This window comes from Sciurus carolinensis, chromosome 4, assembly GCF_902686445.1.
Source record: "Sciurus carolinensis chromosome 4, mSciCar1.2, whole genome shotgun sequence".
In the NCBI taxonomy this organism is placed as follows: domain Eukaryota; kingdom Metazoa; phylum Chordata; class Mammalia; order Rodentia; family Sciuridae; genus Sciurus; species Sciurus carolinensis.
This window is the reverse complement of record NC_062216.1, coordinates 83,515,581-83,659,759: the sequence shown is the minus strand read 5'-3', so window position 1 is coordinate 83,659,759 and position 144,179 is coordinate 83,515,581. Positions and strand designations below refer to the sequence as shown.

Here is a 144,179-nt window from a genome sequence, read left to right as displayed (position 1 = left end):
GTGTTCAGGAGCGGTCGCTTTGAGTCCAAACAACTCACCACTTGCCTCCTCCTCTGGCAACCGCCTGTGGCTCTGATGCAGTCACTCCTAGACCAAGCGACCCGCCGTGCTTCTCCTCTTCCTCCGGGCAACCCCCCGGTGTTCAGAAGCGGTCGTTCTGGGTCTAAACAGCTCGCCATGCAGCTCCTCCTCAGGCAGCCGCCCGGTGCCCCAGTGGTCGCTTCAAGTCCAAGCGCTGTGCTGAGCCGCCTCCTCTACGATGATCCCAGGTGTCCGTGTTCACCGCTCCAGTGAGGGGAGGGATGTCTCATTGGGCAACTCTACTTCACAAAGTTCCCTGCGTTCCAGGGCTACCGCCCCATCCGGGACGCCTCCCCAACGGGAGAGACTCACCCGGCGGCTTTGAGTTGTTCCGAGTCTCTCACTGTCTCCTCTTTTGAATCATGCATCCTGGAGCAACGTGAAATGCAGCCGCTCTCTAGTACACCATCTTGAAAACCTTCGGAATTTAAGCAATTTAATGATTTCCATCCTGTCTACCTACCCAATCCTACCTCTAGACTGTGTCATACTGCAGTATAGAAATTAAGTATTGGGGAAATGGATCATCTTCATACCCAGTTTGGTCAACTTTGGGTTTGTTAAAGTTTTGATGTAATAGTCAAGATCCACCTGTACTAAGTTACAATGGAACCAGAAAAAATGACATTTCTCTTTGAAGGAGTGAAGGATTTGCAGAGAACCACTAAGCAGACATTTTTTAAATAAACATTATTTTTCAGTAAATGTATAGAAATTTTTAAAAATTCTATCAAGAACATTGACTAATCTGCAAGTTTCCTGGCACCTTCAAAAGAAGGTCGCTATTAAAATAGAATTTAAATAGGTCTATAAGTGATTGAAGGAGATAAACAGATTGGAGGGTTACTAGAGCAGAAATTTTATGAAAAAGAGCCAGAAAACCTTCAGGAGTAGTTGGGGAGAGAGATAGGAAAGATGAAATTGCTGGTGAATAAGATGAACTTCAGAGGAAGAACAGATGTGACTAATGGAGATTTTCATTAAGTTTTCAAGCATGGTGTTTCATAATGAAACCCTCCTCTTCTTTTCCCATGGTCTTCAGTAAAGTTTTCAGATCTCTAAAGTCTTAAGGAATTGATTTGTTTTTGGTGAATCGTGACAGGTATTGAACTGGGCTTCAACAAACTTGTTGAGAACAGAGTGGGGCTCTCAGGCACAGTCACATCTTTGTTAAACAACTAAAATATAATTAGCATACGACAGGCCCTGGTCACAGTTCCAGCTCCTCCTTGGGAAGAGGCTAGCAATAATTCAATTCAGTAACTCAGTAATTGGTGATAACTTGATTCAGAGTGGATTTTTCTCTTGTGCTTCGTCTTTTGCTGTAGAACCTTTACTGGGAAGTCTCAATCTTTACTTGGACACTTGTTCACAGTGCAGTCTATATCTGGAAGTCTACATGTGACTTCTAAGGAAAGTTTTTCTTTTCAACACAATCGTTAAATGCTTACTGGCTACCGATGATGGTGTTCTCCATGTCTGCCATCTCTTTGTAAGATCATCATCCTTCTGTTCTCTTACTCACAGGGATGGAGTTTAAAACACTCATCCTGACTGGAAGAGTTACTTCCTGCTTTAAAAGAGATCCAAAAATAGATTGTTCAGTTAATAGAGAAGGACACTTTCTTTCACACCATAAAATCTCCCTCCCACCTGTTGCTATCAGCAATGGCTTAGGAATGGCAAAATAGTTTTTAATTCATGGGGCTGATAAGAAAATTGTGGATGTCTTCACTGCATATGGGATTCCTGATGAGACAGAAAAGTGAAAGAGTAGGGGCAGGGCCTAAATGTGTTGCTTAGTCTGGAGGTGGTAAATTGATGCAATTCCACCAGCTTCCATTGCTATACTCTTCCTCTCCGATGGTCCTATCTGAAAGTATCTTCTTTCTCACATCAATCTAAAGTTCATATGGACTAACCTAGCTCCTATTTCTTCTTAATCCTGAAGTTCTTCCCCAGCTAAAAGAGATTTCATTCTCTGCTGAATTTTTGCAGCAAATTATATTTATCTCTTTTACACCACGTTTATATCATCTTGCAATTTAATTTCTTGTGTAATTTGAACATTTCTACTAAACATCCTAACTCAACATTTAAATACGAAGTATGACCTTAAGTGTGTTGAAAAACTTTTTATTTATATATACATACACACACACATATACACATGTATACACACACACACTGGTATACATGTATATATATGGGTGTGTCCATATTCTTCCTTATATATTTTTGAACATGCCCATTATGATATGTATTGTTTATAATATTCAATATAATGATACATATTTTGATCAAAAACTCAAATATTTTATTATATCCTTTGGCAATGGTATTTGACAAGAGAGATTAACAAAACCTATAAGCCGTTTATCACCCAGGGATATTTGCTAGAGGAACAGTAGAGTTTCCAGGTTCATATCAACAATAAACCCTAGTAGCACCAGTTCAATTAGTTTTTGAACTTTTTTTTCATGGAATTCTGAATTCTGTTTTTAAATGTAATCTTTCATACTTTTTTTTTTTTTTTTTAGTCTAGGTTTCTGGTTATTTGGTCATACAGTTTCAATTATTGCTTGTGATTATTTTAGAATATTACATTTGTCAGAATTAATCCCAAGTTGTGACATCTACTCAGTTGAATCCTAGAACCTTTACACTTGTTTACACCCTTGTCTTCAAAGTCTAGAGTTCTGCCTCATACGGTGGTGCACACCTGTAATCCAGCATTTTCAAAGGCTAAGGCAGGAAGATCATGAGTTCAAAACCAGCCTCCACAACTTAGCGAGGTCCTAAGTAACTTAGCAAGACCCTGTCTCAAAATTAAAAAATAAAAAGGGTTGGGGAAGTGGCTCAGTGGTTAAATGTTCCTGGGTTCAATCCCTGGTACCAAAAAAAAAAAAAAAAAATTTTTTTTTTTTTTTTTTTTTAACAAAGTGTTGAGTTCTGCTTTCATGTCAGAACCCAGGGAAGCTTTCCCTTCCAAGAATCTCTGTCACCCTATGGCTATGTTCCTGACCTCTTCGGGGCTTGTCCTCAAATCCTGGCTCATCATTAGCCATCTGTCAATCATCTATGTTGCTCCTCCTTTGACAGTGAAGATTTGATTGAACCTGAAGTACTTACATGTTTATGTCTAATACATACTTGGCCTGATCTTGCAGTTGGAAGCACTCCACATGCCTGTCCCTAAATTTACCAATCCCAGGCTGAACAAAAACATATCTAGACTCTCCCCCTATCCTTCTGCTTTCTCCATCTCATTCAACTTATGGGAAATAATGCTTAAGTCAATCCATGTTGGTCCTCCAAGAATTAATTGAAGTGATGCATCTCTCTCTTTCTCTTGCACACGAACAAATCTGCCCTGTAATAAGACAATGAATGACTAAAGGCTCATGAACAGAACAAGCAATATCATCTTCAATGATTCAGAAAAAGGAAAGATCTATACTGGTGAGAATAAACAGTAAAATGCTTCTGAAAAACAGTCCTTCTCTGCACCATTGGATAGAGAGTTAGGTGGAAGCCAAAATGCACAAAAGAATAATCAGAAATACAAGGAGATTGACCTGCATTGAGAAAAAAGTGAAATGCTCACATAGGGAATTCTTTCAAGATTATTCTTCACTGGAGCATGGGATTAATTATTTTGTAGAGTATATTAACATAACTTTAGTCATAAATCCTTCAAGATTTCTAGTTTTGATTTAATTGATTATGACTGCATCCTTCTCTTTGTTAGTCATTAGGTGAGCCTTAGGCAAAGCCATGAAGTAGGCAATAATTTATATGGCAGAAAAGGTCAACCAGGCTTTTCTCTGCACCTAGGAAAACATGAAAATGTCTGCAAAACTACCCTAGAGCTGTGTAATAGCCAACAGCTATGAGAGAGCATGGTGCCTACCTGGAACTTGAGGTTGAACTCAAAAGACTGGACTCCTTTTCTGCCTAATTTCTCTTTAAGTGTGGCACGTATGAGAATAACCAACTCAAATTCAGCCAACAGGGTTTTATTGACTGATATAATTGTGTCTAAAAGGGCTTGAATGGAATTTCATAAAATAGTATTTGGACTGGTCTCCTGTTCTCTTCTCTGCTCCCTTGGTGTGGGCTGCATTCCAGGCAACGCTTTCCCTCATCTTTGGGAGAATATCTGTCCCCAAAAGCACATTACATCACCAAATTAAGTCTCCCCGACCCCACTTTAATTAGGCCATGTATCCATCTCTGAAATTAGTGAGATGAAATACATTTGGATGTTTTCCACTGAATGGTCCTACCCCCAGAGTTGGGGATGGCAGGAAACTTCATCCAAACATCAAAGGGGAGACTTGGGAACAGTTTTAGGAATGGGGAAGGGAGCCTTGGCTCCTAAGAAGGTCATGAACAAATACTCACTAACACCTACTAATTTTCTATGACTCTTTCTTGTCTTCTCTGCTCTCCTTTAAAGCTCATTTCTGATCCAGTGGCTTAGTTCATTTCTGGTGTTTTATGTATGTGGCTTTTTCATATAGCACTTTCCCCTTCTCTAAACTAGACACAATAATGATAGCTATCTCATGGGGTTGCTGTGATGACTAAATAAATAAATAAGCCTACGCATACTAGAAGAAAAGGTAGGCCCATCACTCCAACATACTGGCACAGGAATGATTCCTTAATAAGATCCCTAAAGTGTAAGAAGTAAAATCAATAATCAATAAATGGGATGGCATCAAACCAAAAAGTGTCTTCACAGCAAAGGAAACAATCAAGAGCATGACGAGAGAGCCTACAGAATGGGAGAAAATCTTTGCCACCTGCACCTCAGATAGAGTATTAATTTCCAGGATACATAAAGAACCAAAAAAAAAAAAAAAAAAAAAGCCAAATAACCCATTTAATAAATGGGCAGAGGAACTTCCTCACAGAAGATGAAATACATGAAAAAATGTTCAACATCTCCAGCAATTAGAGAAATGCAAATTAAAACTACACTGAGATTGTATCTCACTCCAGTGATAATGGCAATTATCAAGAATACAAGTAACAATAAATGTTGGCAAGGATGTGGAGAAAAAGTTACACTTACACATTGCTGGTAGGACTGCAAATTGGTGCAACCACTCTGAAAGCAGTAAGGAGATTCCTAAGAAAACTTGGAATGGAACCACCATTTGACTCAGTTATCCAGCTCCTTGGTATATACCTTAAGGAGATAAAGTCAGCATACTACAGTGGTATGGCCACATCAATGCTTATAGCAGCTCAATTCACAATTGCTAAGCTATGGAACCAACCAAGGTGCCCTTAAATAGATGAATGGATAAAGAAATGTGGTATATGTATACAATGGAGTATTACTCAGTCATAAAGATAAATGACTTTATGACATTTAGCAGTAAATGGATGAACTGGAGACTATCATGCTAAGTGAAGCAAGCCAGTCCCCAAAAAACAAAGGTCTAACATTTTCTCTGAAAGGTGGAGGCTAACCCACAATAAGGCAGATGGGGAGAGAGAAGTGTGGTAGATTAGATAATGGTGAAGGGAGAGAAGGGAGGGAAGGGAGGGGAGGGGGGATAAGCAAAGGAAAAACAATGAAATGAATCTGACATAATTTTCCCATGTACATATATGAAAACAACACTGTGAATCCCACCACCATGTACATCCATAAGAATGGGACTCTAACTACAATAAGATATATTCCATGATTGTATAATTGTATCCAAATGGATTCTGCTGTCATAAATAACTAAAAAGAATGAATAAAAAAAAAAAGAAAAAAGAATATAAAAAAAAGGAAAGAAAGAAAGAAGAGAGGAATAGGGGAAAAAATGAACGATATGATGCTAAGGATTTGTTTCAAAGTACTCCTATGGAGGAATGCAGATAAGACAAGGGTGGCAATGTGTTAATTGCCTTATCTGGAAGATGGGTATATTGGGGTTTATTATAGTAAATAAATGTGTTATATTTAGTATATATACAGTAAATAAACATTTATTATAGTATTCACTCTTTAAAAAAAAAAACAGGTCTTGCACAGAGAACTTATTCTATTGTGTTTTGTACACCTCCTTTGAATCCTGCTTCTTCCCCATTTGTTGAATTCCCCGTTTCTCTAAATTACCTTCTTCAGAGCTTTTCCTGATCTGACTTTTCCAGGCTTCTCTGACTTCTTTATTAAAATTGACTCATGTCAATGCAATTTTTATCAGTGCACTCTTTCTTTGATTTACAAAGCTTACCAAAAACAAACAAAAACAACTCTAGCATCAGATTTCTAGAACTTGCAGGAACTATTGTGAGAAATATGAAAGTCCAGTGGTCCGTTTTCAGAGTATAGTAGTTAGCCTTAATTGGGATGTAATCCAATTGTAGCCATTTTAACTATAGCCCTTCCCTTTGCCCACCCCAATTTTAAAATTAGCTAATCGCCTAGATCGTAACCCTGAGCTCCTCCTATTACAGCCAGGGCAGTACAGCATTAGGGATAATAGCAGGCCCAGGGCCCACCCAGGTGCACTTGCTTGAGGGATTTTCTTTGGCAGCACATCCTTCTGCAGAAGTAAAGTTTGCCTTGACAAGCTACTTCTGAGTATGTGTTTGATTCCTTGCAGCACCCAGATATTTCTAACACTTTGAAGGTTATCTAATTCAGTAATTTTCAAAGTAGGGTACACTGGAAACTTGATTCATTCAAAGAGAAAACACATTAAAATTGATATTTCTGAGGTTTTTATACTATAAAATTTAGGAATGAAATGAGATGGCTACTAGATGAATGGATTAAAATAGCACATAGTTACAATTCAAAATAAGTATATATTAGAGCATACATGAACAAAAGAAAGTTAACTAATAAAACAGCATAATCAAAAAAGTTGGGAGAACTATGACTATGATGTCATATAGTTCTCTTGCTTTACAAAGGAGGCCAGTGACAAACCACCCAAAATCTCAGCTGTGAGTGGAAGAATCTGGCTCTCAAGAAAAGTCAATAAAAATGACCTTAGGGAGGTTATTTGACTTCACTGGATCCCAGTTTATTCATCTTTAAGGAGGGAATAATAAGCCTATTAAATGATTGTTATGAGTATTAAATTAAATGGGAGCATATTTAAAAAGGATAAAGGAGTTGGAGTTGTGCCTCAGTGGTTGGAGTGCTTGCCTTTCATGTGTGAGGCTCTGGGTTCAAGCCTCAGCACCACACATAAATAAATAAATAAATAAATAAATAAATAAATAAATAAATAAATAAATAAAATTTTAAATAAGGTCCTACTAAAACAAATGTGTATTTTTTAAAAAAGGATATTACAGTGCTTGGCGCAGGGGCTCAATTAGTGTTATTTTTGCTCCCTTCATGCCTCTGAGTCAATGTCTTTTCATTGAATATACTGTCTTTCAAAAACTGGAATAAATAGTACTGTACTATTTGGTGTGAATGAAGTGATATGTTACTAGGTAAGATTTTTGCAATTTTAAACAGCTTTTAAAACATACAGACTTAAGAATAAAACAAACTCAAGTACCACAGTTCAGTGGTAGCTGAGGCATCTAGGGGGGATGGGCTTCTTGGCTACCCTCCCCCCAATCAATACTGGTGGGTCGATATTACTGTAGGTTCCACCATTCTCTATTGCAGGAATTGAGGGGCAGTGATCTATTTAAAAAGAAAAAAAAAAAAAAAAAAAAAAAAACAGGATTTGTACTAAAACTGTCCTAAAGATGCTGTTTACTTTGACGCATGTTTATTTGGAGTAATACTTTAAAGCGGTATTTCTGTTGTGCACCGCCCCCACCCCATCATCACTGGTTACTGCCACTGATTGTCACATGCGTCTGCATTCCTAGCCTACTAGTCTTTCTATTCCTTCTCAAAAGCCTATGCAAACAATAATAAATCTCCTTTCATATTCATGTGTGCTCTAAATAGCCACTATACCATGCGAACAGTTTGCTTTCAACTTAATAAGTCTTCCCATCCCTAAATCAAAACTAATTAGCTTTGTTTTTCAAATTGCTGACACTGAGGGTCTTCACTATAACAAACCTGTGTGTGATTAGTGATATAACGGCTGGTGCTGAGCTTGGGCAAATATTTATAGAGTAATCATATTGGATAGGGTTGAATAACCTCTTGGATTAAGCGTGAGCCTCTGCCAGGCAATGCTGCAAAATTGTGCTAATTTAATGGTACAGTCCATTGTTCCGTCTGCTGATACAACCTCTGTAGACACTGATACAAATATAATCAGGGATATTAGGGCACAGTATGGCTCCTTTATTGGCACTCCTGGCAGCAATGCGCTGGAAGAATCCAAATATCACTTTGTAAATATAAATTATGTGATAGGTAAATGGAAGCTCATACAGGGAGAAGATCAAATATACACACAGGGATGAGCCTAAAGTAAGTAGTCGCTGGATAAATACTTGTTAGGTTATTAGTATATTAGATATGAGAGGAACAATTTTGCTTTTATTTACCTTCAGGAACAGTAAACAGATTTTAATTAGGCAAGACAGTTTTAGTGTTAAGGGAGAATTTCTTCTATATAAAGCTGTATTGATATTAGCTCCAGCTTCTGACAGAAATACACCAAATAAATCTGAAATATACAATTAATTCTTCATTTTTGCTTTGTTGTTTTTTTGTTGCTGGAGACCTAACTCCAGGACTTGTGCAGGGTAGGCAAGCTCTCTACCACTAAGCTATATCCACAGCCGAGGTTGAGTCTTCATATTTCATTTTTAACCTGTAATCTGAAAGGAGACTCCAATCTTAGGGAGGAAGAGATGAAGGCCAAAGTTCTTCCAGATGATACAGTTAAGCAATGTCCAAATGGAGACTAGAAATCTCATCTTCACAGAGCTGGCCCCGTACTTTCTCAATCAGGATTTAGAGATCTATAAAAGTAAAATATATAAAAGTATAACATTGATATATTAATGACTTTAAGAACCTGGGTCATTTCCTTACAAATATGCATTATCTGTATTGGTATACACTTTCTAATTTAATAAAGTTTATATATTTGATATGTATAGATAAAAGATCTTGAGCTTTTTATTTGCATTGATTAGTTGCAATTGCACCATTTTTTAATGCAGCTTAGCTATCATTCTTAGACACTCCAACCAGTTAGCTATATTTAGATGTGAGGAGGAGGCAGAGTAATTCTTAAAGAGTTCTATGTTTCTTACAACTGACTTGACTGACAGTCCTTAAGTGCTATTTCTTTCAAAGCAAATGTGACTCACAGCCCTTAGGTAGAGTGTGCGTGCAGGCTAGAAATATTGATCTGTCCACATCCTAGAAACATTAAAACGCAATAAAAAAGAATTTTAATCTAATTCTGAATAATGCAATAGCAAAAACATGAAGAGTACACAATTGACAATGGTAATGTACCTGTAATATTTTATAGTGTCAAGGTTTTAATTTGAACTCCGGAAACAGAAACTGTCTTTCCAGTGCAAACTCACCTTCTTCAGCTTTGCTGTGACAGTTCTAAGAACAGAAGATGCCTAAGAAACTTATTTAAGGATATAAATAAACATGCATTAGTTAAGTCATTGAGTATAAGTTACCTGCTTTGTCACTCTAGGTACTAGCTCAAAATTTAGAAATGAGAGCAACCAGGAGGAGTTTGGTAAGAATTCCTTTTGGAGTTCACTGATAATGGAATGAAATGCTGCTCATTACACCAACACTGGCCAGAGTATATGGAAAAAGAGGCAGGTTGCAAATGGCAGTCTGTAACTCAGAGGTCCCAGTCGATAGACACCCCCTCTCTCCTTCTTGGAACTACTAGGAAGCCCCTTTTTCTATTGCCTCTGGCCAGCCTTCTTGCTGCAATTATTTCTGGTTCCCACAGGAGGCGGCAGAGAATAATCAATACTGCTGTGGGTTACAAAACACAAAGTTTCTGGATTTGAGCTCTGGTGGCTCTCACAGCCCCCCAGAGGTGCCAGCAACTGGATTCTTCTTCCTTCCAGCAGTAGTTCAAAATGCTGTCACTACCTTAAAAGTAGTATTTTCCATTTTCCCAAAAAAGTTTAGTTTTCTACAATTAACTCTGCTGCCATTTAATAAATGTATATAATCCTTTCCTAGGGCGATGCAGATACACTTCTACACGATCACATTATAGGGGAGCAGATGTCAATGGATGAGAAAGACATGAGCTACAGGCAGAAAGAGCTGGGGAGTGGGAAGGATGAGGCTGAAATGTCACCACAGGGCTTTTTCCATGGCTGCTGGGTTCTGTTTCCCCAGCCTGCCCACTACAAATCATTGCCTTAGTCTCTCACCCACACCTTTCCCAGTATCTCTCTAGAGTTTGCTTGGCTTCTCCCATGTAGATCAGAATATTCTGCTTACCCTTCATCCCGTAGGCTAATACTTGCCCCATATGGTGAAATCAGGCCAGTCCATAGGCCCAGGTAATTTAAGCATTCATATTTAAGAAATTTTCTCTCCATATTAAATTGGTTTGTTATCATGACAACATGATAAGTTCTTTAAGGCTGGGTTCCTGGTCCCAAGTCATCTCTATTACCTGGGACTAGTCGCATGGACTGAATGTTTGCGTCCCATCAAATTTCGAATGTTGAAGTGTTTTCCTCAATGTGATTGTATTTAGGAGGAAAATAATTAGGTCAAGAGGGTAGAGATCGTATGATGGGATTAGGGCCCTTATAAGAAGAGACATCAGAAATATGACTTCTTGTTTCACCATGTGAAGATGTAACAAGAAAGAATCCATCTGCAAACCAGGAAGAGGACTCTGACCATGAACCAAATCAGCTAGCACCTTGATCTTGGATTTCTCGGCCTCTGAAACTGTGAAAATAAACATCTGTTATTTAAGTCCCTAATATTTGTAACAGAACCTCAAACTGACCAAGACTTCTAGTTTGTGCCCTATCCCTATATCTGGTTTCTTGACATCAACTACTGAATATCTGAAAACATCCCTCTTTACATCTCTGCCAGTTGTGCATCCTGCATACCACCACAATGACTACCTGCTCCTTCTGTGCTGAAGGTGATTTATATCCTACTTGTTTTTTCCCCTTTGGATAATCTTCCAATTTCAGAATCCCTTTCTGTAATCACATCCTCGTTTCCCTAGAGCCAGATTAATACTCTTTCTGGTCAGTATTCTATCTTAGAAGTTCGGGGGTTGGTGTCTATGCACTGTTGTTCTGTCTTTCTTTGCTCTGTTTAGCTCTATACCCCAGGCAAAGAGTAATAAAAATTATGAATGGTAATAGTAGCTTCTGCTTGTTGACTACCTGCAAGGTATAAAGTACTATGATTTCAAGTATGATTTTAATTTGTACAATCACCTTTTCATTTCTGCAAGGCTGATAGTTGATGGATATATGTGTATTCTAGTTGGTTAAATACTATAACTTCTTCTCATAGGTTGGTAAATAACCACTGAACCCAGTGTTCCAAGTGCCCCTTCCCTGATTCCCCAGTTTCCTAGGCTTTCTTGTCACTACCTGCCCCCGCCCCCACCCCCATGATCCAGCAATTAAAATCCTGATGCCCGGCAGTACTCTGGCCAGTGTTGATTCTGATTGGTTTCTGCCCTGCTATACTCACTGTCAGTTATTATTAATGTTAGCTCCTCACTACCAGTAATATACCTAATGTATACATCAGAGAATTGAAATTCAAAGAAGTTTACTTACCTACAGTCATGTAATTAGCAAATGAAAAAGCAGAGTCTCAAACCAATATCTACCTGTCTTCTTAGACCATTCTCTTTCCCCTATAATAGATAGTCCTGGATACAGAGGTGTTTCCCAAACTTGTTGATAGTAAGAGTAAGCATTTTGCCAAAATTACCAATTCCCACACCCCTCCCTCTGGAGATTCTGATTCAAACCAGCCCAGTTCAAGACTAGAATCAATATTTTCAATAAGGTGAATTATATAGTTAGACAAACTTTGGAAACACTACACTAGGGCATTTTATCCAACCTAGAATTTGAAATGGACTAGAAATACTATAATATCTCCAAATGAAAATGTAAAGAATTTATCACAATTTCCCCATTTTAGGAGACATTTTCCAAGCAGAATGGAACATGTGTCAGTTGGCCGGCTGCTTGCTGGCTATTTTAGGTGCAATGGTGCAATTCAAAAGTAGAATCGCTCTTTGACAGGTCTGGAAACATCATTAGTGACAATCGATGATCAGAATGAAGCACCATTGCAGTTTACAAATAAATAGGTCAAATGAAAAGGACATAGGATGAGAGCTAAAATGAAAGTCATTCCACGAAAACTAGAAAGGAAGCACTGAGTTGGCTAAGGAAATTTTTTGACTAAAAATGATCAGTTTACCCAAATAACACTCATAGATATGATTTGCAGAATAATAACCCATGAATAAAGGACTTAAATGTAGGGTGCTATATGGGAAGGCTGCTGGTTCTTTCTGCCCAGAACAGTCACTGCTGCTCTGCAGTAGTGTTTTTTCTGTTAATGCCTAACAATATGGTTTGTCACATAAAGTCTTCTCAGTAGCTGCTCTCTCCTGACATTTCTCTCCCATTTCTGATGTTAACAAAGCTAATCACAAAACATAAAAAATGTGTCCAGAAAAAGGCAAGCATCACATAGTAATTGCAGATAGCAGGTTTATGATGCAATTCTCTTTCATATGAAAGGGCTTAGGGAAAAAAAAATAACAGGGAAAAAAAGAGCAAGATAAAGAAGCGATTATCTCTAGCCAGGTCTTACAATGGGAACTGACTCATTAAATATTTCTGAGGACAGTAGAGTCATCTAACTCAATACAACCTCCTAGATGCTCTTGCTGACATGTAAGTCACCAGTGAGCAGGAGAATCCTAGAATAGAGCTGAAATTTACTACCACAGGACATGGCCCAAGCTGAGTTGGGTCTTTTCCAAGAGATAGACCCTGCCAAAGGCTTAAACACCTGCTGCCATTATCAGTACACATATTCCCTTAGACAACTGAGAACCAACTCACTGGGTAAACCAATAAGTAAAATAAAGTGCCAAATACACCCTCAGTAGAGACTGATAAAATAAAACATTTAAGTAAATTTAGCTGAAAACTTCCAAATGGCACACCTGACAATGTAGAGAATGCACAGTAGTGAAAGCCTGAGAGAGAAAAAATGTGAGGCTTTTTCCCCATAATTCTAAAAATTCAAACCCATATCTCTCTGTACCTCAATCATCAGCAAATAATATGACTTCCTAACCTGCAATGAAGAAAAATGAAACAGAATTAAAGAATAACACAAACGGCAGTAGCAAGTCTTAGAATTAGATGGTACAAAGGACTGGGAATAAGGAATGCTGTCCTCCCTTGTTTATTTGGATGACATCTGAAGTTTTTCTTCATTTACTTATTAGGTTTTTTTTTTTTTTCTTTCTGGTGCTTAACACGTATATGAAAGTCCCTGACTTAAAAGGTACAGCTTAGCTAATGAGGTGTGTCAACACAATTGGAAGCCCATTTCTAAATGAAAATTGCCCTGTGCTGTGAGCACAATCCCTTCAGGTCGAAGAGAGCATTCATAAAGCAGCAGGGGTAGTCGCCCGTGCTTTCTCTTCAAGAAGGGGCCTGTAGGGTTACCACAGCTGGGGGACAGAGAGGCTGACCTAGAGCTATGGGCTAACGCGATAATTCTCCTCCAAATTAGTCATCTTTCTCCAGGTTACCTTCCTAGATAGTGAGTAAAGGCAGATATAATCCCTTTCCTAATTGTAAACCAGCACCAGCCTAATTATATTCCCATTTACCCCAGATACTCTAAAATCATAGGCTTTCTGTTTGCTAATTCCTCTTATTCATGGTTTTATGACTCCAGAGGAGGCTTTGGGGAGTCTGAATTGAAAAACAGCACAGTGAGTTAGTTCCACATAGACATTAACTATGAAAAAGTAATGACATGGAGGAGAAAAGGGGGTGAGAAGAAAAGAGTCTCGTATTTAGTTTGGACTGATTTCAATCAAGGCCTTGCTTAGCAAGTACAGGGTCAAAGCAATAGTTTCAAGAGTACACAGTAGGTGATCATCACCCAGTCTGCATTTCTTATGTATGAAATAAAGCCATTCTCCACTAAATTCCACTTCTTTGGTCTTAGAATGTGTCTTATCTTTATTCTAGTTGATATTTAAGATTCATGTAATTTTTCAGTACTTTTATGTCAACCTATTAACACTGGCCTGGAGAGAGACCCAGGCACTGGAAAGTTACTAGGTAATGCTGAAGGTAACATGGTGTTAGGAGACAGGACGTTAGGACAAAGGGTAAAGGTCGCGGTGTCAAACAAATCCAGTCAAGTCCTTTTAGATGATGTTAATTCCATGCTCCTTTCACTCATCCTTGCTCCAAATGATGTGTGTGGTTCCAGATCACACTAAGGAAAAGATCATTTGGCAGACGATATGATGACATGCTCAGAGAAGTTAGCGAGTGGTCATATGTGTGTGTGTGTGTTTGTGTGTGTGTGTGTGTGTGTGTGTGTGTGTGTGTGAGACAGAGTAAGAGAGAGATAACAAACAACATAATTCTTGATTAAGAATGAATTCTCCTAAGAGAGGCTAAAAGAACTTTTTTTCTTCAGTGGCTTTTGATGTAAGTAATCAATAAATATTGTTCATATTATTGCCAAGATCCTACAATCTTTGTTTCTAGCTTTCCCAAGACCACAACTAATAAAGGGGGTTATGGTGCCAATATTATAGTGTGATATCATGAAAGACCGGACATTCTCTTAGTCTTTAGTTGGACAAATGTCAGTGGCGGGTTCACCAAGTCAGTGCCAGCTCACAAATAGAGGAGAAGCAGGATTTAAAGTTCAGCAGGTGCCCAGTGAGCAAGTACTCTGAGCAAGTTCATGCCCTTCCTGGAAATGTGGACATTTCAGGTGACGATGCTTTAGATCTGATGTCAGAATTCGATCTTGCTCTGCTACAGGTCAGGAATTCCATGGTCAACTCTTTCACATGAGGTTCACATTTTACTAAAAACCAACTTCACAAGCAAGCTGAGAACAGAGATACTGTTCCGCTCATTTTTCCACTACCTGAATAGCCTGGAAGAGCTCTTTGCATAGATTAAGTACTCGAGCAGCATTGCTTGAATTGGTAACAGAGAGCAAATTTAATAATTTTCTATGAAAATTCTTGCTTTAAAGCAGACAGATTGTTTGTATTTTGTTTTTTGTTTCTAGTGCTTCCCTATCCAGGTCATGAAACATTGAGAAATTGAATTTAAATTTGAAAGTTGCTTGGTAAATATGGAATCAGAGAAATGGAAATTGCACGGCCTCAAGAGATGATATTTTCATCAAACTGTGAGGCCTGGTGAGTCATTGCTCTCCACTGAAGGGTTATGTTTGCCAATTTAATCATATATTTGTGTTCCCTTGTCAAGTTACCCTCTTGCTTTTGAAAGCTACTCTTTCCCTGGAAACACATTCATTCTTACCTTACTTTTTATTTCTGCAGTTTTAAAAATATATATTAATTGCATTTATCACCACTCTCCTCATTTTTAATCTGCATCATTTTTTTTCTGCCAATCTCTAGAACATTCTCTCAGCTAACTTGTTGATTTTAATGTCTAACTTAGGACCTTTCTTTCCTCACCCACCCTGTTGACATTCTCAGGAATGGATATCTGTAATATACTCTGATACACAACCATCCCAGGAAAGCAATGAATGACAGTCTTAAGATATAGAATTTGCTTTATTTATCTAGTATCCAGGGCCACACCAATGAAAGTTGGGCAACTCAGGAGTAGGGTGTATAAGTACACAGTCTGTGAACCCCGACCACTCAGATCACTCCTGCCCTGACATTTGCTAGTCATGTGATCTTCAGCAATAACTTATTCAACTCCTTTCTGACTGCTTCTTTATTTATAAAATAAGAATACTAATGATTGCCTCTACTTTGGAGGGTTGTAGTAAAAATCAAGTGAATTAATGTGGTTAAATTTCTTTGCGTAATCCCTGGCAAACAAAACCCAGTGTTTTTGCTTATTTATACGTGGTTTTTCAACTGTTCAACTTCTTATATTTACTTTTCCCCCCAAATTTCCACAGGTACAGAGACATCTCATATATTATTATGAGTGATCTTTGTCACCTAATTCTCTGACTGTTAATCATAGAGGTGTGAATGTGCAATAATAATTATTTAGACTCATTTATTCATTCAAGAAGCAAATGTTTTTGAGTGCTTACTCTGTGTCAGGCTCTGTTAACACTGAAGATACAAACATAAACAAATATAAACATAAACAGGAAGATGGCACCTGAATTCATGCAGCTCACAGAAGAGAGAAGTATATACAGAAACAGTGATTTTTAAAGGTAGTTAAAAATTGTGATACCATAATCTATGGCACCTTTCCTTCATTTTCTCATTTAATCCCAAAACAGCCCATAGGCATTTACTATAATTCTGCCCAAACTGAATCTCAGTAAACTAGTTTTTGCTTGCAAAGTGATGGAGCTGAAGCAGAGAGCAAAAAACTAGAATTGAATCCAGGTCACTGACACAAGAATCTCAACTCTGAACCACTCAGGGAAAATAGACTCTCAAGCCCTCCAAACTCACTAATGATCTATAGAGTTTTGGTGAATTACATGTTTCGTTTCAACTGCAGACCCACTAATTGTGAAAGTCAAGTTTAAACAAGGTAGTAGAAGAGATGCTTCCTGAGACAGAGCAGCCTTACTGGTGCCTCTGATAGCACATCACAGCCGGGCCTGTGGATATATGTGGCCTTAGCCAGGAACGGATAAATGATAGATGATTTGGAGGAAATAAATGACAAGGGTGTTAAAATGTTTTAGAGCAAGGGACATTCAAATAAATGCTATTGGGTGATTTATTTTCCAAAAGGTGTTATATTCGCTGCTGAAACACACCTACACGTCTGCCAGAAATATGGCCATAAAAAATCTGTGTATAAAAAATGTACACTGTAGTGAGCTGACCTCAACCTTTCATTTACTAAAGCCACCACCTTAGCTCCAAGCACACATTTCTAACTTCATCCAACACCTGGATGTCCCACAGCTACCCCAAGCACAATGCGTTCAAACTTCAGCTCATTACCTTCTCTCCAAATGTTTAATATTTGAAAATTTTCAGTTAATGCATCATTTCAACAGTTACCAATGCTATACACTTCAAACTTTTCATAATTACCTCTTTTACCCTTATTCAGCTTTCCAATTCCAATTCCTTTGAAGAGCAAATATGAATAATTCTCCTCCCTAATTATCTCGAACATCTACCTACCCCTCTTTACCATCTGCATTGTGACTTCTGTAGGTGAAGTCCTTAACATAACTCAAGCATAATATCATAGCCCAAGTACTCTAAAAAATATCAGAATTTAAGGTAACACTTTATGTGCTAACACTTTCTTGAAGGAAGAATGAAGGGAAAGAAAAGTGAGGCAGAGAAGGAAAGAAAACAAATTTAAGATGATTTGTTACTGAACTAGCCACAGCTTTGCAAGGAAATCCAGGCAATGACTCAGTTACACAAGGCAGAATAAAGGTACTGCTAGGAAACAGTCATGGGAGAGGAATGGTAAGCAAATCTACTGATACTGTCTTCCATCTCTCATTGGTACAATAAAGCCTTTGGGGTTTGATTTTCCCAGACTTCCATCTTGGTTACTCTGTCCCCACTAGACAGCCACTGGAGAAGTTAGAGGCTCATGGAATCCACTTGAGTAAGACACAAACACTGAGTTATGATGGCTTTCCCATGCCATTACAGAGGATATGATGAAGGTAGTCCTGAAGTCCAGACCTAAACAACAGGACATGGAAACAATTAAAGGTATGAAACAGGTGGCTTAAACTGCATCCCAGCACAGTGGGTTAGTAGATGCTGGAGCAATCAGGACACAGGATAAGGCCAATGGCTGAGTGTGGGGTGGGGAGGCAAGGGAGGCCAGGGAGGCCAGGCTGATCTGCAATGACACAGAGACTGAGTCTGATCAAGATCACTCAGAGCCACTCAGTTCTGTTCACATCCTCCAATAGTAGATGGCTCTTATGTGTGAGCAAGATGTCTTCACTTCTTCCCCAGAGGGGAGTCACCAATCGAATCTTCCAAGATTTTGCCAGTTGTCATCTTCTAAAACATGAAAGCAGGTTAGCAACCCAAACTATATTCCCAACTGCTTTAACTGATCTTATAGTCATATTGAAATTTATCATCTCTCTCTTTTCCTACCCAATTTAGGTTTTCCTCACCCTTGTCCAGAACTTCCAATTTATCAGGATTTCTAACCTAGTGGGATGATCCAGATCTTCACTCTGAAAGGGTCTGAGCTATTAGTTCCTTGACTTTATCAACCTAATTGCTACAATTTTCTATTCACAGTTACCATAGCACACAAGGGCACCAGGAAGGATCCACTGAATCCCCTCTGTTCCAGACATGCTCCTTCCTTCCCCAGTGTATAATAGAAACACTAGTCCCTGAGAGTAGCCAGGATCACTGCCCTGGCCTTTAGAGTAATTCTTTTTTGCCTGCTGATCTACTGGCATGGAAATCCCAAAGAAGCTAAGCAATATTCATGGATTTCAGTTCAAAGATGGCAAAGTTTAAGTTTTCTAGGTAAAAGACAATTGGAAGTTTAGTGAGAATTGACCAATCTGCTTCTGTCCCTCATTCTTCTCTTACATATTCTTTCTATCAGCAAAACATCTCCATATACTATTTGTAGGTATAGAACATAGATTGTGCTAACTTCTTGAGGTTGCCCCTGTGCTGGTTCCTCAGTTGAGCTTTCAACAGATTCTCATATCTTTTCAAGCTTCTTCTGAGTTATGAGGGACATATAGGAATCATAGAGGAACAAGCCTGATGTTGCACCTCCTTTACCAAATAATGACTCTCCTGGCCCAAGGCTATGTTGCATGGGATACCATATCAAGGGATAGATAGGGCTTTCTATAAGTTCTGGAATATAATAGTGGCATGGGAATTGAAGGCAAGAAAAAAACATTTTGTTTTCTACGGCAGCTATGACAAATTGCTACAATTTATATTTGAAACAATACAAATTAATCAATTATTTTATAGTTCTACAGATTGAAAATCCAATACAGATGTTATGGTTTGGATGGAGGTATCCCCCCAAAACTCACATGTGAAATAATGCAAAAAGGTTCAGAGGAAAAATGATTGGGTTGTGAGAGTCTTAATCCAGTGATTTAATAGACTGATTAACTGAAGTGGTAGAGTGTGCTGGAGGAGGTGGGAATTGGGGCATGGCTTTGGGTATATATTTGTATCTGTTGAGTAGAGACTCTCTCTGCTTCTTGATCGCAATGTGAGCTGTTTCCCTTTGCCACACTCTTTCACTGTGATGTTCAGTCTCACCTCAAATCCTGAAGAATGGAGCCGGCCTTCTATGGACTAAGACTTCTGAAAATGTGATCACTGAAATAAACCTTTTCTCCTCTACAATTGTTCTGGTTGGATCTTTTAGTCACAGCAGCAGACTAAAACAACAGATTTCACTAAGCTTATATCAAGGTGTTAGCCGTATATTGTTTATTTCTGAAATTTCTAGGAGAAAAATATGTTTTTGTTCCTCTTCCAACTTCCAAAGGCTGCCCACATTCTTTGACTCATGGCTTCCTTCCTCCATCTTCAAAGTCATCGGTGTTGAGCTGAGTCCTTCTCACAATGCCTCCTCTCTGTTTCTGTCTTCCAGTTATCTCTTCTGGTTTTAAGGACTCTATACTGATATTGGGCTCAGCTGAAAATCCAAGATGTTCTTTCTTAAAGTCAGCTGATTACCAACTTTAAATCCATGTATAAACTTTATTTCCTGTGCCATGTAATCTTACATGTTCACAGGGTTCAGGAATTGGAACTTTCTTTGGGGGAGAATGGAGCATTATTCTATCAGCCACACCCACATCCAGGTAGAACCACATAAAATTATCCTTTATGTAGGATAAAAATGTTTCAACAGGGACACATTCATGCACTTAAATTTTATTTCTGATCCTGATAAGAATAAATTACTGCCCCCAAGACGGAAGGGGTTTAAGATAATCAACCTGCCACCTTGTAATTGTTCTCTCCAAAAAAATGCTGCTGGTCCAAAGCTAAGTGAATCATTGCTGATGGAAAATTGTGTTCCACAGGGCCAGGAGCCAGATTAGCTTTATTAAGAGGAAGGCCTTGTTAAACTCATTTTTAGACTCCATCTCTGCCACTATAGCCTCTTTATTTACTGGCCCATTAAAGAAGTACTGAGGTACTAAGGACAGTGCCAGATGAAAGCCACAGAGTACAGCCACTTATCCAACTAGGTCCTTACATCCTCTGCTCGGGTAGGTGTTTCCTGGTGAGAATTCACATGAAAAACAAAGGTTAACTCACTTTGTGCCCAAACTCAGAGATCTACTCCCACATGCCTTGTCCCTGTTTTTGTAGTGTTATTCCTCCCAGATCTCAGATCTACTGAACAAGTTCAATGATCACCTTCCACCAAACACTAAGTACATGGAACTCAATTTCCCTTCTTTCCAGACAAAGTGGACCATCAAGTGAACCGCTCATTGTTGGAAGGTTTTCCATTCTTTCAGAACCATTCCTAAGTGTGTTTAATGCAAGAGAAGTTCATTTCGGGACACAACAAAATAGCTTGACAAACCATCTGCGAAACAGAACAAAGTTGTCCTTTTCTCCTTATTAATTAGTCATAAGGAACCTCATGAAGTCATGGGCACAAATTGAAAAAAAGGCATTCATACATCAAATTTAAGTGAACTGGGAATCTGAGTCCATGTATTTCACTTGTGCCTTTGGACCTGCTCAGGTCCAGTCCAGAATGCACAGCTTCCTTCTGATAATGAATGGCTTCAGCACCCACTTCATATTATGAAGCCTGAAATACAAAAATATTCAATTCATAATGGGTAGCTCTGGTCTCACTCTCATTTGATTTTCCATGATCAGTCATTCATTCTCTTCTAGGGCTCTGAAATACACTGGAAGCTATTTTTAATAAGAAGGTCATGTATAACTTAGAAGAACAAATAAAATAAAACAATGAAGAAAGAAGGAATGACCAGGCTCCAGAACCCTAAAGATCTGCCCAGAGACTCTCCTCCTGAGACATCTTTGTTCATCATGATGGTTATGTCCAGCACTACTGGAACTGTTGAGTCATGTGGTCCAAGTGGCAGGGTGGCTTGTACTACAACCTACACCTGTTGACAGAGTCATTCTTTCACTGTATGCAATTATAACCTGGAGGTTTTATAAAACACCCTGATGGATAAGTAACATTTGTTGTCTTCCAAAGCCAGAAAGGTTTTCCATTCTTTCAGAACCACTGCAAGTTACTGGGCCTCTTTCTTTGTTATAGGTAGAAGGTACATCTTCCTAGGTGATCAGAGGTGAAAATCCTTTACCAAAGGTTTTGTGACCATGCTCCAAAATGCTGATGATACTCCACTGATGTAACAGACCCTGAATCTTCCCAGAATTTTTCTTTCATCTGCTTTGTCACACATGTGTTTTATGATAGCCTCTAGCTTACTTGTCACCTCTTACTCACTAGGTCCAGTTCATATGACGCCACAAATATAAGTGAGCAGTGCAACAGTCTGAAGAATGGAAATATTATCCTGGTCCCTATATTATTACAGGAAGCAGGATAATTGAATAACCTGGTACAAAACAGTGAGAGGTATATTTCAATGATGAGTTAAAAGAAAACATTCACCAAATAAAGAGTTGCATACCAATTACCAGAGGTTATGTTGACCTACTGCAGTGAAGATTTTACATATGACATAGCCACTGATTAGGGCTCCAAATTTATAGTGATCCTACTGTGCCACCTGTTATAATCCATTAAGTTGTTGAAGAAGTCAGACAGGTGAATTAAGCAGGTCTAAAATGAAATCCAAAATCACTATCCTCATGTCTTTCAGGTCTTTAATAAGAGTATTCATTTCTGCAATCCCTTTAGAGATACAATATTGCTTTGATCCAGTGTACTTTTCAAGGGTGGAGAAGTTACAGGGACTTCCAATGATAGAGTTTGCCAGAAGCTAAGAGGGATGGGAAAATCATTACTGGTTGAATATATGAACCCACTGGACCCACTCTGAGTCAGTCCTGGACCAGCAATCCTCTGATTCCCTGCCTAAATCTATCTGAGTGACTAAGCTAAAACTTCCCATAAGATCATAAATCTACTATGTTTGAAAAAATTGCATTCCTCTTTCACTGTCCTCTGGAAAAGTGGGTGTATGGCCTTGGTTCATGGTTCTGAGGAATATATATCATATATACCTGTGGTAATATTGTGAGGTTTTTTTCCAACGGGATTCAGTCTCTCCTTTAATCAATGAGATCTTGATCTTGAACTGACCTCAATTTATAAACTGAGTAGGAGGCCTCAATTTTCTAACATAGCAAATAACTTGTACTTGCCAGATTTTTGAAGTACTATTCATACAAAAATAGCATAATACTATCATGAGCTATTCCCATATCACTCTTAGCTATACCATGAACTATGAGCATTGCCACAGATTCTTGCAGGTAAAGGAACCCTTTCAAAATTTCTTTGCTACCTTTGCTTCTAGTTCTGTGATTAAATCTATCTTCTCTCTGATTGCTAAGCACTGTCAACTGCCCCTGACATTTTGAAATCCCAATATTCTGACAAGTATGAGAAAGTTTAATTCTACAACATATCCCACTGCTAAGCACAGAAAGCAGAGAACAACCACCTATAAGGTTCTCAAAGACTTTCAAGTGATTCTTTATTGCCTGAGTGAAGGAACATTCCTCTTTTTTCCCCCTGAGGAACCATAGTCAGCTGGTGGGTCTTACCTAACAAAATCACTTTAACATTCCATGAGCCTTCTCTTACCTTCAAGAGAGTTCAATGAAGATCTGGTATCTCAAATGTATTTATTAAAGTCAATTATTATAGCAAGCTTCAAACTTAGCTATCCTGAACAGACTAAGACATCAGATAAATGAAGACTGTTCTTCTTTAATAAAGGAGAAAGTGTTCCTTCTGCCACTCAGGAGCATTCCAAGGAACTATAGGGTTTGCTATTCTCAGATTTGTCTGCTTAAATGTCCAAGGGTCCTTTTTTCCCTCTGAGGCATCAAACTTTGACACAGTACATCTGACAAGTCTTGTCTATTTAGTTTCCTCTGCTGCATTGCTTTATAATAAGATCCTAAGCCTGATTTCCAGTACAGTCTTCCATGTGTCTGCATGTGATAAGAATCTCCTTTAAAGCTGCCTGTGGCTTTAACAGAGTGCTTTCACTTAGCAAGATCTCCAGTACTGTCAAAAGTAGCTATCCTACAGCAAAATTCTTAGATTTACCAATGCTCCCATATTGGACAAATATTGTCACAATTTCCTTTCACAATATCCTACTTTGCATACAGATCTTTTCTCCAATCACATATCAGAAAAGGGTTTTCCTAATCACTTTATTGAGGTAAGATTGACAGGTAAAATGCTGTACACATTTAGTATATATTACAGTGAGTTTGGGAACAAGGATACACCCATGAAACTGATTACAGACATAATCATATCTCCACAGGAGTATGCTTTAAAAATTTGGACGTTGCTGCATGCTATGGAGTCTTATATCTTCAGACCAGTGGAAAAGTCAACTTCAAAATACTATCTTGAGATCCTAATTTCTAGGTTAATCCTTCATACAGTTGTCTTAATCTGTCCCTCAAATTGAAGCAACCATGTAAACTAATGTTCTACTCTGTTCGTTGGGAGATAAAGAAAGATAATCCTAGAAATTAGGTGTGAAGAGAAAGAAAAGTGAAGCAGGAAAGAAGACAAAGCAAAACTAAGGTGAACTGGCTACAATATCCAACAACAACAACAATGAAAAACCCACAGCTGATGGGCAAGACTAAATAGTACATCTACTCATAACTTGTCAAAAAGAAGAAACGATGCATCTGTTGATTCCTCCCTGCCTTCTGTCTCTGGCCAAAATTCTAATGGTTAACTCCTTTGCACTTCTGTAATAGATTACCTGTCCCCTATGGGCAGCTGTTAAAAAACACGGTTTTCATCACACAGGGTTGGTTTATACTATGTAAGTGCTATGAAAGTTGGGTCAGAGAACCTTGCTCCAGAGAAGGCTGAGCCAACTGGTAGTATTAGGACATGTGACGGTGCTTCTAACAAATGATAGCTTCTCAATAGAACCTTCTATGACACCACTAACTTTGCATGAAAGGCCAGGCCTTAAGACTCAAGTCAAAGCTACGTCCATTGGGAACATGCATCTGTGATGTAGTAGAAATAGCCCAGAACTTGAGTAATCTGGGTTGGAATCTGTTTTAATTTGCCAGGGTTGTCATGTCAAAGCACCATGAATAGGATCACTTGAATAAGAGAACTTTGTTTTCTCATAATTCTGGAGACTAAAAAGTCAAGCTCAAGGTGTTAACAAGGTCTGAGAGGTATAAAGAAGAACCTGTTCCATGACTCTTCCCTAACTTTTGATAGTTTGGTGGCAATCTTTAGTATTCCTTGCCACATAGAAGTATTGCCCTGATCTCTGCTTTCATCTTCAAGTGGCATTTTCCCTGTGGTATGCCTTTCTCAAAATTTCCCTCTTATATTAGAACACCTGTATATTGTATTTAGGGACTGTCCTACTCCAGTATGACTTCGCCTTAATTAATTACACCTATAGTGATCCTGTTTCCAAGTAAGATCACAATCTAAGGTACTGGGAGTCAGGACTTTATCCTAAGAATGAGAGTGAAGAATTCAATCCATAACAGAATTCCAGTGTCTTTGGACACATCTCACAAATTTCTAGGGTCTCATTCTCCTAAGCAGAAAAACAATAATAATAATACTGATAGGAGATATATATTAAATGAAGATCAATAGCAATATTGTAAACTAATATATGGGATAAAGGGGAGATTAAAACAAAAAAAAAATATGTTCAAATGTAAGATGAGTATTTTCCTTTGGCCAACTGGTTGTTTCAGAGTAGGATCTTCCGTTAAAAAGTTGGCCAAAGATCACTGGTTGGTCGCAGTCGCAGAGCGAGCTGGTGGGTGACCCAGGCCGCCTACATCACGGAGGTAGGCTGCGGGCAGCTAACCCACCCAGCCAGCAGGCCAAGGACAGACGTCATAACTGAGCAACCCCACCTGACCCTTGCACCTAGGTTGGTGCCATCACTGGTTGGTCAGTCGCAGAGTGAGCCGGTGAATGAGTCGGGTCACTTGCATCGCAGAGTGAGCCGGTGAATGAGTCGGGTCACTTGCATCGCAGAGGTAGCAGGCAGGCACTCACCTGGCTTCCAGAGCTGGGCGGTGGGTAGCCAACTCAACCAATTACCAGGCCAAAGACAGACACCATCACTGAACAACCCCGCCCGACCACCACGCAGAGGTTTGTCGCCATCACGGAGTTAGCCAGAGGCTTCTTTATAGGCTGGTGCAGGCATTTTGAATTACTCCTGAGGGCGTGGCCATCATCACTGGAAGGGCAACTCCCCTCCTGAGACACCTACAGGAGGCTAGAGGACCTTTGACAAGACCCAGGAGCCAAGAAGAGGAGGTACTGAGAGACTCAGGACCAACTCAGAGCCAGCAGGGAATATACCTCACCTGAAGGCCACCACCCCTAGAAGGCCAGCTTCCTAGTGGAGCACAGCATTATGAAGTTCCTCCAAGACTTCAGGATACTGAAGGCTAAGAGGTGAGTTATTGGAAATCTACAGAGACAATATTAGTCAATAGAGGAAATCTGCAACATCCCAGAGTTTCACTACTAGAGGGGCAGATACCTGACAAATATGAGAAAACAAGGGGAGAAAATGTCCCAAACAAACCTAGAGGGTATAGCAATAAAATCCAATGACAGCACGGCAGAAGAAATGTCAGAAAGGGAGTTCAGAATGTACATAATCAAATTGATCAGGGAAGCAAACAAGGAGATGAAAGAGCAAATGCAGGCATTGAAGGATGAGATGAAAGGGCAAATGCAGGCACTGAATGATCGCACCAATTGACAGTTAAAAGAGCAAATACGGGAAGCAAGAGATCATTTCAATAAAGAGTTAGAGATACTGAAAAAAAAAAAAAACAGAAATCCTTGAAATGAAGGAAACAGTAAACCAAATTAAAAACTCCATAGAGCGTAACCAATAGGATAGAACACCTGGAAGACAGAACCTCAGATATCGAAGACAAAATATTTAATCTAGAAAAAAAAAGGTGACCAAACAGAGAAGATGGTAAGAAATCATGAACAGAATCTACAAGAATTATGGGATATAATGAAAAGGTGGAATTTAAGAATTATTGGGATTGAAGAAGGCTTAGAGAAACAAACCAAGGGAATGAATAATCTGTTCAATGAAATAATATCAGAAAATTTCCCAAATCTGAAGAATGAAATGGAAAATCAAGTACAAGAGGCTTATAGGACTCCAAATAAACAAAATTACAATAGACCCACACCAAGGCAAATTATAATGAAAATACATAACATACAAAATAAAGACAGAATTTTAAAGGCTGCGAGAGAAAAGACCCAAATTACATTCAGGGGGAAAACAATATGAATATCAGCAGATTTATCAACTCAGGCCCTAAAAGCTAGAAGGGTCTGGAACAACATTTTTCAAGCTCTGAAAGGAAATGGATGCCAACCAAGAATCTTATACTCAGGAAAACTTACTTTCAGATTTGACAATGAAATAAAATCCTTCCATGATAAACAAAAGCTAAAAGAATATACAAAAAGAAAGTTGGCATTACAGAACATTCTCAGCAAAATATTCCATGAGGAAGAGATGAAAAACAACGATGTAAATCAGCAAAGGGAGGAATTATCCTAAAGGAATAGCCAAATAAAGGAGAAATCAAGTCGTGTCAAAAAAAAAAAAATGAGCCAAATAACTGGGAATACAAATCATATCTCAATAATAACCCTGAATGTTAATGGCCTGAACTCATCAATCAAAAGGCATAGACTGGCAGATTGGATTAAAAAGAAAGATCCAACAATTTGCTGCCTGCAAGAGACTCATCTCACAGAAAGAGATACCCACAGACTAAAGGTAAAAGGATGGGGAAAAATACACCATGTACATGGAGACAGCAAAATAGCCAGAGTATCCATCCTCATATCAGATAATGTGGACTGCAAGCCAAAGTTAGTAAGAAGAGATAAAGAAGGACATTTCATACTGCTTAAGGGAAGCATAAATCAGCAAGACAAATATATCATAAATATCTATGCCCCAAACAGTGGCTCATCCATATACATCAAACAAATCCTTCTCAATGCCAGAAATCAAATAGACCACAACACAATTATACTAGGTGATTTTTAACACGCCTCTCTCACCATTGGACAAATCCTCCAAACAAAAATTGGACAAAGAAACCACAGATCTCAATAACACAATCAATAATTTAGACTTAACAGACATTTATAGAATATACCATCCAACCAAGAGCGAATACACTTTCTTCTCAGCAGCACATGGATCCTTCTCTAAAATACACCATATATTATGCCACAAAACTACTGTTAGCAAATACAAAAAGATAGAGATAATACCTTGTATTCTATCAGATCATAATAGATTGAAATTAGAAATAAATGACAGAATAAAAAACAGAAACTACTCCAATGCCTGAAGATTAAATAATATGCTATTATGATGAATGGATAACAGAAGATATCAGGAAGGAAATTAAAAAATTCTTAGAGGTAAATGAGAACAAAAAAACAACATATCAAAAATCTCTGGGACACTAGGAAAGCAGTTCCTAGAGGAAAATTTATTTCATGGAGTGCATTCAAAAAAAGAAGAAAAAATCAACAAATAAACAACCAAACACTACAGCTCAAAGTCCTAGAAAAAGAAGAACAAAGCAACCCAAAAGTAGTAGAAGACAGGAAAGAGTTAAAATCAGAGCTGAAATCAACGAAATAGAAACAAAAGAAACAATCAAAAAATTTGACAAAATAAATAGTTTGGTTCTTTGAAAAAATAAACAAAATTGATAAACCCTTAGCCACACTAACAAAGAGAAAGAGGGAGAAAACCCAAATTACTAAAATTCGGAATGAACAAGGAAATATCAAAACAGACACGATTGAAATACAAAACATAATTAGAAGCTATTTTGAAAATCTATACTCCAACAAAATAGAAAATCTCAAAGACATCAACAGGTTTCTAGAGACATATGAATTACCTAAACTGAACAAGGAGGACATACACAATTTAAATAGATCAATTTCAAGTAATGAAATAGACGAAGTCATCAAAAGCCTACCAACAAAGAAAAGTCCAGGACCAGATGGGTTCTCAGTCAAGTTCTACAAAACCTTTAAAGAAGAGCTCATTCCAATACTTCTCAAAGTATTTCATGAAATAGAAGAGGAGAGAACCCTCCCAAACTCATTCTATGAAACCCATATCTCTGATACCTAAATCAGAGAGAGACACATCGAGGAAAGAAAATTTCAGACCAATATCCTAATGAACATCGATGCAAAAATTCTCAACAAAATTTTAGCAAATCACATACAAAAATATATTAAAAAGATAGTGCACCACGATCAAGTGGGTTTCATCCCAGGGATGCAAGGTTGGTTCAACATCCAGAAATCAATAAATGTCATTCACCATATCAACAGACTTAAAGTTAAGAATCACATGATTATTTCAAGAGATGCAGAAAAAGCATTTGATAAAATACAGCATCCCTTCATGCTCAAAACACTAGAAAAATAGCAATAGTGGGAACATTCCTTAACATTGTAAAGGCCAGCTACGATAAGCCCATGGCCAATATTATTCTAAATGGTGAAAAGCTGAAAGCATTCCCCCTAAAAACTGGAACAAGACAGGGATGCCCTCTTTCACCACTTCTATTCAACATCGTCCTTGAAACTCTAGCCAGAGGAATTAGACAAACCAAAGAAATTAAAGGGATACGAATAGGAAAAGAAGAACTCAAACTATCCCTGTTCGCTGATGACATGATTATATATTTAGAGGAACCAGGAAATTCCACCAGAAAACTTTTAGAACTCATAAGTGAATTCAGTAAAGTAGCAGGTTACAAGATCAATGCTCATAAATCCAATGCATTTTTATACATAAGTGATGAATCTTCAGAAAGAGAAGTTAGGAGAACTACCCCATTCACAATAGCTTTGAAAAAAATAAAATACTTGGGAATCAATCTCACAAAAGAGGTGAAAGATCTCTACAATGAGAACTACAGAACACTAAAGAAAGAAATTCAAGAAAACCTTAGAAGATGGAAAGATCTCCCATGTTCTTGGATAGGGAGAACTAATATTGTCAAAATGGCCATACTACCAAAAGTGCTATACAGATTCAATGCAATTCCAATTAAAATCCCAATGATGGAAGATGGCAGACTAGAGGGCGGCTGCATTTCACGTTGCTCCAGGACGCAAGATTCAAAAGAGGAGATAGTGAGAGACTTGGGACCAACTCAAAGCTGCAGGGTGAGTCTCTCCTGTTGGGGAGGCGTCCCGGATGGGGCGGTAGCCCCGGAATGCAGGGAATTTGTGAAGTGGAGTTGCTCGGCGAGACGCCCCTCTCCCCGCTGGAGCGGTAAACACGGACAACTGGGATCATCGTAGAGGAGGCGGCTCAGCACAGTGCTTGGACTCGAGCAGCCACTGGGGCTCCGGGAAGCTGCCTGGGGAGGAGCTGCGTGGCGAGCTGTTTGGACCCAGAACAACCGCTTCTGAACACCGGGGGGTTGCCCGGAGGAAGAGGAGGAGCGTGGCGGGACGCTTGGTCTAGGAGTGACTGCATCAGAGCCACGGGCGGTTGCCAGAGGAGGAGCTGCGTGGTGAGCTGTTTGAACTCAGAGTGGGCGCTCCTGAGCGCCGGGGGACTGCCTGGAGGAAGAGGAGGAGCGCAGCGTGTTGCTTGACCTGGGAGTGACTGCATCAGAACTACAGGCGGTTGCCAGAGGAGGAGCTGCGTGGTGAACTGTTTGAACTCAGAGCGAGCACTCCTGAGTGCCGGGAGGTTGCCCAGAGGAGGAGGAGGAGCGCGGCGTGTTGCTTGACCTGGGAGTGACTGCATCAGAGCCGCGGGCGGTTGCCGGAGGAGAAGCTGCGTGACGAGCTGTTTGAACTGGGAGCAGCTGCTCCAGAACACTGCTGGCCTGCCTGGAGGAGGAGAGCGGTGGGACGCTTAGTCTGGGAGTGACTGCATCAGAACCACAGGCGGTTGCCAGAGGAGGAGGCGAGTGGTGAGTTGATTGGACTAAAAGCGACCGCTCCTGAACACCAGTGGCCTGCCTGGAGGAGGAGCGTGGTGAGTCACCTGGTCTCGGAGCCACCGCTCCTGAACACCCGGGGGGCTACCCCAAGGAGGAGGAGGAGGAACAGGGCGGGTCACTTGGACTTGGAGTGACTGCCTAGGGCTACGGGTGGTTGGCGGGAGGAGGAGACCCGAAGTGAGTTGCTTGGACTCCTAGTGACTGTGTCGGAAACCGGGCAGCTGTCTGGAGGAGGAGGTGTGTAGCAGGTCTCTGGGTCTCGGAGCTATTGTACGGGGCTCCAGGTGGTGGCTCAGGGGAGGGGCTGCATAGCCAGGTGATTAGGTGCAGAGTAGGGTCCCAGGAGCTAGGTGGCTTCTTGCTGGAAGAGCCGCACAGAGACACGCCTAGGGGTGGAGCGAAGTTTCCAGGGCAGCGGGCAGATTCTCTGGGAGAGGCAGCCTAAGGAGACTCGCCTGCGAAGGGTGAGGCTCCCAGGCCCAGGAGGTAGGTCCGGGCCCCTGGGATCGTTGCAGAGGAAGACAGCCCAGCCCAGGCAGTAGTTGTAGATTGAGGGGAACCTCTAGGAGGGCAACTGACCAGCGAGATGTCCCCACTGAGTGACTCTTCCTGGCCGGGGGAGGTTTTCCCACAGGGACGGTAAAGCCAGAGACATAGGCACAAACAGGCCTTGCCTCAGCCCGCAGTCTAGTTCCCCACTGGATGACCATTGGTCAACAAGTGGAGGCACCTCTGCCCACTAGCAGGGAATATACGCCACCTGAGGGTTACCACACCTAGAGAGGCAGCTTCTTCGTAGAGCTCTGCATTATCAACCTCCTCCAAGACTTCAGGCTACTGAAGGATAAGAGGGGATATACTAGCAATCTTCAGGGACATTATAAGTTGATAGAGGAAATCTGCAATATCTTAATGACCCACTGATTCTTGAACAATATGAGAAAACAAGGGAAGAAAATGCCCCAAACAAATCTAGATGTTACATCAATAAAATCCAATGACAGCATGGCAGAAGAAATGACAGAAAGGGAGTTCAGAATGCACATAATTAAAATGATTAGGGAAGCAAACGATGAGATGAAAGAGCAAATGCAGGCATTGAATGATCGCACCAATCGACAGTTAACAGAGCAAATTCAGGAAGCAAAAGATCATTTCAATAAAGAGTTAGAGATATTGAAAAAAACCAAACAGAAATCCTTGAAATGAAGGAAACAATAAACCAAATTAAGAACTCCATAGAAAGCATAACCAATAGGATAGAACAGCTGGAAGACAGAACTTCAGATATTGAAGACAAAATATTTAACCTCGAAAACAAAGTTGAACAAACAGAGAAGATGGTGAGAAATCATGAACAGAATCTCCAAGAACTATGGGATATCATGAAAAGGCCAAATTTGAGAATTATTGGGATTGAGGAAGGCTTAGAGAAACAAACCAAAGGAATGAACAATCTATTTGAAGAAATAATATCAGAAAATTTCCCAAATCTGAAGAATGAAATGGAAAATCAAGTCCAAGAGGCTTATAGGACTCCAAATACACAAAACTACAACAGACCCACACCAAGGCACATTATAATGAAAATACCTAACATACAAAATAAAGACAGAATTTTAAAGACTGTGAGAGAAAAGAACCAAATTACATTCAGGGGGAAGCCAATAAAGATATCAGCAGATTTTTCAATCCAGACCCTAAAAGCTAGAAGGGCCTGGAACAACATTTTTCAAGCTCTGAAAGAAAATGGATGCCAACCAAGAATCTTATACCCAGCAAAACTTACCTTCAAATTTGACGATGAAATAAGATCATTCCATGATAAACAAAAGCTAAAAGAATTTACAAAAAGAAAGCCAGCATTACAGAACATTCTCAGCAAAATATTTCATGAGGAAGAGATAAAAAACAAAGAAGCAAATCAGCAAAGGGAAGAATTATCCTAAAGGAACTGTCAAATAAAGGAGGAACCAAGATGTGTCAAAAATTTTAAATATGAACCAAATGACTGGGAATACAAATCATATCTCAATAATAACCCTGAATGTTAATGGCCTGAATTCATCAATCAAAAGACATAGACTGGCAGATTGGATTAAAAAGAAAGATCCAACAATATGTTGCCTGCAAGAGACTCACCTCATAGAAAGAGATACCCATAGACTAAAGGTGAAAGGATGGGGAAAAACATACCATGCACATGGGCTCAGCAAAAAAGCTGGAGTATCCATCCTCATTACAGATAATGTGGACTTCAAGCCAATGTTAGTTAGAAGGGATAAAGAAGGACATTTCATACTGCTTAAGGGAAGCATAAATCAGCAAGATATAACAATCATAAACATCTATGCCCCAAACAGTGGCTCATCCATGTATGTTAAACAAATCCTTCTCAATTTTAGAAACCAAATAGACCATAACACAATAATACTAGGTGATTTTAACACGCCTCTTTCACCACTGGACAGATCTTCCAAACAAAAATTGAACAAAGAAACCATAGATCTCAATAATACAATCAATAATTTAGACTTAACAGACATTTATAGAATATACCATCCAACCAAGAGCGAATACACTTTCTTCTCAGCAGCACATGGATCCTTCTCTAAAATAGACCATATATTATGCCACAAAGCTAATGTCAGCAAATACAAGAAGATAGAGACACTACCTTGTATTCTATCAGATCATAATGGATTGAAGTTAGAAATAAATGAAAGAGTAAAAAACAGAAACTACTCCAACACCTGGAGATTAAACAATATGCTACTATATGATGAATGGATAACAGAAGATATTAGGAAGGAAATTAAAAAATTCTTAGAGGTAAACGAGAACAAAGAAACATCATATCAAAATCTCTGGGACACTATGAAAGCGGTACTTAGAGGAAGATTTATTTCATGGAGCGCATTTAATAAAAGAAGTAAAACTCAAAAAATAAATGACCTAACACTACAGCTCAAAGCCCTAGAAAAAGAGGAACAGACCAACACCAAAAGTAGTAGAAGACAGGAAATAGTTAAATTGAGAGCTGAAATCAACGAAATTGAAACAAAAGAAACAATACAAAAAATTGACAAAATAAATAGTTGGTTCTTCGAAAAAATAAACAAAATTGATAAACCTTTAGCCACACTAACAAAGAGAAGACGAGAGAAAACCCAAATCACTAAAATTCGGAATGAACAAGGAAATATCACAACAGACACGACTGAAATACAAAACATAATTAGAAGCTATTTTGAAAATCTATACTCCAACAAAATAGAAAATTTCGAAGACATCAACAGGTTTCTAGAGACATATGAATTGCCTAAACTGAACAAGAAGGACATGCACAATTTAAATAGATCAATTTCAAGTAATGAAATAGACGAAGTCATCAAAAGCCTTCCAACAAAGAAAAGTCCAGGACCAGATGGGTTCTCAGCCGAGTTCTACAAAACTTTTAAAGAAGAACTCATTCCAATACTTCTCAAAGTATTCCAGAAAATAGAAGAGGAGGGAACCCTCCCAAACTCATTCTATGAAGCCATTACCCTGATTCCTAAACCAGACAGAGACACATCGTGGAAAGAAAATTTCAGACCAATATCCTTAATGAACATTGACGCAAAAATTCTCAACAAAATTTTAGCAAATCGCATACAAAAACATATTAAAAAGATAGTGCACCATGATCAAGTGGGTTTCATCCCAGGGATGCAAGGTTGGTTCAACATCAGGAAATCAATAAATGTAATTCACCATATCAATAGACTTAAAGTCAAGAATCACATGAATATTTCGATAGATGCAGAAAAAGCATTTGATGAAATACAGCACCCCTTCATGCTCAAAACACTAGAAAAAATAGGGATAGTGGGAACATTCCTTAACATTGTAAAGGCCATCTGCACTAAACCCATGGCTAATATCATTCTAAATGGTGAAAAACTGAAAGCATTCCCCCTAAAAACTGGAACACGGCAGGGATGCCCTCTTTCACCACTTCTTTTCAATATCGTCCTTGAAACTCTAGCCAGAGCAATTAGACAGACCAAAGAAATTAAAGGGATACGAATAGGAAAAGAAGAACTCAAACTATCCCTATTTGCTGATGATATGATTGTATACTTAGAGGAACCAGGAAATTCCACCAGAAAACTTTTAGATCTCATAAGTGAATTCAGTAAAGTAGCGGGATTTAAGATCAATGCACATAAATCTAAGGCATTTTTATACATAAGTGATGAATCTTCAGAAAGAGAAATTAGGAAAACTACCCCATTCACAATAGCTTCGAAAAAACTAAAGTATTTGGGAATCAATCTCACAAAAGATGTGAAAGACCTCTACAATGAGAACTACAGAACACTAAAGAAAAAAATTCAAGAAAACCTTAGAAGATGGAAAGATCTCCCATGTTCTTGGATAGGAAGAATTAATATTGTCAAAATGGCCATACTACCAAAAGTGCTCTACAGATTCAATGCAATTCCAATTAAAATCCCAATGATGTACCTTACAGAAATAGAGCAAGCAATTATGAAATTCATCTGGAAGAATAAAAACCCAGAATAGCTAAAGCAATCCTTGGCAGAAAGAGTGAAGCAGGGGGTATCGCAATACCAGATCTTCAACTCTACTACAAAGCAATAGTAACAAAAAGGGCATGGTATTGGTACCAAAATAGAAAGGTGGATCAATGGTACAGAATAGAGGACACGGACACAAACCCAAATAAATACAATTTTCTCATACTAGACAAAGGGGCCAAAAATATGCAATGGAGAAAAGATAGCCTCTTCAACAAATGGTGCTGGGAGAATTGGAAATCCATATGCAACAGAATGAAACTAAACCCATATCTCTCACCATGCACGAAACTAAACTCAAAGTGGATCAAGGACCTAGGAATCAGACCAGAGACCTTGCATCTTATAGAAGAAAAAGTAGGTCCAGAGCTTCAACATGTCGGCTTAGGACCAGACTTCCTCAACAGGACTCCCATAGCACAAGAAATAAAAGCAAGAATTAATAACTGGGATAGATTCAAACTAAAAAGCTTTCTCTCAGCAAAGGAAACTATCAGCAATGCAAAGAAAGAGCCTACAGAGTGGGAGAAAATCTTTGCCAATCATACTTCAGATAGAGCGCTAATCTCCAGAATCTATAAAGAACTCAAGAAACTCTACACCAAGAATGTAAATAATCCAATTGACAAATGGGCTAAGGAAATGAATAGACACTTCACAGAAGAAGATGTACAAGCAATCAACAAACATATGGAAAAATGTTCAACATCTCTAGTAATAAGAGAAATGCAAATCAAAACCACCCTAAGATTCCATCTCACCCCAATTAGAATGGCAATTATCAAGAATACAACCAACAACAGGTGTTGGCGAGGATGTGGGGAGAAAGGTACACTCTTACATTGCTGGTGGGGCTGCAAATTAGTGCAGCCACTCTGGAAAGCAGTGTGGAGATTCCTTAGAACACTTGGAATGGAACCACCATTTGACCCAGCTATCCCACTCCTTGGCCTATACCCAAAGGACTTAAAATCAGCATATTGCAGAGATACAGCCACATCAATGTTCATAGCTGCTCAGTTCACAATAGCCAGATTGTGGAACCAACCTAGATGTCCTTCAATTGATGAATGGATAAAGAAAATGTGGTATATATATACAATGGAATATTACTCAGCCATAAAGAATGATAAAATTATGGCATTTGCAGGCAAATGGATGAAACTGGAGAATATCATGCTAAGTGAGATAAGCCAATCTCAAAAAACCAAAGGAAGAATGATATCGCTAATAAGTGGATGATGACACATAATGGGGGTGGGAAGGGTTAGTGTTGGGGTTGGAGTTGGGTTTAGGGAGGGGGGCAGGAATGGAGGAAGGAAGGACTGTATAGATGGAGGGGAAGGGTAGGAGGGGAGGGGGGGAAGGGAAAAAATGGCAGAATGAATCAAACAACATTACCCTATGTAAATTTATGATTACACAAATGGTATGCCTTTACGCCATGTACAAATAGAGAAACAACATGTATCCCATTTGTTTACAATAAAAAGAAAAAAAAAAAAAAAAAAAAAAGAACTCAAAAAACTCTACACCAAGAATGTAAATAATCCAACTGACAAATGGGCTAAGGAAATGAATAGACACTTCACAGAAGAAGATATACAAGCAATCAACAAACATATGGAAAAATGTTCAACATCTCTAGTAATAAGAGAAATGCAAATCAAAACCACCCTAAGATTCCATCTCACCCCAAAGAATGGCAATTATCAAGAATACAAGCAACAATAGATGTTGGCGAGGATGTGGGGAGAAAGGTACACTCTTACATTGCTGGTGGGGCTGCAAATTAGTGCAGCCACTCTGGAAAGCAGTGTGGAGACTCCTTAGAAAACTTGGAATGGAACCACCATTTGACCCAGCTATCCCACTCCTTGGCCTATACCCAAAGGACTTAAAATCAGCATATTACAGAGATACAGCCACATCAATGTTCATAGCTGCTCAGTTCACAATAGCCAGATTATGGAACCAACCTAGATGTCCTTCAATTGATGAATGGATAAAGAAAATGTGGTATATATATACAATGGAATATTACTCAGCCATAAAGAACGATAAAATTATGGCATTTGCAGGCAAATGGATGAAACTGGAGAATATCATGCTAAGTGAGATAAGCCAATCTCAAAAAACCAAAGGAAGAATGATATCGCTAATAAGTGGATGATGACACATAATGGGGAGTGGGAAGGGTTAGTGTTGGGGTTGGAGTTGGGTTTAGGGAGGGGGGCAAGAATGGAGGAAGGAAGGACTGTATAGATGGAGGGGAAGGGTGGGAGGGAAGGGGGGCAGGGGAAAAAATGGCAGAATGAATCAAACAACATTACCCTATGTAAATTTATGATTACACAAATGGTATGCCTTTATGCCATGTACAGACAGAGAAACAACATGTATCCCATTTGTTTACAATAAAAAAAAAAATCCCAATGATGTACCTTACAGAAATAGAGCAAACAATTATGAAATTCATCTGGAAGAATAAGAGACCCAGAATAGCTAAAGCAATCCTTAGCAGGAAGAGTGAAGCAGGGGGTATCGCAATACCAGAACTTCAACTTTACTACAAAGCAATAGTAACAAAAACGGCATGGTATTGGTACCAAAATAGACAGATACATCAATGGTACAGAATAGAGGACATGGACACAAACCCAAATAAATACAATTTTCTCATACTAGACAAAAGGACCAAAAATATGCAATGGAGAAAAGATAGCCTCTTCAACAAATGGTGCTGGGAAAACTGGAAATCCATATGCAACAGATTGAAACTAAACCCCTATCTCTCACCCTGCACAAAACTCAACTCACAATGGATCAAGGACCTTGAAATCATACCAGAGACCCTGCATCTTATAGAAGAAAAAGTAGGTCCAAATCTTCACCTTGTTGGCTTAAGATCAGACTTCCTTAACAGGACTCCCATAGCACAAGAAATAAAAGCAAGAATCAATAACTGGGACAGATCACACTAAATAGTTTTCTCTCAGCAAAGGAAACTATCAGCAATGCAAAGAGAGAGCCTACAGAGTGGGAGAAAATCTTTGTCACTCATACTTCAGATGGAACACTAATTTCCAGAATATATAAAGAACTCAAAAAACTCTACGCCAAGAATACAAATAACCCAATCAACAAATGGGCTAAGGAAATGAACAGACACTTCACAGAAGAAGATATACAAGCAATCAACAGATATATGAAAAAATGTTCAACATCTTTAGTAATAAGAGAAATGCAAATCAAAACTACCCTAAAATTCCATCTCACCCAATTAGAATGGCGATTATCAAGAATACAAGCAACAACAGGTGTTGGCGAGGATGTGGGGGAAAAGGTACACTCATACATTGCTGGTGGAGTTGCAAATTAATGCAGCCACTCTGGAAAGCAGTGTGGAGATTCCTTAGAAAACTTGGAATGGAACCACCATTTGACCCAGCTATCCCACTCCTTGGCCTATACCCAAAGGACTTAAAATCAGCATACTACAGAGATACAGCCACAACAATGTTCATAGCTACTCAATTCACAGTAGCCAGATTGTGGAACCAACCTAGATGCTCCTCAGTTGATGAATGGATAAAGAAACTGTGGTATATATATATGCCAAGGAATATTACTCAGCCATAAAGAATAATGAAATTATGGCATTTGCAGGCAAATGAATGCAGTTGGAGGATATCATGTTAAGTGAGATAAGCCAATCTCAAAAAAACCAAAAGACGAATGATCTCACTGTTAAGCGGATGATGACACATATAGGGGGTGGGAAGGGGGCAAGAATGGAGGAAGGAGGGACTTTATAGAGGGATAAGAGGGGTGGGAGGGGTGGGGGGGAGAAAAAAATAACAGAATGAATCAAAAACTATTATCCTATGTAAATGTATGATTACACAAATGGTATGCCTCTACTTCATGTACAGAGAAACAAGATGTATCCCATTTGTTCACAATAAAAATGAATTTAAAAATAAGTTGGCCAAAAAACAGAACAGAGCAAGAAAATAAGAGTATGAAATTAGAAAGAAGTAATAAGTTCTTCATTCACTGAGTTTTTCTTTAAATGGTTAAAGAAGAGAGCAAAAGCTACAGCAAGCAAGAAAGAAAATAAATGCCTATTACATAATCTTTCAGGGCCTCATTTTCCATATCTGAAAAATGCTTGCCTCCTATGGGTATGAGGAAAACACCTTGAATGGTAAACTGGGTGTAGCAAATGCAGATTAGCAACATTGATCTCAAAATACATGCAGTTTTATTCCATGCACGTCTTTCATTTTACTTTCTTTTGGGTGTGTGTGCTTCTTTTTCATTATACAAGTACCTAATTCAAATTTTTACCTGTATCCACAGGTATTCTGTTCCACTCCAAAACAAATTAATTTTTTTAATTTAGTATTTTTTTGTAAATATTTTATTATGCAAATAGGGGACAAAAATCTTTAGGATCGAACTATTCTTGGGAGTACTGGCATTGAAAAACTTTGTATTCATTGGAATCTGCTAGAAAAATTATATATTGGCATCCCCAACAAAGGCATTTGCTTTATTCACAGTGTTTAAATGAGGTTGCAAATCTCATTACACAATAAATAAGAGAGTTTTAATGGTTTTGCATAGTCATTGCTATTAATACTTTTAGCAGAGACTTCCTGATCTTCATTTAAATGTTAACAAGACCCTCAAACACACACACACACACACATACACACACACACAAAGCATGGAAGGAGACAGATTCTTTAGCCAGTCCTGTGCTCAGTAAATCAAAACTCAATACTTCTGCACTTCTACATTGGATCTTCAATCCCTCACTGTCAACTCCATCAAGATTTTTATTTTGTCATCATAACAGTCATGTATGGTCTTACATTATTTTAGTTGCAAGGAGAGGAAAGACTGAAAGCTGAGTGCATAGGAATCTCTTACAATCAAGGAGGTTGGAAACATGTGCATAAATAATTACAATGTAAAGCAGATGACAGCATAGAAAGGAGATTATGATGTGATCATCTGAGGAAGAAATCATATACTATGGGTGGAAATGAAAGAGGACCAACCGAAGTCTGATAGAGAAACAGGATTTAAAAAGGGCTTTCAGCAATTAGCAACAATTTTTGGGAAAGGATCCAGAGACATTGAAGATTGACTGAAATTGGATATACCTGTAGAGGAATTGAGAATGACAAAACTGCATGTTTGAAACATAAAAATGCTATTTTCTGGGGTCAAAATTTTATGTTTGAACCAAACTGTGGAAGATCTTGAGTGTCAGAAAAAGGAACCTTAACAATTGGGAGACTTTTGAAAAAAAAGAGCAGAGCTGCACTCTGTTCTAAAGCAGATTCATTTGCTAATTATGAGCTCAGATGGAAAATAGGAAGAACTGTTGGAAGCTCTTGTGATGTTGGGTACCAACCAAGTCCCATAATCTCTACTAGACTTCACAAATATCTCCTCTTCCCTCCATTGACCTCCTCTCCATCTCTTGCACATTCCTATTTATTCAACATCCCTCACTAATTCCTTTGATTTTGACTGTTATCCTTATCTAGTCATAGGGATTATTACCTTTCCACATCGGAGGGCAAAGCCTAGCTCAGGAGATAGATGAAATCAGTCAAGCTAAACTTGCAAAGTCATTGTGGTGCAAATGCCATTTTTCATTTGTTTGCACGTCTTCCCCGACCCAATCTCCCTCTTGCCCCACCCCTCATTCCCCCTCTGATCATGCTCTTCTGAAGGGCAATCACAATGCTTTATCTCTGTGCCTAGGTCCTATCAAGGCACCTGGCACAGTTCAGGTATTTAATAAAAATTAGTTTGGTGAGTAAAATTCTTACCATAGCAACTCAGGAAAAAACTGCATTAAAATCTTTCCTGACCTCCTACTCAGCCTCCTGATATCATGTAATTAGTGAAGTTGTGGCCTGGGTTTTCCAGAAGAGTTGCAATCTAAAATAGCTTAAAATTATTTAATCCCTATGATATTTGTTTCATAGAGCCATATTTAACACATCTTTCCCATTTTCCTTAGGACTTACCATGCATATTCCTGGGAGTATATATAAGTGCTTGATAAATATGTTTGTCAATTTATTAGATAAATGTTTCACAAATTTTAATTATCAATGAAACCAAAGAAAATCCTGAGTCAACCTTCTAACTTCACTCGCTTTTCTCACCAATTTTAGAGGTTACCTAGCTAAGTAGTGAACTCCCACTAACTTTGCTTAGATAGCAAATCTGACATATTGGTCACAGTAGTTAATAATTGCCTATGTTGTTTTTCAGGAATGTGAAGGTAGTTGGGACCTGTTTGAAACCCCAACTCTTCACTTGTGCAAGTGTCTGATGGGTGACACTTTGATGTCATAAAGCCCAAATTCCACTCCCAGAGCACACTAATGCTGCCATTTTCTGAACATGTGTTCTATGAATAGACATGAAGTTTTGTTAGGCATGCACAGATCACCAATTACTTTACTTCCAATAACTTTTCCCCACACCTCAGACCATCCTGTTTCTTTATCCTATGAACACCCCTTAACCCTATCCTTAGGGAGTCAAATTTGAAGCTATCTCTTCAGTCTCTGTGATTGGCCACCTCAAGAATAGTCTCCTTTGCAAAACTTGCCATTTCAGTAATTAGCATAATGGGCAAAACAGGGCTGGTTCAGTAACACCAGATACCCAGAAGTACTTTGCCACATTTATCCAACATAATCACTGGATACCTGCTATGTATGACACTGTACTAGATGCCAAGGGAGCTGCCTGCCTTGGACAGGATGAAGAGTGTGCCAGAATCTAAAAGGAGTTCCTATTGCATTTGGCCATTTGCATATCCAAATAAAACTTGAAACTTGACCTGATGAGGTGATCTAAATGTCTCTTTAGGCTCATAATTTTCCAAGGCTCATTATACAATTTCACATTAGAGTTTCCAGCTCTTTCGATCAAAAAGTAATAGACTAAAAACAAACTAAGAATATAAGCAATATTTAGATCACCATAGGAAGACTCATCCCCCCTCAGCTAATTGACTGAACCAGAAAGCCTAATTAGTGCAACAATCACTTCCTGGTGGAAAGCATTCACTGTACATTAGAACAATCTAATGTTAACTAACACTGTACATTAAATCTAGATCATGTTCACTAGCAAGGAAATCATTTTTAATGGAAAGAATTCAGTTTTAATGCTCTGTAATGGGCCATTTATTAGTATACAAGAGGGTCAGAAGAACTAATTAGAGACTATTTGAGCAAGTGTAAGTAATACAGTTTTCCCAGGTTGCCAATTGGGATTCCAAATCCCAAAGCAGAATACTTAGATGCAGATATAGTATTAGATTTTACGTGCCTATGGGATTATTTGACTGCCCCAAAGCTCAATTTAAATACCAGGTTGTGAAAATTTGCTTCAGTAAAGCAAGTTTAAGTCACATTTGTCCTTTTGATTTTTATGGGAACTGAGCAGCTATAAGGTTGCTTAGTTTTTAAAAAATTAGCTCCGTGGCATTCTTCTTTTCATTTTATGTACTTCAGTATAAACACTGAAAAGCACAATCTTTCCTCTTCTTTACACCATCCAGTATTCACGACAGTAATTAACCAGTTTGCTTAATTCCTGCTTTCTTCCTGTTCGCATGTTACACACTTTACCAAAATTTCCTCAATGTGAGACCATTCTAAAAGTTCCTTTTTTCAGCAGTTGTGAGGAAAGCTGTCTGAGGAGAGGGAGTAATTTTGGAATTTGATAGCAAGGCCCCTGGGGATATGAGAAGTAGCTCAAAATGCAAAATGTATTGTACAACTGCCTCGGGCAGGTAAGGTATACCCCAGCTATGAACATCTGGCTTGCAACTATTATTTACATAATGAACTCATTCTTTCCCACCCTCAGTATTTACCTCAAGATCCCCTGCTCTCTCCCTCAGGGAATGCTCCAGAGTGGAGCTGAGCCACCCAAGCCAATCTGGGCCAGCTGGGAGCCAGAGTGACCTCTACTTCCTTATCTGGCTCTTCAAGGGATGGAGCACATGCTGGCTTCTCACTTCCATCTTTTATGACTTTAGCTTCTTTCACTGTTAACATTTAAAGTTACTTCTTTTCTTCAATGTTCATATATGTCCTTTAAGCAAAAATAAAAACTCCTCTTTCTAGAACCAATCAATTATAAATAAATAGATAAAAGACAGGAAATCTAGTAGAGTAGAGGAAGGAGAATGGGGGAGGGATAAGGGAGGATCACGAACCAAAATCGAAGTCCACACATGTGTGAGTTTGTGAAGATGAACCCAACTGCTACGTGTACCTCCAAAGTTTTAATTAAATACACACACACACACACACACTGTTCCTCACAGAGACAAGGCAAGAGCTCTATCACTAAGCCACAACCACGCCCCCTGCCTTCTTTCTTAAACCATTTATTCCTGATTACCTCTTTCTTTCACTTCCTTTGTTTAATTTTTAATCAAAATTGCAACCCATGTAAAAACAGAAAAGTATTAAAGTCAGACAGATAATAAACTTACCTAAAAGAGGTGAGTTTAAGTAAATTTAAAACCTGGTAAAGAACTCAAGTTAACAGTCTCCTAATTATTCTATAAAAGGATTCTACTTATTTAATAAGCAAATACGGTGGAACAACATGACAGTGTGATTCTGAAATTAAAATGAGAATGGCAAAGAAAAAATAAATCTAGGACCATCTTCAACAGGAAGAACAAGGAGTGGAAGATTTGTCTTACTGACTGACTTTTTATTAGAGCTATAATAGGACAATGTGGCATTCGCATGGGGTTAGCTAAGCAGAATAATGCACAAAAATAATGTCTTGAAATAATCCTATGCAAATAGTTAGAAGCAGAAATTATAGATCAGTAGGGAAGGGCAGATAATGGTAATTCTGTTAACAAACCTGGGATAATTAGTTATCCACAAGAAAATAAATACATTTGATTCTTAATCCATATAGCATTCAAAAATCACTTACTAGATATAGATTTAAGACACACATGAAAAGTATAAACTACAGAAACTATAGGTAAGGTATAGAATATCTTTACAATCTTGAAGTGCAGAAAGATTTACTAATAATAAAGCCTGCACACCACAAAGCCAAAGGTATATCACTATGTTAACTAAAAACTCTATTCATTACAAGATGTTAGGAGTTAAAAAGACAAATCACAGAATGAGAGAGAGTTTTGCTATCCATATTTCTGACAAAGGTTTCATATGTAGAATCAATAAGAAAAAGATGAACCAGTTGAAAATGAATCCAAATGTGCATGAACATTTCATGGCAAGGCAGCACAAATGGCCCTATGTGTGTGAAAGATGGCCATCCTGATGGGTAATCAGAAAAAATACAATTTAAAACCACAAAAAGAAACAGTTTTTATGAAAATTAAAATGATAAATTTTGAAACTAAAATTCAGCCCCCCAAAGTGAGGGACTCTGATGCAAGGCTGGTGATGTAAATTGTTAAAGTCACATGAAAACAAAGTGTACCCTGATGTTACTAAGGAAAATTGATCATAGACATGTCCTATGATTTAGCAAGTCCATTCCTAAATATATATCATAGAGAAACTTTATGAGAAAAAGCGTTTCACACACAAAGATGTTCTCAGTAGCCCTAAACGGGAAATGATCTCATTGTCCATCAACAGGACAATGAACTGTGATGTAGTCTTGTAACAAAATAAGACTTGGGAATGAAAATGAATGAATTACCATTACAAGCATCCATATGTCCGTGTAATGATACACATTACTAGGAAGGTATATGCTGCTTGGGAGGGTGAGAGATGAGGACACCACAGTAGAGGTGAGGGTTCATATGAGGGACTTCCAAGGCACTCCTAACATGTTCTTAAACTATGAGCTCATACGTGTTCTCTGCATTATTATTTTTAAAACTACTCAGATGGGTTTCATATACTTTTATGTGCATCACATGTTTTCCAATAATCAAACACCTTTTAAAAGAATCAGAATAACCAAATATTAAAACTCTCGAAAGTTCCCAGAGGTTCTCTTCAAACCTTTGTTCCAATTGCTTCAGTTAGGTGGAGGGTCATTAGAAATTGATACCTCTATGCAGTAATCCTTCAACTCAAATGGGTTGTAGAGCAGAAACACAGAGGCTACTCAGTGGCAAGTTCAGATCCAGAGATTTGATGAGTGAATACATGTTCCTTCAAGGTCTCTACCACACCAATTTTACTTACCACTGCATCCCTAATACTTGGCCTAGGATGTGGCACACAGTAGGTACTCAACAAATATTTGTTGATTGAATGAAAGTGACACATCATGGAACTATAGAAGACTGGATCTATGATGGGCCTTCAAATTCTATTTGGGCAACCCTCACAGGATGAGGGCAGAGACTGGACCATGAGCAATAAAGTACTTCCGCATCCCAGCATGCAGGAGAGGGAAATGAAAAGAGGTACAGAAAAGCAATTTCCTCTAAGGAAGCAAGTGGGAGGTCACATATATCACTTTTAATTACACTACCTTGGTAAGTATTTAATCACATGATCATACATAGCTACAAGGGAAAAATTGAAAACCTAATATCCAGCTAGGTAGCCATCCACCTTTTGTGTGGGGTGGGGGTGGTGCTCAGAATGGAACTTAGGGCCTTGTGCATGGGAGACAGGCATTCTGCCAACTGAGCTAAGTCCCCAGCCCCCTTTGCCCTTTTAAACTCTAGTGAAAGTTTCTATTCCCACAAAGAAGAAAGGGAGTAATATAAGACTGTACACAGAAATGTAACCTTTTCTGTTCACCTCTAGCCTAGTCCATCCCTTCACTCCCTCCCTGAAGATACGCTCCATCCTGAATTTGCTGATTATCATTCCCATTTGTATGTATTTTTCCATGGTAATTATTGGTTATTTTAGTTTTCAACCATGGTTAAAACCATGTTGGATGTATCATTCTGAAAATTCCTTTTTCCATTTGACCTTATGTGTTTGAGAGGGCTTTTTTCCTTATTTCATTTTCCCATCCATGTGACTCAACTTCACTCAATTTACCTACTATATTGTGCTCATTATGTAAATGGCATATAAACTATTTATAGATTCTCCATCAAGTCAATAAATGGTGAAAATGAGATTGCTTCAAAATGAGTTTTCTCCAAAGTCCTGAACTAAGAGTGAAGCTGTAGTGATAGTCCAGAATAGGGACAGTTGTGCTCTGTGATGTGAAAATTAAGCAAACAGCAAATTTGGGAGAAGGAAAACTCATTTTTAACCTCCCCTACTGGCACTTTTTCATCTTACTTTTTAGTTTTCTCCCAAGTTTTGTCCTTTTATTCTTCTGTGATTTCTCCCTAAGAATTCATCTGAATCAGTGAATCAAAGTACTTGGTGGGCCGCTGAAGGGATTCAGGCTTGTCTTCCTTCACTGCTCAGTCCTTTTCCCTCCCTCTTCATTCCCTTCTCTGTGGGTCTCTATCAAAACCAAACTCCACCATTTACTCAGATGAGCAATTAAACTCTTTCTGCCCGCTACCTCCACATTTAGCTTTGTGTCTTATCTTTGGAGAGTGGGACATATCCAAAACCTGAGCATAAAACTTGAAAAACAATATAAAGGAGATTTGATTAAGCTCTTGCTAAAGACCCTCTGTGCCCCCAATCTGTGTCTGTTTGTTGTTTGTGGTGGGATTTTAGGGGTGGTTGTAGATGGAAATGTCAGGTTTCCAGTCACAAATGTGAAGGTATCTCTAGGTGTGTGTCTGAAAAATTCCCTCATGTGTCTCCTCTGAACATGAATAATCACTAATAGATTTGAGTACTTGCGTGTTTCAGCCACTTTCATGCTTTGAATCTCAAGCTTGAATATAGTTGACAGAGATAGTGCTAATTAATTAATGATATTTAATTTTGCATACCTGGAGTAGGGTCTCATGGATATTAATGCAGATTTATGTAAAAATAAGCAAATTAATACTCCTCTGGCACTTCTTTTAATGGGACCAGAGCCCAGTTCTACATTGAAATAAGCTAAAGTATACACCTGCCCTTAGGAACTATTTTCTTCAACCAGAGTTGATTTTGATTTGTCTCATGGAATTAAAAAAGAATACAATAGTGAATGAAAATGCTAAGGCAATGAGAATCTTTTGGGGGAGGCAACAAATTAATAAAAAAGGGTTGGCTTCTTCTAAGTCATAACTTAGTTTAGAAACTAAGTTATCTAGAAATCCTTGTTGCTACCAGCTTCCTCACAGGTAATCTGCACAAGACTATACTCCAGGCGGTACTCCCCTTCTCCTGGGTTTTCTGCAGGACCTTGCCAAGCTGACTACCCACTGGTTTGACTAGTACCAGCCAGAAATGCATCCATTGTGTGGGGCTGGGACCCTCCTGCCTGTACCACATACCTATAAAACCCTTTAAACTTTTTAATATACCACACCCACATCCTAAATCCTAAGACTTCATTGCCTTTCATTATTTGGGCAACAAAGAAGGTATAAAGTAATACAAAGCAAATGCTCAGTCTCTGGAGACCTTAAAAATAAACCTGGAGAATAACAGAGGCTTGAAACCAGATTCAGTCAAATGATATGCTTCTGTCACATTTTGCTCATACACATACCCTTTGCTTTCTCCGAAAATTTAATTAATATTATTGATCAATTAATTATAAATAAGAAAGGGGAAGGTCTCCAGAATGTCTGAAATGGACTTTTCAGTATGATACATTTACATACTATTGACATGAACAGGCAAGATTGAAACACTCCAAATAACATTTGAGAATATAGTCAGATATATTGGAAAAAAGTTTAAAGGGCTTTATAGGTCAAGAAGGGGTCATTGAGGGGATGTGATCAGTAAGTGGATTATGAATTAGCAGTAGCAGTAGCATCTTGAACTTATATGGAACTTTCTATTTAAAATCATTCATGGAAATTTATTAATAATTAAATATAAAGTGTACCTTTGTTTCCTATTTCTGTAAAATGCATGTTAAATTCATCCCAGATGTTCATCTACATTTGCCAACATACTCTCATTGATTTGTGCAGTAGAATTGTCTTAGCAAAAAGGAAAAGAAAAAAGAAAACTAAATTTTATTGAGTATCTATCCTGTGCCAAGACATACCATACACACTGCATCATTTAATCCCCATAACAATCATATGAGCACTACATTACTATTACCAATTTATAAATGAGAAATCGGAGATTTGGAAATGCCAAGTAGCATTTTAATGCTTCACAACTGGAAGGTGGGAGAATCAGTATCTGAATTGTAGTCCATCTGGCTTCAAATCCCAGCAAGCTTCCTTTCCTTTGTGTTAAGTCCTCCCTAATGAAAGTTGTATGTAACGGTGAAAAGGTAGAATGGGGAGATTTTTCCTTATGGCCTTAATCTAACTTTGAGAATTATCTTAATGGGGAATGCTGACATCTATTCTGATAGCAAGACCTGTTGGTAATGAAAGTTGTGGGAGAAACTTCTTGGAATTCCAGTCCCTGTGTGTAGTTAGGCAATCTGGCTTTGCCTCCTACTACTAAGTTATTCACAGGCAAAGTCTTTCACTAAAATGCTGCTGATTACAAGTGACTTCCAAATCCAAACAAACATTTTAAGTCTATTTAATAGATCAATACAGTAATTCGCTCATGGGGCTCTGAAATCATTTGTTTGGACCTGATGTCTGTGTAGTCAGATTGAGGTGTATACATTAGCATGTGCAGGGAATTACACAAATAACTTGCATTGAAAGATGTTAAACCAATTTAAATCGTGCAAAGGAGGGAATAGTTAACTCATTTCTAAGTGACTGGGATTAAATGGGTCATTATAAAGGCATTGCCTTCAATGAACATCACAAAGGAAAATAAACCTTTCAGCCCTAGGATATCCTCCATCACATACATTTCCAAAATTCAACTGAGCAGAGACTAGGAGGGTAACAGTAAAGAAAACCTAATATAAGTTGTAGGGTTTTTTTCTTCTTCATTTTTTTTTAACTCACTTCTACTTGACAGTGAAAACACTCCCAGGGGAAATAGTAGAGGACCTGTTGCTTAATTCACTTAAACTCAGTGGACAAAACACCAGAGGGGAACAATTTTACCTTAATTCCCCAGAGGAATAGACTCTATGTGAGACTAATAATAATTTTTCATCTCTAATTTTGATGACACAAAAAACAGAGTTATGTACTTATTTGATCCAGTGTTGGATTGGATTCTAGCAGCAACATTTCATACCAAGTGAAGTCTGCTAATTATGTGTGCTGGGACCCCAGCCAAGAGACCATTACAATAGTCCAAAGGGAATAAAATAGAAGTTTTAGCATGGATTCTTCCATTAGGAACAGAGACTTGGCAGTATAAGGAAAATTTCATTACAGCTGAGGTGTGACTCATTTGTCAGGTGTTCAAATAGAAGAGGATTCTCTGTTGTTTTTTTTTTTAAAGGTGTCTTTGAAAAGAGTAAAAGGAAGTTCTTTGCTGATGGATGAATGACTGCAGTGTGTCCATAGATACAATGCTGATCACAGTGAAGTCCTATAAACAGTTATTCATTCATGAATTCAATCGTTCAACCAATAGTTGTTTTATCACCAAGCATTTTGCCAGATGCTATTGATATAAAGAGAAATAAGACTCAGTTCACGTATGTGAAACAGGAGGTAGGGAAAAGAGATACAAATACAGCCTCAAAATATAGAATCATGATATCATTATAGGAACATAATTTCACTTGCCATGGACTGAGGGATGGGAACATCTTTCTGGAGGCCAGGACACTGAAAATTAATCTTGAAATACAAGTAAAACTTAGGCAACTGGGGAGGGCAATATCCAGCAAGTAGGAGGCAGTACCTGGTAAAGAAAGGAAACTAACACCACAGTTGTCATGAACCATAAGTAGTTCAGTGTAGGTGAAGCAGAGGATGAAGGAGAAAACCGGGAGAGGACAGATCACTGTGAGCAGTGTGAGTCTTTTCCAGGAGCATGGACTTTGTTCTGCAGAGTGACGTGGTAAATAGAAGACAGTGGGGGTAGAAAGAGGCAATCAACTGAAAATATTTAAAGATAAAATGAGAGCCTGATGATTGATAGGATGTAACGGATGGTGAGGGAGGAAAAATACCTGAAACTTCAGACTTTTTAAATAAGAAAAGAGAAGAGAAATAATGAAAAGCAACAACACTTAGCCACAGAGCCAGGACATAAGTTGAAAGAAACCGTGATTAAGACATGGCAAGAGAGAGACACTATCTGAGTCATCCTGGGTAAATTGTGTCACTTCCCTGGCTTCATGTCCTCATTTTTACTTTATTAGATGCTGTCTAATAACATATCCAGTCTATTACATTTGTTTTCTGGTTTTTACTTTTTCACTAGATAACATATATCTGTTTGCCTAAGTACATTGTGGTTGATTGAATTTCAGTCTCAATCTGCTAGCACTGACTGTGCCATAACTACTTTTAAGTCAATGCCAAGCTAGTTCTATAATGTTCTTTCAGGACCATCTTTTCCCTCTCTTTATTTTTCTATCAGTGTATCTGACATACTGAGGTGCAATTGAAAGTTTCTGTCCAATCTGATCATCCTGCAGCACAATTCTGATATGAATCAGCATTTTCATTACATAAATCTCAATTTTCAGTTCAAACCACTAGGATGTAAGGCATTACATTTCCTGCCATTTGGAATCTCTGACTCATTCAGTTTACCTGCAAGTATGAGTTATAAGAATGATAAAAATCAAAACATAATTTTGGTAGCTGTTTGTACAGATGGAACAATGTCAACATGGTCTTTCTATTCTCATTTTTAGTATTATGCCCTGACATATGTATTTTTCATTCATTTTACAAATATTCATTCAAAACTGTTTTGGAGGCCCGGGAATGCCTCTATGGTCAAATAGCAAAAATTCCTACCATTATGGAACTTAATCTAGTACAAGGAAGTATTCAATTAAATGTATGTGTGAGAGGGGAAGGTAGATGGGTAGATATCGAAGAATGGATAGATAGAGAGAGAGAAAGAAACTTTGGGTATACTAGGAAATGTTGGAATGAGTTCAATGAAGTTCCTGAGTTGTGGGACTTCCAGTTTTAAAACCAGAAACTTCCCAGGCAAATTAGATCATCTCACATGTGGAGTGGGGCAGTAGTAAGCTATTTAAGACAGGAAGTTCAGTGTAGACCTAATTGAGAAGATGGTATCTGAGTAAAGTCTCAAGGGAAGTAAGGGAAATGGATGTGTGGATATCTATGAGAAAAGCATTGAACAGAGGAAAGAGCTAAGGAAAAGTCCTCAGGTGGGGGATGTATATACATGGCATGAATACACATAGTGAAAGTATCTGTTACAGATGGCCTATCTATATGGTACAAAACAAAAAAGGCAAGGTGTGAATCAGAGTAAGAATCAAACCTAGCATCTTTTACTTCCTGATTCTCACAAATTTAGACCTCCCCAAACTCTCTAGTAGTAGCATTATACATTATGGGAAATAATAAAAGTGACAGTTTAAATAGAGAATAGAAAAGGATTAGATAAAACTATTTGTAGTGAATCAACAAGCCAGATGAACTTGGACCCAAAATTTATTGGACTTTTTTTTCAGTATTGTTTGTGTAGACTTTTTCAAGATAAATAAACCCAACATGAAACCAATCGATATAATTTTCTTTCTATGTATTTCTGGCACTTATTTTCTGCCCTGCCTTAATGATAAAATATGGGCCTAAAGAAGACTAAAATACTCAATAAATATTTGGTATGACCTTAATAACCCTAACTTCAATCTGTATTAAGACTAGGTCAGCATTTTATAGGAAAAATAGAAACTTGCATTTTCTTGTTATTTTAAGTCTTATTGACAGCTTATCTGGCTAATTCACACCAAAGAAAATCTTCAGCTGAAAAGGACTCTAAAAATTAAAACTATTTCTTCACAAAACTATGCAATTTTATTGAATTTTATATTCATTTTGCATGGTGTGGACAGTTTACCTGTTTGGCTAGAGTGACTACTTCTAATAAAACCAGACTTACAAAGCCTAAATATTTTTTTTCCTGGTCATTTTTTATTCAATGATACATTTTGGCCTAACATACACCAAAATACAACACAAGTCCCTTTCTTTTCATTTTTTACCACATCCTAAGCAATTCCTCCAAGGACTTCCTCAGAGTTATCTGCAGATGGGAAAAGCAATTCACAATGCAATAAAATTTATAGCTCATAAAATTATGAATAAGCCAAACGTTAAAAAAGAAAAGTTAAACTAGGTTTAAAATGATTTTTATAATATCAACCACACGAATTGACACAGAAAATGAATTGCAAATGTAAGGGAGTGCAACAACTAAATGCTTCGTGTTCTCTGGGTGTTAAATGGAGACTGTCAGCACAGCACAAAGCAATTCAGGAAATAGTCATTGATTTCTCTCAGTAGAGGTGGACAAAGGAAGGCCCAAAGTAGTTTTTGTTCTTTGTTTTTTTTTTAAGCAGATTAACTGGTTATGACTGTAAGTACACAAGTTTAAAAACAAAGGAGGAATCAGGAAACAGAGGATGGAATGATGTGTATCAACCAACATCATGACTGTGGTTTCTATGTAAGGGAGGGGGAATATATATATATATATATATATTCTTTTTTAGGGGGGAATTGAACCCAGGAGTGCTTAACCACTTAGCCACATCCCCAACCCTTTTAATTTTTTATTTTGAGACAGGGTCTTACTAATTTGCTTAGGGCCTCACCAAGTGGCTGAGACTGGCTTTGAACTTGAGATCCTCCTGCCTCCACCTCCCAAGCTGCTAGGATTACAGGCGTGTGCCACCAGGCCCAACAAGAAAAATTTTTAAAAGAAAAAAAAAAAGTATACAGTCGGAAAGGGTTCAAAGCCAGACTCAGCAATTTACCAAGGCCCTAAGCAATTTAGTGAGACCCTGTCTCAAAATTCTAAAAAAAAAAAAAAAAAAAAAAAAAAAACTGGGGATGTGGCTCAGTGGTTAAGCACCCCTGGCTTCAATCAATCTCTGGTAAAAATAAACAAATAAATAAATAAGGCAAAAATTCATAAAAAGATGATTAAAATATTTTTTAAAAATAAAAAAGCTACAAAGAATTAAACACTCTAAATTGTTCTTTCTCTTTTAAAACTTATAGAAGTTATGTTTTAAAAAAAAGAAGTCTTAAAATACACAGTACTATTTGAACAGTTTCAATTTCACTTACCGACCATGGATACCCTCAGCCACAATGCCATCAGAATCTGGAAGGGTGAATGATGAAAACAAATATTATGAATATCCCATCCAGAACTTTTGGATCTCCCACAGGGTTTGTGCTGCGTGATTTTCTCTTCTTACTATTCACACCCTTCCTGGATGACCTCATCTGTTCTATTGGTTGTAATAAGCATCTAAACATTAATGATTCCCATGTGAACATTATTATTGCTCAATTTCTTGTGTCCCAGACCCATATTTCCATTGTTATCTGAATGATAATGATGACAGTAATATGACCAGTATGCCCAAATTAAAGCTTAATATCAAAAACCTGCTTTTTCCTCTAAATTCTCCATTCCAATTAGGTATCACTCATCCAAATGTGTAGGGTGTCAGAGTGAGGCAAAGCAGGGAAATGAAGCCACCATTTCTACAATCCTCTGGGTCCAATATCTCTAGCCCACCCCAATTAATTAATATATTTAGATCTCAATATCTGTGATATCTCTATGGAGTCTGTTTCTTTCTGTCCATTTTCAGTATTAGTTTCTCTCAGTTCCATCCCCAACTTGCCCCTACTCTGCTTCCTGTGTCTGGTGTGGAGGAGAGGGCTGACCTCTGCAAACTCTATTTCTGAATCTCCCTTACAAATTGTCTTCTCTTTCACTGTGATCAGTGGGTAGGCCTGGAGAAGGGAGAAAGGCTATCTCCAGTCACATTGCAACCCAAACATTCCATGTTTATCAGGCCTCTATGGTTTTTCCCATTATGTTTCTCTGGGTGGAGTTCACTTTTTTATCTTTTCCATGTGACAGATTTATTCATGCCCACCTCCAACATCACCTGACTCCCTATCTCAGTGGAATTAATCTCTCCTTCTTCCTGAACACTTTGAAAACACCTTCAGTATATTAATTAATGTACCAATGAAATTGATCTCTGCCAAAGATATCAACATCTGGATTTACATTAAATCAAATAAGTACATTTAATTCTTATCAATCTGACACTTGACTATTTAGTTCTTCCTAAATCTATCGGGCAATTCCACACCTGTCAGGAAATCCCACTCTAAGTTTTTCCTATACCACAGAAATAACTTTTTCTTTCTTAAATATTGAAATCCTCCAAGATGCTTTGTTTTGCCCTAGTTTCCACCTCAACCACTCCTATGACTCCCTCTGCTATCAGTAAACTTTCAACTATTAGTCAAATCTTAGTCAGATTTTGCATCTCCAATATCAGATGTGAATATTCTGAGCATCTCTTTCTGTATCTTCCCTTGCTTCTCAAAAGTGATACATGGGAACCCAGTTCATCTCTCACTTCCATGCAGTCTGCTACTGCCAACCCTGTCCACTAATCTGTCTCAAGGAATAACACTGTGAGATTTCACCAGTCAAAACTCTAGAAGCTCAACACTTATTTCTCCTCCCTTACCACAGATATTTAAATCAATCATAAATTTTAGTAAATTTTTCCTTCTTTTAATGACTCACTAATCTGTACCTTGTTTCTATCCCCAATATAATGGCCATTAATAGGCTCTTATCACTTATATCTAAGGTTAGTTCTATACAACCCAGTTTCTATGACCTCCTATCTGTTCTTCCCATTGCTGCTAGGAAAATGTTGTTTGCTCTCTAGAATGTAATTTTTGATCCCATATTCCTCAGCTAGAAACTTTTAATGGCTTTCCACTGAGTTCAGAACAAAATCTGAAGTCTTCATAATGCCATAAAATGTTGTTCACAATTTTGTTGCATCAAACTCATCTCCCACCGCTCTTCCTCTTCACCTTATGCTCAAGTATTATCAAAAAGTACCTGAAGGCTGGGTGTGGTGATGCACACCTGTAATCCCAGCAGCTCAGGAGGCTGAGATCGAGGATCACAGGTTCAAAGCCAGACTCAGTAACTTAGAGAGGCTGTAAGCAAACTAGTAAGACTCCATCTCAAAATAAAAATATTTTTTAAAGTACTGGGAATATGCCCCTGGGATAAATCCCTGGTACAAAAAAAAAAAAAAAAAAAAAAAAAAAAAAAGTACCCAAAGTTCTAAACTTCATTTGTTTCACATAGCTATGATCCTTTCCCTGCTTTTCCCAGATTACACTTCCTTACCTTCCTGGCCCTAACAATCCTTCATCCCTCACTGAGATTTCCCTCAGATGTCACTTTCTCCAGGAATTGTTGTACAGTCTTATTAAGGTTCACTCCATCTATTATCTCATAGTGCTCTGAGTGTACCTCTATGAGAACAATTGTCACTGTTTCTAATTGTTTTTGTATGTTTGTTTCTGTCTGTATACCCAGACTATAAATTCCTTGAAGGTCAAATCTGTGTCTTTTTCATTGTGCCCTCCGTACTTTATACAGTATGTATTAAATAAAATTCTTGAATGAAATTAAGTAATTATATCACAGTTGTGTGTGTACATATGGCATAGCTGAAATACATAATTGTTATTAAAGTAGACTGAAAGTTAAAGATCAGATCTTATTTAGTTTTAAGTCCTTACCATCAGGTAGAGTACCTGTTCTACCATAAGCAGGTACTCAATAAATGCTAAATTTTTATTGGTTCTAATTGGTCTAATTTGAATGATTTGGTACCCCAGTTTATTGGATAATCATACTAGCGCTCTACTTTTTTGTCCTATGTCAAACTTTTGTATAAGTCAGTCCATCATTCATTGGAGGATACTATGGTGGATACTATGAAATGCTTAAAAGTGGGATAAGGCTAGATATTTGTTCTCACAGAATTGACAATCTAAATATACACGTAAATGCTTATACAAACTTACTTTCAGAGACCATCATGTGAACCAGAGAATTAGGACCTTACCAGTTCACCATTACCCCACAACCCTTCCTGGACTTAGAGATAACATTGCATCCATTTGTACATGTTGCTTTATAACACAAAAACTTCAAGTCAAGAGCTAGGAAATGAATTAGAAAAAAGTATCTCACTCTATGAGATAACTGGCTCTAATTTCCTCATTAGTGAAAACGACATCATCATAAAGAATATCTGCCAACAATCTGATATAAAAATGTACATGCATCATGAAAAATAATTGCTGTTCAATTACTACTGAATTATAAAGCCGTCGTACAGGTGCAATAATGCAAGAGCCTTGAAAGTATGAAAAACTGCTTAGCTTAGGTAATTACATGTCTTTGAATAAAGTCCCTGGAATAAAATTTGCAGAGTTTGAAGAAACAATAAAATCAGAACCAAAGAGCTATTTATAACCATATTTTAAATTTTTCTGTTTTTTCTCCTGCATAAATTCGAAAAGCCAGTGATAATTTTTTAACTTTGGGGTCCAGGGGGAGAGAGAGATGCAGTAGCTCTTCCTCTGTTTTCCACTGTCCCTACCATTCAAATTGGATCCACAGGGAGAGTGCTACAAAGATAGAAATTTAACCATAGCCATGGTAATTGCATCTTTTAAAATAGTTAAATCTTACTTACACCCTGTGCATAGTTTATATATATGAAAAGTAAAATTTATAGGAAGATGATTCTTTATAAATTTCCAGAGTCTTCAGCAAGGGAAATGAGACTCAGAGAACTAGAAAGAGTCTTAAATATCATTAAATCCAAAGCCCTTAGTCACTGCATAAGACACTGATATCCTAAGAAGTTAAGTTTATTATGCAAATTTGTGTAGATAGGAACAGAGTCTAAAAGCATTTCTATTATATTATGGATCTGAATAGGCATAAGTTCTACGGGTCCAGCTCATCTACTTTTCAAGATACTCAAACTTGAAAGCTCCAGGGTAAATTTTCACCCAGTTGCAATGCTGTAGAAATAACACTGGACTGGCAGCAAAGAGGTGTGAATTTTATTGCGGGATGAAGTTTAATTTGTCAGGTTGCCTTAGACCAGCCACTTGACTGCTCAAATTTTTAATTAAAATAAGGAGCTTGTCCAAAATGGTTTCTTTCAAACCCAAAGCTGTATACATTTGAAATTAGAGGACAGCTGGCCCGAAATGATGCACTTTTAAAATCAGATGCCACCAGTCTTAACTCTACCCAGCATCACCAATCTCCCTCCCCACATGCAAACAGGCCTTCCTTCAGGGGAGACAGCATATCCTCAGAACATGACTGTTAACCATTTTCTAAGCAAATGATGAGTTTAAAAGTGCTTTAACACTTTTAAAACTTTAAATGTTTTAGTGTCTGGGTATGTCACATGGAACTGCCACTGTATGCCACTAATTATATACTAAAATAACTAGCACAACCTAGGCATGGTGCTAAGAAAAGGAGAAATAAATATGAAGTTGTACCCACTCTTGGAGAACTCAGTCAGCAACAAAAGTAGGCGTACAAACTAATTAATATAATATACATTAAAAGAGATGTACACAGTGTTTTAAAAGAAGAGTCTAACTTTGAGAACCTTTACTCAGGATGCAGTTCTCATGCTGAGGTTTAAATAATGAAGAAAGGTTCCCAAAGTGAATGAAAAACAAAGTGTTTGCAGCAAAAGAAACAGTGTATGAAATAGGAGAGAGGGAGGAGCATGGCACAGCCACAGACCTGTGAGCCTGGGGTCAAGCCCAGGCTGGATGGGAGGGGCGTCACCAGGCAGGAGCTTGGTCTTGGAGGTCCTGATGCTCCAGCATAACTTGAACCCATAGTCCAGAAGAGCTATTTACAGATTTTAAGCAGTGGAACACATTGAAAAATTAAGATGTAAAAAATAATCTCTGGAGATCTAAGAAGGATTAAATAGAAGAGTATTTTAGAAATTGAATTGCCTTTACGTGACATGTGGCATGGGCATTAGGTAACATGAAATCCCACAGTGAAAGTAGTTGTTCACCCATCATCTTTCAAATGCTTTTATCATATAAAGGAAAAGGCATCTATTGAGTGTAGGTTTGGCATCAGCCTCCAAAGTTTCAGTCCCTTCTCTGCTACTTATTACTAGTGTTAAGTAAATGATTTACTTATAAATATAAAGTGTCTCAGTTTCTACAATGTTAAAATGGGCTCATAAAAATAGTTTCTTCCTCATAAGATGGTTTCCAAGATAAATGAATTCATACTTAGAAAAGAGCCTGACCCACCAAGGAAAAAAATACTTAATGTTAAGTATTATTTTTAATTCATATTGTGTTTGTTTTACCTTCTATTTGTGGCAAATGATTCCATTTATGGTAGTAACTTAAAGTTTCCTTGTTAAACATACTTAATTGATTTTAAAAATCAAAGCGTTTTAAATAAAACTATTAGGAAAATAATATAAGAGATGACAAGAATCAGGACAGCCAGAGGGAAAAGAGAATATAAAACTATGGAAAACAGATGAAAATGATGTGCAAATGACTAAGGCTTGATAAAGAAGCATGGCTGGCGGTAAACAACACAAGCCAGAAATGTCTGAGAGCTCAAATGAAGATCAGAGCACAGAGGTGAAAAAAAAAATGAATGAATTTATGAAATATTCAGAAATTTTAATTGACAGCCCTCCCCCAACCCCAAAGTCTAAGGTAGTATCTGGCACATGTTAGGGACTCAATAAATATTTCCTGGAATAGCACAGAGGTTCCTCAAAAAATATAGTAATGAAACCACCATATGAGCCAGCAGTACCACTCTTCAGTATTTAGCCTAATGAATTAAGGTCTGCACCATGTAGAAATGCATGCATACCCATGTTTACTGCAGCACAATTCATGAAAGCCAAACTATAGGATCAGCCTATTTATCTGTCAGTTAATGAATAGATAAAGACAATATGGTATACATACAAAGTAAAGTTTTATTCAGCCATAAAGAAGAATGAAATTATGTCATTTGCAGGAAAATGGATGGAACTTGAGAATATTATGTAAAGTGAAATAAGTCAATCTCAGAAAATCAAGAGTCATATGCTTTCTCTGATATGTGTAAGTTAGGATAAAAGACAAGAAAGATGGGGGAAAGGATATCATGAAAATCAAGGGAGATCAGCAGAGTAGAGGAAGGGGACTAGGGGGAGGAAGAAAGGGAGAAAAAGGGAAAATAATGGGGAAAAACATTGGCCAAGTTATATTGTTACACCATATACATGTATGAATATGTAACAATGAATGGTACCATTGTGTATAGTAATAATGGACCAATAAAATATGGAAAAATATTTTCCTGGGGAAAAAAACAGGAAGAAATGAAGAGAGAATCTAGGACATTCAGTTTTCTAACTTGAATATTTGAGCAAGGTGTGATGTTGTAAACCACACAGAAAACAAGGAAGAGGAGCAGAATGCAGGTAACAAGTTAAGCTTAGAACACCTATTTGAATTTCAGTGAGAAAACTAGGGAAAGATATGCATCAGTTTATTGGGAACTCAGGAGATGTGTCTCAGTTAAACATAAAAATTTTGAAGCTATGGGTTCCATACTCTTAAGCTCTTTCTTTTTCCTTCATGATCAAAGAGAAAAAGGGGTGTAATATAGATGATATCTGTGTTGGTCAGGGTTCTCCAGAGAGGGTGTGCATTACAGGAAAGAATTTATTCTGAGGATTGAGTCCTGTGATTGTGGAGGTCTGGTAAGTCCATAGTCTAATGGGGGAGGCCAGCAGGCTGGAGGCTCAGGAAAGAGTGGAGGTTTGAGTCCAATGCAGCCTGCTGGAAAGTCAGGAAGAGCCCATGTTGTAAATGAATTCCACAGGTAGTCGCTGGACAGGTCCCCCTTACTCCCCAAAGATCAATCTTCTATTCAGTTCAGCCCTCTAATTGATTGAATGAGGCAATCTACTTTACTCAGAATCCACTAATTTAAATGTAGATCTCATTCAAAAACACCCTCACAGAAACATCCAGAATATTTGACTAAATAAAGGAACCCTGTTGCCCAACCAAATTGACACTAAAATTAACCATCAAAATGTGATAACTCATTCCTACCTTACTTACATTATATAGTTACACTTCTATGTAGAATTCAACACACTAGAAAGGTCCAGGGTGGTCATTGTATGGTGTGGAAGAAAAACCCTGTAAGAGTACAACAAACTTCACTTTTTTGTCTTCTAGGAATTTAAGCCGGGGTACTTTACACTGAGTTTTTTCCTTTTTTTTTTTTTTTTTTTTTTTGTTTGTTTTTTTCTTATTTTTAAGACAGGGTATCACCAAATTGCTGAGGCTGATCTTGAACTTGCAATCCTCCTGCCTCAGTCTCCAGAATTTCTGGGATTACAGGCATGTGCAACCATACCCAGCCAGACTTTACTCTTAGTCATCCCCAGAAAAAGGAGAATATACATCAAACTGAAGAATTATGAACTTGGGACTATGTGAGGTACTATCTTCTAGGATTAAAGTAATTTTTCTTCCCACTGGGCAGAAGGACAAGTGTATAGATACTGTATACTTTTTCAGAACCTCTTTAAAATGGAAGAGCAAGGGTTTACACAGAGAATGTCTTTTTCACAAAACAAAAATTAAAGCATGGGTGGTGCTAGAACATCCACTGTGGTACCTTCAGGTCTGAAGGACCCCACAACGACCACCACCACCCAATTCTGATGTGAACTGGTTCCAGGATGAGATGGAGCAGGAGGCTGAGGAGCTGAGCCTATGACAAGTTGCATACCAGCCCATCCTAGTGGGAGTTCTGAAGATGCAGGTGGAAAAATTGTGCATGGTCTCTCTTCTATTCTGATTAAGCTTGGATGACATATGCAAGTACACACCAATTATATACCACTTAGATGCAATCAGTGCTGCTCCGATTCCTGAGATCTGACCATTCCAAGCAACAGCATAGAATTCATCAGTGGTTGCAGGATCTCCAGATCCACAGACCCATAGTGGACGGACTCAAGGTTTTCTTTCTCCTGGTTTCTAGTTCCACCTCCTCTTCCCCTCATTTTGGTCTCTAACCAGGACAGACTCAAGGTCTTTTTTCTCCTGATCTTTAGTTCCACTTCCTCTTTCCCTCATTTTGGCTTCTGACCAGCTCATCTCTTTGGGAGATGTAGTCTTAGATGAGGACAGAAAAAATTAGGAGACAGTGTTGAAGCCCAAATGAAACTCTGATTCCAACTGGGGATTTCTCAAAACCCTAAAAAACTTTTCCTGAAGACTCTGACCTTTCTAAGTTGATTGGAATGATCAGAGTCTTTTACGGAAAGACAACATTTTCCTGCCTCCTGAAGGATAAGAACCAGAGAGGGGCTGAGTTCTCCACTGGGGCCTCACGGGCAATTTCATCTGATACTGCATTTTGAATGATTCGACTTCCAACATATGCATTCTTGAGTCATTCCACACATGATTACAACTGCTGAGGAGAAAAATAAAAAGAATTTCTTAGGCCATGCGATGACCCTCTTGGTGAGAAAAACTGGTGTAAACTAGAATTATCCCAAGCCAACTCCAACATGGTGTCAACTTACTTTTGGGGAATGATGCCCATTTTTTATATGAACGCATGGTGGAACTGTTAATCAGAGTGTCACTGTTTTTCTCTCAGGACAAAAGATACAAATCAGAGTCTAAACCATTTATTAGTCTTTCTGTTTTGTTTTGTTTTGGTACCAGGGATTTTACCCAGGGATACTTAACTGAGTCATATCCCAAGCACCCCTCAATACCTTTTTTTTTTTTTTAATATCAAGACAGAGTCTCACTAAGTTGCTTGGAGCCTTGCTAAATTGCTGAGGCTGACCTTGAACTTGCAATCCTCCTGCCTCAGCCTCCCAAGTCTCTGGAATTACAGGTATGTGTCACCATGCCTAGCAGTCTTCTGGTTTTGACTCCAACAAGAAAATAGCATTTCTGTACTCATGTGCTGAATTAGTAAGATTCTAACCCAATAGTCCCTCATCTTCCTACATCCTTGCAGCTAAACCCCTAAATCTTAAGGTGGTGTTTTGATATTACTTTTTTAGCTTAATAGGTACCCTCCTGCTGTCTAAAGTAGAATGCTAATATCTATTCACCTAGCTGGAGGGTCAGGGTAAGACCAGATCCAATATTTCCCAAAGCATGTGGAGGCTGGTTGCTATATCCCTAACTGATGATTAATAATAAGGGAGTCAAATGGTGCCTTTTGATTCTGATTTCCTCTGAGAGGCTGTTCTACAAGCATGGGGTCAACTTAAAGGAAGTGGGGTTTTATTCAATATTTTCTCCTTTCATTAGTACACTTAAATTACTTTCTTGTAAACTCTGCTTGTTACCTAAATGTACTAGCACTTTTGTTACCTAATTAACTTTCTTATCAGAATTCCAACCAAAAATAACAAGAAATGTAATAACGATAAGGTATCCTGCCCCCTCAAAACAGATTTCCTTTTGCATTTTATCTCTTGGTACTGTTCTGGCTTGTTTAATTAAAATATCAGAAATTATTAGACTCAAATTATTTCTTGATCTTTGCTCAAATTCTCCTGAAAAACTGCTTCTTCTGCCTCAGTATTTAAACCTTTATCAGTATGAGGCAGACGAGTTTCCATACATATGCAACTGGATTCATGCAATTCAATATAATTTTGGAGGAAGAGCCTAATTTAGTCTCTAAGTAATTAAACAAACAAATCAGATTTGGCCACACTGAACCATGAGTGTTCAAATACTCAAGTCTCCTCTCCTGTGCTTCTGGATCATCAAAATGAGCAACATTAATGTGCAAAAACCTTAAAAATTTTTTGCATAGGGATGTGAAATTCAAAGCAACAATCTTACTTATTTTCTCATTAGAGGGATGGGGGTAAAAATCACCAAGTCCAACCACTAACACTAGTTGTATTCGAGGAGGATGGTCATGTCTGTTACAGACTTTACAATAACAGATGAGGAAGTGGCCTTACATCATAGCATTGAGAAGGAGAGAACTGTAAGACATATTGGTTATTTTTCATCGCCAAACTCTGTGAAAAAAATTCAGGTTGGAATCTGCTTGCTTCTGGTGGAGCTGTGTGAGAGGTTCACCTTCTTTGAGGTCGTCTGCAACATGATTCCCTTTTGCACTATCAAGCTGGGATACCTCAATTACCAGGCAGCCATTTTGAACTTGTGTTTTATTGGAACTTCAATACTTACCCCTGTGCTTATGGGGTGGCTGGCTGATGTCTACCTAGGAAGAAATAAACTGGTGTATATCTGCTTATTCCTACATTTCCTAGGTGAGTGCTCCCCTGCTGACTGAGCTGTTTTGTAATTTAACTGAAGAGATTTTGGTTAGACTTTTTGGTTTATGTTACTCTTACCCTGCTCTTAGCACAAAGTGTGATAAATGAAGTAAGAATGTTGTTTCAATCTATTTCATTCTGTATTTTATTTAAGATGCTGATAACTGTGAGTGTTAGAAGATGCTCTGATACCCATAACACTGCATTTATTTTATAACAACTATTTCTTTGCATGTCTATCTTCTGTTCTCCTTAGAATGTTGTTTCCTACTTAATATCCCAAACCTAAATTTTTTGAAAATTCTATGTGAAACATGAAATTAATTTCCTCACAAATAAAGATGAAATGTGCTGAAAAATTTTTTGTAGTTCCTGTAGAATAATTGGAATAATTGAGGAATGTTTTTATCAAAAGATGGTCTTTTATTGGGGCGGAGAACAGGTACCAGGTATTGAACTCAGAGGTGCTTAACCACTGACCACATCCCCAGTTCTTTTTATTTTTTATTTTGAGACCGAGTCACACTCAGTTGCTTAGTGAGGCTGGTCTTGAACTTGCAATCCTCTTGTCTCAATCCTCTTGCCTGTATTTTAACCAGGTCCAGTGGACCTTGCCTATAATCTCAGCTACTCAGGAGACTGAGGCAGAAGGATCCCAAGTTTGAGGACAACCTAGGCAGCTTAGTGCTATCCTGTCTCAAAATAAAAATAAAAAGGGTGGGGGAGGTAGCTCAGTGATAGAACACCCTGAGTTCAATTCCCAGTACCAACCCCCCCCAAAAAAAGTGGTCTTTCAACTAACCATAGGGTAATTAAGAAGGTATATGAAGTTCTAACTTCTATATTTTTAACTATGACTGTATGCTTTTAAAAATGTGTGCATTCAGGCACTACACTATGCTTCATTACACAGAGAAATAAATATACCTAAAAAGTTTAGGGACCTTATGAGAAGTGCTGGGGAAATATCAAGATAGTTTGATAGGTACCAAGTTGATGAATAGTCTAGAATTTTAAGCTGGAATGTTCAAATTCTTAGACAAGAGGCACTGAAGATATCATGGGCATAGCTTTTGAGAAAATGATTTTCCTCCATAAACAGGGTGGAAAACCACAGTGAAAAATTAAATAGAGACCAAAAAAAGCCTCAGGATGATGCTTTAAGCAATAGAGAAGTGTCATTCAGGAGAGAACAAGTGAAAGCTATATAAACTTGGAAACTAAATATAGATACAAAACAATGGAGGAACCAAATTCACTTCCACAGGTCTGAGCTGAGGAGCTTGGGAAGGTAGTTTGTTGTTCACTATTAGTGCGAAATATAACTGAAATGCACATGGCAGGGAGAAAAAGGAGAGAAGGATGACAGACACCAGGTGCTCTACCTATCACAAAATTTCAGGCATTGGCAAATGACCATTCAGAAAACTGATTAGAGTGTGATTAGAACATGTAAATGTCACTGCTTAAGTTCTGCAAAATAAAAGCAAAGTTGCTACTTGGCAAATATAGACTCCACATTCAACAAATACTTCTTGTTGACCACTCTGTGCCAGCTACTGTCCCATGATCTGGGAATGTAACAGATGGGAAAACAGTCAGTTTCTGCTGAAGCTGATTTTCAGGTAAGGGGAGAGAAAATAAACACGTAAATAGATATTATGTCAGGTGGTAATAAGTGTTACAATGAAAAATAGAGCTGGGTAAGCATAGAATGGAATAGACAGTGACAGGGTTGCTATTTTCTATCAGGGAATGCTTTCTGACAAAGAGACATTTAAACAAAAACATGAATAATTTATTCTGCTTGACTCAGTAACAGGCCACTTCAGTAGCATTTGGTAACTTCTTGCTTAACCTGGTAATTCCTATCAGTCTAAATTCCAGGGTAAGTCACCAGACCAGAACAGAAATCTTTCCTTTGGAATCTGGCAAAAAAGACCCATGTCGATTCCATATCCATTCATTTCCTTACTACAGATTATTTCCTTGTCTCCCCACTCACAGTACCATTAGGTTCCAACCTGTCACTAAATATCAGAGGTTCTATCATAAATGTGTCTTCTGTCTGAATTGCTACACTGAACTCAAAAACTCAGTTTTCTTCTTAACCATGGCCTACTTACTGGGCTGCCAGTTGTCAGTCTAACTCTCGTTCATATGCCATTCTACCAGTGACATTGATGTTTTTGAAAAAGAAAAAAGAAACCACACGCACACACACTACAACTTTATTACCTAAAAAATAAAACTCAACTTTATTAATCTAGTATACAAGAAACTTTACAATCTATACAAAGTTGATCTCTGCAGACTTCTTTCTCAATATGTAACTCCAAATATACTAAACTTGTCCTGAACTTCTCTACTGTTCTTTTCTATGCCTGAAATTGTCACCTTCCCTTATCTTTCCAACCCTCATCCAACATTTGAAAACTTCTGCTGTTCTTCCAAGATCCATGTAGTGTTGGTTACCAGCTTTTCTGTATTCGACCACACACTGACCATCCCTATATGACTGCATTTACTTCTTTATTATACAACTGTGCACCATCATGACTTCTCCAGTGGACTCATTTGCTCCTGGAGGAAAGAGCAAGGGACCCCTACCACCTAACAAGATATGGCACATCTTGGTGCTTCAAACGGAACTGTCAAACACATACATGAATGTGTGGGACATAATAGCACACAGCAAAGAGGAGAATTTTAGTCAAATGTGTCATATATTTGTATTTTTTATTATGTCAATTTTACAGCAGATAGAAATAAAATTTTGATCTAACAAAAGTAATATATTATGACATTTTCTTAAAAGATCGAAATAAAGTGACTTTTTAACCTACACAAAGTACCATATGGACTAAAATGTCTTGTCCTTAAACAAGTGGTTGCTGCATGAAATAATTTCTCTGACTCTTAACCCGTTGCCTACGAGGTCTCATATTAGAGAAAAAAGAACAGTCGGTTCTACATATGGCTAACCTTAAAGGACACATTTCAAACTCAATAATTTAAAGGGTCCATCCTTGAAGTAAATCAGCCTGTTACTGAATGATAACTGAGTCCATATGTTCTTCACATCGTAAAAGCCACTGTTGCAGTGCAGGCCATATAGCCCATCTCATAAAAGCCACTGTAAGAAGACAGAAACATTAGACCTAATTTTTGTCTATATGAGAAAGCCAAACACATAAAATAGCTTATAAAAAATTATAACAAAAATAAGAATGCAAAATTAATTAAAAAAACAAAACTAACATGGAGAAGTCATTCTTCACTAATCAAATTGACAAAACAAAACAAAAAAATAATGATGGTAACTAGTATCGATTCAAGCCAGCTCATACAATAATGGCGGAAGGTAAAATTGTTACACTTCTAAAGAACATTTGTTAACAGTACTAAAAGTCATAAAAATATGAATACTTTGACTAAGAACCTAGGCTAAGGAAATAAAGATGTCTGCAAAATTTACATGTCACAACATCTGTGCAGTACTCTATTCACAATTACTAAAAAGAGATTATAAAACAAATAATGATTAGACTCCCATCAATAGAAATCATATTGAAATATAAATATATTGCATATATATAAAGGCATTTAAATTTGTTCATAATATTTGATTATGTTAAAAGAATCAATCAACAGTATAATCTCAAATTTGTTATTTATATAAAATATACTATAAAATATAATTAAATATAACATTAAAAGTATAGTTAAAGGTAAAGATTATTTCTGGATCATAAAAGTATGGGCTTTTTTGTATTATTTTGGATGCTTTTCTGTATTTCTCAAATTTTTTGAAGTAAGAATTATTATTTTTATAATCTGGTGGGGGGGATGCTATTTCAGAAAAACCTGATCATGTGACCACTTGCTGATAAGAAGCACAAGAAGATGGAGATTATATCTGGGCTGCTCTGTAACATTGGGCAAGTCACTTAACCTCACTGAACCTGTTTCATTTTTTTGAAAAATTGGAATAAGAAAATCTGTTTTCTAACGTCACAAAGTTTTTCCAAGGGGGAACAATATAGCATAAGAAAATGATTTGCAAAATAGAAAGTGTTAGTCAAATGCCTGTTTATTAAACAAGAATAGTCATCAAATATGGTACCCACAGGTGGAGGTGAAAAGGATGCTCAAACCCACCTCTGTCACTTCATGTCCTCCCTCTCTCCAGCTGGTACCCCATCACCCAAGTCCCACTCCTGTCTCTGCAGCCTTCTCACCTCTGTGTGTCAAAGAAGTCTCCAGAAAGCTGTGTGAGAAAAAGTAAGAAGAGCATTGAAGGAAGATAGAGGTGTAGAAATGGAAAAACTGATTGTGCTTTCTTCTATTATAATGTTCTCAAAAGTTTTTAGCAGGCTTCTGAGATATCTGAGATCATCGTGTTTCCTATCACTCTATTAAAAACAAATGGCATGTTAACAGTGATTTTTCTCTTGCAGGGTGGATGGGGTGAGGGATGCTACAGATGTCTTAATTTTTTACATGATGCTTTGATAAATTGCTTTAATTTTGTTAAAATTGACACAATTTGCTTATACATTCTGAGAGAAAAAGATAGTTCAAGCTTAGGGTAGGGAGAGGAAAGAAAAACACAAGGACTCTGGTTAATACTCACAATAGAGGAAAATTTTTATACTTATAAAAATCAGGCTATCTCCAAAATTGCAATGATTAACATAAATATCTTCATGAGACAATCACATAATGATGCTACTTTCAGGAGAAGAACCTTAATTGTGCTGTGATTTGGTGATTCCGTGGGTCTATGGTCGATGTATTTTTTTTTTCTCTCCATACAGGCACTGCCTTGTTATCTGGGGTTGCCTTCCCCTCAGAAGATTCTTACATAGGCACTTACCACGTGATTAACCACATACCCACAAAGGAGCAGAACAGGCTGTTCCACGCAGCACTGCTGGCCATCTCCCTTGGCACAGGGGGAGTAAGAGCCATCGTCTGTCCACTGACTGCTTATGGTCTTCAGGAGCATGAATCAAAGACACGAATGTCTTTTTTTAACTGGTAGGTCGCACTAGTTAGGAGAACAAACAAATTTATGACAATCATCTCCCTTTTAGGTTTTTTCATTGTTCAGTTCCTGGTCTCATGTTCATAGCATCCTGCTGGTGTTTGTCACCGGTTGGATTGGGTAGGTAATGGTGTGATGATATCTGTGACAATGCTTCAGTCAATAATCATGGGAATTTAGGGTTCGGCCTAGCCCAGCTCATCAGCCAGTTCCCAAGACACACTGATACATTAGCCTCCAAATGGAATGATGTGAAGTGACTTGCCACGTTGAATAGAATATGGCTTTGGAGCCAAACAGGCCTGTTGGAAGTCTCCACGGCACTTAATACAAACTTACTGACCTTGAACAAATCATTTATTCTCTAATTCAGTTTACTTATTTCTGAAGGGGGATAATAATATTTCTCAGGTTTTATTAGAGGCTACATTATGCACATCGCCTGCAGAAAATTTGGCATGTAGTAGGTGATCAAAAAATGGTAGCTGTTATTATTAGTTATGTCTACATTGTAATAGACTAATTTGGCAGGGATTATAAATTCATAGGCCAATGCACAAGGGAGACTACAAAAATATGGAAGTATTTTACAATTTGTTAACATCAACCAGCACCTGTTTCTAACTCAATTCACCCCAAAATTTTAAGAGTTTGTATTTCATGAAAACCAAAATACTTTTCTGTGAATCTTTGCCTCTTCCATTGTGTTCTTACATAATTCATTATTTTATATGTTTTTAAAGGAACTACTTTCTATTACTAAATAGAGATTCAAGAAATAATTGAAATTGAAATTTGAATCTTCAAGAAACCTAGTTCAGAATTTAGCATAGAATTTCTTTTTGTTTTTTGTTAATCATCAGCAGATGTCGAAAGATGGGAGGTGCTCCTACAGTTTGGATCTGAAATGCCTATGGAAAGCCCACATGTTGAAGACTTAGGCTCCAGACTGTGATGCTAGAGGAAGGCTGTGGAATCTTTAGGAGGTGACACGTCGCTGGGGAAGCAGGTCAATGCCCAAGAGGGAGATAATGGTACTTCAGTCCCTTCCACTCACTCTCTTTGCTTCCTAGACACCAGGAGGTGAGCAGCTTTGCTCCCCAATGTGTTACCTGTCACCACGTGGTGCCCAGTGACTGGAAGCTGACTAACACAGATACATTAAGTCTTTTATTCCCTCTGTTTTTGTGAAACAGATTGCCAACATTTTTCTAAAATATTTTGTCTTTCCATCCATGTTAGCAATGGTTAAAAGCAAGGCACAGACAGCATCAAACAAAATGTTTAACATTTTCGTTTTTGAAGCACCAAATGAAAAAATTTTAAGTAAATATTGTCTTGGTATATGTAGCCCCCCTTCTCTTTCTCCTCCCCCCACCAATTATATTAATATTACAAAGCACTCAGGCCTATTTTGGATTAAGTCCTAATGTCAGAGAAAATGCAGTTTACTGAAGGTGGAAGGAAGTCTTTACTTCCTTATAGCAAATTCTGCCTCCTTGACCTGCCCAAAGGAGAAAGAAAAATCCTTCTTTTTTATTCTATTCGGAGGTTTTAATCCTTAATTAGCAACATCATTTTGATTAAATAAGACTCTGGAGGATTAAGACCGGAGAGCAATCAGTTGTTCTGAAAGATAGCTCTGGAGAATTTATTGTACTGTGGTCTTAGTCATTCAGAGTTGTGTTTAATCAAAGTGACATTTCTCAGTGTTGATTACAAAGGAGACATTATATGAATGAAATATTTCCTTTGGGAAACAGAGGGGCCTCCCAATGGGATTATGCTTTAGGGCTTTGAGAAGGAGGATGGGGAAGGGAGTGAAAATGAATTTCTGCCTCTGTGAGGAGCTGGGCCAAATTTAAGATGAACACATTTAGATTTGCTTTTTATTATTCTGTAATTTCATTAGAATCTCTGATAAAAGCAATCATGTAGTGTTTTAAAGACCTAAAATTAAAGCCTCTACAAATGTACATAAAGAATCAGAATATTATTCTTTAATGAGTCAAAAGCCTGGACAGGAAGCTCCTTGAAGGTTGAAGCCAGTTGCTTTAGCTTTTCTTCTTCTCAGTTTGAATACTAAACTGCAGGACAACCAATGTTATGGACATCCACTTACTGTACTTTACAGAAATGAATGCTAAGTCTGTTCCAGGATAAATTGCAGGAGTTGGTGGCAAGATAGACGGAGTCCTCACTGGGGAGCTAGCAAAATACCAGCTCTACTACTTAGGAGTTATATGGCCTCCGGCAAGTTTCTTAATCTCTTAGAGTCCCAGGTTCCACAACCACAAAACAGAAGGCCTTGGTGGGCCATTGTATTACCTCTATATGCGGTATCATAACACATCTTAGGTATTAAATTATGATAATTATAATTCCCAAACGATAAATAAGTCATCAGCTAAAATCATTATCTTAATACTGGGAAAGAGGGAACTTATTCAATAGAAGACCATCTTTAAAATGGGTAGTCCATTAGATCATTATTCATCCATGTTTCCAAGTCCAAAATGCCCCTAGAAATTACCAGCCTGGAAAATGTGATGAATTTCAGTAGTGTCTTTAAAAGACAACGTGCCACTTGAATATATAACCCCTGAAAGCTGCATTCAGTCCTATTTTCAGCACAGATGTCAGATGTTCATAGCTGTGAGACCTTTAATGAGATGTGTCATTGCATCCGTACCACCCAACGCTTCCCCATGATCATGTTAAGCAGCATAGACTGGAAGTCTCAGGCTCTGAAAGCACCACTTCCGAGTAAGGCTGCCAAATGTAGGTGAGAAAACCACTCCTAGCCAACATCACCATCTGGTATTGGATCTTCCTCAACTGTGTACCTCATTGAAAGAATAAAGCTGAACTCCCTGAAATCAAGAAGTGTAATAACCTGCCAACATCCTGTGCTCTTATCCAGATCAGAACCTGACTTTTTCAGCGTTTTCCAAAATCTTAAGTGTACAATTACGAGTCACCACACTGGCAATAATCTAGGTAAATACACCTGTGCAGATTATTTCCTGGAAGCAAAATGATGGGGGATAATTAAGACTGTTCATGGCCACAATTTAAAATTCTATCACAATTAACCTCAAATCTTGCTTCATATTATTTACTTCACCTGAAAATTGGCATCCTACCTGTATATATAGTCTGTTGCTAAGGGTGTACCAGAGTGAATTATATATGATTAAGGACCCAAATAAAATACTGATGAAGTTCTTGAAGAAGTCTAAAGAAGAATTTATTCATCTCAGAAATTATGAATATCTGATATCAAATTGGCCCTGTATGATATCTATCCCATACAGAAATAGTCTAATTTTAATACTTTGATACTCAAATGCAATATCTTTTAAGGAAATGACAGAAGTAAAAATATATTATTCCACAGCATTTTTCCGGAAGTGATTTCAATAGTCACCTGAGCATTGTTTGGTAACAGTGATTCTCAGCCTTAGGTGCACAGTAGAGCTACCTGAGGAGCCTTAAAAAATATACAGATGCCTGGGCCCGGCCACCAGAGGTCATGTTGGTGTTGTTTTGAGGTGGGACCCAGGGAGCAGGATGTTTTTTGTTTGTTACGTTGCCAGGAAATCCAACCTAAACCTCCTGGATCAGAATTTCCTAGGAGAGTTGCGGAAAGCATGTTTTTTACAGGTACTATGACAAATTGTCATAGACTTGGTGGCTTATAAACAATAGAAATTTATTTCTCAAGGTTCTAGAGACCAGGATGAGATCCTCATGCCTGTATGAGTTGCAAATTCACAGCTCCTTGTGTCGTCATATGGTGGAAGGGCATGGAGCTCTCTGGGCCTTTTTTTTTTTTTTTTTTTTAACATATAAAAGCACATTTAAAGGACCCAAATATATTATATTGTAGAATTTAAAAATCAAGATTCCTTTTTTTTTAGCAGTTGATGTTTAGTACCTTTCACTTTGTGAATTAACCACATGTTTCTTTTAAACATTTATGAAGATTAACACCACTTATGTTGAATTTAACATACTCATTTTTAAATGTTAATTTGGGTCTCCTCTTTAAAGGAACTAATCCCATTCAGGTGGACTTCACCCCATGACCAAAGCTGCAAGGTAAATACCATTACCTTGTGGGGTAAGAGTTCAACATATGAATTTGGAGAAGACACACAAGCATTCAGAGTAAAGCAAGTTCTTCAGGTGATTAAGAAGACGGAGCAGATTTTGAAACCAATTCCATAGCCATAAGGAAAAGGGATTTGCAAACTTGTTCTTGAAATAACTTTGAAAAGAATTGGAACTAAACATTGAGCACAACTACATGCCAGACTACTTTGAAAATTTTTGATGATTCATAGCATTTAGAAATATACCTGATGGAGAAATTCTGCATAATCCTTGAGAAGAAAGAGAAACAAAACATAAACCTACATATATTCTTCAATGGTAAAATAGCAATTTATAAGGTACAGGTCAGCCAACAATATGAAAGTGGTGCACAGAATAATTTTATTAATACTAAAATATCCTATGACTTAAATACTACTGAGTAACCTCTAAATAGCTTTGAAAAAGTCACTACACCTTCTAAAATTTTATTTGCACTGGTGTTAGTTACCTTGAACAAATGCTACCCTTTCAACTTAGTAACAGCAGGAAATTCCTTCTCTACCTAGGCCAAACTATAAGTTTTCAGGAAATGTACTCAGAGCTTCTCTATAAACATAAATAATTTTGGAAACTAAAGAACATTGAGGAAAAAAAGATAAAAGTCCTTGCATTTCATATTGTTCTTTTTGCCACCTACTTTTCCTTGGTTCTTCTGAACCACTTTTAATCTTGGTAGGTGCCTAAATCAGGACTTATTTTTATCTATCAATCAGTAAATATGTCATGGTTAAAAGATCTTAAATGCAAGAAGTAAGAAAATGGTACACCAAAACAACAATTGGGGTGTTGGCCAAAGAAGAGAGGAGAAAGAATATAGAAGCAGGTCCAAAGAGTGAGAGAGGCATGAGAGAGGGAAGCAGTGCCCAGCGTTCGTCAATTAAAAATATGCTTTCTGTTTTTATCTTGCTGCCTATTCATCAAGATCAATGATCATCTTTTATTAATCTGAATTTTCTTTCAAAGCTCTACTAAAAAAATTTCACAAGTAAAAACAAAGAAGTAAAAAAATTCTATTTGCTCCTTGTTTCTCCAAATACATGGCTGCCAGAATATTCTTTGAAGTACAATGGACTCATTGCTAAAAGAAGCAACCACCATGAAATCAGTGCCCAAGTGTGTCACTGACTCTTCTAAACAGTTTGGTTTTATTCCACTGAAGAGTTACAAATGCCCTGGAGAATTATCTCATGTTGTTCAATGTAGAATTAAAATACTTGCTCGAAGTCTTTAAATTGTCCACTAGTGCCATGAAGACCAAATACTTGCAGGAAGTTTGCCTTCACTCCTGGATACATTCTCAGGTTAGAAAAACCACCGTAAGTAATTTCTCCTAAAATCCCTTAAAAACAATCTGAAGCATGTCAAAATTAATCAGTCTAAGAAATGACAAAAATATTCAAGGGACTATAAAATTATTACTGAATAAAGTAAGTGAATATTTAAAATAAGTTATCTCAAAACGATTGCTGGGCTTGATACAACAAATTTTTTCCTATTTGTATTCAATAACATAGAATCATGAAGACAAGAAAAAATTCCTACTTATACACTACCAGTTATTTGCAGTTTCCAGTCTGTATTTAAAAGTAGACCAAAGAAACATATTTTTACTGATGCTTTCAATTTTCCTTAATCACTGGTATTTGTTTTGCTTTAGTGCTTTGCTCTCTGACTTCCTGTGTGAGAGGTGCTTTATACATTCAATTTGCTAGTGAGTTATGAGATGAAAGGCATCTTAATGGTGAGTTGGAAGATGGTGAATTTTTATTTCTTTTTTTTGTTGTTGTTTAACTGACAATACATATATAATTTCACCCTTAATTATCTGTGGCTTGTCCTGTCCATGGATCAACAAAGACATATATAAAACATGCCCACACTAGGTATTCCTTTCAGAAAATTACACAATCAAATAGGTTGGATGGTTGTTAAAATACATTTAGTACTTTATGTGAAATCACTCCCTATACATAGCTATGCAGCACAATAATTCTTTGGTTTCTAACTACCTTTCCCAAGTCTTAAGTTTTAGAATAATTATAATTTTCCTTGACCCTCTTTAAAGCAATTCAGTTTACATTTCTGCATGGTGTATGGAAGAGTCACATAGTGTCCTCTTGGATTTTCTCAACAATGCTGAGAATTAAAAGGTGGGGAGGGGTTCCTAAAGACTGAAAGAACTGTAACATTGCCCTCAGCTTCACCATCTCAGTCACTGCAGCAAAATTCAACTGCATAGCTTGCAATAGCATGAAAGGATAACCTGAGGCTGGGCCTAGGGACTCTATCCAGTTGTCCTAGAAAATTCTAACTTTGCACCTCATCTGTACTGTGATAAATAAATTTCTATTAGCACACTACCATAAACCAGTTTTCTCAGCACAGTCATATTCAATATTCTATTATGTTCCTATATCAATTATTGAGAGGAATTTTTAATGTTGTTTGATTTAGTCATTTTTATAACAGATGGCACATTATTAATCAGTTAGTTATCTACTATCCATTTACTGTGGACCTAGTACTGTGCTGTCATTTTTATAACAAATGGCATATTATTAATCAATTAGTTATTTAATATTCATTTCTTTTTTATTTATTTTTATTTAAAATTTTTGTTTGTTTTTGCAGATTATATTTTGATTCATTGTACACAAATGGGGTACATCTTTTCATTTCTATGGTTGTGCATGTTGTAGATTCATACCATTTGTGTAATCATACATGTATGTAGGATAATGGTGTCTGTCTCATTCCACCATTTTTCATACCCCCGCTCCCTCCTCCCTCTCATTTCCCTCTACGTAATCTAAAGTTCCTCCATTCCATTTCTTGTAGACCTAGTTCTGTCCTAGGTCCCACAGAGATAAAGAATAAGGTGTTGTCATCAGTCATCTTGATAATCTACAAATGAGAAGCAAAACAAAAGTGAAATAATTGGAGAGTGAACATTTGCTTTCAAAGTTCAGAGAAGAGAACAAGTAGAATATTCAAGGGAGTGTTGAATGAAGACAAGAGACTTGACGTAGAGACACGGAAAGCCAAGGAACATGAAAAAATCATAGAGACAAAAATGAGTGGATATGTTTCTGGAACAACAAGGAAACTAGCCCAATTTGACATGTCTCCTTTCCAAACATACACTACATGTCTATCCACCTTCATCCCTTCCCTTTGCTGTCTCTTTGGTTTAGTTCCCTCTTTGTTGTCAAGCAGGTTAGTACAATAGCTGTAAAGGGATTCTTTACCATGCCTCTTCTGCATTTCCTAGAACTGACACAATGTCTTTTTTGTTTCCACTTAAAATCAGATTTTATCAGTCCACTGCTCAGTTCCCTTCCAATGACTTCCCAATGCATTGAAAATAAATCCAAACTCCCTTCTATAGCCATCAGGTCCTAAACAATGGAGACCACAATTACCTATGTGATCTTCTCTTCCAACATTCTATCCCTTGTTCACTAACTCCAACTTCGCTACTCTTTTGTTCCAAATCACGATTGAAGAAAAATGAACAGTGACAATATTTGCTTAGCACCACACAGCTGCAGTCTGTATTCTTCACTCAGTTCTTACACAAACCTTGTTTAGAAGCTGTGATCCTCATTTAAAAAAATTACCCTGAATCTCCGAGGGCATAAGGTCACCATCCACATGATTTCAGCGTTGTGGTTCAAACTCACGTCTTCTGACCACCATTTCAAAGAGGAAGGACAATATTTATAACTAATGGTATATAAAATGTGATGAGAAGGATGAATGAAAGGTAATTTCAAATGTTAAAGCTCGTATTAATAATGAAATTATAGTGTCATAAAACTATAACTGCAAAGACCAGGAAAGATGTACAAAAAGGACATCCAGCCCAATTACCAACTTCTTAAGAGGTTACACCAGGACAGATGGCTTCTGTTCATGGCTCTACACACCACCATAGCATGAATTTCCATAAGTCACTTCAGTTCTCCAAGTCTCAGATGGCTTCTCTAAAATGAGGGAAAAATTTTTTGTGTGATATTTGGTTAGGTAAATATTTCTTAGAAACAACCCATGATCCATGAAAAAAAAAAAAAACCTTAATAATTGCATTTCATCAAAATTAATAATCTTTGCTCCTCAGGAGGCACTGTTCAGAGAATCAAAAGACAAATCACAGACTGGAAGAAAATATTTGCCCATCACATGTTTGATAAAGGACTTCTATCACGAATGCATAAAGAATTCTTAAAACTGAATAACAAAAAGAAAATCATACAATTTTTGATGGGCAAAAATGCTTGAGCAGAAAACTTCATCGAAGAAGATGCATAGACAGCCAATAAGCACTCAAAAAGATGTTCAACACCACTAGAGAAATGCACAGTACAACCACAACAAGATACCAATGCACATAAGTCATACCAAGCATAGAGAGGGGAGAAGTCTCATATACCTGTGCATCACATCTACTTGAAGCCATTTGGAAACTTCCTAAAATGAGCCAGGCACAGTGGCACACACCTGTAATCCCTGCAGCTCAGGAGGCTAGGAAAGGAGGATCATGAGTTCAAAGTTAGCTTCAGCAATTTAGCAAGGCCCTAAGTAACTTAGTGAGACCCTGTCTCTAAGTAAAAATACAAAAAAGGGTTGAGGATGTGGTTCAGTGGTTGCTAAGTGTCCCTGGGTTCAATCCCTGGTACAAGAAAAGAAAAGAAAAAGAAAAAAAATTCCTAAAATGTTAAATATGTATCTGCCATAACACCCACCCAGCCGTTCCACTTCTAGGTTTCTAATCCCCCAAAATAAATGCCTGTGTCTATACCAAGAGTTGCCCATGGAAGTTCATGAAAGCATTACTTCCAAGAGTCATGAGCTAGAAAAAAAGGTCTATTGACAGATGAATTAATAGATAACAGTATACTTACATAACAGAATATTACTTGGCAATAAAAATGAATGAACTATTCATAAACACAACAAAGATGATTCTCAAAATATGCATGTTAAGTAAAATTAGCCAAATAAAAATATGAAAAGGGACAATTTAATTTACCCCTCCACCATACCACCACAAAGTCTCTGAATTGCGATCTCATTGGTCGTGACAGAAAAAAGATCAGTGAAGATGGGGATGAGATGGTAAGAAGAGACAAAAGACAGCTTTAAAAAGGTCATAAGGAAACTTTTAGGAGTGATAGCTATGTTCCTTATATTGAATGTGGTGATGATTTCATGGGTGCATAAAAATTCAAAACTTATCAAATTATACATTTATATAATATATATGTATACACAACTGTATATTTTTAAATAAAGCAGTTCATCTTTCTATCTCAATAAAGCTGTTAAAACAAAAAAAAGAAAAGAGAAAACAACAGTAATCAAGACAGTATAGTATTGGCATAAGAATAGATGAGTAGAATAGAATTGAGTCAGAAAATAGACCTACATTTATATTGTCAATTGATTTTCAACGAAGATGTCAAAAAAAATCAATGAGGTAAAGACCATCTCTCTTCGATAAATTGTTCCAGAATAACTGAATATCCACATAGGAAAAAAAATTACCCATATCACTGTACTGAAAAAATTCAAAGTGGATCATTAAGTTTATGTAAGTTCTAAAACCAAAAAAATAATTTTAAAAATTGTAGGGGAAAATATTTATGACCCAGGTGTAAACTGTATTGTTTACATAGGACACAAAATATATGAGCCAAAAGAGAAAAAAATATATTAAATTGAATTTTTTAATTAAAAGCTTTTGCTTATCCAAAGTTGTCACTGAGAAAATAAAAAGGCAAGTTGTCGATCATAAGAAAACATTTGTAGAACATATATCTAACAAAATATTTGCATCCAGAATATATGAAAAACTTTTACACATCAATAATAGGAAGACAGATTGTACAATTTAACAAAGTGGAGGATTCCAGTATTGGCCAAAATAGAGTGGCCCCATTTTTTCTAGGTACTCCTTACAGGGAAAAAACAAACCCTACATGTAACACAGAAAATAAACATAGGAAGATTCTGGAAGGTAGAAAGAGGACAGATGCTGCCTAGGGACCTTGGAACTTGAGCAAAGATGGCAATGAGTTCCATGGGAATTTTTTTTTTTTTTTCTGCTCTTAGTGGGGGCAATGGAGAAGGCTGGACCAAGAGTAGCCAAACAGAGCTGAGAGGGGCAATAGCCAGGGGAGAGGGAGAGGGAACCCCAAGAAAAGCCTGTTCCCTTTAGTCAAAGAACTAGGTACGGGTCCCTAACATAGGAGAAACATGTTTTTATTACACCTGCCCTGCTGAGGCAAAATTCTCTGAAAAACTGCCCGCCCTTCACTATCCCTCATAGTTTAAGCAAAGATGAGTGGATTCTAGTATTCCCCACACACCTGCAAAAGCAGGCCTGTCGCTGATTCTCCACGAGGTGGTGATAGTGGGCAAGTGAGGAACTGCTCTTCCACCCTCACCCTGTGGAAGTGCTGTAATGTACCTGCCTGGTGGTGGCAGCTGGATTCAGCAGTGGCTGAGCCTCCATTCCCAACCACCAGGTGGAATGAGGTAGTATCAAGTGGGGCTGGTCTTTAATCTCATCTTCCATCCCTCTCACTTCATCCTTCTCACTTTGTGGTACTCTCCTATGTGACAGATGAAACAGTCTCAGTTGAATCCACCTCCCCGCTGTTTCTCAGTGGGTTCGCAGTCATACACATCTGTAGCAGAATGCAGAATCGCGTTGCTATGCTCACATTAAGTTCATGACCACCAAGGCTACCCCTCCCCACTGCTCACCAGGACTTCAGGATGGGTATTCGTGAGTTTTATATCTCCTTGTACTGTGAAAACCAAAAGATACAGAAACATTCAACTCAAGCTTTAGACCTTTTCCAGGCTCATGAGGGGTATTCAAGTGACTGGGCATTGTCTAAGCTTCTTCGGTTCCACAGTTAACTCAAATATTTTCTTTCTATCAAGCACTTTACAAAAAAAGTTTTTTGAACTCCAATTTAGATAAAAGGGCAGACACTCATATCTATTCTAAAGAGAAATAAAGCAAAGACAATGAAACAGGTAAAAAATCTAATAAACAATATTTGCAAAATCTGGTTCAGCTAACATGCCACTAGTTAATACTTACATTCTAATAAAAGCATTGAATTCAGCAATTGTTATCTGCAGTAACTCAATGCTGTTTTATTTGTGTCTCTCCATCTCTCCCAGGTTTTATTGGCTCATGAACCTAAATGCAACTGTGGTCTTTCTGGGAATATCTTACATCCAGTACTCGGGGGCCTGGACCCTTGTTTTACTTATTCCTATTATGTCTACACTTATGGCTCTGATAACTCTTCATATGATGTACTGTAACCTCATTTATCAACCAGAAAAATGTAAGTAAATCACAGCCTACATTGAACGTTTGTGTGTTCTTTTTCTCCATATAGCTCCATAATTTTTAATTCCCTATAACTTGCTTCAACTTATAGAATTTGAGAATTCTGCTAATTATTACAATTGATAACCACAAAGTCTGCAAGAACATCTATAATTTCTCTCTCTATTCTTTTTTCCTTGTTGAAACAGTTTCAGTAATGGAATATTTCAAATACAAACAAAAGTAGAAAAGAATCACCTATGAATCCCACCCATCTCGCTCTCAGCTTTAACAATGGTCTACTCACCTCCACTCATCCTTTCTCCAGCCAACCCTATACTTTTGAAGCAAAACTACTTAGTTTTATAGAATTTATAGAATTTTATAGTGTACTTAGTTATATATATATATATAAAATATATATACATATTACATATTATGGGGATGTATGTACACATAAAATACATTTTTTAAATAATCACAAAGTCATTATTATTCAAACACACATACCCGTATAAGTATTTGTGGACAGAAGAAATTCCTTTTTAAACTGAAACATAAAAAATTAAAATCGTACATATTTGTGGGTATCAGGTGATGTTTGATATAGGCATATATTGCATTATGTTTAAATTAGGTTCAAGATACCTGTGCCCTCAAACATTCATCACTTCTTTATGGTAAAAACATTAAAGTCCTTTCTTCCAGCTTTTAGAAGTGGTCAGTGATTGCTGTTATCTACAGTCACCCCACTCTGCAATAGAGCAACAGAACTTCTTAGTCCTTTCTAACAGTAAATTACTACCCACTGATCAGCCTTCCCAATTCCTCCTTTCCCCTTCGCTTTCCCAAGCCTCTGGTACCATCTACTCTCAACTTCTATGCAGTTGACTTTTTTTTTTTTAATAGATTCTGCATATGAGTGAGCTCATGGGGTATTTGTCTTTTTGTGCTTGGCTTACCTCACTGAAAATAATGTCCAGTTCTATTCGTGTTGTAACAGATGACAGGGTTTTATTCTTTTCTTTTTTTTTTTAATTTTAGTTGTAGATGGACACCATACCTTTACTTTATTTATTTTTATGTGATGCTGAGGATCAAACCCACATGCCCACATGCTAGGCAAGCACTCTACCACTGAGTTAAACCCCAGCCTCATTCTTGTCTTTCACTGTAGTATTCCACGGTATCTGTGTTTCATGTTTTCTTTATCTATTCATTAACTGATGAGCACTTAGATTATTTCCATTCCTTGGCTGTCAAGAATAGGGCTGGACATGGGAATGCAGAGAGAATTTAACACCATCAACTATCTCATCATTGCTAAAATCTCCCTGCTTGTTTTAATATTATTAAATATGTTAAATATTTATTAAATAATAAGTGATACAAGTATTATTTATTTTTTGTTTCAGAGTTTGTTCAAATAAAATCCAAATAAGGTACATATATTCCAAATGGTAGATATGTCCCTTAAGCTATATTGTTAACCATGCCTCTCTGTCTCTAACTTATTTTTTTAAGAAACCTGAAATCTGTAGAGTCTTTTCTATAGACTAGATTTTGATGATTGCATCCACAAAGTGTCATTAAACAAAATTTTTCCCTCTGTATTTCTTGTAAATTCTAATAGAATCAGATACTTGATCAGATTCTGATTTTTTTTTTTTTTTTTTGGTAAAATGCTATGGTGATGTCATCATCTACTTCAATCCAGAGGTATAATAATGTCTTTGCTTTTGCAGTGTGAGCACCTACTGACAAATTTTGCCTAAATCCTCTAGTCCATTCAGGAAAAAACATTAGATCTGTACCAAACATGCACAAACTTTTTATTCTTGCCATTATTCCCTAAACAATACAGTGTAACAATTCCTTGGAAATTTTCATCTTGTAACACTGACTAGATACGATTTCCTCTCCTCCTTCCAATCCTTGATAACAGCCTTTCTACTTTTTATTTCTTTGATTTTTAACTATTTTAAATATTTCCTATAATTGTACAGTATTTGTTCCTTTATGACTGCATTATTTTGTCTAGCCTAATATCCTCAATTTTCATCTGTTTTCTAGCATGCAACTGGACTTCCTTCTTTTTAAAGCTCTGTAATATTCCATGTATGTATATGTATGCCTCATTTTCTTTATGCATTCATCTGTCAGTGGATATCCGGATTGCTTCCATTCTTGGGTAATGTACATAATGCTGCAAGGAATATCAGTGTGCAAATACTTCAAGATTCTGCTTTGAATTCTTTAGGCTATATACTCACAAGTGGAACACACAGAATTCCTGGATCATGTGGTAATTCGCTTTCAGTTTTTTTGAGGAATTGTCACACTGTTTTCCAAAATGGCTGCAGCATTTTACGTTCCCATTAATAGTTCTCATGATTTCTTTGCATCCTCACTGACATTAGTATTTCATGTTCTTTAAATGGTGACCATCCCGGCAGTGTAAGGTGGTATCTCATTGAATTTTGAATTTCCTTTTCCCTAATGGTTAGTGGTGTTGAGCATTGTGCATGTACTCATTAGCTATTTGTATATCTTCTTTGATGAAATGTCTATGCAAGTACTTTGTCCATTTTTTAAACTCAGGTTATTTGGGAGTTTATTTTTTTTTCTATCTTTACATCTCTGACCCAATAAAAATTATATGAGAATAACCTACAGAATGGGAGAAAAATTTTCACCACCTGCACCTTAGATCGAACATTATTCTCCAGAATATATAAAGAACTCAAAAACTCAACACCAAAAAAATAAATAACTCAATAAATAAATGGGCTAAGGAACTGAACGCTTCACAGAAAAAGAAATAAAATCAATCAAGAAACACATGAAAAAATGCTCACTATCTCTAGCAATTAAAGAAATGCAAATAAAAGCCACACTAAGATTCCATCTCACTCCTCTAAGAATGGCAATTATCAAGAATACATGCAACAGTAAATGTTGGTGAGGATGTGGGGGAACAGGTACACTCAATACATTGCTCGTGGTACTGCAAATTGGTGCAACCATCAAGGAAAGCAGTATGGAGATTCCTAGGAAAACTTGGAATGACCCAGCTATCCCATTCTTCAGTTTATACCCAAAGGGCTTAAAATCAGCATACCACAGTGACGCAGCCACAACAGTGTTCACAGCAGCTCAACTCACAATAGCTAAACTATGGAACCAACCTAGGTGTCCTTCAACAGATGAATGGATAAAGAAATTGTGGTACATATACACAATGGAATATTCCTCAGCCTTAAAGAAGAATGAAATGGCATTTGCAGGTAAATGGATGGAACTGGAGAATATCGTGCTAAGTGAAATAAGCCAATCCCAAAGAACCAAAGGCCCAATGTTTTCTTTGATGTGAGGATGCTAATTCACAATGGGGTGGGGCTAGGAAACAACAGAGGTACTTTGGGTTACACAGAGGGGAGGGGAGGGAGGGAAGGAGGCATGGGGGTAGAAATGACAGTAGGATGAATCGGACACTTTATCCATGTGCATATATGATTTCATAAGCAGTATAACTCTACATCGTGTACAACCAAAGAATGAAAAGTTGCACTCCATCTATGTATGATGTGTCAAAATGCATTCTACTCTCATGTATAACTAATTAGAACAAACAAAATTATCTATACAAAAGAATAGGTTTTAAGAATAAACCCAATTGGGTCTTTTTTTTTTTACAAATCACTATCAAGTTATGGAATCTCATTTATTAAGTCCATGTTTCCCAGTGATTTGAGATGCTTTCTTTGTTCCACACTTGCACTTGCATTTCTGGAATTTCTGTTGTCCCTTGGTAAGTCTTTCCATTCACCTTAACTCTGCTCTTATTTTCTAACTTATTTCTCTTTTACAACTACCCTCATCTCTACTACTTATCTGCACAACTACCACCAATAACAACACAGTGAGTTGGAGTTTTCATGAGTGCCATTCACCAGTGTCACACTGTTTCTACCACACTCCTGTGAGGCAGGTGGGAAGGGCAGCCTGTGTCCTTTTCCAGAAAGACTCCATGGATTATAAGAGACTAGCAATAGACAGGGTTATAGGCCTCAGCTTCTATAGTACCCTGAGCTTATTTTTGCTATTTCATTTACCATATAATGCTGAAATTGCCTCTTTAGGAATTAGAAATCCTGTGTCTCATAAATAGTTGGAATATGGTAAAAACTCAATCAGTGTTTGTGATTGTTAAACTAAGACATTTAATTCAATTAAATGACTTCCTCACTTTGGATTGTGTAGAGGGAAATGGGGTGGGAGGAGGTGGGGGAAGGAAAGACAGTGGACTGAGACAGACAGCATTGCCCTATGTACACACGAATGGTGTGAATCTACATCGTGTGCAACTATAGAAACGAAAAGTCATACCATTTGTGTCCAATGAATCAAAATGCAGTCTGTAAAAATAAAATTAAAAAAAAAAGAAAATAGCTGGAATTAGAATTCAAGCCTTATTTTTCCTGGACTTGAACTTATTCGATTACACCACATATTGAGGCAGGGAAACACTGAAAATATTATCCACAAAAGCCCTGTCCAGTTCTCAAAGCTCTGTGCTGCAGGCCTCCACCTAGCCATAATGCCCTCCCAGGAACCTAGAGAAGGTGGTCCATTTGCAAAAAGACGTCTCTGCCAGTTGCAGACAGCAAAAATAAAGAAAACTGTAAAACATGGGGGTTTTTTTGCTAAATAGTAATGCATTTTCCAGAGTGTCTAATTATCAAGTAGTTTGGGGTTTTTGTGAATACCAATGCACATTTATACATATATATTGCTTTTAGTTTCTAATTTTCAAAAGCACTATTTACATCTATCCATTTGCTTCCCAATATATTATTTGAAAATATATTAATCTGAATAAAGAAATATAATTCTTTTTCAGACAGTAAATATCTATATAACCAACTCTGTTTATTGCCAGTCTATTATACTCCATATATTACATTTTTATCATATGATAAGGTAAACGTCCTTTGAACATTAACAAGAAAAAAATTGTATTAGCTGCAAGAATAATTAGCATAGAAATTGTTCATCCATGGTTCTTGTTACACAAGGCTCTCTACCCAGTGACTATCTGGGGTGGCTTTTTTTGGTTTTTTGTTTTGTTTTGTTTACTATTTCCAAATTATTAGATCACCCAACTATGATGAAGTAAAACTCTATCCTCCCTCTGGCAAAGTATATAATCCTTATTTTGGCTTCTTCTTTTCTGATGACTAAATTGGAAATTCCTCAAAGCTGTAATTCAAAGCCATAGGTGACCTTAAAGAAATGATTTTTTATATGCTACCTTTTATTTTAAGGTAACTTTTCAAATGTGGACCATGCATTCCATTATGTTTAGCTGTCAAGCACGGCCTTCATTTGCATTTCTTCCCACTGCTATAATTTTGAGAACTGGCAGGTGACCAAAGGAGAAAAAATGTGCATCTACCATCTAGAGTGCAATGTAGGCTTTTTTATTATAATTAAGTAGCATAGATATTCATGATTAGATCAAGGTCAGAGGAGCAGAACATCAGAGCCAAGGACTTAAAGGTACAAAGAATAGAAAAATTGCTTTCTAAAAGTTTTTTTAAAATAGTAATAGCTACAATCTTTAAGTTTTGCAATAAAACATTTAAAATAGCTCATTTGTTTTATTTTAAAATGTGCATGCCTGGTGTGTTTGTCGTGCATATTTAAACCAGGGCTTGAAGTCTCAGCTGAATTTTTCATTCCAGCTTTTTTTTTTTTTTTCTGACTTCCCATTTCTGCTCCTGGTGCACAAAAGTAATTTGAGAATTATAATGACAGTGGATTTTTTTTTTAAGGCTGAGTCTATATGACACCCAAAATTATTTGTATAAAAGTCATGATTTTCTATTAAGTCTAATGGATTAATCCAAGGAGGTGGTGCAATGCTTAGATGTAGGTGATTTCAGCAGAATATCCATCCTGACATTCAGTGGTAACTACAGTTACACATGACAGCTGTCACTCCGCTTGGCAGACAGATGACTGTCTCGTTCCCTTTTTTGCACTTGCTGGCTGGCTTATTGGTTCCCTCCCAGTCTAGCTGATCAATTTAGGTTTATCACTTCACTGATTCCTTTCCCTGATATGACCCATCCAGCACATTGTCTATCTCTTCTCAGATTCTTGACTCACCTTCCTCCTTTGATAATTTTCTAACTGATGTGGACACCTAGGATTCATTCCAGGGATCTTGTCTCTTTTTTACATACCCTAGTCCCATGGCATTTAGTGTCATCTGTACACCAAACCCTCTGTTTCCTCTTGACCTCTCTCCTCACCTTCATGAGCCTTTGTTCTACTTTTTATTTGACATTTTGACTGGGTTATCTAATAATTTTACAAACTGAACCAAAATCCAGCTCCTGACTCGCTCCACTGCAAACTGGCACCATTTTGGGTTACTCCTCAACATAAGCCGAACACGCTGTTGTTGAAGGAGAAAAAAAGGAGTCAGCCTCAAATTTCCTCATGTCTCCAACTGCTTCCCACAGAAAATTCCACTGATGGTTCATCAGTGCATGCCCCTCGGTCCACTTCTCCTCATTGCTACCCCTGGGCTCATCCGTGTCACCACCATCACTTCCCTATCTCTCGGTTTTCTCACTTGTCCCCTAAAATCCAACATTCACACAGCTACCAGAGTTCCAGGGTAACTTTAAAAATACATACATGTTATGATATCTCTATTCTGATTGCAACTTCTTAATGGTTCCCCATACTACTGAGGGTGAACTTCAAGCTCCTTCCCTTGGCTAGTAGGGCCTCCCCACTAACCACCTCTTAGACCTCATCTCTTCCCAGTCTTCTCCTATCTCAGCTACTACTCCATTCATTTTCACTATTCTAGAACCTCTTCCAGATACTCTCTCCTTTGTGCCATGCCTGGCACATGTTCCTCTAAGCCTTTTGACTGCTTCAGTTCAAATGTCGTTTCTCTAGACGTCTCCTCTATCCTTACCCCATATCAGCCCCATTTTATTTTCATCATAGGACTTGTCTGCTATCTTCCTGTTTATAGTATCTCTCCCACCACAGAGGAGACCAGCAGTTTACACATTTTGTTCACTGCTTTATCCCCAGGGCCTAGGATAGTCCCTGGCTCATAGTAGATGCTCAATAAATCTGTTGAAAAATTGAACTATCACACATTCCCTTGGCATCTATTATGTGTGTTTGCTGTGCCAACGGGAGTTTCAAATCTCATTCATGCTTAATCATTTCCTCTTTCTTGACCATTTTATTTTTGTTGCTTCATGACAGTACATAAGATACATTTTGCTTAAATAAGTTTTTTTAAAGTGTATATTCAGTTGATGCCAGTGCTACTCAAAACTCAATCCATGGAGCAGGGCTGATCTACAAACTATTTGTCACTCAAATATAACAAAATAAATACAAACATTGGAAGCAAATACATAGAAATACTTATAGAAAATTACATTTTATGTCTGCTGACATAAAATTATAAAATAAAATAAAATATAAGGTATTTCATTCTAATTGTATTTCACAAATGTATTGACCATTACTTGAGAATTTTTTAAAAAACGTATTATTTCTTTGTTTGGTTATTTATTCATTTATTTATTTTGCAGTACTGGGGATTGAACGCAGGACTATGCACATGCTAGGCAAGCACTGTACCCATCAACTATATTCCCAGTTTGATATCTTATTTTTAACACAACTTGTGAGGCACTAATCTAAGCTACCTCTCTTTAGAAATAACATTAGTAATATTTAATTGTTTAATAATATTATATTGATTCAGCATGTATTAGGAATAGATCCAAATTTATCTTGCAAAAGTAGTGATTTTTTAAATGCAAAACAAGAAAATGTGTGCTTAAAACATTATAGTCAATACAAGTCACTGATTTTTTTTCAGGCTGGTTGTACTGGGGATTTAACCCAGGGGTACTTTACCACTGAACCACTACCCCAACTCTTTTTACATTTTTATTTTGAGACAGGGTCTCACTAAGTTGGCCAAGGCTGGCCTTGAACTTACCATCCTACTACCTCAGCATACAGAGTCAATGGGATTAGAGGCATGTGCCACTGCATTGGGCCAAGTCCCCAAATTTTAAAAAATCGTGTATTGGGGAGGAATGGGGGAAATATTTTTGGAAATAATCCATATTGCAAATAATTGTCATTTAATAATAAAGCCTATATTTGAAACTATAGAGTAATCTGGATCAATACTAATAATAACCTTGCTATGTATAGCACTGTTTTGCAAGAGTTGAGCAGAGAACATGTGGATGAGCCACAGAGACAAGATTATAAGGCAATGTCAGGGAGTTAAGCCTGCTAGTCCAGGCCTTTCCAGATTCAGTCTCTGGACTGTTCATCAACATGTTCTTATCCTACTTAAACCTTAAGTAAACTAATTGTAATAGCTAGGAAAGTCTCAGAGCAGTTCTGTCTGCAAAAATAAAGAACTGCCCGTTACTTCTTTTCTAAGAGACAGATGCTTCTGTCCCCTTGAATGTATCAGTCCCTGGGTCTTCGCTATGTCTGGCAGTGACTGAGAAGAAGCAATGACAACCATAGATATCCTGTCAGTAATTATCCCAACATACTTCCATATTACCTAGACACACCTCACAAAGGCCACTGAAGAGCTACAACTGCAATCACTCTTGGTCACTACCAATTTGGACTGGATTAGATTCAGTGACTTGAAGGTGAAAGGCTCCATATTCAATTACCAGGCCCCCAGCTTCCTCAATTAATCAAAGACTGACATAATGAGTCTATTACAACTCTTAAAGAAAAGATCAGATCAAATCAACATAACCAACTTTCTAACTATAAAAAGAAATATTAACCAATATTATTCATTTAAATACAAAACCCAAGACTCTATGATATTTATGGATCTTGTTAGAATACATTTAATCAAGAATTTTATTATAGGAAATCTGAACACAGCCAAAATGATGATCAAACAATATTTGGAGCCCTTATATCAGACTTCTTTGGAGAAATCCAAATGTTTTCACATTTATTATACTATTTATCCTAGAACCATGGTTTGTTGTCTAGGTAGTTGGAAGGATTTATCTGGTGGAAGGGAGTGCTGTGAAAAATTGTAACAATCACGATGACACAGCTGAACTGCTAACCCTATGGGGGTATCTTATCTGTCATTGTATCAGGAAGTCCTAATGGAGTGAAAAAAAAAAAAAGACGAAATCTGAAAGATCATAAAAGTAGCAACAATGAGGTTGCAAATCACTAGCAGTAACTGCTAACATCTGAGGCAATAAAATGCTTCTGCACTAAAGCAACAGCCATATAAACCCAGGTAAAGGAACAAGAAAAGTCAAAAGTCAACTTATCCTATGTGAACTTTCAGTAACACTATCAACATTCATAAAGTTGTTAAAGAGTTCAAAGTTTAACCTCATGTCTGATATTCAAGGATAAAGTCAAAGCAAAGAATACATTTCCCTTCATCTCTGTGTCAAAATAAGAACCACCCTCTACCTGCCAAGTAAAGTGAAGATTATTTATATAATGATTTATATTTTAAAAAATAGTACTGGTTCTTTGTGTCGAGGATGTAAAAGAAAGTTCAGGTTATCTTATTCATTAATGAGTTAAAGTGTGAGACTTCTGAGAGACTATGAAATCCTTTACTTTGGTGTTTTCTTTTGTCACCTTTCTTCCCTATTTAATATGTTCCCATTGATCTTACCTTTTTCATTTTTTACATCAGCTGTCAGGCACCACCCTGGGCTGGTCATCAGGATGCCAGAATCCTTGTCAGGAGCTTGTTCCTTTGAATGAAACCCCTTGGGTGCTGAAACCTCAGTCATTTTGCCCTTCATCCTTCTAATTGTCATCTTTCTGATTGACATCTGGGTAAGTTGAAGAACAATTCCTATACTGATACATAATATCTCCAATTATTTGCAGGTTGCTCCCTCCTGGCAGCATTTGGGGTATTTGTTAATGCACTGAAAACATGCTGCCTGCAAAATTTTCAGCTTGGCAGAGATGTGACAAACTGGTTAGACCATGCCAAGGAAAAAAATGGCGGCTGCTACAGCGAGCTCCTCGTGGAAGACACAAAACCCTTCTTCACCCTTCTCCCTCTCTTCATTTTTCAACTAATTTACAGAGTGTGCATTATGCAGGTAAGGAAAGACAATGAATAAACTGATCACTTGTTAACATTACAAGAAGACACATGCTTTCACCCCAACAAGGGCTTTACATACACTGCATCCAGCTGTAATTCCACAAAATCTTCTACTCATCAGAGGCTCTGATTTCAAGAGCTAAGTGGGGTTAGCAGAAGCATCCCTTAGGAACCCCTTGGCATATGCTTCTTCTAAAGAACTATAAATGTCTGACATTAGGTGCAGATGATTCTGCAGAGTGCATAGTCAGAAGGCATAAGAGAGGCACATGAAAATATCAGATTCACAAGCAATTACCAAGCCTCCTGTTAGCCAAAGGTTTGCCTTCCCCTCTCATTAAATCTTTAAAAAGTTGTACTAACAAGTGGCTAAACTGACTGATTTGAGTCCCACCTCCACCATCCTCTTAAGTAGAAGGACTAATGAGCAAAGGATGCTTTTCCCCACCCACTCTGTTAGTTCTATGGGGGATTCAGTGCCTATGCTGTGAGGAAATCAAAGAGAAAACACTAAGCCCAAAGTATCTTTCATAGATACATGTGATTTTTAAAACGTTTTAATGTAGTTATGGTCAAAGACAAAGTTATTTATGGAGAAAAATAAATGATTTATAAAAGTTTCTGAACATACTTGGGACTTTCTTCACTGCTGACCCCCAACCTGGAATTTAGAAGGCTAAAAGTGAGCTATAGGAATCAATCATAGAACAGTAGAGCTATAAAGAAACTTAGAGATCAATGCTGTAACTGCTTCATTTGTTAAAGAGGAAACAAGCTCAAAAAATTTAGTGATTTTTGAAAGGGATATGGGTGGTAGGTCACAGTGAATAGTAGTGAAAGGAATAGCAGAAGGGACCCTCTGAGTCTCAGAACAATGCCTGCTCCTCTAAACCAGGTGTGCAAACTGATGCCTTCAGGCCAAATTGAGTCTGTGGCCTATTTTCGTACATCCTGCAAGCTAACGAGGTTTTTATATTTTTATGTGGTTGGAAAAAAATCAAAAGAATATTTTGTAGCACGTGAAAATTATATGCAATTTAAATTTCAGTGTCCGTAAATAAAGTTTTATCAGAACATTGACACACTCATTGATTTGTTATATTTTTCTCTGCTCATACACAAAAACAGCAGAACTGAGTAGCTGCCAAAGAATCCATATGTGGACATATTTACCATCTGGTCCTTTACAGAAAGTTTGCTGACCCTTGGTCTAAACAATGCATGAAAGCTAGTCTGATTTAGGAGATTCAACCTCCCCCCTGATTCTATATTAGAAGCAGACACGAGAGCAGAATACAGCAAAAATATTATCCATGCACAGTCATATCAAAAAACAGCTTAAAATAGGGAAATTAGTAACTGATTATTAAGTGGCACATAGCTAGCCTCAAAACCTTCTATGAAAATAGCACAAATTACTAATTCCTTATCTACACCATCAATGATAATTAATATGTTTTTCTACTGCTGAGCCTTCTCTGTAAACCATTATATATTTCTTATTTACATAAATACAATAAATTTTGATAAATTAATGTTAAGCATCTCACCAAATCTAGATTCCCAGTTTATTGCAAAGAACAAACACTAATATTTATTGATCACCTAGTATGTGTCATAGCTTCAAGAAATGGTTTCTTAATATCTAATTTAATCCTCACGGCCAGCCTACCTGATGGAAATTATCATCATAAATCTGAGGCTCAGAAACACTAAGTAACTTATAACTTGCACATATATCAGAATGATCAGCCCCACTCAGGGCTGGTATTAAGCCAGTGCTTTGCTGTTAACCTGCAGTGCCTCTCTTAGACTGGGTTAAAAATCCCCAATACAAAAAAACTATATAGGTTCCAAAATTATATATAGTAATGTTATGCTAGAAACTTTAAAGAAAATGTTAGACCTTACTTCTGCAGAGGAAGCTCTGCAAGGATAGGCTGATACTAGACTTTGCCCCCAGATGAAATAATCACCAGTACAAAGGCAATCAAACTACCAAGAATAAAGCATCAGAGAATTCCATATTTTAAATTTAGTAGCCATTATTGACCTTCAGTTCCAAGACATACATTTAAAATATGTTGATATTAAGGCCAATGGGGTTGCCATTTGACATTACTGGCCACTCAAAGGTGAAAATGAATCTCTATTGACAGCAATTATTTCTGAATAGTCAGAGGCTTGTATGAAATAAAAGTATTTAAAATTTTAAAAGGGGATGATTTCAGAACTTGAGGCAGAAGCAGAAATGATTTCAAGCTTTCAAGACACTGGAGCCTTTTCTTAGATTAGGCAATATATTAATATAGCTTCACTAAAGATTAATAGTACATTTGCCACATTATTAAGTTAACAGGTTTCTGTGTCTGTGATTCATGCCGATAATAACTTTATTCCTATTAACAATAATTCTCATTTGAAATCAGTAACAGAAACTTCCAAGTTATGCTGGGAGGCTTTCAGTCTTAGCGTTGTCTGCTGCCAACACTTTTTTTTTTTTTTTCAAACACATCATTCATTTCCCTCTGATCAAGGGACACATGCTTAATAATTTTCTTAAAGTAGGGCAGAACGAGCTAATGTTCCCTTCACTCTTGCCTCCCGTACCTAACCAAAACAAGCCTTGTTTATTATCCCAAGGATCAAATTAAAACTTGGAAGATAAATTATCACCAGGATATATTTTATGTAGAAAGAAAAAAAGATGAGGCTGGGTGTGGTGGCGCACGCCTATAATCCCAGCAGGTTGGGAGGTTGAGGCAAGAGGGCCATGAGTTCAAAGCCAGCCTCAGCAAAAGCGAGGCTCGAAGCAACTCAGTGAGACCCTGTCTCTCAATACAATACAAAATAGGGCTGGGGGTGTGACTCCGTGGTCGAGTGCCCCTGAGTTCAATCCTGGGTACCCTCCTCCAAAAAAAGAAAAAGAAAAAAAAAATCAGTAAAAATGAAGCTCTTTCTCATGTCTAGGCAGTTAACTTAGCCACAGACTCGTTTTACGATTGGTGGACTTGTTAACAACTGTACTGACTCCATGACCCCAATGTTCCTCAAACCCTCTTGAACTGCACAATTGATTAGACAGAAGGAGTTAGTGGAACCATCAAATAAGAAGTTCTGATCCGGGTATTTGAGAAGGGCACCTCTCCCAGGACAATAAGGCAGGAGTCTAAGTGCAGTTCCTGCACTGGCAGCAAAAGTTAAAACCAAAGAACAGTTTTGAGAATCCATTCCTCAAGAAGACCTGGTAGTCTTTTCTCCATGCCACTCAGGATGTTTCTGCACCACCAGAAACTAAGGATACAGTACGTGCCACCAACTCAAGAACCAGAAAAGTAAGAGATTTGCTTTCATGTGACACAGTGCCTTAGTTCTGATATTATAACCTACCATGAGGCTTGGCATACAGGAAGAGGCTCTAAATTAGTGTTGTGGGGTTCAGTTAGCATTAGGACTATTTTAAAAATTAAAAAAAAAAAAAAAAAAAAACTAGGAGCTGGGATTGTGGCTCAGTGGTAGAGCCCTTGCCTACCATGTGTGAGGCACTGGGTTCGATTCTCAGCCCCACGTATAAATAAATGAATATAATAAAGGTCTAGCAACATCTTAAAAAAATTAAAAATTAAATAAAATAAAAAATAAATAAAATAAAGGTATTGTGTCCATCTACATCTAAAAAATACTTTTTAAAAAACTCACAATACATTAAGGGCTGGGATAGAGCAATAGTGTTTTTAAAATGTGTCTGTTACTTTACTATGCAGACCTTTTTCATGTAGTTCCCTTTGTGGTACACCAGTGTGATGTAATTCATTTAAAAGGAGACCACAAATGAAGGAGAATTTCTCTCCTTTTTCCGCATGTCACGATTAGAAACAAGTTCAATTCAGGGAGCCCAAGAAGAAAACCTACAAGAAATAATGTATATCCACATTGGTCCCTGCTTCTTGGGAAAGACCATTCTTATCTATTTTGCCATTAAACCAGATGTTAAAGAATCTATTTTAGACTCCAGTTTTTGCCATCAGGGTGAAAATTAACATCATTAATACTTTCTATGGTATTTTTGCTTTAACATTTGTGGGAAAAAATTTATTTTGCTTATGTGTAGAATTTAAGTGATTTCTTATGTGTCATCCTAACTACAAAATTAGTAGAAAATTAAGAAGATAAACTAAGTGGCAAGAGTCCTCTATAAAGAATCAGTAGTCTTGTTAGTTGACTAAACAGAGCTCCTATTGTCACAGATGAAGACCTTTTATCAGCTCATAATTAGGACCATGAAAAACTGGGAAATGTCCAACTCATCTCTCACAGAGTACGTGCAAGGGACAGGCATCTTATGCTTTGTTCAAATTTAAACCACTGTCTTAATGCACGACTGCTTCCTCCCTTGAATGTAGATTCCTTCAGCATATTATCTGCAGACCATGAATTCCAACCTGAATCTGGATGGATTTCTTCTGCCAATTGCAGTAATGAATGCCATCAGCATCCTACCATTATTAGTTCTGGCTCCTTTTATGGAGTACTTCAGCACCTGCCTGTTTCCCTCTAAGAGAGATGGACCATTTCTGTCAGCCTGCATTAGTAAGTACAGCTTACCATTTCAAGTAAACTGTCTGCAACTTCTTTAAAAAAAGAGAAAAAGCATTCTGCTGAGATCTAAACTAGCTACATGCTCTTGAGTACAGTCAGATTTTCACAGATTGCAAAGAAGGTAAATTTATAAATGATAACATGCGACTTCCCAAATCTCTACCTACACATCCACATCTTCTCTCATAACCATTCTTTTATGCCTCCTCAGAATTCATTATTGATAGAAAGAGATGGTAAAATTTCCAGTATCACTAAATGGCCTATCTTTCTTCAATAAGGCAGTTCTTCCTCCTAAGTCAATGCCAATATGTTCTTAAAAATGAACACAGGCAGTGAATTTTTTTAAATTTCTGAGCCAATAGCAAAATTTATTAAAAATTAGTATTGTGGGACTGGAAATGTAGCTCAGTGGTAAAGTGCTTGCCAGCATACACGAGTACCTAGGTTCAATCCCTGGCACCACTAAAAACAAGAAAAGAAAAGATCTTAGTATGGTGATACACAACTTCAATATAGTACTTCTCAAAATAGTAAAGTCTACAGCAATGATTTTCAAACATTTTTAAGTGTAATGATTGAAGATAGGATATCGTACTTAGGACACAACCAATAAATCATAAAATAAATTTTATTGCAATGGGAAAGAAGGAGCTTAAGTCCATTCTGATCACTCTGTCCTCTGCGTAACAGTGTTTCCTCATGCAAAAGTGCTGGTTCAGTCTAATCAGAATCAGGGGTCTGCATTGTGAGCTCCGATTTACCACTGATCTGCCACTGGGTGACTGAATGGCCACCTAAGCTCTCTTGTCTTTAGTTGGCTTTCTTTTCCCTTGTGGGCATAGCCCAGATGAATATTGGGTTCCTTTGTTCTTTAAGACATTTTAAAACACTCAGGAAGACATTAGTGCCCATAAATAGTTCTAACACATAGTGAGAGCTCTGTCAATGTTAGCTATTATTATGTTCCATGATTTGTAGAGGACACATCTAATTGATGGGCATAAGCAGAAAACAAAGGGAGTTTGGAACTCTTAGGAAACATCATGCAATGATAACCAAACATCTTATCCTCTGCTTGACAAACAATTCCACTGAGAAAGTCAAGGTCAGAAATATAGAAGATTCTCTTCTTCTGGTCAACCTGTTATTTTTTTTATTATTATTAGATCTTTATGGTTACACATGGAACCTATTCTTTATCTCTCTCCATACTGCTCGTCTCTCTCTCTCTCTCTCTCTCTCTCTCTCTCTCTCTCTCTCTCTCTTTCTCTCAGTTCTGAGGAATGGACCCAGGGCTTCACACATGCTAGACAAGTGTTTTACCACTGGGCTATAGCCGCAGCCCCTTATTGTACTGTGAAGGCCATACATATACTTCCTGCTCTTTCTGTTTACAATAAGTTACATTTTAATGTGTAAGCTTCCTGGTATTTATTAAAGCTATCAACAAGTTTATTCCAGATCATACCCACTTCCGCATATTTGAAATAATATCTATTCTTAATGAAGAGTATTTTTTCAGGATAAAGTTAAAATCATCTGGTATATTGTTCAATGTTGTTGATGAACTAAATATTCCCCTTCAATATTGGTAATAAAACCTGTTGCACAGGAAAAAAGAAAAACTAGACTCACTTCAAAGAAATTAAGCTATGTTCCACTGGGTACTGAATACTATATTCAGTTGTTTCTAAGCCTGACTTGATTCATTTATCATTTGCATACTTGTTCATTTATTTGCATAATATTTTGCTATGGGAATATAAAAGTGTGGTGATATGCATCTTTTAAACTAGATATTTGCTTAAGTTTTCCATATTCTGGTTATGATTATAGAAGATTAACAAGTTTTATCAGGACATAAAAGTACAAACCTAGGGTACTTCTTGATACTAATTTACATAATTGGATTAGTCTAATATTAAAATTTCCTTTCACTTTGAACTCAAGTGCCTGAAAATGTGGGTGAGTATAGAAGTATATAAATTATGAATGAACATATATTTAGGAGTTCCTGGTTTGAACCTATTCAGTTTCGTATGCATATTATATTGAACCTCTTGATAAACCATCATTTAATAGAACAAGGGTCACAAAGACAGTGTCATTTGAATTCAGGCATTCTAATTTCTAAGGCCATTTTATCATCATTCTTAAAATTAGTCCACCCACCAGCCATACCTTGCTGTTACATTCTAGAAGTTAAATCATCAGTGTTTACTTGAGCTCTTTGCTGCCCTTCCCAGTTAGCACAATGGCCGTTATTCCCTATACTCTCCTGACCTTCCACATTCAGTCATGTGCCTTCCAGATGATAAGGACAATGCCAAAGGAGGCAGATGATAAGGACAATGCCAATGGCTAAGGTTTGACATGCAGAAGCCCAGCTCAAACTAAGTCTGAGAGATAAGGAAATCTCACCCAGTTAGTCAAATTAGAAATTTAACAAAAGAAACAATAAAATTTATTTTATTTATGTGGTTCATAAACAATGCAGTGAAAAAGGGGTTTCTGATTCAAGATATGACATTCCTGAGTTCTTCACCTAATGAATCAAAAGTAGTCAAAATACCAACTATTTGAAAAATTCTCTACAACCTTCCAGGTCTATGAAGGCAAAGACTTGATAGGCTCAAAGTGTTTTATCCGGACTTTATTTTCCTAATATTATACTTACATAGAATTATTTAAAGGTCAACACTAATTCAAAAATCTAGAATTAGTGATATCATTGTGATTTATCCTCTGTCATAATTGATCATACTTCATTTTGGCCTTTTTCAATTAAAAAATGTTTACACCATGCGTATTTCCTTTCCTTAGCATTAATTAAAATCCTGCAGCATGTGGTATTCAGCAGCTAGTGCTGACATACACAAATATTAATCTGACTAAAATTAGCCTAATTAAGACAGTTATTAAGTCTTACACAAAGCAGAAATGTACAACACAGTGGGTAGCAATTACTGTGACTCTTAAATATCATTTAAATTAAAATGTAGATGAAATATATTTAAATATCTTCAACATCTTCTTTAAAATAACCTGAAAACTCTAATTCTAACTAAAATTCTTCTATGATCCAGGTCAGTCAAGGTGTTGATATCTACACATTCCCAGTACATCCATTTTTGGTTGGAACCAAAGTGATTGTACACTGAAAACTGAGTCAGGGATCACTAAAATTATTATTATTTCAGGCAAAGTTATTTATTTCTATATAGTTTTCAAATGGACAAACTTTCCCAATAACATTTATACCCATTGCAAAATATTTGATAGAAGAAACTATGTAAACACCAAAGAAGAAACATAAATATCTAGCCCCCAAAGTTATTCATTTTAATTATTCCTTTTTAAATAAAAGCACATTAATGTACCCAGTTCTAAAACTTAACTTCAAATTGGAATTAAATTTGAGGTGAAGTAGACAATCTCAAATACCATCTGAAGCAGTACTTGATTCCTCATAGAGATACATCTGTGTATCTAGTCTCTAGGTAAATGAGTTACCTGCTCTACATTCAGAAATTAAAACACTAAGTGAAGCTAAATTTCCTGAAATGAGTCCCAGTGATCTAAAAAGAAACAAACAAGAGGGATAGCTCAGATCAGATATAGAAACACACCACTAATAGAAAAAAAATTTAAATTAAAATTTAAAAATGCCATTCTAATAGTAAATGATAAATATCTTCCCCAAAGGCAGCAAATGCATATGACAATAAAATCATAGCTGCCTCTATAGAGTGACTTGGGGACAACATTGTGTTTTACATGAGCCAATTTCCTATTCCAGAAATTTGCCAAAATCTTAGATCCAAAGGGAATTTATCAAGGACTCAACAGAATTTTATATTTATAGTTATGAACTTACATATCAGAGACTCATATATCAGACTACTCTTGGAAACCTCTTAGTTTTCTCAATGAATACATTTCACCAACACCTAAAGAATCTTAATATATCCTCTTTTGAGTATTAGATTTTGCTTCAATACAAAATGGCAAGCACAACCTTAATATTTGAATGAATTTGAATTCTTTCTTTTATTTCATTGTGGTCTAATTTGGAAAATTATTGCATGTGAGGATGTAGAATATACTATTAAGAGCTTCAATACTCTTAAAGGCTTGTCTGCAACCACACAGCCAATATTAAAACATACATTATTTATCTGAATATAATATCTCCTTTGGAACCATTGTGCTTTATCTTATAAATACAGGTCTGTAAGAGGTTTAAAATGTGTGCATTCTGATAAACTGCATTCTGCTTTGGATATGTTGTGATCGCATATAAGTTAAGAATTAAAAATGAATTGTATTAAATTTAGGATGGAATCAAACTTTGCTTTGAATTTTTAAAAAGTCATTTTTCATTGGCACTGGAGTACAATAGTAAATTAAAAGCAAACACAGTTAACTAGATTCTTCAATATGCTTTGCCCTAAAATATCTGGGTAAAGGAGTGCTATGATTCAAATGTTTTTGTCCCCTCCAAAATTCATGTTGAAACTTAATCCTGAATACAGAAGTATTGGAATTCTTCAGTATTCTGTCTTCACCTTCAGTAGGTGACTTTAAAAGATATATCTGTGTATCTAATCTCTAGGTAAATGAATCAGATTAGGTGCCTGAAGGTTTGTTCCTTTTGCCCAACACCTTCTGTCATGTGAGGACAGAGCACTCCTCCCTTATGGAGAGGTAGCATCCCAGGGGCCATCTTGGAAGCAGAGAGTAGCCTTACCCATCTGCAAAACTATGAGAAATAAATTTGTATTCTTCATAAAATAGTCAGGCATTTTATTTTAGCAGCACAAATGAACTAAAATAATGAGTTAAACATACTTTGTGCTTGAAATTAGAGAACTGTATTTTATTGGAATTTGCTAGATCAGATCTGATAATGTTCTGTGCTAAAGCAGCTTTCTCAAAGTTTAATGTGTATAGGAATCATCTAGAGATCGAGTTTAAATATAGATTCTGATTCAGTTGTTCTGCAGGGGATTGAGGGGACTGAGATTCTGCATGTCTACAAGCTCTCAGGTGATACCTAGAGTAGTGGTCAGTCACAACATATTGAATGTCAAGAATAGAGGAAGAAGGCAAAAGACTGCCCTCTTAGGTTTCATTCATATATTCAGTCAACAGTGGTCCAAATAAAAACCCACAGTTTGTTTTCAGGCCAGAGGTAAAATTCAGTCACAGTCAATAAAAGCCCATGACTAAACAAAAGGGTAGTCAGTCATTGTAACTCATGGACCAAATCTGGTCTACTATCTGTTTTTATGATTTATAAGCAAAGAATGGTTTTCACTGGTGACCATTTGCTAATTGTTTGGTGACAGGAAATATTAACTTTGAATCCCAATTAAATGAAATTGTATCACCCCCTCAAAGAAATTATTTTTTAATATAATTCATAAAAATAGAGATAAATTTATTTTCCTTCCTAATACTTAAGTACCTTATGTCCTTGATTTCACCTTTTGACCCACAAAATTTAAATATTTATTATTGGTGGTTTACAGAAAAAAATTGCTAAAAATGCTATAAACTTTCTGGGACAAAATATAAGTCATTTACATGGCACAGATGATAAAACCCCAAAATGTGTGATTTTTTTTAAAAAATAAGGTTGCCTTAAATTAGTTAGATTGAGGGCTGACTTAGAAAATGGTCATAGAATCTAAATTCTAAAAATGGTTTCCCCTCCATGACGGGAATCAACCCAGGGTGTCATGCTAAGTGACCACTGAGCTACACCCCTGGCCCTCAAAATATAGAAGAGGAATTTAAAGATATAAACCTGAAATACTATTGAGAACTCCAGTGCTCTTTTGATACTCATTTCTGGTTTTATAACCTCTCTTCCTAACTGGAAGTCTCTTCTTTGTATCCATGATATTCTAAAATTTCATGTTATTGTGCCTTGGTACAGACCTTTTTCAATCACCATCCTGTTGACTCATGTGGACTCTTTCAATCAGAAAAAAAATCAAATCATTTTACAAAAATAATTTCCTCCCTTCTATTTTGTATTTTATTTTATTTTTTATTTGTTCTAATTAGTTATACATGACAGTAGAATGCACTTTGACACATTATACATAAATGGAGTATAACTTTTGTTTCTTCTGGCTGTACATGATGTAGAGTTACAAGGGTCCTGTAATCATATATGCACATAGGGTAATAATGTCAGATTCATTCTACTGTCATTCCTACCCCCATACCCCCTCCCTTTCCTCCCCTCCGTGTAATCCAAAGTACCTCTATTCTTCCCTAGTGCCCTCTCCTTATTGTGAATTAGCATCCACATATCAGAGAAAACATTCAGTTTTTGGTTCTTTGGGATTGGCTTATTTTTCTTAGCATGATATTCTCCAGTTCCATCCATAATTTCATTCTTCTTTAAGGTTGAGGAATATTCCATTGTGTATAAGTACAACATTTTCTTTATCCATTCATCTGTTGAAGGGCACCTAGGTTGATTCCATAGTTTATCTATTGTGAATAGAGCTGCTATAAACATTGATGTGGCTGCATCACTGTAGTATTTTAAGTCCTTTGATTTTAAGTCCTTTGGGTATAAACCAAGGAATGGGATAGCTGGGTCAACTAGGGTTCCATTCTAAGTTTTCTGAGGAATCTCCATACTGTTTTCCATAATGGTTACACCAATTTGCAGTCCCACCAGCAATGTATGAGTGTACCTTTTCCCCCACATCCTCACCAACATCTATTGTTGCTTGTATTCTTGATAATTACCATTCTGACAGGAGTGAGATGAAATCTTAGAGTAGTTTTGATTTTTTAACTCCCATTGATCAAACAGATGTTAGACTTTCCTAAAAGAACCCAACAAGTCTCTTAAAATTATTTCTTCAAATGGCAACAATCCTGTGCTTTTCGTTTCTTTGGTTAGTTGGTTGTTATTTTGCTATTGCTGTTTTTATTTCCTCCCTGTTCTTTTTTTTTTTTTTTTCGTTGTTGGTCTAATTTCTCACACATGTCTTTAACTAGATCTTCCAAATAGTCTACAAATTTTAATTACAATGGTCATATTTTGTTCCTAAGGTTTCTTATCATTCCTTTTTCATAGAAATATTTATACTCATATTCTCTCAGCATATTAAGTACAGATTATCTCTATTTCCTGTCTGCCTTTTTATATTGAAAGCTCTTCTCAAGTGTCTGATGATCTTCAGTTGTCCATTTATATGGACTATAAGAGAATAGTATGACCAAGAATAGTATGACTATAAGGATAATAGTATTACTGTGCATAGTATGTCCATGTACAGAGGTGGAAATTATCAAAAGGTGTGCTTCTGTAAAATCACTTTTCAGGGAGCCAGTCATGTTATTGTGAAGATATCCCCACCCTCAAATAATATAGAGAGAGTTCTTCATGGAGTCATTCAGTTTCCTGATGACTCCATCAGTCAATCAATTTCCTGATTTGAGAGTATTCCCTGGTGCTGGGAGTGAGGCTTGCGCAGGTAGAGTGTGGGATTCCTCAACATTCAGAATCATAATTTGTCCCTCTTCCCCATTGTCAGCCTCACCCTTCCTCCTTGAGTCCAAGGTCACACCTAATTAAATTCTGTAATCTCCAGTCTCTTGCAGGAGGAAGGGAGGGAAGATGAGTACACATCTAGTTTTAAAGTAGAAGTGGAAACTTGGGAATCTTGCTGCTCAGTATGCCGAATTTCAACCAGTCCTCCCACCTTTAAGAGTCTTATTCCCTGATATTGTAAATGGTGTCTAAAAATTATTTTCAGTAGTTCATTGCTAGTCTGTAGAGAAATATAATTGAGGTTGTGGGTTGACTTTGCAACTTGTAACATTGCTGAATTCATCCATTACTATTAGTAGAATTTCCTTTTCATATTTCTAAGGATTTTTTTTCACATTCTATCATGAATCACAAATAAAGACTGATTAAACTTCTTTTCTTAAAAGAGAGAAAGAGAGAGAGAGTCTTATCCCCACTTTCTGAAATTCCCAATGTCTCTAAGTTGTAAGCTCCTAAATGACTCTTTTAGGTGACGAGGGTTATGCTTTTTAAGTTTCTTTTTCAGTAATTTAGGTTGTAGCTCCCACTCATTTGCTGAATCAGTTACCACTTGTCTTCCTAATTTTCCATTTTTTTAATCTCCTGTCCAGTGTTTTCTCTTTCTCTGATATTTTACCTTTCTAAAGTTTCTCTGCTATCATTTAACTGGAATAAGGAAAAGGAGAGAAAATTGTATGATCACTCAACCATCTTAACTGGCAGTCTTTATATCCCTTTGAATATTGGAATAGAGATAAAAATCTATTTTGTTGTAAAGAAGGATCTTAAAACTCCTAAACTTGCATAGCTCTTTCCAACCTGCAAAGAACCTTCACCATTGCATATCAGCTCATACCAAACTCTGCAAAAGATATCAAGGAATCTGAGAAAAAGTGATTTGACCACCAACAGTCACACACCTAGTATGAACCATACTCAGCTCTGCTGGTAGAGACAATTCAATCAGAAAGATGTTTAGCTATTATCTAAGTCCTAACCCTGATTAATCATGAATTGAAGAATATAATTGTTGGAGGATTTTTCCCCCTTTATGAATTAAAAATAAAAATCCTCCCATGTCTCATTCTCTTGGTGAAAACATATTTTAAAAAGCATCTAAATTTTGTAAACAAATTGAATATTGTATTATCATTTTAATTGTTTGTCTTAATGTCAAAAACAGAGTACAAATGGGAAAAGTATTGAGTTGTATATCCATTGTCTGGGATAGTTTACCTCTTGCACTTTGAGAGGGAGAAAAAGGCTCAGTAACATAAGCTACCAATCACAGGCAACAGCTCTAATTTCACCAGACTTCCCTTTCGTTAAACCCTACAGTGGCTGTCGAAATACTCCCCCTCTATTGTCTACATTTCATCCCCATCCACTCGTTCTCTGCAGGTAACCAGCCTAAGTTGCAAAATCAAGATCTTATGGTACATATCTGCTCACATTCACCTTTCTGTTCCCCAGTCTTCTCTGTATTCTAAACATTATGTATATTTTTTCTTTTAAGGAGCTTGTTTTATTCCTTGCTATGATCATCCTTCTGGAGCTCACTATCCTTTTTCCTCTCTTATCTTCTTCAGGACATTTCTGTATTATTTGCTTCTTGCTCTTATATATTTAACTTTTCCTCATCTCTATTGGCTCTTCCTCTCTGCATAGAAATAGAAACAAGCCTTCACCTCTTACAAAACAACTTCTTGTAATTCTGCTAAATTGTTAAGCAAATTGTTTAGCAGCATTCTCCATTTCTACACATCGAACTCCCTAGATTAGATGACACAACTTAAACACACTTACAACTTACACACACTCACCCCCACTCATACTTCAAAGCCTTGCTTTCTGATTTTGTCATGGGAGTTCTGTTGAATGTAAAAGGTAACTGATAGTTCACTCATCAGCACAGTTGACTTGTCATGTGTTTCCTTATCTTCTATGTCTCAAGATATTTAATTCTGTGATCATTTCCTCGCGCACGTGTGTGTGTGTATGTGTGTGTGTGTGTGTGTGTGTTGCCTTTGGTGGACCGGGGTACTTGTCTTTGTAGTAAAGAGAGGTAAACAAAACAAAACCATTTCCAGTTTTATGAAACTTCCAAACAAGTAACTGAAATAGGTATTGTAGAAATGAACACATTAAAAACATTTCAAATTATGGTAAATATGTTAGAAATATGAATATAATGGGGAGAATAACAGGCAGAACCTAATTTAGATTATGAAGTGCATATCTGAAGGGCAAATAGGCATTAAACACATGAAGAGTTGGGGGGAAATGTTTTAGAGGTAAGAACAAATTAAAGTCCCTAAGGTTGGAAGAGTTTAAGATACACAAGAAAGACAAAGAGGATCAATGAGGTTGAAACATGGTCAGAAAGGAGAAAGTAGCAAGCAATTAGAGAGAAGTGAGAAGCAGAGGCAACATCATATAGGCTATATTAAGGAGTAGGGATTTCCTCTGCATCGTACGGAGACCCGTAGAAGGGATTGAAGCTGAAGAGTAACGTTTCAATTTGCAGTTTACATAGGATCACTCTCACTTCTGGGTGCTTGATAGGTTAGACATGGACAAGAATGGAATCAGGAAGACCAGTTAATATGCTGCTGCACAAAGTCTGAGTTAAAAATAAGAACAGTTTGGCTTAGACTGATGGCAGTGGCCATGGAGAGAAGCAGGTTGGTCTTTCATGTATTTTAGAAATAGAATCTATAAAACTTAATGATATATTCGGAGATTTGGGGAAGGAAAGGGGACTCCTATCAACAAACCTGAAGGATGTGAAGGAGTCTGGGAAGAGTGAAGGAGAAGAATTCAAGGAAATGACCAAAAGTCTGTTTGGTATGTCTTCCTCCTTGAAACCTTCCTTCAATCTTTATCTATCTTTCTGAACTTTGTTTTTAAAGAATTATATTCTTTTTATCCTGTCTCAAATGCAAGTGCTTAGACATTTTCTTCTCTCCCTTTTCAAACCTCTCTTGATTTCACCTGACCTAAACTCCCACTCTAGCCTATGGCATACCACCCTGAATGTGTCTAATCTAAACTTCCACTAAATTTCCACTCTAAGCAAATGATACAGTTAATCTTTCTCTTGATTCAATCCATGTCCAGAGGTAAGATTCATATTTTCAATTGTTTCCTAAGCATTTCTATTTAGAGGATCTCTTTGTACCCCCAGGTAAACCTCCAATTAAATTCATTTCTCTTTACCTACTTGTGGATCTCTTTATGTTGTCAGTACTGCCTCTCCAGTCACCTGGACTCTTCCCAACATTAGCTTCCTCTTTGCTTCACTCCTATGGTTTCGTCAGTGAACTCTATCCCACCCTGTGTCTACCTTCTGTATATTTCCCTGGAGTACTTGGAAGTCTTGATTGTATCTCAAATCCCCGTTATACTTTACAAGATTATTCTTATAACCTCCTGTCTTCCCATCTCCAATGTCATTCCCATTCTATCAACAGCAAGTGACCTTGAGAGTAATCATCCTAAATGGCAAGGCTCATCATTTCACTTGTGTCTAAAATCTTCAATGATTCTATTACCTTCAGAGTAATTTTAAAATTCCTCCAAAGTGTATTAAATGCCTCTACCATCTGACCTCAATCTATCATCTCCCCTGATTCCCAAATAACTTGAGCCTTTCACCATTCTGGAAATTTGTAAGATACTTTCAGAGCTCTGTGTCTTTGTTTATGCCATTTGCAATGCCTTCACTTTTTCATACGGAAATCATTCTTTCTTTAAAGCAAAATGATGTCTTTCACCTCTCCCACTAGAAATAAGTTCTTCTTTTTACATTCCCCAAAAGAATACAAGTCTGCAATGACTGAGAACAGACTTTCCTTTTATATCCACCACTGCGCCCAGCATACTACCTTGCATGTAGCAACTATGCAGTAAATATATGAAGTGACATATTAGAATGCCTTCTGATGAGTTTATAAAGTGTTAAGTAATAAAGATAAATGCAATTTGTGAGGAATTTTCTTAAAGATGATTGTATATGAAATTGATATTTTTATGAATCATTTACAGAACCCAAATCTCTGCTTCTCTATGAGTGGACCTATATAGAACTAAATTTAAAATAGCGTTAAGTAAAAAATTCTTCAAACAGTTTTGAACTGTCATTTAGGTTTTCTCTTTTAAAATACCTTCCATTTCTTGGAGACCCAGTAAAAAGCAGACTTCATGGATACATTTAAATGCTGAGATATAATCAAAAATTTACCTACTAGTTTCTCTATCAACCAAAACAAACAAGAAGCTATTTAAACATTAGATTGATTTTTCTGAATTGAAAGCTTTGCCTTATCTAAAATTTTATGCAAGTTAGCAAAATGTGACTATCTCTAAATTTCAAGTAAATTCCATCAAGCCAAAGATTGCCTCTGTTCCAATGATAGGATTAAGTCCAGTAATATGAATGATAAATTGAGAAATGGAATGGTCAGAGTAGATATAAACTCTGTAACAAAATCCCTACTCATTTGCAACCAAAATGTCCTGTATAATACTTCAAAGGCAAAAGGAAGGGAAGAGCAAGAGTGTGACCACTGAGTAACTGCTTGCATTTGTACCCTTCTCCTAATTCACCACTTTAAAAATCTTTTCTAAACAAAAGTTTGTAGTACTTAATTCTGGAATAGCTGCTTTACTTTTTCTGTAATTATCAAAGGAAGGACAGAAAACTAAGACTCATAATGCCTTCAAGTTATTCAAAATCAATTTTTAAGTAATAAATTATATGAAGAGCTAATTTTATCTTAAATTTCCCCCAAATCATTTTTGATTCAAATATATATCTATTTAAAAAAAAAAACATTATGTAGAATGATGAATTTTATCTGGGGAACTATCATTTGAAACTATTGCCTTATCTGCAATCATAATAACTATTAAGTGTTACCAGGAACCCCCAGAACATTATCATATTTAAAATCTCACAACCACCCTACAAAGCAAAGCATCATTGCCCCATCTCAGAGACAAGGAAAGTGATAATGTCCTTAGGTAGCTGGCCTGAGGTCATATAACCAGCGAGTCAGGCAACAGAGAGTGAACACAGCCCTTTCGGAGACTAGATGCTAAGCACTAGGTGACCAACCATACAACAGTTAGCTGAGTCTGGACATCCCCAGGGCAAAAAAAAAAAAAAGTGTTGAGGAAACATCTAGTGTCAACACAAAAGAAACACTGTGGTCTATTACATTGATGTCTAGTTCTTCCTTTAATTTTTTAAATTCTTTTCCTTCAGTTGCTGGAAATCTTTCTGCTGCATTGTCTGTGATGGTAGCTGGTTTCTCTGAAATACGCAGAAAACACTTTCCCCTGCTGGAGCAGCCTGTTTCAGGGAAGGTTCTGACTGTTTCCTCCATGCCCTGTTTCCACCTGGTTCTTCAGTATGTTTTACTTGGAGTGGCCGAAACTCTGGTGAACCCCGCCCGTGAGTAACAATTTTACACCTCATGTCAGAAGACACTGGACCTTTACACAAAGCACTTCACCACAGGAAAAACTGAAGTGGCAGGTGATCTGTCACTGCTGGAGATGTCCCATAGTGTTTCAGACAAACCTGTTTAACACCCTCATTGAAAAAAAAAAAAAAAAGCTTCATTTTTCTTCATTCCTCTACCACGCAAATGACAATTATTTATTCTGCTTGGATACAGATGGAATGAAAGATTTGCTAAGCTGATTAGAGGTAATAATCATTTGGTCAGATATAGAACAGGAAGAAACCCTGCTAAAACCTAGGAGACAACCCCCGCAGGTTTAAATGAAAACTCTTCCTTCCTCCCGTCCCTCTTCCCTCTTCCCACTTCCCTCTTCCCTCCCTCTCATTCACAGATAAACTCATATATAGACTCCCTCTAAAAATGACATTTAATGTGCTTTGAAAGTGTATAAACATGCAAATGAAATGAATACTTGACCCAATTTTCTTGATAACTCAATGTCTTTAAATTAAATTATACTAGATTAAATGTGATCACTAGCTTAATAAAATAAGTTTATTAAATATCAAGGGTTTCTCTATTATCTAGATTGCTTATATTAATTAAACTAACCACTTTAAAATTCGTCACAGAGTTTCAGCAACTTCCTGTCATGCAGTAAAATGTGTCTGTGTGTGTGTACACACATTCACCAGGGTGATCTATCACCTCTTGTGTTTCTATCCACCTTGTATTTCCCTGCAGTGGGAGCCCTAATTGTAGCTCAAGCCTGCATTATACTTTACTGAGGATATTTTTTTTGGTAATAGTGGTGCTGGGGATTGAACCCAGGATCTTATGCATGTGAGGCAAGCACTCTACCAACTGAACTACATTCCCAGCCCAAGAATATTTTTATATCCTCTATCTTCCTACCTCCAATAACTCATGCTATCAACCAGCACACGACCTTTAGAATAATCATCTTCAATGACAATTCTAATCATTTCATTTGTGCCTAAAATCTTCAATGATTCTATTTTCTTCAAAATTATTTCCAAATGATTTACGTACATATATTTAATAAATATAGTATTTACACGCAGACACATGCCCATATATGATATCAAAACGATTCATTTTAAAAAATCAAAATTAAATTAAATTTGTGTAACTATAGTTACAGATCATGCTAAATCATTTTATTCCATATATTTTGCATAAGTTGTTTTGTGACAGTCTGTGATGGGAACAGCATTGTTTAACACTGCAAGGAATACAAAAGGAGGGTAACTGACTGCTGCTATGCAAACTTGGTGATCTTCCCTGATGCTGTTTCTAAGACTCTTGGAAGTAGTCAGCCAAGATTTTTTGGGCTACATGTGGAGTGAGGTAAGGAGTGAATGAATACAGGAGGAAAATCCTAGCCAGCTTAGCAACTGTGGCTCAGCATATTCACAATCATTGCAGGTTAAAAGGCACATCATGTAATAAAAATCACTCAGTCCGTCCTCTTTCAAATACCCAGCAGGAAACTGGCCAAATATGTCAAATATTTCTCTCCTACAGGGGACGTGAGCCAAAGTCCCAAAGTCTTTGTTTGATTTCAGCTTTTCACTGACTGCTTGGTGACCTTGGGAACTCACTTTATCTCCAAGCTTTACCATCTGATCTTTAAAATACAAATAATGACCATTCTTCCTTATATCACAGCTGTTATATTTGGATCTTTAGGGTCCCCTGAAAAGCTCATGTTTTGAAATCATGGTCACCAATATAGCAAGGTTCAGAGGTAGAGCTTTTAAACAATGATTAGATGATGGGGCTGTACCCCGTTAGTGGATTAATAATTTGAATGGATTACCAGGTGGTAACTATAGGTATGTAGGCATGGCTCAAGGAGGTATGTCACTGGGGCGTGACCTTGGACTATATCATCAGGGTAAGAATCTATCACTGGGATGAGAGTCAATGGGAATTCCATTGGAAATCAAATGGTATAAAATACAAATGAGTGCTCTGAATCATAAAGCATTACTCTCCCGGGAGCAGTACAGTGTTTAAGCTCTTTGATCTTAAAGTTGGACAAACCTAAGTACAAACCAGTTCTGTCACTGACTAGTGGTATGAACTTGGGAAAATTAGTCTCTACTTTTGAGCCTTTGTCATTCATAAAATGAGGATCTATTCAAAAGAGTAGTGAAATATTTTATATGAAACAAAAAAAATGCCTTATTATAAACAGAACTTGGTAGTTACCAATTGTCATATGAGTCATTATTATTATCTTCTATGTGATCATCCCATCACTTTCCATCCCATTTCTGTTTTTTCCTTTCCCTTTTTTCTTTTTTACCTTAGTTGCACTTATCAGAATTTGAAATTACCTTATTTGCTTTTGCTTGTGTTACCTCCTCTCACCAAGAAAAATGAATGCTTCCTGAGAGCAGGATTCTTGTCCTCCTGGTTCATACTCATATTTCTTTCTGTTTCTCTTCCTGAAAAATACACATACAGAGTAGGTTATCAATAAATGTATTTTTATTAAATAAATGAGTGAATGAAATCTATAACTATTTCTACATTTTACTATATTTCAAACTATGGACAATGTCCTATACCATTGGCATTGAGTAAAAAAGTCCAGTGGATCAGTTCACAAATGTCATTGGACTTCACTACCAAGCCATGTGGTCACTGGGGATAAGCTACAAGAAAAAGGAGAAAAAATTAGAAAACTTTTCAAACTATGTGTTTTTTTAATTGTAGTGTATACTCCAGCTGTCTCATAACCTGTGTTTACTTATTCAAAAAATACTAAAATGTGCCTAAGGCTGTTCTGGGAGCCTTAAACACATCAGTAAAATACAATGAAAAACAAAACAAAAAAGAAAGCAACAAAAAAAAATTCTGGACTATAGAGCTTGCAACATTTTAGTAGTTGAGTAGTGGAAAGCAGCTGGAGATATAGAAGGTGATAATCAGAGGGCAGTGCATGAAGTTGAGATTATGGAGTGAGCAGTTACTAGTTCAGGGCATGGTTTGGCAAATATTTTGTAAAGTGTCAAATAATAAATAGACTTCATGGGCCAGTTTATATTATAAATATTCAACTATGTCATTGTGGTTCAAATGCAGCTGTAGACAATGTATAATGAATGGCTGTGACTGTGTTTCAACAAAACTTTATGGAAATAGATAGTGGGATGGACATTTCTTGGTCATGGTTGGCTGGCCCAGATCTGGGGCACAAGGTACAGTCTGTAACTATCGTATAAATGGACTGGAAGCAAAAGGGGTTGAAGACAATGACATTAGAGGTCAAAGAACTAAGGAACAAAGATTTGGAAGCCTGAAAGTTATGTGATTTCTATGTTAAAATTGCCAAGAATTAATACCAGAGCAGTGCTAGTGAACTTGAGATGGAGACAAGATCTGGCAACTTTGAGAAATAGAGGAAAGTGTTCTAGATGGTAAATGACAGCACAAAAGAAAGGTAATAGATAATATATTTTGATAACACAAGATTAAAAGCTGAAGATTTTTAGAAATAAGCATCCAAAAGTAATACTAGAACAAAGTTCCATTTTCTGCAATTGTAGAAAACATGTTCTAAATCACATATTTCAAAATATTTTGAACTATATGTTCAAAATAGCTTCTTGAACACAGTAAATATATTTTTACTGTTTATGAACAACTGGAGTAAAAAAGAATTCCAGCAATGACTCCCCAGTACCAGGTGCCTTAGGAAGGTGGTTATGGCCCTGTATTTTGTAGATTCTGCTTATACTATTATGTGGCATCCTTGCAAACCGTAACCAGCTACCACCTGGAGGCACATTTCTAGCTCCCATTGGCAAGAAGAACAGCTTTCACATATGCTTTGAATATTTTTTTGTGTGTCCTCATAGTAGAAAAGAACTTTTAGAATAGCGATAGACTTGTTGATAACATCTGTATTCTAATGGACTGCAAGAAGTTTCTTGTAGCCTAAAAAATCAAGTTAATGATCACTAAAGTTGAAAAAGATCAGAACATGCAAGTAGATGCCTGAAAATGGAGATTTGAAGACTTGAAAAACTAAGTCTTATAAAAGGGAACTGGAGACTTTCAAAAACGACTAAAATGACACCAAAGAGAGATTAACCAGCAGGCAGAGAGCTGGCAAAGTGTGTTCATGAATTATACACCGCACCAGAAGTTCTAGCAAGAGAGAAGCATAGGATTAATAATTAACCAGCAGAGTAATAATGGGCTTGTACGTTCTGCTTTTTCTCAGAGAAAGAAATAGACCTACTTACTCTTTCTGTCCATTGTTTGTCTCCTCATATTTATAGAGAGGAAAGTTCATAAGCCACATCTTTTCTATAGCTGTGAATCAATTCTTTCCAAGGCCCCTTCAGCATATCTTCATAGTCCCATTTGGACCTTCTTGAAAATACTCTGGGGCTTTGCCTCAGGCTCCTGCTGGTATTTTGCACTACACAAGAGCTGCGGGGCCTTGCCACAATATTAGAAGATCTCCTCGCAGTATTTTATGTATCACCCTTATTACCTTCATCAGCAATCACTGTGAGATTGAATGCCTTCTTAGCACTGCCCTGTGTGAGGTGTGTTCTTCTGTTCTCTGCCCTTCCAGAGCTTCAAATCTAGGAAAGATAAACTGATAATGTTTCAGCACCTTTCCTGAAACCGAGGTAGGGACTTCCCTAAATGTTTATTGAAAGAGTGAATAAATACATGTTGAAAACACACAGAAAGTAAAACAGAAATGTTTCACCAACGCAAGAAGGAACATTAGTACATTTGACTGTGTGTTAGTATGTTCATTTAAAAATACTGGGCAAATGTAGAGTTTTGGGGGTGAAAAGGACAAGTAAACAGGGGTGAAACATTCCTGAGAGGAAAAGAAAGAGATAATAAGGTTTATTTCTTCTTACAGACAAGGAAACTGAAGGTTTGGTATTTACAGTACATCTGTTTTTCTATTATCTTTTTAAAATGGGCTTTAATATTCATAATCTCATTGTAGGAAAATTTGCGAAGCACAAGAGTAAGAAGAAAATTAGAAATCCAATCATTCAACCACTCAGAGCTAAGATTGTTAATGTTACTCAATGTATTTCTTTACAATTTTTCTGCATAGATACAATAGAGAGACATTAGCAAATAAACCATGTATACATTTTCCAGTTTCAACAATTTTCAACTCATGATCAAACTTACTTTATCTCTACCCTCATTTCCATACCTTCTTCCTCTCTGTTGTATTATTTTACAGTAAATCTCAACTATCACAGTATAATAAATATTTTAATTTGCATCCTAAAGATTGCCATGTATATTTTAATATGATTATGTTAATGTGGTATATGCGAAATCATATATACTTTTTTTGTCTATTTCTGAATTTAAAAAGTAATTTTAATTCACATTTAAAAAAAAAATTTCTCCCATAATTTTCTTTCAGCCAGTTGCCACCATCATTACTAGTACCCCAACAATGACTTAAGAAGAAATAACCATTTTGGAGACAATGATTAATAAGTTATTGTCTCTCTCTAGGTACCCTCTTCTTAAATGGGATAACACATATAGTACCTAGCACGTTATTGTCTCTCTCTAGGTACCCTCTTCTTAAATGGGATAACACATATAGTACCTAGCACAAGTAGGAGCTATTTGATTTATTAAAATTAACATTGTTAAAAATAACTAATCCCCATGTGCTAGCTATAAATTAGCATTGTACTAAGTGCTTTATGTAGCTCTTGATGGCAGGTAAGCCTCATAGCATCTCTGCAAGTGAGTAACAACATTATTCCCATTTCATTGAGGAGGACACATTGAAATTTGGAAAGTTCAGGAAACTTACCTCCAATCACAGAGATACTAAATGGTGAACATGAGGTTTTAGTGCATTCCTGTTTATCTCCAAAGCCTATTCTCTTAATCTCTATGAAAATTTTATATAATAGATTCAAATTTTCCACAAAGAATCTAATGGTTTATATAGAATCACAGAATCATAGATTTTATACATTGCTATGATACCACCTAATACAAACCTCACATCAATCCAAAATGTATCAGAAATATTCAAAATGGAGTGAACTGGGTGAATATAGTAGGACTCTCAATCACCAAGTTATCAAATTCTCCTCATAGTTGTAAAAGGGAAAATTTTTGCTATATTTTATTCATTGGAGATATTTGTAAGCTATATCATCTCTTACAATAGTAACCTTAAAGTCCAACCTAAGCTTTGATCATATTAGAAAATTTTCTTTGATGCATGATCAATATTAATTTGAACAGTACCTATGAAAGTGTTTTAGGGAGAATGTTCTAAATTCTGATCTTCTCTTTTTCTCTCAGTCTCCATAATAGCATACAGATTTGTTCCAAGCACCATCAGAGGAACTTCTATGAAATTTTTGACACTGCTTAATGGATTTGGTTGTTTCACAGGCGCACTGCTGGTGGAGTTGGTTTATCTCACCTCAGAAGGTAAAAATAAGTTTATAGTATGTGTATATACATTGATTTGATGACTAGGGAACTGGGAGACAAAACCTTAAGAGAGGGGCTTTGCCAGTGTAGTCTTTTTTTAATTGATCCACTTTTGCAATTAAGATAGAATTAAGATAGGGAACAGACTCTTGCTGTATTCATTAATTTCTGGGAATTGTTTTTCTTTTGATAGGAGGAGGTAATTACAGAATGTCACTTCTCATGAGACCCTGTCTGCTTTCTTTCTTTAGTGTATTTTAAAACAAACTGGTCATCGTATTCGTATTAGGTCTTTTAATGAGGCCATATTCCACCATACCTCATAGCTGTCACAGGCCACCCATACAGAAGGCAGAGCCCGGGCACGTGTAGGAGGGTAGAGTACCTAGACCACATTTTCCTCATGATTAGCCACAAATCTTGTCTGTGTCACCAAAGATCAATCATGAGTTAAATAACAAATGATCTTGGAAATTTTTTTCAGTAGATTTTGACAGAAACAACCAATTGGAAAAATTCAGATGCAAATATTAAAGTCCTACTCTTAAGTTACACATGAGGGTGAAAAAAGAATTCAGAGAGGATGACAATAATGATTAGTGGTCACACTGAAATGTCTTTGGCTGTCTTTTAAATCCAAAGACTTTTTTAAAATGCCCTAAAATGCCACGGTAACTTGTATTTTATTTTAACTTACTTTTGCTTATTTTATGTAAAATATCACAAACTTATTCTTTTCTACTTTCAAAAATCTTATGGTTGTGCACTTAAAACAATGTAAAAAAGTGTTGGTTTGTGTTCTCTTAGAAGAAACTAATTTGATACACCTGCTTTCAGACTATGACGAAAATAACTTCTGTGAGAAACTCCTCTTAACACTCTTAACACTAAGTCTTCATTCAGAAAGTATTTATCTAGAACCCACACCTTCCCTGGCACCATATCAGGTGCAGGGGATACCCTGGAAAGTAAAATAAACATTTCTGAACCCTTAAAAAATTCTCAAGAGGGAAAGGAAGCAATAAAATTAAGAGTGCTGAATATAGTAGGTATAGTGAAGTTCAGGGAAGAAATGTGGCAATCTTGACTGATGTCTGAGATCAAACCCTGCCTTTTCATTAGTTATCTGAGAAATTTACATATTTAATATTTATTATATGCCAAGCCCTATGCTACACAGAATTGTGTGAGGTATAGTTGAAATTCTCAAAGATCTCAAACCCAAACTCCCATAACTATACATTGCAACGTTTCTGACCTTGGGTGATCAGATCCTTTGTATATGAACAGGATAAAGCATCAGCATTAAGATTTTGTAAAATAATCTGGAAAGATCTAACCCATATCTATATCTAAAACATTTTAGCTATTGAACATATTTCCTGTACATAACTCAACAAACATGTTTTTGAAAATTTTATCTTAAAATTTTTTCTATAATCAAATCATATTCTACACCAGTTTACCTTTATATAAATCTAAATTTTTCATCTGTATGCTGAAGCAATTTATCCAGAGTTAGAAACTTCATAGAGTCCTCCCCTCACTTCAGCCTTTAGACATAAATTTGGAAGTCCCCATTGTTACTGAACCTAAGTTCATTTAGTCATCACCCAAAAGGGTTCAATGAATAAAGGACAAATTGGTGAAAGGAAAAAGATTTGTTTGCTAAGTCAGCAAGACCAAGAATGGTGGACTAGCATTCTGAAAGGCCCTCTTAACCTAACACAGGTTCCAAACTCCTTTTATCCCTCCGAGGAAATGATTAAGGAAATCTGATAACTCGTAATCTTCCAGCCTGCATCAGTCTTGAAGGGGAAGGAAAGAACTCAAGGAAATCTGGGATAAAAACAACCCTGTGCTACTAGTTTTAAGTCTTGAGAGCTGTATGCTCAGGGAGGCGCCATCTTTTTCTAGTAAAGGATAACCATAAGCACGGCTACTCTAGGGCTGTCATCGCTTCTGACAAAGAGGCTATGTTTGGGGTTCCTCCTCAGACCCCCTCAGGTTGGGCAGTTTGCTAGAATAATTCAGAGAATTATTCTGAGTTATAGAATAACTCAGAAAAACACAATAATTTTGATTTAATTTTATCATAGCAAAAGAATACAGATTGGAATAAGCCACCTGGAGAAGCACACAGTGCAGGGTCTGGGAGGTCTCCAAAACCGAAGCTTTCATTTTCATGGATGCAGTACCCTCCTGGCACCTCACTATGTGACAATAGGAAAATATTGCTAACCAGGAGACTCACTGATCTTCAGACCCCAGCTTCTGTTGAGGTTTTATTGAACAGGCACAACTGATTGAATTGTTGGCCACATGGTTGAACTCAATCTCCAGGCTCCCTTTCCTTCCCAGAAGTTGAACTGATATCATTACTCTCAAAGCCCCTACCCTCTAATCAATCACATGATTGGCCTTTCTATCTGACTTGTCCCTATTTCAGGTCATCTCATTAGCATAAACTAGAACTAAGGGCCCATGATAAGTCATTCCACTAGCATAAATTAATAGTTGGGGTCTGAAGGACCTACTATAAATAATAAAGACACTCTAATCTTTCAAGAAACTCAAAAGATCCAGCATTTATCTTCCAGAAACCAGGTCTGGCAAATTCTTCATTGAAAAACCTAAATTTTTATTGAGAATCTGCATAGTATGGTAATGAGCTCTGACATGCATTATTGTGTTTATGACAAAAATTTTGTAGAGGTAAGATATTTATTCTTGTTCTTTCAATATAATAATTAAGGCAGAAAAAAAAATAAAGTGGTCCAGTCATCACAACTAGTGTCTGAAAGAAGTGTGACTCCCTCAGCACACCAAAACCAGCCAACTATTAGAGGTTCCCAAGTTACAATGGCATTTGTTACTTCTACAATAAAACCTCCTTGGGTGGAGATGTGCACATGACATAGTATTGATAATCTAGACATAGCATAAAGATGGAGAAACAAAAGTTTAAATAACGTTCGCAGAATTTGTTATTCATGAATGGAAGGTTGCCAAGGATACACAATGAGGACATCTTAGAAAATGGGATGTGGGGCACGTCTAACCTTGTGCTCAAGAGAACACTATTTAAATTGCTACTGGTTGATTTAATTCTTTTAAGGTTTTGTTTTCTGTTCATAATAAAATTGTGAAACATCAAATCATATCCCAGGAAATCACAATGTTACAGTGGATGTTGCCTTACTACTCATCTGATCTTTCATTATACTAAAAAACAGAAGACATACTATCGTCTTCTAGTGTCCAGAAAACTTCTCTGTTATATAATCTTTGTCTGCCCTTCTATTGATAATATTTTACACAGAATAAATCTAATTTTTCAACACATAGCAACTTTCCAAACATTTGATAATTATTCCTAGAAATAACTTGGTATAGTGGTTAAAAGAATAGGCTCTGGAGTCAGACCACCTCAATTTTAATCCAGATTCTGTTTCCATGTAACCAATGATAATATATAATTCACTTCATATTTTTCTAAGAATTAAGTAATTAATGCCCATAGTAATTGCTCAGTAAAGATTGCAATCATAATCCCCTTCTATTCTACAGCAAGTCATCCCTGTTTTTTCATATTGTATGATTTCTTGATTTTTCAGTCTCAAAGCCCCTCTATTCATTAAACAAACAAGTTGCCTTGTTTTTTCTTAGAATATAGTTTCCAAAATCAAACACAATACTCAAGATAGGTACAAATGGGATAGATATGCAACTTTTATCATACTGGACACACCCACTCTCTCTCTCAGAATGTCAACAGAGATTGCATTGATTTTTTCAGTAGTTATATCATGCCATCAGGTCAATTAAATTTTGAAATTTATTATTATTACTATTATTACTGTTATTATTATGCAGCTGCTCTGGGTTCACCATCACAATTTTTTTTTCTAATTAAATGCAGGACTTTATCTTCCTCCTTAATAAATGTCAACCCATCATCCTAAATAACAGACATTTTGAAACTTGATTCTGTCATCCGGTGAATTACTAATCTTCTTTGCTAGCTTTGTATCATCTGCAAATTTAGTAAGCAAGTCCCTAGACTTCCTCCAGGTAATTGATAAAATTGTTGAATTGGACAGGACTGAAAATAGAGCCTTATGGAAAATTCCTACAGACCTCATTGCAAGTTAATGACAATCAATTAATTCCCCCCTTTTGGTTGTAATCAGCTCCCAATTCACCTAATTACTCTCATTCAACCCACACACTTCTCAATCATTCCCTAAATGTCATCACAGAAGACTTTGTCACATATTTTTCTGGGTTATAATATGTCTGTGTTTGTGACAGTCCCTTTAACCATCACAATATCATTCCTCAAGGAAGGAAATGAGGTTCATTTCAATGATTTGATTCTCATGATCCTACACTGACTTGCAGTGACTAATTAGGATCCCTAAAGGAGAGAGACCCTTTGACAATAAATATCACTTTGGGGTAGGTCATTAACTCTCTAAGGCTGTCTCCTCTTAATGAAAAAAGGGGGACAATGTACTTTACTTTTCTCAGAGCTGATAAGATGATAACATTAAAGTGTTTCAAAACTTCAATGTCAGAGATTTTTTTTAAATATAAAATTAAGTCATACATTAGAATGGCCCACTTAGCTTAAAACAAGCCTATTCAGTGAAACCACCAGAACAATTTTTTTAAACAGAACTGATCATAATGAAACCAACACTACAAGTCTATATTTAGGCACCCTACCGCTCAGCATTCCATTTAGCATTTAGGATATTTTCAACCTTTAAGGATTCATGTCAGCTGAACATGTCTGCCTGAGAGTGTGTGTGAATGTTGGTGTATGAGTGGAAAAGAAGATCAGCTATCACAGTCTCCCAGTCTCCAAGCTACATTAGTCATTTTTAGCACCATGATGGAGAATGGTGTGAATGCGGTAAATTCAAAAGATTTCTCAAAACTTGACTGTGCAGACAGATAACTGTTAGAGTGACATTTTCAGTACAAGTGAGAAAACTGATCCTTCTGGGATCTCTAACTCTGAGTGCTTTAAAGGAGAAGATACAAGACTAAACCCATCCTCCTACACTAATCATTTCAGGAATAGTTTATCTAAAAGTAGCAATGCTAATATAGAGAGTGAAGAAGTCAGTCAAACTGCTTATTTCGACTATATCCCATTAGCAGCAAGATCAATTTTCTCACACTCATGACTTCGAACTTACCTTTTGACAAAAATAAAATAGAACTCAGTGAAAAATGACATCTTAGTTATGGACGTGCAGATGATGGAAGGATCCAAAGCAAAATCTTTTTTTTAAAAAAAAAAAGGATAATTGGGCAGAATCAAGAGGTCAAGTTGTATGTCTTCTTGTCCTCACTAGTCCCTCCTCCTTGGAATTCAGAAGAGGCACAAAGAATTTAGCTGTTTAATTCAAATAAAGAACATTTTAAATTAAAAATGAGATCTTTTAAAAATTCTCATTTCAATATCTGTGAGTATTGAGGCTACTGACAGTCATGTCAGCATGAATCACTGAGTCGCTCTTAAAACACAAATTTGCAGTTGCAGTAAACTTGAAAGAAGAAAATATTTATGAATCTACAAAAAATATTCAACTGGACTTCATGGGCCCATGCCTATTTTCTAAGAGATATGTTTCTTCCAATTCAGATCTGTACCTCAGGTCCAACTTCTATGGGTTTTGAAACTGCAGATTTTTAGGCCCAGAGCAGAGACTCAGTGGCCTGCTACTCAATAACCCACCTTTAGCCAAGAACATTCCTATTTATTTGTCAACTGGCTTAGTATCAGTGTTCCTGTGGCTAACTGGACAGATCCCCAACAGCTCCCACTGGCGAACTCTACTCACGACCATCAGCCAGAATTAGATGCACAGTCCTCCACACGCAAAGGTGTAATAGATATGATATTTTGGTATGTCATATTTTGGTATGACACTTTAAAAGAATATATTTCATAAATCCAAAGTTCAGTTTCCCTGCTCAACTTCAATTCTAGGTCGAGATTGGGATGAGATGAAATAAAGCAGTGCTCAGATTCTTCACGGCCTCATGGGCCCATGTCATTAGTTCTTTGCATGGCAAATATATAAGTCTAGGTAGAGTTACAGACACATGCATATCACACTAAGAGTGCCTAGAAATGGTATTGATATGGAAACAAGAAGGATGTGTGGCATTTAGCACGTTGGGCCTAGGTATAATATATTTCTGAGAGGACATCTATCAAGGCCCTTAAGTAGAGAATTGCTAGATACATAAAGGGAACTCAGAGAAGACTGATTTTTTTTTTTTTTTCAGAAAAAAAAAGAGAGAATGCCATGAAGTCAAGTTGGGGAATTAGAGGAAAAATCATGTAGAACATCTGGCTTACAGGGATTTTTTAAAAACTTGTATGTAATAAGAAATCATAAAGACCATTAGATGAGTGACATGTTCAATTGGTGTTTTAAGATTGCTGTGGAGGTAGCATAATTTGGAAGGTAAAAAGAATGAGTTGGGAGAAGCAAGAAAGGTGTAATTGAAGCAATCTAGTCAAATCAAAGATGGTGATGAACTAGAGAGTGCGTAGGCGTATGGAGAGAAGTGAATGGGGACAAGCTCTATTTTAGAGGTAGAATCAATAGTGCCTAGTGATGATATTTTTATTGTTTAGTTGTAGGTGGACACAATACCTTTATTTATTTATTAATTTTTTTTGTAGTTCTGAGGATAGAACCCAGTGCTAGGCAAGCCTCACACATGCTAGGCAAGCACTCCACCACTGAGCTATACCCCTAGTCCTTGGTGATGGTTTTGATAGGAGGCAGTAGGATGCAGGAGGGAGGAGGTGGTACCAAGGAAGCCTTACAGCTGCCTTGAGGGACTAACTGGGTGGGCAAAGCTTCCATTTACTACATGAAGACTGGAAAAAGAAGGAATTTTAAAATTTGTCACTCATTCACTTTTTCACACGTTAAGTTTGGCATAACCATGAAAACATCTAAATAGGAATATCTGGAGCTCAGAAAAAAGACTTTGGTTAGATACATAAATATGGAAATCTTTGGCATAAAAATAAAACCATAAAACTAAATAAAATTACCTAATGTAAATATTAAGAATGAACGAAAAAGAAGCCTAGAGTGCAGACCTGAAATGCTCAACATTAGAGATCAAATGTCAAAGCAATAGCCTGGCAAAGAAAGATAGCATCTGGGGATAGGGAATATTCTATATATTATATCCACACATGTATATTTACATGTGTATGTTTTTGTGCACACATGTGCATATATATGCATGTATTCACATAGGCAATGTGTGTGTGTGTGTGTGTGTGTGCACTAAATATAAAAGAAGATTGTTTCAGGCAGGAAATGGTAAATGTGTCAAATGCTACTGTGAAATCAAGTAGGATGAAGAAAGTGGCCATAAAATTTAGCTACATTACGGTCACTGATAACTTTAATAGGAGCCATTCAGTGGTGAAATGGGAATGCAAAGATTGCAGTAGGCCAAAGAATATCTAGTAAGTAAGGAAATAAAGGCATCATATTCAAGTAACTCTTCTGAAGAACTTGGGACTGAAAAATACTTAAGAAATGAGTAGTGGTTAGAAAGGGGTGTGGGCAGTGCTGCCAGATTTAGCAAATAAAAATACAGGATGTGTGGTTAAATTTGAATTTAAGATAAACTGCGAATGATTTTTTCAGTACTTAAACATACCCCATGCAATATTGGGAGCATACACAAAACACTATTCATGCAGTATTTAAGACATGGTAAATATGTTAATCCACAATATCTCATTATTGTTCTGAAATTCAAATGTAACTGGAAATCCCGTATTTTATCTGGGAACTTTATGTGTGGGTTGAAGATACTTCTTTATTTTTTAGATATGCCTGAGTGTATTTAATTGATGATAATACATGGTATATATGGAGAAGTTCAAAATGCAGGAGAAAGAAGAAAGAACTGACAGAAGTGAGGCCCTTTGAAAGTAGACAGAGAGTTTTATGGGGAACCAACCCATAGAGATTGATTTCTATCCTTTTTCCTGCACTGAAACAGAGGACAACAGAGAAGATGGTACAAATGCAAAGAGATATGTAGTTCTAGTATTGGGAAGATGCTGGAGTCTCCCTTTGAAGCCCCCCAACCTCCACGTTCCTTTATGAAGTACATAGTAATCTATCTGTGAGAGCAAAAGGGATGAGGATGAGGATGAGGAGTAGGAGAGCAGAGAGTGATGAACTTGCTGAGAGCAAGAAAAGATGATGTAGAAGCCAAGTGTTAAGCCAAGTGTTGAAAGCCCAGTTGGTGTTGGTGATCATGAACAGTGATTCCAAACTACCGAAAGCATGATTACACTCACTGATATTCAGGTGCTCAAGGCAAGCCAGAAGATGTCTTCTAGATTTTAAAACAACCCAGGATGAAAGGCATGAACTCTATATTTGAATTAAAGTCATTTGGGAAAAAAGGCTATTTCCCTCCAAATATGCAAAGGATGAGAAAGACTTTCTTCTAAAATTCTGAAATTAATAAGTCTATGCTATTAACTAAGTAGAGTTGCAAATAAGGACAGACTGTACTAACAAGCAGCTCCTAGGCAAAAATCAATTTTTGTTCTGTCCATGAAATTATTCAAATTTAATATTTTACTATTTTAAATAACTCCACTTAAAGTCTGATTTATTAATTCAGTCTACAAATACATATTGGGTTCCTACTATGTGCAAGCACTGACTAGATACTGAATTAATAATGCTAAGGCTGATGTTTAATTAACAAGAAGAATCTTATAGAAATATTTGACACTCAAATTAATATCAGATATATTCATTTGACTAATGCTATTACAATTACAGTTCATAGCTAATGGCATTATCGGGCTATTATCACAAAGCATTACCTCTCTTCTAAAACTCATTTCCATGATAATTCATTGAAATCATCATGAGAACACACTATCTTGATGGGTTTTTCCCTCCCAATGCTCTTCAAAAGAATGAACTCACCCTTACAAGAAAGCTTGTTATGGCAAATATCATCCACGCTTGTTCTCTCTGCAGTTCAGGTGAACAATGCCTAGTGATTTCTCTACAATTTTGAAAGACACAGTGTCCCTTCCTGGAAACAGCAACCTGACTGCATTTTTATCCACAATTCCCAAGAACTGGAAATGCAAATTGAAGTCGCAATGCAGACATTATGATCCAGAGCAAAGTATTGAGCTTGTGAGGATCTGAGGCCCAAACTCAGTTCATCCATTCATTCAACAAATATTTATTCTGTCTCCTTTATATGACTTTAGGCAAACAATTCAGCTGCTCTGTGCCTCTGTTTCCTTGTCTGTAAATTAAAGGTAATAATAACTTGAGTTCATATAGATAAATATGAAAAAAAATGTAGAAAAGTCAAGTTAGAATTCAGTTGTTAGGTATTATTTCCTTCAGGTATCATGAAAATTAATGTGTTTTAAAAATTCACTCAGGTAGGAGAGCTATGAATCTCAAATGAAGCATTTAAATCAGGTTACTGAAAGGAGGAAGGAAAGAAATTAACATTTATTAAGTGTCAGTTATATGCAGACCTTGCTATATGCATTTCACAAGATATTATTTCATTAAATCGTCACAATTCTTTGGGGGTAGATGCTTGTAGCCCCAATATGTAGAAGAGGAGAATGAGCTCAGAAAGTTATATACGTTGTCATAGTCATGTAGTAATGGTGGGTCCCTGATTCCAAAGCTCTTTTTACTACCCTGGGTTTATTCTGTGGTGCAGAAGTATATCCACCCTGGAGAATAACTGGTACTTCTTTGTAATTGCACACTTCTTTGCTCCCAAGGAAAAAGCAATGGTAAAGCGAAAGGTGTGCCTAAAATAAAGCAGGGTATAAAACCCACTTCAATTTTGTTTCAATAATTTTGTGTGTTTGCAAAATTACTAGCACCATGCAATTACTTTTTAAAAAAATATAATGGACTGGGTGTGATGGTGCAGGCCTGTAATCACAGCTGCTCGGGAGACTAAAGCAGGAGGATGGCAAGTTCAAAGTCAGCCTCAGCAACTAAGTGAGGTACTAAGCAATCTAGCAAGATCCTGTCTCAAAATAAAATATAAGAATGGTTGGGAATGTGGCTCAGTGGTTAAGCACCCTGGATTCAGTCCCTGGTTTTATAAAGAAAAATCTAATGGATCTGTGAGAAATAAATGTACATGTATGTGTCTATCATTTGAAGAGGTTCCAAAGACATAATTTAAGATTTTTCTAAGGTCTATTACATTCAGAATGAAATAGTAGCTAGTGAAAAGGAGAAATAGTGTATCTTCCTCAAAAACAAAGAACAGAAATTTGTTTTGAATTGAAAGCAAAATGGAGTAGCCCTTACAATAATGCCATGAATACTTCAGGTATTTGGTAAATCTGTGATTTCTTTAGAGCAATGTCTTGCTGATTTAGTGAATCAAAGGGTCAAGAATCAAGTATTTCTTACCACTTGGGGCATTAGGATTTCTGTAATAATATCTTAGGACAATTTTATAATGAGCACGTAACTTCCAAGTTACAATATCAAGGCTACTAACAACAGGCCTGCTTTTCAGAACTTCAACTGCTGAAGAAGAGTTGGAGGTGGGGAAAACCAACCTTCTTTTTCATTTCACAATTAATCAGAAACAAGTTTTGGAAGTCAAATTTTTCCAGTACGTTTGATGAATTGGTTTTAAATTTATTTTTTGTTGTAAATATAATATATGACTAAATATATCCAAATAATAAAGGAGGGGGGGAAAAGACTTTGAAAAGATGAAGGATAAATTATGATTTGGGTAAATTTTCTTCCAATATATTTCTATTTGTGGGTATGTGCATGTGTGTAAGTATTAAACTTACATTCTCATAGATTTTAAACTAAATCAGGATCTACACCTGCTGAATGCTCATTCAACAAATTCGTATCAAGTCCCCACCTTTCCTTCTTCCCTTAAATAGTATTGTGAGCCTTCAGTTCTGTCATTCAGAATTGACAATTGTGTTGTATATATCTACACACACATGCACACATGACCTATTCTTTCTTATGCCATGTATAAGTTGTTTCCAATTTTTCAGTCTTCTAAATATTACTTAAGTGAGGATTTTTTGGTATCCTCTTTAGGTTCATCACTTGTTTTTTCCTTAAAACAGTATGCTAAAAATAGGATTATTCACTCTGTGAAGATAATTGTGTCAGACAATAGAGAAGTAGGCTGCAGTCAAGTATGTTGCCCTTGTGATGTAATACTTGTTCCAAGGTATTAATTTCAGCTGGTCGTAGTAATATTTTGACCTTTGACATCTGACTGGCCAAAATGATATTCTATTGTTACTTTAATTTGTATTTTTTAAATGATTTATTGAAATTTTTAATTTTTATATAATATTTGTATCTTTTCTCTTTCAAGAAATGCTTAGTCATGTCTTTTTTTTTCATTTTTTTATATGTTGATGTACCTTTATTGTATTCATTTATTGATATGTGCTGGCTGAGAATCCAGCCCAGTGCCTCACACATACTAGGGAAGTGCTCTACCACTGAGCCACAACACCGGCCCTTTAGTCATGTCTTTTCCTCACTTTTGTTTTAGATTATTCATGTTTTTTGTTATTGGTTTATATGTGTGTATTATGTCATATTTATTGCTAAGAGTTTCCTAGTTTTGACTCAACATTGTAATTTTATAGACAAGATTTTTTACACAGGTTTTGCTGATATATGTAATCAAATCTGTCAACATTTTTCATTGTGATTAAATTTATTACATTCATAATGGTTGTGGAACTTTAGTGGTTTAACATTTTTTATTTAATTTTCTTATCCAAGTGAATTACATTGTGATGCTAAAGCAAATAACTTATTTTATAATGTAATTGGTATAGTTGAGAAAAGTTGGTTAAATCATAAATATCCCATGACTATAGAATGAATGGAATTAATCAATTATTAACATATGCTTTAATATGTTGTTAGTTCTTATGTGATCATAGAACTATTTCAGGATTATTCTATACTCTTCCCTTTAGCTGTCTCCTGACTTTAGCTTCATATCATACTCCTTTTAATTGTTATAATTTTATGATTTATTTCATATATAGTATTACTAACCACAGATATCTTTGTGGTTATTCTTCATTTATTGATACCACATTCTATCTGGTTTATACTTCCAGATGAATTTTAGAATTATTTTTATCAGTTTTACCCAATCTTCTCTTGTTTCAATACAATGAAAAAAATTTTTTTTCACTTTTGAAAAACTAAACTTTTTACAATGTTTTGCACTCCACCTAGATATATAACATAACCTGTTTCTTTGTTTCAAGGTAATGGGTTGGAACCCAGGACCTTGCTCATGCTAAGCAAGTGCTCTACCACTGACTTACATCCCCTGCCTGCATGGCTTTATTATTTATTCAATATTCTTAAACACATTTCAGTAAGATTTTCTTTTCTTCATATGTATCTCGAGAATTTCTTGTTGACAATATTGCAGGAATTTATGATCTTTTTTGTTTGTTTGTTTTGCAATTAGTGTTTCCCCTTACTACAACTTGCTGGGATCATCACTATTATAAGTGAAATTATTAATGCTCATGTCTTCATCTGTGCAAAAGTTTTTAAACTTTCTTAGCAAATTTTAAAGATATGTAAGTTGATTCAAGTTTTCAGCAAAATTTTCTCATCTTTAAATAGAATTTTTACCCTTATTTCTAATATATTTTCCATATTTTATCAGTGCATTATAATTGTACATAATGGTGAGATTCCTTGTTACACATTTGTACATGACACAATATGACAATATAACTTGACCAATATCTTTCCCCAGTATTTCCTCTTTCCTTCCACCCTCTCTCCTATTCCAGAGATGCTTTGCATCTCTATCAGGATGCAGAACTCCAGAGCAGTCACATTTTATCTTCGTCAAGACCTTAATATGGGTCTCTAATATTTTTCTATGAAGCGTATTGTAGATTTATAAAGGTATCCTAAAAGATGCTTTATTATATGAAATTTCTTGTTTTCTGATATTTAAATAAATTAGATTAAACTTTATTGGAGGACTCATAAACAGCTCTTGAGATCACCTAATAGTTTTTATTACTGACTCTATCATTATTGTATGTTTAATTAATAGATTTTTCAATCTCAAATCATCTTTATGTACAGGGAAGGGATAATACTTAGTAGCAATGATGATTCTTTTGCTGTGCTCTGGGAAAATCCAGGTAAAAGATACAGTTTTCCCATGAAAATTAAGAAATGAACTCAGGACCTCCTATCTCCTTATTTTATTTTTATAATAGTTGCATGTATTTATGGAGCACAATGATATTCTGATACAGTAGACATTGTGGAATGATCAAATCAAACTGACGAACATATCCAGTACCTCACATACTTATCAGTTTTTTGTGTTAAGAACATTTAAAATTCCCTCTTATGATAATTTTTAAATATTCAATTCATTATTATTAACTATAGTACCATGCTGTGCAACAGATCTTCAGAACTTACTCTTCCTGTCAAAATGATATTCTACCCTTTGACCAACGTGTCCATCTCTCTGGATCTATTCATCTCCCACTGAGCTTCTAGTAACCACTAGTCTATTCTCTGCTTTTGAGTTTGCCTTTTTTAGATTCTATATGCAAGTGAAATTATGCAGTATTTGTCTTTCTATGCCTGGTTTATTTTGCGTAATACAATAATATCCTCTTCCTTGTAGTTGCAAATAACAGAATTTTCTTAAGGCTGGATAGTATTCTGTTATGAATATATAACACATTTTTTTATCCACTTATGGGCAGTTTGGTTGTTTTTGTGTCTTGGCTGTTACAAATAATGCTGAAGTGCACATGGGAGTACAGACCACTCTTCAACATACTAATTTCAATTCCTTTGGATATATTCACAGTAGTGAGATTTCTGGATCACATAGTAATTCTATTTTTAGTATTTTGAGGAACCCCCTTACTGTTTTCAGTAATGGCTGTACTATTTTACTTTCCCACCAACACAGCCTCACCAACACTAATCTTTCATCTTCAGAGTAATAGGTGGTTAGGGACAAAATACCTGAGATAATCAAGTTGTAAGGCGAAATCTCAGAATTTCAGCCCATGGTCATTTGACTCCAATGTTTTGGTGTCTGTGGCAAGGCATAGCATCATGGTGGGAGCACATGGTAAAGGAGGCCCGTTCACCTCATGGCAGTTAGGAAGCAAAGAGAGAGAAGAGATCTGTTTGCCAATATCCTCTTTTATGGAAATGCCCCGAGTGACCTAGCTCCCTTCCACTAGGTTCCAACCTTCCCAAGGTTCTACCCACTCCCAGTAGTGCCACAGGCTGGTAACCAGGCCTTTAAAACATGACCTCTGGGGGACATTCCAGATTCAAACTATAGCAATAGCCATTTTAACACATCTGAAGTGATATCTCACATAGGCTTCAGTTTTCATTTTCCTGATTTTTAGTAATATTAGGCATTTTTTTTCTTTTCTTGTATCTGTTGGCTAGTATGTTTCTTGTGGAGAAATATCTATCCTTTGCTTTTTTTGTTGCTAAGGATCAAACTCAGGGCCTCACACATAGTAGGCAAGCATTCTACCACTGAACTTCAGTCCCAGCCCCTTAGCCTATTTTTTTAAAAATTGAGTTGTTTTCTTGTATTTCTGAGTACTTTGGAGTTCCTTATATATTTTAAATATTAGCCCATTATCCAACATATGATTCGCAAATATTTTCTCTCAATCTGTGTCTGTGTGTATTATGTATTCACTCTGCCAATTCTTTTTTGTTTGGAGTTTTATATATATATATATTTTACAAACTGCATTTCAATTCATTGTACACAAATGGGGTTCATCGTTTCATTTCTATGGTTGTGCACAACGTAGATTCCTACCATTTGTGTAATCATACATGTACATAGGGTAATAATGTCTGTCTCATTCTACCATCTTCCATACCCTCTCATTTCCCTGTACATAATTTTTTGTTGTCTTTTGCTGTATGGTAGATTTTTAGTACAATGAACCCATTTGTCTATTTTTGCTTTTATGCCTATGCTTTTGGGGTCATATCCAAGATATTATGGTCCAGATAAGTATCACTGAAGTAGCTTTCCTTCCCTTATTAATACAAGAAAACATAGATTCCCTTGTATTAATCTTATGTTTCAGATCTTAGGTTTAAGTTTTTAATTCATTTCAAGTTGATATGTTGTGGGTTAAGCCTGATTTCATTCTTCAGCATGTTATTAAAGAGACTGTTCTTTTTCTATTATATGTTCTTGATACCTTTGGTAAAAATCAGTTGGTTGTAAATGTGCAGGCTTGTTTCTGGGCTCTGTTGGTCTATGTGTCTGTTTTTATGCCAGTACCTTATGTTTAGATTACTTTAACTTCTTGGTATATTTGGAACAAAGCCTCCAACTTTGTTCTTCTTGCTCAAGTTTGCTTTGGTTATTTGGTTTTTTTTGTGATTCCATATGAATTTTAGGATTTTTTTTCCATTTCAGTGAAAAAAAAATATTGGAGTTATGATGCTACTTATACATCTTTTGTCAACTGACTCTTTTTTTTTCCTAGTACTGGGGATTGATTGAACTAGAGATATTCTACCACTGAGCTGCCTCTCCAGCCCTTTAATTTTTGTTTTCACTTTGAGACAGAGTCTCCATAAGTTGCCCAGGTTGATGTCAAACTTGTAATCCTTCTTTCCTGAGTCTCTATAGTAGCTGTGATTTACAAGCATGTGCCACTGTGCCTGACCTAAAGTCTCATTTGAAGATCATTCTTTATGATTTTCCTCATTATTATTGGCTATTAAGTATTTTCATTTCTTCTTGGCTTAATTTCGGCAATAAATATTTTCACAAATAATCACTCCATTTCCATAATACTTGACACTAATATTGCATATTCATAACCAAACGTTGTTGCCTCTCTACTTTTTTTTTTTTTTTTGTGGTGCTGGGGATTGAACCCAGGGCCTTGTGCTTGCAAGGCAAGCACGCTACCAACTGAGCTATATCCCCAGCCCATCTATTTTTTTGTTATGTAACCTGATTGGATTTGTCAGTTTTATTTATTTTGTTATATTTTCTTTCAATGAATCATTAGCTCTTAGAACTATTAAATCTATTTTAATGTACTGATTTGCTTCTCTCATGTTTATTTCCTTCAACCTACTTTCCTTAGATCTATAATATTCATTCTTCAATTTTTAATCTTAAATTTATAGTTTATTAATCTTTATTCTTACTCTAAAAATGAAAACCTGAGCTGGGCACAGTGGCACATGCCTGTAATCTCAGTGACTGTAAAGGATAAAACAGAAAGATAACAAGTCTGAAGCCAGCCTGGGCAACTTAGTGAGACCCTGTCTTAAAATACAAAAATAAAAAGGACTGTGCATTTAGCTCAGTAGGAGAGTACCCCTGGGCTCCATCCTCAATACCTAAATTAATAAATAAGAAAACCTATATGCCTTTAAATGTATCTGAGTAGAGTTTGCATCTATAAATTTGTAAATGTAGTTTTCTCATTTTCTACATATTTCATGATTATAGATTTTATTTATACTTTGACAAATTTGTGATTGAGGAGCAGTATCTTCAATTTCTAGGTGGTTTTATTTACTATTGATTTATTTCAACTTGTATGAAAGGGTATATTCTTTGTACTAAACAACATTGTACTCCTTAAACTTTTTAAAAATTTTTTTTAGTTGTACATGGACACAATACCTTTATTTATTTATTTTTATGTGGTGCTGAGGATTGAACCCAGTGCCTCACAAGTGCAAAGCAAGCATTCTACCACTGAGTTACAACTCCAGCCCTCTCTTTAAACTTTTATCAGTCACATTATTCTGATTCTCCATGTTATTAGCTATTTTGCCTGTTCCATCAAAAAAAATGAGTGTGATATAATCATTCACAAGAATCGCTTATATACTCTACCCTGTATTTCCAAAAGATTTTGTTATGTTTTCATTACTTAAGACATGCCCATTGACAAATCTTCAATTCAGATTGTGCTTTATATCAATATAAAAAGTTCCTTGGGGTCCCTTTGAATTGTTTTTTCTTTGAATTCAACTTTTCCTGAAAGCTGTAGGAGGTGGGGCCTAATTAGAGGAAACAGGTCATTGGAGGTGTGTCCTGGAAGGATAGAATGATATATCTTGTCCCTTACTCTGTCCTTCTCTCTCTCTCTGCCCCTCGTTCACCTCTTACTCCTAGCTGCCATGAGCTGACAGCATTCCTCTGCCACACCTTGATGTTCTTCCTGATCACAGGCCCATAGGAAAGGAGCCATCTTACCAAGGAGTGAAATCTCTGAAACCAAGAGAGAAAATAAATCTTTCCTCCTTAAGTTTACTTTCTCTGGAATTCTGTCACAGCAATGGAAATCTGACTAACATACCAGTACTTTTTCTTCTTATGTGTTCCACTTCTTTATCACCATCATTATTATTTTAACTTTGCCAATCTGTGCTAGGGTTGTTTCTTGTAAGCAGCAATAATAGTTTGTATTATAGTCACTTTTATTCCCCATACTGGACTTTTTACTATCTACTCATCTTCAAAAAAAGAGATAACTGATGCCAAGTTTATCAACTGGGAGTGTGTGCAGATATTTTTGCTAGTCTACATGGAAAGTATACCATTAAAACCCAAGTTACTGTAACAACTAGACTGCTTGACTGAAGAACTTTATCCATACCACCCTCAGGTTCCCTAACACTGCTCAGATAGAATGATTACAGACCACAGTCTTAAGCATCCCTGGCTATCTTGTCCACCCAGAATTCATCCCTGCATTTTTAGTCCTGAATACAAAACTTCCTTGACGGAGTATACCCTATCTGTCTTCTTTTCCTGTTGCTTCTTGTCCTGTGGTTTCATGGAAGTTACTTTCACTGATGTAGAAGTATTTGGCACTATGTAGCAGTGTAGAGGAAGACCTGGGAGGGCTTCTTCCTTTTTTCCCTCCCCCACACAAAAAAATCATTAATTATGCATCAGAGCCATTGCTACTAATATTCTTTCTAGAAGTGACCTTGATTTCTGTGGTGGGGACATATTCCAATCACCGCCTATTGATCCACTTGGTGAAGGAAGCACTCCCCACTGCTCCCAAAATACGATGAGGTGGCTTAAACATACTCCTGAACTGGACATAAGTGAATTACAGCAGTTTTTAGTCACACATACTCACATTAAAGGAGAAGAGAATACAGCCTGCCATGCAGGATCCATAGGGTACAGGTTTTTCAGTAACAAAGGGATGTGCTGAACCCTGGTTCCTGCAGGTGGACATGATTGGTTTGTCTGAATAATCTTGAGGGAAGACTGGGAAGCGAAATCTATTAGCTTGAAGCCTGGGTAGAGTGCGGCTGATCTGGTTAAGAGGGGAACTAATCATTTGGGAACATTTCCTTCTGGATGGGGAGCATATCTAACGAGAACTGGGAAACACACAGTTAGACCTTTGGGGCCCTGTGAGGCTGAGAGACATCAAAGCAGAACATGAAATTTAGGGCCTTAAATATAGGGCATACAATTGGAGTAGAATAAAATGTATTTCCCTTTCATATTAGCAACTTCTTGTTGTTTACAGTAATATAGCATGTGTGGGCCTCCACATATGTTTCTCAATACAGTTTTAAAAGCTTTAAATGTAATGTAAATTTCTTCAAGGACCACACAGTTGGTTGAACGTGAGTCCCAGGATTTGTATTGTATTGTATTGGGTGTATAAGAAAGAATTTGGGTAAGGCTATTTCAAGGACTGCCATCCAGACATTTTTAACCTGTAGAGAAGGAGTTAAGGAAAGTCATAATGATGGCAATTCCATTAGTAGGGAGGCTGCGGTAGAGCCTTTGTTGTAAGGGCAGGAAGGTGAGGGCTTTGCTGAGTGGTGCCTTGCTTTACCTCTCTGTGCCTCAGTTTGCAAAGTAAAAGAACTGGTCTGGAGGCCTCAATGGTCTTTTTGTTATTAAAATTATCATGATAGGTTAAGATAAATAGAAGCATTTTATTTAGTTTTATTTAGTCCAGAGTCATTGCCATTTCATGTCCCTGACTAATCATCTGCTTCTCCTGAGCAACTTGGAATATCCACTTCCTGGCACATGGAAATTTCTAAAATGTGATTTTCAATGAACAAATAAATAGAGCTGAGTAAGAGCTATTTGGGGGAATTCTGCACAATGCCAAGTATTTTGTGAGTGCTCCACTACCTCAACAGTCTAACAATCATTACTAACTAGCAGTTTACATAATTAACATACATAACTAGGGTTCGCTGTGAGCATTGATGAATGGCTCATGATGAATGAGCCACCAGACTCTTCCTGGGCCCTTCTTTCTCATGCCATCCCTTTCCTGTCCACATGAGCAGAGTTCTGGAAAGTTGAGTTAGTCCCATTCAAGACCTGAAGTCTTCTCTTTGTCTCCTTTTGCAAGGATGCTCCTGGTTTCAATCAGCAACTAGAAATGTCAGATGAAAAATGGCACAAATGTGAATTACGACAATAAAAGTTTATAAGCTACTAAAATAAAGTTATAGTACCTAAGAGCTGAGTCAACTGACAATGTTAAATGGAACATTTTACAACCAGTCCTGAGATAATGATAAAAAAAAAAAAAAAGGCACACAGAACATGAGGAAATATCTGACAGAAAGCGAGCCCAAGATCAGGCTCTGACTACCTGATTTTTGTGTGAGTTACCTCTAAAAGGGACAGGGGAGGTGATAATCTGTTTATGGAGGGCCTCCTCTGTGTCCAACCCTTGGCAGCCATCATCTTTTCTACTTTTCACAGCAACTCAGCAAAGGAGGTATTGGTATCATCATTTTAGAAGAAACTGAGGCCCAAATGGTCCAGTTACTTGCTCCATAACAAAACTGCTCAATAAAAGAAGCAATATTTGACTTCAAAAGTCTGTCTGCCTGAGAGCCCATGTTATATCTCATAGTCCTCTTCACATAGATAATATCCATATAGGTAAAGCCAAGCTTCAGGTTTCATGAAGAACCTCTGTCCATCTTGCTGCTGGTGTTTGTCCCACGCTGTTAATTCAAACAATGGTTCTCTTTACTGTGGAGCTCACCTTGTAAGCTAGCTCTGTAGACAATGTTAAGTTATAACTAAATAAGTAAAGAATATGGAAACAGAGTGAAAACCAGCACTGCCAAGACAGCTGACCACTAAAGATGAAATCTAAGAAGGAATACAGAGTATTATCAGGAATTTGAATAGGTGATATGGCAGTCTTCCATTTTATTTTCTAAATAGCCCCTCTCAAAAAATGTTTTGTGTATCCCTTCAAATTTCTACGACCTTTCTCTAACTTTTCTAGCATTACATCCTTCTGTCCTATCACCCTGCATTGCATATACCAAGTCACAGTGCTTCTCATTTGTGCCTGCCATGGTGTCCCCAACGGTGTCCCCAGTGACAGGCACAAGAATGTTGGCATGCCAGCAGATCTGGTATTGTCTCCAGAAAGGCTAGTATTTGCTGTAATTGCACAATCTCTTAGAAATATTATGTTTTACCTTTAAAGATCTTATAAAATTTATATTCTTCTCCCTCATCTGACTTTGTTATAATATAAAGATAGTCTTTTCAATTACTTATTATGGACCAAAATTCATGCTCCAAGAAGAATTAATGTCATGTTAATTCTGAAGCTTCACATACTCTGTGCAAACTCCTCTTACTCTAGCCAGAGAAACACGGTGATAAAATGGTATAATAGCATGACATGCAAAGTGCTGATGTGAAATGAAAAGGACAGAAATATGATTGGGATATTAATTCAAGAGAAAAAGAAAATAGGACTATTTGAATAGGCTTAGCAGATAGTTTAGTTCTGAAAATAAGTGGAATGTTATCTCACCTTATTTTGACCTCTACTCCAACTCTCCCCATTCAAGTGCAACCAAATGTTTTGTTCCTACACACACAAGCACACACACACACACACACACACACACACACACACACACGAGGGCCACCCACTATCCAATGCACAGACATAGAGGGAAATACTCAGTCAAACTGCTCATTTGAACACCATATGAAGGCATCATGTCAACATAGCAATAAAACCATAAATTTCCTTCGTAATGACCCCAAATTAATAAAATGGGGAAGTGAAACTTACAGAATAGCTCTAAACTCAGTACCAACTTTTATTTATGGGTCCAAGACTATAATGGACACTAGCTAATTTTCATGGTTGATCCACAATAATGGTCATTGGGAAGTTAAATGACAGAATAGAAACAGCTTTAAATGGGAAATGGCACAATTAATCACAGCTGTCGTACTTATGCACTTGCTGGCTATCAACCTTGAACAGAGCATTTAACTCAAATCCCACTTGAAAGTATGCACTGTCAAGGGAGAGACCAAGAAACAATGGCTCTCAATTGCTCCAGTGCAAGTAGCAATCCACAACTCATTTGCCAAAGATGGTGATGAAGGTCCATCCTTTTGCACACAGACCGATTGTTGTGGTTCCAAACTCCCCTTCACCACCCATTGTAGGAGCTCTTCCTTCTAAAAAGACAACAAAATGCCAAAACATTGGCATTTGAATGTTCAAGGTTGATCTGTTTCTGCTCTCATAATGCATAATTTTTTTGGAAATATTTACCCATTCAGAACTATAATTGTTTTAAGTTCTTTCAGTAAGGATAGAGTTTGTCCTTAAACATTCTATAATATAACCTATCTGTGGTATATTTGTTAATACTAGAATCATTGCTAATTCTGAAGTATTGTTTTAAATTTAGTGTTGTATATATAATATATTGAATAGTAATGTATCAGAAATCACTGAAGATATGTGGAATGTGTGTGTTGCTATAGACAGATGTTGCTATAGATATGGAAAGAAAATTATAGCAATGATCCAAATCGATAGTCAAAATTTAGGAGCAAACTAAAGCAATTGCCTTGAATCCTGTATAAATTCATATATACTCAGTTTGACCTCATAAACAAGAGGGGATACTTTATTTAGGGGTATTAAATTGAAGAAAGTATTCATCAAGTCAAAAGAAAATCTCCATGTCAATCAGTGATTGAAGTAATTTGACTAATAGGGACATTGTATTATAAAATAACCCTGGATTTATCTAAGTTGTTAAAATAATGTAACACCTATCATCTACCTGTCTTATCTCACTTGTCTAACAATTAGCATATGCAACAGACTCTCTAATCATGGAAATATTTTTCATTCATTCAATACATATTTACTAAACAATTCCCATGTGGGAGACACTGCTTGAGATATTGAGAATATAAGGATAAATAAGACAAACATGCTTCCTACAAGTTAATAGCATAATCAGGATTACCTTCCAAACCCAGAGTTTTGTTTTTTACCTCAAAATATTTGGGGTGCTTTGCTTATCATTGTACTGTTAATTACAGAATTAAATGAATGTTTAAAATAAAGTCTTAGATGAGCTTTTTGCTTTGAAGATGTTATTGAAGCGAATAAAGCTCTATGAATTGTGGAATGATAAAATATTCACAGAAACGTACAACTCTGCCGTTGAATAACAATTACATTTGTTCCAAACAGGCAATTGGTTTCCAAACACATTAAACAAAGGCAATTTAGAAAGCTTCTTCTTCTTACTGGCATCATTAACATTGTTGAATGTCCTGGGATTCTGGAGTGTTTCGCAAAGGTGAGTAAGTGTGTGGTAAGATGAACAATTTCTGAAATATCTGTCCAGAAACCATCAGTGAGCCAATGGGAATCTGGTATGCTGTGAGTGGACATATCAGCACATTACAGAAATTTAACAGATTGTTCAGAGCAAGAAATTTCACTTTAGACTTCACTTTCCCATTGATCCTCATAATAAAATAGTGCTTTACTCAATTCTAAAATGCATTATAAAATAAGACTTCGTTCTCCATTACATAGTAACACTTTAGAATTAGAAATAACCATATTGATAATAAGAGTGAATGAATCATTACCATTAAAAGCAAATTTTATTAAACAAATAGCTAGGAATCTAATGATGCTTGAGATTTGGATCCCACTCAGGCCTTTAAATCAGCAGTGACCATTTCAAGGTCAATAGAAAATGGTGCAAAAATCCCTGAGCCAGTCACCTGAGACCATTCCGTGACTCATATGCATTATCTACCATCCATTCATTGTCATTCCATATTGCTCACTCGCTCTCTCGTATTCTTGGATGGCTATGTACTCTCTAACCTCTCTGAGTGTCTGTTTTCACACGTGTAAAATAAAAACAATAATACCAACCACTTATGGGTTTTAGGGAAATGAATTTTGTAAAGGGTGGAGCACAATGTCTACCATATAGCAGAAACTAAGCATTTTCCTCACTTTCCTCCATTTATCTATTGAGTCATACATTGTCCTAGTTGTTGTCACTTCTCCCTTGCCTAAATCCTTCATCCTTCTAATAAATCTCTTTTGGAACATTAGCTCCATAGAGGTAGTGTAGTCAACCAGAGTGATGCAAAGCCAGTAAGAGAACGAATGCTCAGTGCCATCCATGCTCCCGCTGTCACAGAGCTCAAGGTCCAGTGTGAGAGGCACTTAAACCCCACACAAGGTGGAATGGGCAACAAAACTAAAAGCCTAAGGCTCCCTGGATTTCTGCACTTCTTACCCTCCCAAGTATATGAGTTCTCAAATTGTTCTTCCAGAATACATAATTTCTTTAAATGCCAGTCTCATTTTTAGATTGAAAATGAAATCAGAGAATCAGAGGGTTATAGAAAGATCTGACAGAAATTTCCTCAGCTTTGTAGCGAACCAGATTCAGGAATGGAAATTGAAGAAATTGAAGGCAAAGTCTCTTTCCTCTCCATCCACCATCTCCAAACTCATTAGTAATGTTCATCTGTCATCTTGTACAAATCTGCACTGTCTCTCAAATTCTTATTCTTTATCCTTCTGTAAGATTTGACCTTTACCTTCCATGAAGTTGTTTAAAAGGTGGTTTCCAGAGTCAGCTTAGTTGGATCCAATTCCACAACTTATCAACTGTATGAACTTCAGCAAACTGTTTAACCTTGCTAAGCCTGGGCTTCTTCATTTGTAAAATGGGAACAGAAAGAATAGTAACTGGACCATATGACTGTTATGAGGAGGAATAAATGCTCCAAAATGTTAACAATAATAATAATAATAATAATAATAATAGCCTAATACCTAGCCTTGTGCTCCCCTCTTCCTCCCTTTAATTCTTCTCCTGGACCTATACTGAGGTAAGACCAAAATGACCATGATTTTGGACTTGGTTCACATAGAATTTTCACTGGAACCAGAATCTATTAGCCCAGGGATTTACTCATTCATTCAAGCATTTAACCAACATGCTAAGCATTGTTCCATGTATCAGAGAAATAGTTACATCAAACAAAGTACCAGTCTACATGGAGCTAACATGAGTGCTTGAAATTAAAATATTCATGTGTGATTCTTTCTCTGTGATTGTTCAAAAAATGAATTTCTGACAGATGGTGGTGTGGCACACCAAAAAAGAGATAATGAAAATGTACAAGGCACTGGAGATTGGAGGAACCAAAGTTAAAGTACTAAGTAATAATGTAGGGATTACTCAAAAGTAAATCTAATTCTTTTAAGATCGTCTCCATCTCCTGTCTACTTTCCCTACATATTTTGAGGGAAGAAAGAAAGGGGGAAGGAGAAGGGATTGACTTGAGAGAGAGAGAGAGAGAGAGAGAGAGAGAGAGATTAAAAGAGAAGATGAAGAAGAAGAAGGAGGAGGAGGAGGAGTGGGGGAGGGGAGGAGGGAGAGGAAGAAGAAGAGGAAGAGGAAGAGAAGGAGGAGGAGGAGGAAGAAAACTAAGAATGAAGGAAAGAAATTAATTTTCCACATGTTGAGCATACTGTATCTTATGCAACATGTTTTATACATACAAACAACTTCATTTAATTTCCATCACTTCCCTGCCACATAGACCTTATCACTCTGTAAATACAAAAGTTAAAATGCAAAGATGGGTCATTAAACTTACCAAGTTCTCATAACTAGGATTCAAACCCAAATTTGGTTGCCTCCAAAGCCCATTCTCCTATACTCCTGTGTATAGGAACTCCTTCTAAGCCCCAGATAAGAGCCCTCTACTTGCTGTGACAACCCCTAACTCGTGTGTTGGGAGAAAACTAATCCCTTTAGTTAAAGTTAACTACACTTGTTTATCAGCAGCCCCACAGGAAAAGAATGGATGTCACATAAGAAGAAAGGACAATGTAGAAAATTTACCTCCAAAGATTAACAGGTAGAACCAACTATGTCAGTGTGAAGGCATGCATTTCCCTGGGGACCTCTTGGCCACTGTGATTGGACAGGCCAAGTGAGAAGTTAGCCAAGAGCCCTGTGGAAAGAAAGGGAGTGAGATGAGTGTCCACAGCAAGGAGGGCATGGCTCCAACTTATTTCTGTGGTATTATTGTCAAGCACTAATGAACCATAAGGATGCAAAGAAACAGGAAGTTCACCATGTCTCAGGGACAAAATTATTGAAATATGTTCATAAGTCAGTATTAATCTCAGTACACATTCTATCACAATCCAATTTTTATCAAACCCAAATATTTATCTGTTCAGAGCCAGGTAATTGAGGCCAATCTATCAAAAACAGCAGTTCTATTCTTGTCCCAAATGATTGAAGAAGGTGAGTTAATTATGAAACAACATCCTTGCTAATATGCAGGTGATATTATGTCTGTGTTAGTGCCAAAAGGTGCTTCTCCCAGCGTATATTAGTGGGATACAAGCCCATTGTTAATCCTAGAACCAAAGTAAGCTTGTCAGGGTCACTGGGACATCACCTCAAATCCCCAGCAGAATACAGTTAGGAATTATCCATGAATGTCACACCAGAATTACCTCTTACATGAACTCTGGCCTCCTTCTATCTATATTAGACTTCTTCTCAGTCACATCTGAAATAGTGCAGTGGTGACATGTCATATTTGAAGTTATCCTGTTTGGAGGTGAAGGAATGAAGTATATGAAATGTCTTTTCCCGGTTGAAAAGTAATATTAGGTAAATATACCTAATGTGCTTAATAATAAAAGTGTATCCCACATTGGATACTAAAATAAAAATAAAGGTGTTTGGGGGGAAGGGGCAAGATAGCATTGATTTTTATAACAATATCACTGTTCCTCCAGTGTTATAAAACACATAAAGATGCTATTGCCACACTTATTTTGTCAATGATACCAGTAATCTTCTGTGCATAACCTGTAACAATTTTGAAAGCAACATAAATCCAAGAGAAATGATCAGAGTTATTCAGGCAGTATTCATTCTCCTAAAGTTATTTTTGGCAATATATTGAGAAGGAAAAGAAGGTACAATTAGGTTTTGAAACCTTCTCATATCAAAAATGGATCTTCTGTTCAGTCGTGCTCTTGGTAACCCCAAAGACTTATGTGTATTTGATAAAATTGAACTTATAGCTCATACGTCTTTGTTTCTTGGATAAATATTTATTGAACATTTGCTGAATATCCAGTCCTGTTCTAGGCACTAGGAATATAGTAGTGGACAAGAGAGTCGAAGATACCTATCTTCCTGGAGCTTACCCAAAAGTGTACGAGAAGATAATTTTAGAACCACCATGCCATAGAGGAAAAAGTCCAGGATTTAAAATAATCAAGTTCTGGTTTCAAAGCCAGGTTCCGCCTACTACTATTTATATGAACCCTAAAAAATCTATTTAACTCTAGGAACTTCAATTATCCAGTCTGTGATGTGGGGATGATTCCATCCCTCCCTGGTATGGTGTCTGGTATTTACAAGACACTCAGGAAAGGCAAGTTTCTGGAGTTGAGGGTGGAAGGTGAACATTCTAGAAACATGGTCATGAATCCCTTCTTTGACAATGGTCTAAAATAGTCAAATAGTCTCAGCACCATATTTATAAGTCCTCAGTGCATCTCATAAGCCTTTATGGGTCCAGGCAAGCAACCTTTTCCCTTACTGCAAAAGGTTAAATCCCAAATCCATAAGGTCAAGAGGGTTCCACAGTGTCTCTGGCAGCATTGAGACTCACTGCAGGTTATAAGAAAGCATCACCTAAAGGTCCTTATGAGAGCCTTAACGTGTACTAAAACTCCTCCTGCCCTTTTATAAAAAGACTGTTCTAGTGAACAGCACTCTTAAATAATCATCCCGTTGTGCCAGTATCTACGAAGCCATCATAAAAGGTAGACAAGCACAGGAGGAAAGCAAATGATTTATCAAGTCATCTACATCTGGTCTTAAGAAAAGCTTTCTTTCTTTCTTTTTTAGATATTGTAATCTAAATCATTTTAATGCCCAGAACATCAGTGGAAGTAATCTTGAAGAAACACTTCTCCTCCATGAAAAGTCTCTGAAATTTTATGGCAGCACACAGGAAATTTCTTCAAGTATTGATCTTTGGGAGACAGCCCTGTGAAACTGTATTTGACTCTGCCTGTCTTATGAACACAGTATTTGTTGTTTTCTTCTTCAGTTAAACAATACGTATTTTAGTTTAAGAGTTAGTATGTAAGGGAGCAAATCTACGAATATTTTCTGTGTACTTTATTTAAGAAAACAATTATGGCCCTTCTAGTAAACTAGTATGCTTGTACATTAACATGCTATACATTAATATTAATAAAGTAATTTCAAAGTCTAGATAATTACTCTTACCAAAAAATGACAATTTCCTATATGCCAATATTTTATAACTTTTTACAACGGCTCAGCCATTAAAAGCAACATGTAAGATATTTTTAGAGTTTTAACAAATCATTAGAAGCAAAGTAACAGTATGTTAATATTCTTTCTTTCAGTACACTTATTAGACCTTTATTGCTATTCAGGTATTATGACCATATACTGTGTATGTCTGAGGAAATTTTATATATTTTTCTGCAATATTTGATCTTGATAGAACACTTTCAAGATGTGACTTAAGGAAATTTTCTCTGAATTCAAAATCAATGTTACTAATATAGAGGTCTTTAACAAAGACAGAGTATCTACAAACTGAAATTGAGAGATCAATATAAATGATGGAATTATTAGGATTAAAGGAAAGAGGAAATTTATGGAAGTCAAATGAGTGCTGAGAGGAGGGTAATGACCAAACCAAACAGTGACCTTTACAGGGATTCCCTGACCCAAATGACATCATTTGGTGTCCCTTGCTACAAATCAAATGCATTTGGAAATTCTTCCAAAAGGATGTCTTTTTTTATAATCAAAGAAATTTAGAAACCCTTCTTTTAATCAAAATGGCTATCCTCTTGTCACAGTGTTTATCAAAGTTTGGTTGAAGACCGCCTGCTTCAGGTAAATATTTCGTGCCCCGGGACAGACTGCTTTAACCCAAATCTTTTTCAGGTTGAGGTCCTGGAATTGATGGTTTTAGCAAAGACACTTAAATCATTTTTATGCTCCCTGAAGTTTAAGAGGCACTGCTTTCCAGGATGGTTCATGCTGGATAGAGTAGGAGGGTTTGTCAGCTGATTGCAAATGATTCTGCAATTAAGTACCTCCCTTGTGTATACATAAAATATTTTAAATCTGTAGAATAAAAGATTTATTCAACTTGATTAGGTATGATATGCATTTTTAATTGCAAAAGAGCAGCTGTAAAGCACCAGGTGTTTCTCTTACTCAGATTATTTTTTTTGTTGTTGTTTGCTTGTTTAGTTTGAGGACAAGCAAATAGACTCTTACAGGAATAAATTCTTTCTTTGCTTTTTGAATTCTTCTTTGTTTAGCATTCATTCCCTGGCAAAGCAATGAGGCAGACCCCTAATATGCCTTAGAAGCTTGCCTTACTGCAAAAGGTTAAATGCCAAGTTTGCAATTTGGGTTTAATGAACACCCCAAAGATCCAGAAACCTCTGGACACCTCATCTCAGTACAAATGGGAAGCTCTAACAGTCTCACTCCCTCTTAGAAAAAGGATCTGCCTTATTTTGTTACCCCCTCCCCCACCCCAATTTGCCTTCATCGCCTTAATTTCTGCATTATAATAAAAAAGGTGCTCATTATGCTTTCACTTGCCCTTTGAGATGAAAGATCTACAGAATTATAAAGTTGACCCAAAGCAAACACCAAAAGAGCTTAGAATTCTCACATTGGGGTTGACACTTGTGATTAGCTAAATTGCAGTAACTACACATGCTTCCATTCGGAACAGGATGCATTCACACAGCAGTTTCTTCTCTAGTGCCTAGCAACATTATCATTGAGCACCTGGAATAGTTTAGGCATTAAGTGTAATTGGTTTTGCTTTACATAAATCTGTAGCTTTGTAAATAAGCGGAGCATTTCAGCTTCTATATAACACCAATTAACTTAAAGGGATGCGTTGTTTGCAGAAGCCTGCTGGGCTCTGTACTGTACTTCTCTTGTAATATGCTCAGTGGCAGCAAAGTTCTGTGTCCCTGCAGTGTTCCATTTACTCCAGCCACTTGGTGCCAAGGGTCTATACCAGCCACTCATTTGCTCTGGTTTTCAGTGGTGGTAAAAGGTTGGAAAAATGCAGTCTTCTCTAAGAAGCTCCTTCTGCGCTCTATTTCTATCCATGAGTGAGACTTGAAAGGCAAGGTATTTGAAAATGTTTTCTGCGACCTGCAGAGCACAGGTCTGACCCCATGTGATCCTGTCCACAACTGACAGTGACATCTCTTTCC

The 144,179-nt window shown here is 36.8% G+C and overlaps 1 protein-coding gene across 1 annotated transcript; it reads left to right on the top strand.

Annotated features, from left to right (window-relative positions):
* The first annotated feature begins 63,129 nt into the window (after positions 1-63,129).
* Positions 63,130-141,940, top strand: Slc15a5 (solute carrier family 15 member 5). The gene is made up of 9 exons (XM_047548082.1): positions 63,130-63,490; positions 68,317-68,539; positions 79,908-80,077; positions 90,034-90,254; positions 94,663-94,849; positions 107,695-107,883; positions 114,257-114,388; positions 137,055-137,163; positions 141,793-141,940. Exons 1-9 carry the CDS (start codon positions 63,130-63,132, stop codon positions 141,938-141,940), a joined length of 1,740 nt encoding a protein of 579 aa, XP_047404038.1.
* Positions 141,941-144,179: the final 2,239 nt, after the last annotated feature.

What these genes read in the sequence shown, in the direction of transcription:
- Slc15a5 (XM_047548082.1), top strand. Translation starts at nt 63,130, where the DNA reads ATGTCTGTTACAGACTTTACAATAACAGATGAGGAAGTGGCCTTACAT. An exon ending in CATTTATCAACCAGAAAAAT is followed by an intron (nt 80,078 to 90,033) that starts GTAAGTAAATCA and finishes AATTATTTGCAG; the next exon opens with GTTGCTCCCTCCTGGCAGCA. An exon ending in AACTCTGGTGAACCCCGCCC is followed by an intron (nt 107,884 to 114,256) that starts GTGAGTAACAAT and finishes TTTTTCTCTCAG; the next exon opens with TCTCCATAATAGCATACAGA.